The sequence below is a fragment of the Dama dama genome, chromosome 31, assembly GCF_033118175.1.
Source record: "Dama dama isolate Ldn47 chromosome 31, ASM3311817v1, whole genome shotgun sequence".
NCBI classification, from domain to species: domain Eukaryota; kingdom Metazoa; phylum Chordata; class Mammalia; order Artiodactyla; family Cervidae; genus Dama; species Dama dama.
This window is the reverse complement of record NC_083711.1, coordinates 8736404-8880283: the sequence shown is the minus strand read 5'-3', so window position 1 is coordinate 8880283 and position 143880 is coordinate 8736404. Positions and strand designations below refer to the sequence as shown.

The window sequence follows — 143880 nt, the reverse complement described above, 5'->3', positions numbered from 1 at the left end:
GGAGATCTAATGCACAGTATGATGATTATAGATAACAATGTTAATTGTTCAGTCATGTCTGACAACAAATATTTTATTAGAAACATCAAATTTGCTCAGAGACTATATCTTAAATATTCTCACCACAAAAAAAGAGATAACTATGTGATGCTACAGAGGTGTCAACATATTGCAGTCAAACTACAGTGGCAATCATATTGAAATATATAAATGCATTAAATCAGCCTGTTACACAACTGAAACTTACACAGTGTCACATGTCAAATATGTTTCAATTAAGAAAGAAAAAAATCGCAAAGTAATTTTTTTTTTAAAAATCACTGAGACAGACGCCGTGTGAAAAAGAGAGCTCAACTCCAAAGACTGGACCTAAAATTACAATTTGTCTTCAGTCACCACCATATTAAATGTATCCATATGCACACTTTCCAAATAAACAGTCAAACAGACTATGACGGAGCACCCTGGACCAACCGAACATCAGTCTCATCAAAAGCAGTTGATTTGTCTGTAGAGTTCAAGCCGGAGCTCTCCGTGGAAAGTTCCACCAAAAGCTGGAACAAACCGGGCCATTTTGGTAAAAATCGTTGCTATTCAGTCGCTCAGTCATGTCCCTCTCCTTGCGACCCCACAGACTGCAGCACGCCAGGCCTCCCTGTCCTTCACCATCTCCCAGAGTTTGCTCACACTCACATCCATTGAGTCAGTGATGCCATCCAACCATCTCGTCCTCCGTCGTCCCCTTCTCCTCCTGCCTTCAATCTGGTAAAAAATAAAACGTGATGAGCCCGCCTGGGAGCGGTCAGATGGGCTGCGCTTTGCAGGACTGGCAGATGGTCCCCAAAGGTCACCATAACCTTTCCCAGCCCAGTGAGTGGCAGCGGTGACTTAGGCCAAAACCTGGGAGGCATCTTCCTCTCTCTCTCTAACCCTGCATCCAATCTGTCGGCAAATCCTAAACTTGAAAGCATCTCTCTCTCCTTTGGCACCAGACCGCCTACATCATGGGTTGCGTGCATGCTCCCCGGAAAGGCCTGTCCCAGTTGGCCCTGTCCCACCACCACAACGTCTCTACCTGGCTGAAGCTGACATCTGAGGACACGAAGGAGCAGACCTACAAACTGGTTGAGAAGAGCCTGACTCCCTCACGAATGGGGGTGGTCCTCAGAGACTCACATGCTGTTACACAGTACATTCTGTGACAGGCAGTAAAATCTTGAGAATTCTTAAGTCCAAAGGACTTGCTCCTGATTTTCCTGAGGATCTCTACCATTTAATTAAGAAAGCCGTTGCTGTTTCAAAAGCATCTTGAGAGGAAAAGAAAGGATAAAGATGCTCAATTGCGTCTGATTCTGACTGAGAGCCGTATTCACTGGTGGGCTTGATATTACAAGACCAAACAAGTCTTTCCCCTCAACTGGAAATACGAGTCATCTGCAGCCTTTGGCTTGATTGCATAAATTTGTCTGTTGTATTCAAGCAATAAAACTAGAAAGAAAGGAGCTTCCCAGGTGGCTCAGTGGTAAAGAATTTGCCTGCCAAGGCAGGAGACACAGATTCGATCCCTGGGCCAGGAAGATGCCTCAGAGCTACTAAGCCCAAGCCCTACAAATACTGAGCCCACCTGCCACAAGCCTGCACACCCTGGAGTGTGTGCTTCACAACAAAAGAAGCTCCCACAGTGAGGAGCCTCCACACAACTAGACTGTAACCTCCCCTAGCAGCACCTGGAGAAAAGTCTGCACAGCAACAAAGCCCCAGCACAGCCATAAATAAAAGTATTTTTTAAAGGACTAGAAAAAAAAAGAAAGAAAGACAGTACACCCAGAATATGACCACTTCTTACACCTCCATCCGAACCACCACTGTGTGGTGTCTGGATTATTCCCGTAGCCTCACCCTGGTCTCCCGGCCCTTCTTACCTATGATATCAGGGATTATTTGTGAAAAAAAAATTAATAAGTGAACATGAAAGCAAAACAAGAACTGAAGAGGAATCTGCCAAGAATCTTTCCAGTTCCCCTCCCCACCTCCTCTCACCGTGGGGGAAAAAAAAAATAGTTGATATAGGAGAAGAAGGAATCCTAATCTACCTGGGGAAAGAGTGGACTTTTCCCAAAAAATTAGATTAGCAGTAAACGATAAATGTAGACAGTGACTGAGATCTTCTATGTCCCAGGCACCATGAGAATAGGTTTCCCTGACTCTGCTTGCTTCTTGAAACCCAACCCTAGGAGGTACTCACATCTCCTTTTGTGAGTGTGCAACTTTAGTTTCTGGTAACTCTTCTGACACCAACTGCAATACAGTTCCGGCACAACTAGCTAGTTACCTCCCCACTCCCACCCCCACACCCCAAGTTAAAGTCTGGGTCCTCCACCGGACGGCCCTTCCCTCACACTGTGGCCACATTCCTGGGGTGTCCCAGGCCATCCACACTTCTGATGACTGGCTACAAATTCAGAGCTTCCCACAACCCCTCAGGTTTAGTAATTCCCCAGGAGGACTCACAGGACCCAATAAGGTACTCTACTTACAGCCACTGTTTTATTATAAAAGAGCCAGGCCAGGCCCAGCCAAGTGAATGGTCACATAGGCAAAGAAGCCTATGTGACTTCTTTGTCACAAAAGTCTATGTCACAGAAGTCTATGTGACTTCACAAAGAGGTCACATAGTCTGAGAAGTCCAAATGCAGAGCTTCTGTGGTCCTCCCTGTGGACTCAGGCATGTCATCCTCCTGGAACATCAATGAGATGGCCAGCCGCCAAGCTCCATCTGGCCTCAAAGTCCAGAGTTTTTCACTGGAATCTCACTACGTCAGCCTGATCAACTGACTCATTGTCCATGTGGTTGAAATCAATCTCCCACCTCCCTCCCTCCCTCCCTCCCTTCCCACCCCCTCCACCGCCGAGGTCAGACCAGCCAGACCCCAACTCTCATCATGTGATTGGTCTTTCTTGTGTCCTATCCTTGGGTCATCATAACTCTTAGTATAAACTCAGGTGTGATCCAAGAGGCTCATGAGTAACAAAGACTCAAAGATTTAGAGGCTCCTTCTCACGAAGCAGAAATAAAAGCCAGCCAAACACTTTATTATACAACAGGGTTGTTGTTTAAGTCACTAAGTCGTGACCAACTCTTTGCCACACAATAGACTGTAGATCACCAGGCTCTTCTGTCCATGGGATTCTCCAGGCAAGAATACTGGAGTGGGTTGCCATTACCTTCTCCAAGGGATCGTCCTGACCCCCGTATCAAACCGGTATCTGCATTGGCAGGCGTATTCGTCACCTGAGCTACCAGGGAGGCCCCTTATCACCTGAGTTCTCTTTCAAGGCCCCATTCAGCTGGTGGAAAGCCACCTCAGTCCACTTCTTGGGTAAATTTCCTCCAGGAGTAATTCCTATCTGGGGAGGAGGAGGTTCCCAGGGCCCCCAGGTGACAGGGAAGGAGGGTGCACGCATCTGGGCTTTCGTCACTTCTGCTTCAGCTGCCAGATCATATAGCCCTTGGCCTTCCAGGGGACGCTGTGAGGCTTCTAAAGCAGGGACCACCTACACGCCTGCTGACACCCACAGTCTCATTTCTCTCTGGCACTTGCTGCCTCTGCTAGAATCTGGAGCATGAAACCAATCCCCTGTCCTCTTCTAGCCCATAGACCTTTCTCTTAATACCCATCTGGATTCAGCCAGTGGGGAAGAGGGGTAGAGGACCCCTTTTTCCTCAGGGACCACAAATATTCATGCACTCACTTCTCCAATTATCCTTTCCCTACAGCCACGAGCATCCTTTTCTAATTCAGAAGGAAGGGGCCTGGGTTCTTACATCATTATCCCTCTCCTAGATCTGACAACTACAGCTGCATCAGTTCCATTCCTCACCAAGGATTGGCTTCTGAAACCCAGAGGCCTGTTTTTAACCAGACATCACAGTAAGAAGTTCCTGAAAGCCTATTTGTACCATGCAATCTCCCCCGGAGGAGCAGAACCTGCTTCCGATGCAGAGAGAGACCTAGAGGATGAGAGCCATTTGAGGTGGTTCCACACTCTCCCCAGGCTTCCCTGGTGGCTCAGATGATACAGAACCTGCCTGCAATGCAGGAGGTCTGGGTTGGATCCCTGGGTCAGCAAGATCACCTGGAGAAGGGAATGGCTACCCATTCCCATTTTCTTGCCTGGAGAATTCCATGGACAGAGGAACATTGCAGGCTATAGAGTCGGACATGACTGAGTGACCAACACACACACACACACACACACACACACACACACACTCTTCCCGGGTCAGTGTGATCCACTCCAGTTTTCTTGTGAGCTTCTCTTTGCACTGACCTCTGCTAAAATGCACTTATTCCTCTTTTGTTGTTGTTGCTATCCAGCTGCTAAGTCCTTCCCGTCTCTTTGTGACCCCGTGAACTGCAGCGTGCCAGGCTCCCCTATGCTCCACTATCTCCCAGAGTTTGCTCAGATTCATGTCCACTGAGTCAGTGATGCTATCTAATCATCTCATCCTCTGTCACCACCTTCTCCTCTCCTTAAAGACTAATTTTTTTAAACTTTTCTATTTTGCTTTGGAGTATAGCCGATTAACAAACAATGTTGGATATTAACAGTTTCAGGGGAACAGTGAAGGGACTAAGCCGTATATATATATAGGTATCCATTCTCCCCAAACTCCTTTCCCATCCAGACTGTCACATAACATTGAGCAGAGTTCCCTGTGCTGCATAGCAGGTCCTCGTTGGTTATCCACTTTAAATATAGCAGTGTGTACATGTCCATCCCAAACTCCCTAACTACGCCTCCCCCCACTCCCCCAGGCTTCTCCTCTCCTGGCAACCATAAGGTGGTTCTTGAAAACTGTGAGTCTGTTCCTGTTTGTAGAGACTAATATTTTCATATATTTTCCATTTTCCAAAGTACTTTCTCCTATCTTGCCTTACCTTGTGAGGTAGCAACCAACTGGTCATCTCCAATGAGAAAATGTGCTCACGGTCTCAAGCGGCGTGTGGAAATAAGCTGAGTTGCAAAAAGCTGCCAGCCATGTCGTGCACCGGCTGAGTGATCAACTCAGTATCTTGCTGAATTGACAGATAATGTATGGAAGTCTTCATCTCCCTGTGGATTCACTAGAGTTCCATTCCAGTCTTTTCACTGCAGTTAATTTTCTCTAAATTTGTTGGCCCAGCACAGCTGTATGTTGGCCCTTCTGGTGCTTCGCGTTTCTGGGGTCAAGCACTTGCCCATCACGTTTTTACATATGAACGCATGAGTTCAGCCTGTGTATGAGTTTCACCGTCCTCTCTGTCTGCAGACGTACGTCCTGCCACTAGTCTGTCTCTGCCTTTGGTGGAGAAGCCAAAATCTGTTCAGACCCAGCCTGAGGAATCTATTTACCAGTTTTTGTAAAGGGTTTTTCTGTGAATTAACTTTCTGCCAACTCAACTGCAGCCCCAGCAACCAGCAGAACCAAGAGAACTTGAAGGCAAAGTGCCATGCTCTTTGTTGTGGAGGGTGGGGCATAAATTAGCAGTTTGGAATTAACATATACAGACTACTCTATATAAAATAATCAACAAGGACCTACTGTGTAGCCCAGGGAACTCTACTCAATACTCTGTAATGACCTATATGGAAAATGAACCTGAAAAAGAATGGATATATGTATATGCATAATTGAATCACTTTGCTATATACCTGAAATGAGCACGACGTTGTAAATCAACTATATTCCAAGATAAAATAAAAATTAAATTTCAGAAGTAGAAAAAAAAGTACTATGCTGTGGTCCTCTGACCCTATTGCCTCTGTTGAGCTTATATGATGTGAGCCCCTAGCCATTCATTGGGGCTTTTATTCATCCTTCATGCTCCAGCCTGTGTGGCCTCCAGGCGGTTCTGGAACCTCCGATTCAGTCTTGGGGCATCACCCCAGGCAGGCCTGCTCTGAGCCTTCCTGTGTTTGCTCTGCATCTCCCAGCACCATCAGACAAGCCATTGGGTGCCTAGTAAAGGCCCTGCCCTGATGATGAATAATGATGACAGGATGGCGATGATGGTGGTCACAGCTGGGAGCGAGTGAATGGAGTTATGCGGGATGTGTGAAGCTAGACAGCAAAACCTCCTGATGCTAAAATTCACACAGCTGCTGACTCCTCCCAAGGATGGGATGGAAAAGCTCCTCCCAGGAGACAGCCCATCTCTCTATGTCTGTAGCAGAGTATTTTGGAAAGAGTTTCCCAAAAGTGTGCTTCCAGACCCAGGGCACATGAAAGGGGTGGCTATATGCCCCCCTTTAAAAAAATCTGCTTCTAATAGCGATTCATCAGAAATCTATAGGAATGAGAGGGTTGTCACTATAGTGCATTTAAGATGGCCATCCTCTCTTCCTGCACCTCCATGGAGTGGTGGAATCTATTTCGGCCTCTCCCATTGACTCTGAGCTGGCCTTAAGAGTGGCATTTACCAATAACACGGGGGGGGAGCTAGCTACCTGGTACCCATTCCGGGTCCTGGGCTCTCGCTGCCCATCTGCTGTCTCATAAGACGGAGTCCCGCATGGTGAGGCCGTGCAGAGAGAGGACTGGGGGATGAGTGGGTACTTTGGACATTTCAGCCTCAACTGAATGTAGCCACATATATGATCCGATCTGATCGCCTGGAACAGAGCAGCCGGCTAAGTCCCGTCATGGAACCCTGAGAACTAGTACACTGTTTTTGTTTTAAGGCAGCCACTAAATTTTGGAGTGATGTGCTACACAGAAATATGTCACATGTTCTTGTTCTACTGGAGACAACAGGATGCTAAAAGAATCCATTGCAAACCCTGCAGAATCAGTGCCTCTAGAGGAACCCCACTAAAAAGCCTTTCCGGTCAGGCCTGGTCCATCTTAGGGACAGATGTGAACAACAGTGCAGTCAGAGGAACCTTGGTTCTGGTTGAACTAATGGCCCCTTGGACTCCTAGCCAGGCCCAAGCATTCCCCAGGCATGCACTCAAATATTTATGGCGACTGGCACATGATATGGATGAATGGAGTGGGTGGAGTGTTTGCAAATCAGTTACAGAGGAGTGAATATTCTTCACTTCCAAAAAGACCAATGTCTTCTCCCATTTTTCTTGAAAGAGACAGCCTTCCCTGGGTATTCTGTTGTCACTTCTGCTAGCCGCACACATGCTCAGTCACTGAGTTGTGTCCGACTCTTTGCAACCCCTTGGACTGCAACCTGCCAGGCTCCTCTGTCCATGGGGTTTCCCAGGCAAGAATACTGGAGTGCGTTGCTGTTTCCTCCTCCAGGGGATCTTCCTGACCCAAGGATCAAATCTGTGTCTCCTGCACTGCAAGCAGATTCTTTACTACTGAGTTCACCTGGGAAGCCCGAATTCTGCTAGAGTCATAGTAAAAGAGAAACAATTTGTCCCATCAGACAAACAACAGCCCAAGGGCAACTACAAACGACCAGTGACCCTGGCTTCAGGCTCAGGGAGGTAACGGGGTGGTAGTGTAGTGGACACTGTGGTATGCTGCCCAGACGCCCTGCAGGATGGACACCCTGATCAGACTGTGGACGCTGGTGGCGCTCTGCAAGGTCATTCTCTGGGAACTGTCCTCAGCTGAAAATAGCCATTTTGCCCAAGGTCACGCCCCTTCCTGGGGACAGCCCATGTCCGGGGATGGTCAAAGTGGGATATAAAGTGCTGGCTCCATTCCCTTGAGACAGGACAGCCCTGAAAGACCACCTTACCTCCTCCTCTGAGAACTTGGTTGTGACTGATTCACCTCACTGTTATTCAGGTTCTCCATCCAGTCCTTCCTCCTTCATGCCATTACCAGTAATGATCCCGAGTTATTGTTATTTAGTCAATAAGCCGTGTCTGACTGTTTGTGACCCTATGGACGGTAACCCTCCAGGTTCCTCTGTCTGTGGGATTTCCAGGCAAGAATACTGGAGGGTTGCCATTACCCTCTTCAGGGGATCTTCCTGAACCAGGGATCAAACTTGCATCTCCTGCATTGGCCTGGGGATTCTTTACCACTGCGCCACATGGGACACCCATGTTCCTGAGACCACCCTCCAAAATAATCCTGACTACAAATCCCCCTCCAAGTTGGTTACCTAGGGAGTCCCACTGAAGACAGGTGGGGACTAGAAAGACTAGAAGTGGGCAGCTTTCATCGACTTCAGCCATCAGTCCCTGTAAAAAGAGGTTCCAAATATATTTGAGAAACAAGCAGTTAGACAAGATTAAGCGAACACCTTTAAGTCTTCTCAGAGTCTTTCATATTAATATACTTTTAAAGTTTATAAGGGGATTTCCTGTCTCATGTTAAGCAAAATTAATTGATCAGTTCAGTTTAATTCATTCACTCAGTCATGTCCAACTTTTTGCAGCCACATGGACTGTAGCATGCCAGGCCTCCCTATCCATCACCAACTCCTGGAGCTTGTTAAAATTCATGTCCATTGAGTCTGTGTTGCCGTCCAACCACTTCATCCTCTGTCATCCGTTCTCCTCCTGCCTTCAATCTTTCCCAACATCAGGGTCTTTTCCAATGAGTCAGCTCTTTGCATCAGGTGGCAAAGTATTGCAGTTTCAGCTTCAACATCAGTCCTTCCAATGAATACTCAGAACTGATTCTTTTAGGATGGACTGGTTGGATCTCCTTGCAGCCCAGGGGACTCTCAAGAGTCTTCTCCAACACCATAGTTCAAAAGCATCAATTCTTTGGTTCTCAGTTTTCTTTATGGTCCACCTCTCACATCCATACATGACCACTGGAAAAACCGTAGCCTTGACTTTTGGACATTTGTTGGCAAAGTAATGTCTCTGCTTTTTAATATGCTATCTAGGTTGTTCATAACTTTCCTTCTAAGAAGCAAGCATCTTTTAATTTCATGGCTGCAGTAACCATCTGCACTGATTTTGGAGCCCAAGAAAATAAAGTCTGTCACTGTTTCCATTGTTTCCCCATCTATTTCCCATGAGGTGATGGGACCAGATGCCATGATCTTCATTTTTTTAATGTTGAGCTTTAAGCCAGCTTTTTCACTCTCCTCTTTCACTTTCATCAAGAGGCTGTTTAGTTCCTCTTCACTTTCTGCCATAAGGGTGGTATCATCGGCGTATCTGAGGTTACTGATATTTCTCCCAGCAATCTTGATTCCAGCTTGTGCTTCATCCAGCCTGGCATTCCACATGATGTACTCTGTATATAAGTTAAATAAGCAGGGTGACAATATACAGCCATGATGTACTCCTTTCCCAATTTGGAACCAGTCTGCTGTTCCATGTCCATTTCTAACGTTGCTTCTTGACCTGCATACACATTTCTCAGGAGGCAGGTAAAGTGGTCCGGTATTCCTATCTCTTTAAGAATTTTCCACAGTTTGTTGTGATGTACACAGTCAAAGGCTTTGGTGTACTCAATAAAGCAAAAGTAGATGTTTTTCTGGAAATTTCTTACTTTTTCGATGATCCAGAGGATGCTAGCAATTTGATCTCTGGTTCCTCTGCCTTTTCTAAACCCAGCTTGAACATCTGGAAGTTCATGGCTCATGTATTGTTGAAGCCTGGCTTGGAGAATCTTGAGCATTACTTTGCTAGCGTGTAAGATGAGCGCAATTGTGCAGTAGTTGAAGCATTCTTTGGCATTGCCTTTCTTTGGGATTGGAGTGAAAACTGACCTTTTCCAGTCCTGTGGCCACGGCTGAGTTTTCCAAATTTGCTGGCATATTGAGTGCAGCACTTTCATGGCATCATCTTTTAGGATTTGAAATAGCTCAACTGGAATGCCATCACCTCCACTAGCTTTGTTCATAGTGATGCTTCCTAAGGCCCACTTGACTTCACATTCCAGAATGTCTGGCTCTAGGTGAGTGATCACACCATCGTGATTATCTGGATCGTGAAGATCTTTTTTGTACAGTTCTTCTGTGTATTCTTGCCACTTCTTAGTATCTTCTGCTTCTGTTAGGTCCATACCATTTCTGTCCTTTATTGTGCCCATCTTTGCATGAAACATTCCCTTGATATCTCTAATTTTCTTGAAGAGATATCTAGTCTTTCCCATTCTATTGTTTTCCTCTATTTCTTTGCACTGATCACTGAGGAAGGCTTTCTTATCTGTCCTCGCTATTCTTTGGAACTCCACATTCAAATGGGTATATCTTTCCTTTTCTCCTTTGCTTTTCACTTCTCTTCTTTTCTCAGCTATTTGTAAGGCCTCCTCAGACAACCATCTTGCCTTTTTGCATTTCTTTTTCTTGGGGATGGTCTTGATCCCTGCCTCCTGTACAATGTCAAAAATCTCCATCCATAGTTCTTCAGGCACTCTATCAGGTCTAATCCCTTGAATCTATTTGTCACTTCCACTGTAAGGGATTTGATTTAGGTCATACCTGAATGGTCCAGTGGTTTTCCCTACTTTCTTCAATTTAAGTCTGAATTTGGCAATAAGAAATTCATGATCTGAGCCACAGTCAGCTCCCGGTCTTGTTTTTGCTGACTGTATAAAGCTTCTCCACCTTTGGCTGCAAAGAGTATAACCAATCTGATTTCAGTATTGACCATCTGGTGACATCCATGTGTAGAGTCTTCTCTTGTGTTGCTGGAATAGGGTGTTTGCTATGACTGGTGCATTCTCTTAGCAAAACTCTGTTAGTCTTTCCCTGCTTCATTTTGTACTCTAAGGCCAAAAATGCCTACTATTCCAGGTATCTCTTGACTTCCTACTTTTGCATTCTAGTCTCCTATGATGAAAAGGACATCTTTTTTGGGTGTTCTAGGTCTTGCAGGTCTTCATAGAACCATTCAATTTCATCTTCTTCAGCTTTACTGGTTGAGGCATAGACTTAGATTACCGTGATATTGAACGGTTTGCCTTGGAAATGAACAGAGATCATTCTGTCGTTTTTGAGATTGCAACCAAGTACTGCATTTTGGACTCTTTTGTTGACTATGATGGCTACTCCATTTCTTCTAAGCGATTCTTGCCCACAGTAGTAGATATAATGGTCATCTGAATTAAATTTGCCCATTCCAGTCCATTTTAGTTCACTGATTCCTAAAATGTTGACGTTCACTCTTGCCATCTCCTGCTTGGTCACTTCTAACTTACCTTGATTCATGGACCTAACATTCCAGATTCCTATGCAATATTGCTCTTTACAGCATCAGATTTTACTTCTATCACCAGTCACATCCCCAGCTGGGGGTTGTTTTTGCTTTGGCTCTGTATCTTCATGCTTTATTTCTCCACTTTTCTCCAGGAGCATATTGGGAACCTACCAACCTGAGATCATCTTTCAGTGTCATATCTTTTTGCCTTTTCATACTGTTCTTGGGGTTCTCAAGGCAAGAATGATGAAGTGGTTTGACATTCCCTTCTCCAGTGGACCATATTTTGTCAGACCTCTCCACCGTGACCCGTCTCTCTCAGGTGGCCCTACGCAGCATGGCTCATAATTTCATTGAGTTAGACAAGGCTGTGGTCCATGTGATCAGTTTGATTAGTTTTCTGTGACTGTGGTTTTCATTCTCTCTGCCTTCTGAAAGGATAAGGTTTATGGAAGCTTCCTGATGGGAGAGACTGACTGTGGGGGAAACTGGGTCTTGTTCTGATGGGCGGGGCCATGCTCAGTGAGTGTTTAATCCAATTTTTTGTTGATGGTCAGGGCTGTGTCCCCTCCCTGTTGTTTGAGCAACAACAATTGATTAATTAATTGATCTGCTCAATTATTTGATGAGAGAGCCTCTTTTTCAAGCATGTCATCACTGAACCAGGTCTTGCAAGGTTTCAAGAGAAGTAATAAATCTACAAGTTTATGTGAAATCTTGTGATATTTAAATGCCAACTTGTTTTTTCGTTATCTCATTTGCAATCTCTGAATTCAACTCTCTACACCAAAGACCGTAAGACGTAATTATGAAATATAGCCAACGCCTTGAACTCAGTAAGCAAAATCTAGAATCTGCCTGCAATGCAGGAGACCAGGATTCAATCCCTGGGTTGGGAAGATCCCCTGGAGAAAGGAAAGGCTACCCACTCTAGTATTCTGGCCTGGAGAATTCCATGAACTGCATAGTCCACAGGGTCACAAAGAGTTGGACATGTCTGAGCGACTTTCACATCACTTCACTTCCCATCCAACCTCTCGAACTCAGTAAGCAAAATCTACATACTCCTACATTTCACTTTATCTCCTCGAATTCTCAGATGATTGATCAGATGTGAAAAGGGATAGTAACAGGGCTGATCTTTAGGTAGGTTAGCGACTTCATTGTGCATCCACTGCTACTGCGGACCAGTGTTTGTGTCCCTGCTGCCCCTGCAGAATTTGTAAGTTGTTGCCCTAAACCCTGATGTGATGGTATTTGGAGGTGGGACCTTTGGAAGGTAACTGAGGTTAAATAGGTCATGAGGGTGAGGCCCTCATGATGGAATTAGTGCCCTTTTAAGAAAAGGAAGAGACACCAGAGAGCTTGTTCTCTCTCCCCACTTGGACTCACACACAAAGAAGCGGGTCATGAGAGCACGGAACAAGATGGTAGTCCCTATAAGTCAAGGAAAGAGAGCCTAGAGTGAAACCCATCTTGCCAGCACCTTGGTCTTGGACTCCCCGGTTTCTAGAATAATGACAAATACATTTATATTGTTTAAACTACTCAGCCTTTGATGTTTTGTTATAGAAACCCAAGCTGACCAAGAATTGCCTGTCATTATTCTTCATAAGGATGAGGTGGTTAGATATTAAGTAACATCACCAACTCAATGGACATGGATCTGAGCAAACTTGGGGAGATAGTGGAGGACAGAGGAGCCTGGCGTGCTGCAGTCCATGTGGTCACGAAAAGTCATACATGACTTAATGACTAAACGACCAAAAAGCAGTTCTGCATCATCACACTGTACCGCTTACATCCTGGGTCATTTACCCACTTTGCACACACTGGGAATTCCTACACCAGCATCTCAGGTGTGTCACCAGGCGCAGCTCCTACCTACATGGTGAAGACGCTCCCGCTGCTCAGCCTCACCATCCGGCCCGCTTGCCTTGTCCTGGTTATTTGAATAGAAAGTCATGCCTTCAAGTCACTCAAACCAATACTGAGTGGAACAGAAATGATTGTCCCTGTGAGCCTTGCCCAAATTGCAGATTGACAAGTAAAATAAATATTGCCATTGTTTTCAGCCTCTAGGTTCTGGAGTGGTAGCTTACACAGGAGCAGACGCCCAGAACAACAACTCCACAGACAAGAACATAGCACACGGGACGTTGCAGGGGTGCTGCAGTGAAGGCCTGTGCCACTCCTGCTGGGCAGAGACCCCCAAGTTCATATCACGGACACTGGACACTGCATTCAGTGCTGGAAATTCTGCCAGGGCTGCCCGCAAGGGCAGGATGTCTCTGCCACCAGCTGACTGAAGGGTCCATGCAGATCCCACTTCTTGGTGTTGACCGGTTCTGAACCAAACTTCAAATTGGGACGTTTGACTGGTGGGGCCAGGTCTCAGGTGGCACTGAGAGGCTGGGGAAGCAAATGTCTGGGTGCTTCCTGGATGAGGAGCAGACTCGGGATGGAGACATCTCTAAACAAGGAAAGGATGCTCAAAGGAGCCAAGGGCCAGAGTGCTCCTGTGGACACCTCACCCGGAGGCCAGGGCCAGGGACTTAATCTGCCTGTGATCCAACACTGTCGAACCAGAGGACCACCACCTCACAGGACTCTCACTCAGGGTGCAAAACACTTGTGAGAGTCTGAGCACGAGCCTGGCACAAAGTCAGTGTGCTACGGGTGATGCTCTTAGAGAACTGGTGTTATTAGCAGACCCAGGAGACCATAGCTGATAGACCTCTGTGATTCTCACACCCCCTGTATCGGAACATCTGAGGGCTTGTAGCTAAGCAGATTCTCAGACTCTCCCTGGGACTGACTAAATCATCATGAGGCTGGAGAACCAGCATTTTAACCCTTTCTCTAGATGATTACCTGATGTACTTAGGCCTTCTCTCCCCAACATTCTGTCATCCACACATCCATTTATTCAACCACCGACTCCCAACTGTAAGCTCTAGGCTGTGCAAATAGGACTAGATGGGTTTCCAGGGAGTGGGGGTTCTGACGTGCAAGGTGGATGGTAAGAGTGGTTGGTGGAGAGAACAGGTGCTGTGGGAGGAGATGGGGGGTGGGCGTGTCTCCCGCCCTGGGGCTGCTTCAGACGCTTCCTCTGCAGGAAATGACCACCTCTGGCAGCCATGTCCAGGTTCAGATCCAGCCACCCCAAAGGCCTGCCTCAGCCCCGCACCACATTCTCAGGACAGGCATCTGCTGGGCTCAGCTGGCTGAGGCGTCCTCCCGGGGCTGCAGGAAGTCTGCCCCTGACCCAGCACCCCGTCACGTAGGAAGAAACCCGCAGATGCACGGCCCACGTAGGTCATCCAGGCCTTCACTCCAAGGTCTGCTCCAGGCACTGCTGCGGCCGGACAAGGAAGAAGGGAGGGTGAGCAGGCGGCTGCTGACCAGCTGTGTGACCTCAGCCAAGTTTCCTAACCACTCTGGTCTCAGTGTCTCTTCTCTAGAGTGGGATTACTAGTGAGAAATGAGAGTTGGTCAGTCGTGTCTGACTCTTTGCGACCCCATGGACTTTATAGTCCATGGAGTTCTCCAGGCCAGAATACTGGAGTGGGTTGCCTTTCCCTTCTCCAGGGATCTTACCAACCCAGGGGTCGAACCCAGGTCTGATACCCAGTTTGTAGTGGTGTTGTGAGGATTAGACCGACCAATGGATACAAACTGACAGCCACACTTGCTCACTGAGGGTCATCATTTTGTAAACTGTCTCCTCCATCGCTCTGTTTAGTGACATGCTTTCCTTCGTGGCTGTTATCACTGTGTGACCTTGTGATATACTTTCATGCCTTTGCGTGTTTGCTCTCTGCCCTCCTTGGACTGTACAGTCAACGCAGGCGGGAAGTTTATTCCGTCCTCACTGAATCCTCAGCACCCAGCACATGTCAAGCACTTGGTAAACGTTTGTGGAGCAAATTAATCACGAAGCTGACAATATCATAGTTAAAATAGCCTCAAATAGCACTAAGACAAAGCAGAATACAAACAGACTAGTGGAGTCAGGGCGGGGCCAGGAAGGTGGGGTGGACGGGGAGAGTAGCGTGGAGACATAGCCATGACCTTATGTGAGAGAGACAGCCAGTGGGAATTTGCTGAATGACTCGGGGAGCTCAAACTGGTGCTCCGTGACCACCCAGAGGGGTGGGATGGCGAGGGAGATGGGAGGGAGGCTCAGGAGGGAGGGGATGTGAATATGTACGGTTGATTCCTGTTGATGTATGGCAGAAACCAACCAATATTGTAAAACAATTATCCTTCAATTAAAAAATAAATAATAACCGAGAATGTAGGGAGGCTCTTAGGAGAGATACATAAGCTACAGGGTTTCCAGGGCAAGAGAAATAAATCACATTGACTGAGCATTCTAGGAAAGGCTTTGGAGAAAGGGCATCTTCAGGAGGCGGGTCCCAAAGGGGAAAGAGGGTCCCAGGAGATGAAGATGTGATAGGAGGTCTGACTGGAAGGGGAATTAGTAACAGCCGAAATCAAGGGAAGGAAGGCCAGAGAAGGCTTAGGAAATGGCCAGGGGTGTCCTCGGGCTGGTCCTCAGGGACTGGATGGGGCTGAGGTCACAGAGGCCAGTTGCCACAGTGGGTGGAGATTTGACACAAGCGCCCAGTGCGTGTGCACCAAAGTGTAGAAATGTCCTCTGGGTCCCAGCACAGGCTCCGTCTGGACCTGACCATTCCTGTGTGCACGTGAGAGTTGGGAATAGCGATCCATGGCACCACGCCCACAGCTGGAAAGATCCCAGTAGCTTTTAGTCTTTTCCACTTTTAAGAATGTAAACAGAGCAGAAGTTGGGTTTTCAGTTCTGAATTCTAAACCACAGAATACATCCCACCTTTAGAGCAATGAAAGTGTGAGTCGCTCAGTCATGTTAGACTCTTTGTGACTCCATAGACTGTAGCCTGTCAGGCTCCTCTGTCCATGGGCTTCTCCAGGCCAGAATGCTGGAGTAGGTTGCCATTTCTTTTTCCAGGGGATCTTCTTAACCCGGGGCTCGAACCCAGGTCTCCCACATTGCAGGCAGATTCTATACCGCCTGAGCCACCGAACCTGCCTTTAGAGCGAAGAGGCTCCCCTCAAATTACTCAGCACTGGGGCTGAAAACACACTTTCCAAAATGCCCAGTATGGTTGTGCACCCACAGAGAGAGTTCACGTTCTACTTGACCCATCGGAGGAAATTGCCTCCTCAAAGGAACTCGTGAGGGACAGGGTGGGAACCACTCACGTATGTGTTTTCTCCTGCGTCTGGGAAAGAAAAACTCAAATCTGTCACTTCTGAGCATATTCACCCAAAAGGGACTCCGCATCGTCTATTTAGAAGGCAACACCAGTACCAGCTTCCTTGCCAACGAACTGATATTCTGAGGAGTAGGGTACAAAGTATGCCCTTTCCATCAGTGAGTTTAATACCACAGAAGCAGTGAAAGTTAAAATAATTACCTACGAACGACTGTGTATGTTTCTATCGTCTAATTAGGTAATCTGCCCAGGTGTTTAGCACCGAGGCCTCTATGCTTTAATTGGAAAAAGTCAAGGACAGAAACTAATTAGCAGCATTAAACCAAACCAGAAGTCTAATTACATTAACCACAAATCACCATTGCAATTGGGAGTCTTTATTCTAAAACATTTTCAAAGTGGGGGAAGAGGGAAAGAAAACAATGTTATTTTTGAACTTTAGAATATTGACTTCTAACCACCAATTCCTGTTGACTTTGATCCACTCACTCAAAGAAACTGAAAGAATCGTGATTACAGAAAAGGCAGTATGGAATAAGTGAATGAGTACCCCTTCCATACTTTTTTTCTTTGGCAAGAAAAAATTAAATACTATTTTAAACTCAATAACACCAGTTCTGTTTGTTTATTCATCCTTACCTTCTTCCTGGAGTTCCCTGCACCTGGAACTTTCAAAAGGCACAAAGAATTTTATGACCTTAAAACTCCTCTAAAATTTCCCCTTCATTCTAGTTTTCTATTTCAAATCAAGAGAGGAAAATAACTAAATTCCATCAGAAGAATCGCTAATTTCAAAGCGGCTAATGGATTACTGAGTTTGTAGAAAGAACCACCAGGTTGTTATTATTATGGCCTTTTCCTGTTCATATCTTTGGCTCTTTTCCAGAATGTTCATTTCTTGTAATGTTTTTTAAGGGAACTGGCAGTTTGAAAACACAGGTAGGGTCAGAGTCCAGTTTTGTTTGGGGTTTTGTTTGTTTTATCAGCTAACATAAAATGACAGTAGTACTCTGATATCTTAAGTGATTAACTAGATAAAAAGCAAAATGAAAAGGCCCAATTTGAGACGAGGCTGAAGACAAATGAAGCCCCGCTCCAGGGATGAGGAAATTCGAACACGACCCTGCTGTGTTGTAAGGGGTGCGTTTTCCCGTTGCTCCTCTGCCCCACTGTGACCTGGGTTTTGTAACTCTTGCCAGCCAAATCCCTCCCAGTGAGAGCTGACTCAAACTTGGGCCCCACCAGGAAAAGGAACTTGGACCGTCATTCTGAGACCCACTTCTCCTCTGATTCTCTATTCCCCATTCCCCACCATCTCTACCCCTACTCCCCCAAACTCCTCCCTAAACTCCCCCTAAATAGACCAAAAGATAAAGAAGAAAAAATAAAAACTAACTTTTCAATGAGTAAAATCTAGGGATGTACATAATTCAGTATCGGCCTTTTGGAAGAAAAACAAAAAAATTTTTAAGGTTTTCAACTGCTTTCTTTCTAGAATGAAAATTGACTCTGCGTGGTGAAAACATCCCTGTGTCCCAAGCACTGGCCCTCTGGAGGCTGCGGCTTAGAAACCAGGGCATAAATAAAAGCTGCATGTAAGGTAGTGCTGCGTGCAAGCAGTTGCCTTGGGAGGTGCTGCTGCTTTGGTTTGGGGTTTTGTTGTTGTTGTTGTTGTTGTTTTGTTTTGTTTTCATTCTCTCTTTGTTTTACACATGCCAGGTTTTTCCAAGCTGGCTATCAAACACAGCTCACGCTGAAGGGTTAAAATAATGGGGTCATTATTGGACTATTCCCGAGAAACGGCCGAAAGAGACCCACAGCCGACTTGCTGCAGCTGTTAGGCGGCCCAATTGCCATCCACAAGGGGATTGGCTTATTTCTATATCACCATCTCCCACCTTGACAAAAAAGGAAAAAAAAAAAAAAAAAAACACACCCATTTCATTTGGACTGTGTACTAAGAATAATTGCCACCAATATTGATTGGCCCTCGGGGACCCGGCTGAATTTAAAAATTGCAGACTGTGAAATCCCAGCTGATATAGCCTCGCGGAGCTTGCTGCTTATTTGTGACATGTTCCTATGTTTAAACTTACCCACAAAAACTGTGAAATTAATATCCTCACGTTGAGTACAATATGGTGATACACCCAGCTGACACGAGCAGCTATTTTTGTTCTGATTGTTTTCCTGTCGGCTTCTGTCTGTGTAAACACAGCAGATCTTTCTGATGATGAAGCCTAAGTCCATTTGTTTCCCAGAGTCTCCTTTCCCGACTGTTTTCAGGGGTTGGGCAAATGCATGAAGTTTTCCAATTTCTTTGGCTGCGCGTTTCGCAGTAACGAGTCTTTAACGCAGCAGGGTCTCCCGGTGGCCTCTGGCCTGGGGGTGAACTGACTGCGCTGGCCCCTCTCAGCTTCTCCCTGTCCATGCCTGCGTCTAGCACAGGCAGCCTGAAGCTAGACATTCTTGCTAAAAGCAGGGTGGAAGATGTGCTAGTCTTGCCTAAATCCACGTAATTAAGATGACGTGGATTTGCACATACATGGATTGCAAGCTTTAAATATGTCAAGGATGGAGATTTCAAATGTTTCTGAAATGAGTCGCAACTAAAATGAAAAGTTAATCCTATGTATCCTTCATTCTTGGGTTGTGAAGGTGTACACTTTCAATCCAAGAAGCAAAACATATAAATGACTCTGATGATGAAATTTTCAGAGTGCCATGGATTGTTACTTCGACATAAATAAAAGCAACAGAGAACTCCAGCACTCTGCTTTTCTCTGCCTAGAAGCCCTTTGTGTTGCGTGTTATTATCAGAGTCACTGCAAAATTTCATTTATCTTCCTCGCCATTCCAGTCTCCTTCCTTCCTCATGTAATATATGAATTAAATAAGAATTTTTAAAGAATGTGGGCAATACCATTTTAAAAAAAATACATGTAGATAAAAGAACTGGAAAGAGGTACACTAAAGTTCACAGAGTTCCTCTCTGTCTGGTATGATTATTATTGTCTTCTTTTTACTTATCTCTATGTCCTCAATTCCCCACAATATACATGCATCGATATTATACTAAGCAAAGAATTATATTTTAAGATATATAACTGCTACAAGTAGCATGACTTCTACAGTTCCTGTGCAAAGTATATAAAATTTCTCTCCTAAGCTACTTAATGTGAAAACTATATTCATCAACCAAAAAAAAACCCAATACTGCTATCAAACTTCCTGCTTAAATATTATGTTTAAAAAATTCACCTGCAAGTTAAATTTTTTTCAAGTTCATGCTGATATAACCTGAGTTATAAAAATTAAAATGTGAGTAATTAAAATGTAAGTGTTCTTTCTTCTTCTTGTTTACTTATTGGTTGGCTGGTTAATTGCTTTTGTTTGATCTTTGGTGGTAGTTTTCCTGTTTTCCATTTTTATAGAGTGTTCTACTTTCATCCTGAAGTTTCTATCAAAGAGTATCAGTTTCACAAATTTAAGTCCATAACTAATGAGTAGAAAAGCCTGTAGAATGTGAAAAATACAAATGCAACACATACGCTAATCTAATTCACAATCCCAAATTTTGAAACTAGTTTTTAGAATTGCAAATCAGCTGACCCAACAGAAATACTCTGGCACAACAAACAAGAGCAAACAGTGTCTACATCTGCTTGCACCTCCAATAAAGCCACAAATTAATGTAAACAGCAAATTAATTTCTTTTCAGATAGGCCTTCTCATGTTCACTGAAAACTGAGCACAAGAAACAAAGACAAGGTATATTCCTAATTACATGGGAAAAACTGTCACCTCCAGGGGTACTTTAGAATCGATGTCTTTGCGACTATTTTCAAGCTGAGTTCACAGTGCTGGTGTTACTTGTACAAAACACTTCAATCAAAGTTATCCCGTTGTCTGGCTCAGTCCAGGCCTACCCCAGGACCTGTGACACATACAGAGAAGGATCTAGAAATTCATTACAACAGGCCACCGAGTCCCTGCTGCCAGCCACTGTCCCGAGTCAGGAGAAAGAGAGGCAGTTCTATTTCTAACACCAGCTGTGACCTCTCTTAAGCAGCCCTTGTTATTGTACGAGCTTGTGGTTGTGGCGAGCCGGGGAGGATAGTGGGAGGATGGAGGGAAGGGATAGCTGGGGAGTTTGGGTGGGCGTGTGCACACTGCTGTATTTAAACATGAATAACCAACAAGGACCTACCTGATAGCACAGGGAACTCTGCTCATGTTCCGTGGCAGCCTGAATTGGAGGGGAGTTTGGGAGAAAATGGATACATGTGTATGTGTGGCTGAGTCCCTCAGCTGTTCACCTGCAACTATGACATCATGGTTTGTTAATTGGCTATGCCCTGATACAAAATAGTTTAAAATAAAAAACAACTCTTGTTATTACAAAATGCAACTGAAATTTGTTTCGTTGGGTGTTATGAATGGTTGCAACTTGCGACGGCAAGTGATCAGAAACAGAAGGGAAGACACCAAAGTGGCCCCTCAGATTATCCTGGCTAAACCAGGTAGGCTGTTTAGTCTTCCTTCCCCTCGTGAGAAAGCACAGAAGCTTCTAGTTCTAGAACCGTCTTTCCTCAAACTCGGGCTCTGTAAGAGCTACTTACTGAAAAGTGACATAGCTCCGGGAGCTGGTGATGGACAGGGAGGCCTGGCGTGCTGCAGCCCACGGGGTCGCAAAGAGTCAGACACGACTGGGTGGCTGAGCCGACTGACACAGCACTGCTGCGGCTGCCAGTTGGTTTGGTTTAAAATAGATCAATAAAGAACAAGAGGATGACTTCCCCTTATTTAAATGTGGAGGCAGGCAGGGTCCAAAGCAGCAGTCCCGTTTTTTTGGCACCAGGCTCTGGTTTTGTGGAGACAGTTTTCCTAAGACTAGGTCCAGGATGATTCAGGCACATTTAATTCACTGCGCACTTTATGTCTGTTGTTATTATTATTATCACATGTAATATTACATTATTACATGTATTATGATGATGATGACATTATTATTATTATTACCGTTCCACCTCACATCATCAGCCTTAGATGCTGCAGGGGGGGGAAAGTGAAAGTGTTAGTCGCTCAGTCGCGTCCAACTCTGTGTGACCCCATGGACTGTAGCCCGCCAGGCTCCTCTATCCATGGGATTCTCCAGGCAAGAGTATTGGCGTGGCTTGCCATTTCCTTCTCCAAAGGATCTTCCCAACCCGGGGAGTGAACCCGGGTCTCCTGGATTGCAGGCAGATTCTTTGCCATCTGAGCCACCGGGGGCTACCGGAGGTTGGGGACCCCTGGCCTCAATGATCCTTAGGGTAAGAGAGCATCACTTTATCCTTTTGACCATGGACGCAGTAGATATTCAAAGGTTAGATAAGCAGTTGATTAAACAAATGACTTTAATTTTGATTTTTAAAATGTGGAAGGGGTTTCCCTGGAGGCTCAGTGGTAAGGAATCTGCCTGCCAATGCAGGAGATGAGGGTTCAATCCCTGGTCTGGGAAGATCTCAAATGCTGCGGAGCAACCAAGCCCGAGTGTTGCAACTGCTGAAGCCCACACAGCAACAGAGACCTAGCACAATAAAAGTTAAATAAATAAATATCTTTAAAAATGTGGAAGGGTTATGGCTTGACTCTGAGCACAGGGAGAGGGATGTTATGCCCTACATTCTTCTGGGAAGCAGTGGGATGGGCCACTGGCCCACTCGCCCCCTTGAAAACAGCACTTGGAAAACTGCAAATGACACATTGTATAGAGGTTGCCTGCAAATAAATCAAGAGATTCTCCCATAGATACTAGATGGACAAAGGAACGAAGAGCAGTTTTTTCCAGTAGGTGATGACTGATACAGTCACAAAGCTATGTGTAGCTAGAGGGATTGTAAGGTGTGGGTGTTTTGTTTCGCTTTTCTTTTTTTACTAGGAAAGACTTTTTAGGAGCATTTAGCTCAGAAAATTCTTTTCTGCCTGCAGAAGACCGGTTCAGGAGAGCCCTGTCCAGGCGTCACCTGCGGGGGTAACACAATAAGGTTGTGAACAGCCACTGCGCTGGGTGCCTCTGGCCAAGGCCTGGGAAGCAAGCTGTGGGTTGATGGAGAAAGGAAATAGTGATTCTGCAGGGAAAGCCACCTCCTCCAGCCATGGCCTGTTCTGGGCCCACTGGTCACAGATAAAATACAGGATACCCAGTCCAATTTGATGGGTATATGCTACATTTCAAATAAATATGTATTATTTATTATGCATATTATATATACTATTTCAGATAAATGGCAAAATATTTTTAGTATGAATATTTCCCAAATATGGCATGGGACATACTTAAATATATACACACTGTAATTTAGGACAAAGATGTACTAACACAGGTACTAAATTATATATACATATATTATAAAAAGTTGGTATATTATACCAAAAAGTTGTTATAGATCTGAAATTCAACCTCAAATTCAAATTCAGAAACGCAGGGCATCTTGTCTTTTTATTTGCTAAATCTGGCAACCCTCCCACCCAGTGACCCACGAAGTGACTTTAGAGGAGGGCCACAGAGGGTTTTCCCAGCCCCTCCCCAACACATTCCTGCCTTCACCTCCCTCCGCTCTCTGCTCAGAGGCCCTGCTCACGGGAGAGTCCTTCCCTGATCATCCCATATGCCATTGGACCCTTCATTCCCACACTCCCACCCTCTTTCCCTGCCTTTTTGTCTTCCATAGCTTATCATTCTATGACACGAATGTGAAAGTCGCTCAGTCGTGTCCAACTCTTTGCGACCCCATGGACTGCAGCACGCCAGGCTTCCCTGTCCATCACCAACTCCCAGAGTCCACCCAAACTCTTGCCCATTGAGTCAGTGATGCCATCCAACCATCTCATCCACTGTTATCCCCTTCTCCTCCCCCTTTTAGTCAACCCCAGCATCAGGGTCTTTTCCAGTGAGTCAACTCTTCGCATGAGGAGGCCAAAGTATTGGAGTTTCAGCTTCAGCATCAGTCCTTCCAATGAACACCCAGGACTGATCTCCTTTAGGATGGACTGGTTGGATCTCGTTGCAGTCCAAGGGACTCTCAAGAGTCTTCTCCAACACCACAGTTCAAAAGCATCAATTCTTCTGTGCTCAGCTTTCTTTATAGTCCAAGTCTCACATCCATACATGACCACTGGAAAAACCATAACCTTGACTAGATGGACCTTTGTTGGCAAAGTTTATTAGATTACCTTATTTCTGAAGGAAAAAACAAATACAGAACTAGTAAACACCATCTCTCCAAGGTGAATGGGGGAAAAGATGCCACTCTCACTGGAAGGCTGTCTTTTCTTCAATTTATTTTTTTATTAATTTTTATTGGAGTTTAGTTGCTTTATAACATTGCCTTAATTTTTACTGTATGGAAAAGTGAATCAGCTATACACTTGCACATATCCCCTCCTTTTGGGGGGACTTCCTTTCTGTTTAGTCCCCCACAGAGCACTGAGTAGAGCTCTCTGAGCTGCAAAGCAGGCTCTCATCAGTCGTCTATTTTACACATTGCATCAATAGTGTGTGTATGTGAATCCCAGCGTCCCAGATCATCCCACGCCCACGCTGGGATAATGTCTCCTATTCGTTCAGGATCTCAAGAGACGTTTTAACTGGTGCCAAGAGCAGGGGCATAGGCCCTGCCTTGAATTCTGTGAGACGGGCTCCTAACACCTGAAGGACCACATTGGTCGCACGTAACAAGGCCCATCATGAGGTTGGAGGACTCGGCTCTCTCACTTCCATCAGTTCTCAGTCTCCCTGGAAAGTAAGCAAGAGCTTACTTAAAAAGAAAAAAAAAAAAGTGATTTCCACAGTGGAAACCTTTTAAAAGATTGGATTTTGATTCTGTGCGTGCCTGTGGGGATGTTCCTACTATATCCACTCCCTGATGCGCTTCACTTTCCATGAATTAGGAAAGGGGCTAAAAATAGCTACCTGGGAAGTATTTTCATTATCAGCCTTCTGTTCATGAACACCTTTTAGAAACCCACATGTCAGAAATCATGTTTACGTTTCCCAAACAAGTCAGTATAGAATACAATTCACCCATACCAATCATTTTCCTTCTTTCATTTGTGTGGAAGAGAAAAATAAATCATCCATTGAAACACAGATACATACAAATACCTTGTATAATAAAAAACCAAAATAGATCCAACCTGGCCTGTGATTAGAAATAACAGACATTTGAAATTCAATGACATTATAACTCTTTGGAAACATCACCAGTTTAGGTATCAGTGATTCATTCTGTTTTGTTGTAAGCACTATTAATTGCTTAATATCATTCGGACCAGGAAACCCTTAGTGAAAATTACAAAAGTGTATCACCTGGGAGACCTGTATCCAGCCTTGCTTCTGTGGTTTGGCTTCAGGCAAGAGTTGTCTATCTCTGGATCTCAATTTCCTTGCTTGGAAAAATGAGAGAATTGAACCGAATTACGTTAGCAGTAACTCTGAGAGTCTGTCATTTCATACTGGCCTGGAAAATAAGGTGCAGGCAGCCCATGCCGTCCTTCCTTGAGAAACAGCGCCACCTCCCCGTCACAATCGCCGTAGCAGAGAGCTGCTGGGGGTTGCTCCTCCCGCAGGCAAGAGTTGTTCACCAGATCCTCAGAAACCCACCCCACTGTGTCCTTGGGGACATGGTCACACGTTTGCGAGTCTGCCAGCTGGGTTAAGATCAATGTGTGTGGACATGGAGCCTAGCTGAGCTAACTGGCCCACAGGGGACAGACGCATGACCTTGGTCTAATTATCACAGCCCCCAGCTCACAAAGTTCACCCACCGAACAATTCCTGGAAAAGAATGCAAACAAGGAACACAAGGAATTAACTAAAGCCTGTAAAACAATGATAATGGACACATCTTTTCTAAACACAATTCCACTTTAGACAGTCTCCACCTGCTCTTATTTTAGCAAGATGTCACTGGGAGACAGCACTTGTGCACTTTTATCAAGAAACATTGTGTGGTGGACTCCTAAGCAAACACCATCTTTTCCCCACTCAGCAGAATATTTATCAAGCCACCACTTAATGCCAGCCCAGTGCTAAGGGCTCTCATAGAATTATTTTTATTGAATTTCTACCACAGCCCTTGTGCGGTGGGAATTAAGATCCCCGTGTCTCAGCCCAAGGAAATGGAACTCAGAGAGTCAGAGAAATGACAGTTCCAACCTTCGAGCTTGAAGGAGCAAACATTCATGTTCACACAGTCCTCCTGAGTAAGGAGGGACCACAATCGACCACGAACACAACGGCAAACGCCCCTTTTCAAGGCTTATCTGTCAGCGCAGCGTCATCCTGCTAAGTGTAGTCAGCTTTTGGAAGCAAAAGCAGTTCAAGAACTCAATTTATTTCTCTAAAGTGTGATCTGCACTCAGAAAACAGCCCTATCTTGGCCAGTCATACTCAGTCACAGCTCCCTAAGCTGCAGGAATGAAGCTCAGTGTAAGGTGTGATATGGTGATTTGTTACCATCACCATTTCAAAACGATGACTCCTCTGAGAAATGGAGGACAGAATATTTACAGCGGTCCCTTTGAACATTCCGACACTGTTGATGGGAATGTAAATTGGTGCAGCCACTATGGAGGATGGAGTGGAAGCACCTTAAAACACTAAAAGTAGAACTACCATATAATCCAGCAACCCCACTCCTGGGCATACATCCAGCAAAAAACATGGTTTGAAAGGATACATCCACTCCCCCAATGTTCATAGCAGTACTGTTCACAATAGCCAAAACGTGGACGTGATTCAAATGTCCATCGACAGATGAACGAATAAAGAAGATGCTACATATATACACAAAGGAATATTACTCACCATTAAAAAGAATGAAATGCTGCCATTCGCAGCAACATGCATGGACCTGGAATTATCACACGAAGTGACATAAGCCAGACAGAGAAAGACTAATATATGATATTGCTCATATGAGAATCTTAAAAAGCAAATAATACAAAGGAACTTGTATACAAAACAGAAACAGTCTCACAGACCTAGAAAAGGAACTTATGGTTAACTTGTGGGCAAGGGTAGTTGGAAGGATAGATTGCGAGTTTGGGATAGACATGGACACACTGCTATATTTGAAATAAATAACCAACAGGGACCTAGTGGACAGCACAGGGAAGTCTGCTCAGTACTCTGTAATAACCTAAATGGGAAAAGAATTTTTAAAAGAATGGGTATGTGTATGTGTAGAACTGAATCACTTTTCTGCACTTGTATACCTGAAACGAACACAACATTGTTAATCAACTATACTCCAATATAAAATCAAGATTTTTTTTAATGATTGCCCCTTTGATATTATCCCATCATTCCCTAAATATTTTTGATGGGGAAAGGGGCAGAGCACCCCCAAGGCTGTGGAAAAGCATCATAGCTAGAAATACCATGTTCCCCTGCATCCCTGAGGAGAGAGGTACAGCGCCCTGACCCAGGGCCAGGTGCTCCAGGCTGCATATCTCAAGCTTTCCTGTATTCACACCCGCTGAGATGACTCTAGTTGGCAAGACTGGGTTTTCCAGTCTATCTCTCTGACTACGCTTTGCAGAATACGGGGCACATAAATACAAAGTAACTAAATATTTTCTGATGTATTAGTAAAAATGTGAATTTTTACTAATATTAGCAAAGTATTTTTTTTCAAACTCTGATGTTGCAGAAGATTCTTGAGAGTCCCTTGGACTCCAAGGAGATCAAACCGGTCAATCCTAAAGGAAATTAAACTTGAATGTTCACTGGAAGGGTTGAGGCTGAAGCTGCAATACTTTGGCCACCAGATGCAAAGAGTTGACTCATTAGAAAAGATGCTGATTCTGGGAAAGATAAAAGGCAGGAGGAGAAGAGGACAACAGAGGATGAGATGGTTGGATGGCATCATCGACTCAATGGACGTGAGCTTCAGCAAGTTCCAGGAGATGGTGAAGGCCAGAGAAGACTAGCATGCTGCAGTCCATGGGATGGCAAAGAGTTGGACTCAACTGAGCAACTGAACAACAACAACAAATATTATTTAAAAAAGAAAAGTATGATCTATGTGCAGAAAATGGAAATTATACAAGTTGGGGTGATTTGGCATCTTTGAAACAGCAATGAAGTTACTTTAGGACAGAGCCCAAGGAAGGAGCCCGGCTGAGAGGGGGATAAGAGAAGTACCGGTGAACTTTGGATTGTGGGTAGAAGTGGGAACACATTTAGAAGGAACAAGGCAGCAGCGTTGAGTTGACCCTTTGAGAAAGGAGAAGTTAAAATATGGCAGCTGAACCACAGGCAGATGCCAGAAAAAGAAAAATGGCATAAGCAAAAAATTTCTCAGTTTTAAGCATCTCTTCTTATAGTCAGAGGAAATTGTGTTGTTCAAGGTTGTGTAATCACCAAGTTACAGCTAATTAGAAATTGAGAACCAGATGCTTGATGGTTGTTGCTGTTGTTGTTCGGTCGTTCAGCTGTGTCCAACTCTTTGCAGCCCCGTGGACTGCAGCATGCCAGGCTTCCTTGTCCTTCACCATCTCCTGGGGTTTGTTCAAACTCATGTCTACTGAGTCGATGATGCCATCCAACCATCTCATTGTCTGTCACCCCCTTTTCCTCCTGCCCTCAATCTTTTCCAGCATCAGGGTCTTTCCCAGTGAGTGGGCTCTTCACATCAGGTAGCTTAATGGTTGGTATACAGGGGTTTTTTTTGCATACAATCAGAATGTGTTGGTTCCATGGTGTCTCGGAGGCAAGGGCTGAGGAGGAGGAAACAGAAGGAAGCCAGGGTGGCTGGCAGCTAATGGTCAAGCCAAAGGGGCAACCACCGAGGATGGACCAGGACAGAAAAGCAGAACTGTGTACAAGACATGTATCTCTGAAAGAGTGTTGTGCTGAGGTCCCCAACAGCAGCAGCTGTGTCTGAGCTAACCCTGCTTTGAGCCAGGTAAGATCTTTCTCAAGCCCCAATTGACGATGATGGTAGATTAGCAATTCTTTGTCAATGTCATCCAAGAGTCTATCCCTGCTAGCTTCCTCTTTTCCTTCTTTCTGCTCTTCGGCCCATGACCCAGGCTATCCTTTTACAGTTTCTATTCTTCAGGAGCCTAGGACAAGAGAGAGTGAATATCCGTTATCACTGTTTGTAAAATAAGGGTTAATAAGCTAGGACAGAGAATACTGACGGTTGTTTCTGCAGCATTCAGAGCATGGTCGTCAGGGCATTGTTTTCTGAGACGGCTTTATTTTGCTCTTGGTGGCATCTGGATGGCTGATGTAAGTCCCAGAGAGGTGGAATGTTAGAAATTAAGAGCATGTATCCCCTTTGATGGCTGTGAATAGTGTGCACGGAAGTCAGTACTAAGTGCGTGTTATAATGAAGTCTGCATTCAGGCACAGCTGTTCCCGTAGAGAGGTCCCCGTGTGTTTGGAAACAGATCCATTCATTCAGCTACACATTTAGCTGAACACCTTCTATGTGCTTTGTGCTGGGCATAGGGTGGTGACAGCAACGAACCCAGGTCTCAGGTGATTCTAATGGGATGTAAGCAGATAAGGCATTTGGTTGTATCCAGAGGAGATGAGAGCTTATGCAGGGGAATAAGCGATAACCTCCCTAAGGGGCAAGATCAGTGGTTGGAGAGGGGCTTTACCTGAGCAGAGAGTCCAGGAAAGCTGAGGACCATCATCTATGAGGAGCAGCTGGTAACTGACCAAGAGGTTTTAGCTCTTCATGATCCATCATATTTTCAGTTCCCTGAATGAGCCAGGCTTCAGGTCCCGCCAGCCCAAATGTCCCCTTGTACCAGTTTGGTAAAGACATCTTCCTCTGGACTAGGACAACCAAAGAATGGGCATCTTCTCGGGGACTGAGCAAACCCACGTCCCCACACGTGGACTCGAGCCCCGCGTGCCGCCCCCAAGTCTGCTGTGAGGGTGCTGCTGCTTTAGACACTTACCCAAGGAGAAAGGCTTCCCCACCCACACCCCCTCCGCCTCCCCCACCAAGCCTCGCCTTAGAGATGACTGGCCCTGGTAAACCCTCCCAGCCCCTCACAGCTGGAAGTTGCTCCCATTTTTCCAGGCTCATGTCACCCTGTATTTCTCCCTAATTCACCTCATCACGATTACAGCACGTGTGTGTGTGATTGTCCTCCGCATGAGCATGTAAGCTCGCAGAAAGAAGGATGTGTGTCCGTCATGCTCACTGCGGTAACTCCTGCACATGGCCTGCACTCAGTAACACTTCCTGAATCCGTGGGTGGTGGAGCGGATGGGAGGCTCAAGTCAGGACTCATTAGAAGCTTCCTTATCCTTCTAAGGAGAACAGCTTGACCACACTCCTCACTCCAAGCAGACTGGACACGCCAGGAAGTTCCTATTTGAAATGCTGAGTCTACGTATCTGACAGGGTCATGGAGGCTGAGCCTGGACAGGTTCTGGGCTTTCAACCTCTATTTCTCATCTGCTCTCTGGACAACAGAAGACAACTTTCACTTTGCAGAAATAATCTGCAACAGCCAAGTGATCATCCACATTTGGAACACAGGCTGCCAAGTGTTTCCATTTCATGGTGTCTGGTCACTATTTGCTTATTTTAAAATGATTAATTGGACACTTACCGTGTGCTACCAATCTAGGGGCTGATCTTTCCATTCTCTTGGTAGCTTTGGGGAACACAATTTGCTTGGGTTGCCCTCTGTTTTGTAGCGATGGAAGGGATGGAGAGTTTCACCCTCTAACTGTGATGCATCTGACCTGGTCTCCAGACTTGCTGGATCATTCATAGAACTTGTCCACGAGAAGGAGGGTGAGGTCAGTAGCATGAATCTGACTTACAAGAAACGTGTGTTGAACAACCACAAACCATAGCTAGACAGTGATTTCCTGCATAGCAAAGAGTACTTGCTTGAGGGCTATTTCTAGGAGCACTAACTAGGTTAAAGATTTGCAGTTACATAAAGGAAGCACTAGAAAAAGATTTCATGTGATTACAAACTGATCTGCAACGGGATACCCCGAACGGCCACATCTTCCATAAGGGGTTGGTGCGTAGTCTTTCTCTCCAACTCCGTCCTCCCGAGCCTGCCCAGGCCACCCAGCCCCTCTCCCAGGGCCTCCCCACCCCTTCCTCCACACCTGGCACAATAGAAGAAACCCCACCCCCAGTTGCTGAATATTTTTAATAGCACCCCTACTTATTTGGGGGGCTCCAAAATCACTGCAGGTGGTGATTGCAGGCACAAAATTAAAAGATGCTTGCTCCTTAGAAGGAAAGTTATGGCCAACCTAGATAGCATATTAAAAAGCAGAGACATTACTTTGTCAAAAAAGGTCCATCTAGTCAAGGCTCTGATTTTTCCAATGGTCATGTATGGATGTGAGAGTTGGACGGTGAATAAAGCTGAGCACAGAAGAATTGATACTTTTGAACTGTGGTGTTGGAGAAGACTCCTGAGAGTCCCTTGGACTGCAAGGAGATCCAACCAGTCCATCCTAAAGGAGATCAGTCCTGGGTGTTCATTGGAAGGACTGATGTTGAAGCTGAAACTCCAATATTTTGGCCACCTGATGCGAAGACCTGACTCATTGGAAAAGACCATGATGCTGGAGGGGTTGGAGAAGGGGACGACAGAGGATGAGATGGCTGGATGGCATCATCGACTCGATGGACATGAGTTTGGGTAAACTCCGGGAGTTGGTGATGGACGGGGAGGCCTGGCGTGCTGCAGTCCATGTGGTCACAAAGAGTTGGACATGACTGAGCGACTGAATTGAGCTGAACTGAACTTACAGGTGAAGGAATCTGTATAGAATTTGATGAGGATTCTGTATTCTTGATTCTATAAAGGATTCTGTAAAGAAGCATCTAAGTACTTGGTTCTTAATTCTGTGGTGTCCAAGCACGAAATGCATTGTGTTCAGGGCATTTGGTGTTTAACATAAAGACACAGCAGAGGGAGCCCTTCCCTAGCTTAAAGGATGCTACAGACACGAACAAGATGGCTACCTAGCCGGCCAGACTGCCCGAACGGCGTACCAGACTGGGGTCTAAACAACAGACATCTACTTGTTCCGTTCCGAAGGCCAGCAGTCTGAATTGAAGGTGTTGGCAGGGTTGATCTCTCCTTGGCTTATAGATGACTGTCTACTGCCTGTGTCCTCACAGGAGCTCCCCTGTGCAAGTCCTGATTTCCTCCCATCAGGGCGCCAGTCGTGTTGGATTAGGGCCCAGTCTACTGACTTCATTTTATCTTAATTGCCTTTTCAGAGGCCCTATTTCCAAATACAGTCACATTCTGACGTCCTGGGGGTTAGGACTTGGATGTATGAATTTGTAGCAGGGTGGAGGGGGTGGGGAAGGGATACAATTCAGCCCATAATAGCTAGCAGCCCTGCTTTCAGTTTGTTTAACCCTGAAAACACTTTTATGATTCTAATACATTATAAACTATATCTCTTTATACATTACATATGTATTACATATGGATGCATGCTAAGTCACTTCTGTGCGACTCCATGGACTGTAGCCCACCAGGCTCCTCTGTCCATGAGATTCTCCAGACAAGAATACTGGAGTGGGTTACCATGCCCTCCTCCGGAGGATCTTCCCCATCCAGAGATCAAACCTGCATCTCCTGCAGCTCCTGCATTACAGGCAGATTCTTCACTGCTGAGCCACCAGGGAAGACCACATGTTATATATATTACATATTATATATTCATTCTGTGTATATTACATATGCATGCGTGCATGCTAAGTCGCTTCAGTCGACTCTGTGCGACTCTTATCAACCGTAGCCCACCAGGCTCCTCTGTCCATGGGATTCTCAAGCCAAGAATACTGGAGTGGGTTGCCGTGCCCTCCTCTAGGGGATTTTCCCGACCCAGGGATCAAACCTGCGTCTCTTAAGTCTACTTCATTTGCAGGTGGGTTTTTTACCATTAAGGCCACCTGGGAAGCCCACATAATATATATTAAAAATAAATATGTACATTAAACATTTTCATAGCTTTCTAAAAATTAAATCACCTATGGTGTTTTTACTCCCATAACGATGGACCGGTGGTTCAAAGGTCTTCACCTCACCACCATATTGGCAAGCATCAATGGTATGCTCAAATTAATAGAAAGCCCAGACCCAGTCACTCTTAGGAAAACCACGCAAGTTCCTGCATCTAGACGTACGGAAGAAAGTTAGTGAGTTCAGGACACCAGCAGGGCAGCTGGCAGTCATCTGCAGAGGCCCAGTCGGGTTCCTGACTCACCAAATGGGGAGTGGCAGATGGTAAGGCCAGGATGGTAAGCGCCACTCTGAACATCCTCAAGCCCAGTCTCAGGGACTCTGTCCTCCCTCCTGATTCCCCCTTCCCCACCCCTGCTCGTAGCCCCAAGGCTGGAACAGTTCTGCTGCTTGGCTAGCCTGGGGTGACATAAGAAACTTCACTGAGCCTGGGGTGGCCTCATTAACCATGCAGTTAGACAAGAGCAACCTGCCTACTGTGGAGTACCTTCGCTCCCCAGGCAAATGGAGTCCTGTCCAGTAATACACCCTTAATTTAGAGCTTCTGCAAAGGAACAAAGGCAGGGACAGGTGTCCTGAGTGGTCAGGCTAACTGCTTCCTAGACCCACCTTGGGTCCCACCCTGCCATCTTAAACTGTGGTCTACCCAGTCTAAAGAGTTATCTTAGGGATGACAAATGCCTCCAAAGTCATGTTACTAAGCAATCAGTTCATTGCAAACAAACATCATTAGAAAGATTTTGTATATACAGGTTTATGCCTCCATGTATCAGAGACTTTATGCAAAATACACCATTACTAGGGGCTTCCCTGGTGGCTCAGATGGTAAAGTGTCTGTCTGCAATGCAGGAGACCCGGGTTCAATCCCTAGGTTGAGAAGATCCCCTGGAGAAGGAAATGGCAACCCACTCCAGTATGCTTGCCTGGAAAATCCCATGGATGGAGGAACCTGGTAAGCTAACAGTCCATGGGGTCGCAAAGAGTCTGACAGGACTGAGCGACTTCACTTTCACTACTAATACCCCAAATATGACCAGAAAAGGGCAATCCTCTGCTAAAAGTAGGTGTGGTGCTCAATTTTGCTCTTTGTGACCCCACGGACTGTACCCCAGCAGGTTCTTCTGCCCAAGCAATTTTTCAGACAAGAATACTAGAGTGGGTTGCCATCTCCTTCCGCAGGGGATCTTAGGGTTCTTTGCTAAAAGTGCAGTTGCTTTACCATAAGGTTATTTGTCCCTGCTGGGCATGTCAGGACATTGGAGGTAGAGCTTAATTTTTATAAAAGATGAAAAGCTAGGGAACTTCCCTGGTGGTTCAGTGGTTAAGAATCCACCTTCCAAGGCAGGGGACAAGGGTTCCATTCCTGGTCAGTGAACTGGATCCCACAGGGCAGCTAAGCGCGCCGGCCACAACAAAGATCCCGTGTGCTGCAACTAAGACCCAACGTAGCCCAAAATATAAATAACTTAATTAATAAAAAAGATGAAAAACTAGAGTCTGGGTCCAGAGGCAGGGCAGTCTTTCCAAACCCTCAGGGCTCTGGGATGAGGGGCAGTCCCAGTGAAATGAGAGGGGAGCACTGAATCAAGGCTGATTCCCTCAGCCATTCATTCTAGACCCCAGAAGTCAGCTAGGACCCTGTGCCTTTGCAGGTCCACATGTGATGGGCTCAGGCCCGTCACTGTCATGACTCATGAGGTCAGCCCACTGGGCCTGCATCCTTAGGCTTCTCTGAGCTCTGTCAGGGCAATCTGCTCACACAAAAAAAGCCCTGTGAGCATTTCAGAAAGAATGATGGCAGAAGATGAAGAGCTCAATGGTTCCATCACAAAATCCATAGCAAAGAGCCTCATAGCATGTGCTTTCAGATATTGATTCTCCAGTGACGGGCCGGGGGGTGGTTCCTCTCTGATGTCTGAGTGCGCCCTTTTTCCCCACTTGTCACGTACTGTTCACACCCCACTGGAGCCCCATCTTCCATCCTGGAGCTCCCCCACCTCCAGGCCACCTCGAAGCCCACCCAGCTCCACAGTGACACTTGCAGAGAAAGCCAGATCTCCCCGGCCCCCAGGCCACCTCCCATTCCCCACCCCATCTGGGGGCTCACCCAAGTGAAGTTAAGTGAAAGTCACTCAGTCGTGTCCAACTCTGCGACCCCATGGACTATAGAGCCTATAGAATTCTCCAGACCAGAATGCTGGAGTGGGTAAGCCGTTCCCTTCTCCAGGGGATCTTCCCAACTCAGGGATCGAACCCAGGTCTCCCACATTGCAGGTGGACTCTTTCCAAGCTGAGCCACCAAGGAAGCCCCCAGGGGGCTCATTCAAACCTTCTCTTTAAAGATCAGCTTAGGTTACATATGGCTTTTACATGTTCTGTTCTCTTAACAACCCATTTAACCATCAAATGTCTTCTACACTGTGGTCACAAAGGGGACTCTGGAACCAAACCCTAAAGTTACAATCCTGGCTTGACTACTTACTGTGTGATTTTGAGCCAGTTACTTAACCTCTCTGGGCCTTTGGTTTCTCATCTATAAAATGAGGAGGGTGATAACAGCATCTGACTCTTCTTTTAAATTACATTTTTTATTTAAATTTTTAAACATTTTAGACCATTGTCTAAGATTACTCTCCATTTACAGTTATTACACAGTATATTTCCTGTGTTGTATAAAACATAACACATCTTTGACCCTATCTTACACCCCCTCCCCAGCAGTTCCTGACTCTTTGGCTTGACGTGAGGAGAGGACTTAGCACATGAGAGGCTTGTGCAGCAAGGCCCACATGGAGTAAGGGTGTCTGGAGACCACTATGTGGCAGACACACAGCATAGGGACAAGTCAATACTCAATGTGGTGTTAGCATGCTATGTTCCTGGAAGTGCATTCCCTGGGCTTTACAACTGAAAACAAATGCACAACCTAAAAATTGAGAATTATGTTTCATTTGGGATTCCCCAGTGACTCAGCAGTAAAGAATCTGCCTGCAAAGCAGGAGACGCTGGTTCCATCCCTGGGTCAGGAAGGTCCCCTGGAGGAGGGCATGGCAACCCACTCTAGCATTCTTGCCTGGAGAATTCCATGGACAGAGGAGCCTAGTGGGCTACAGTCTGAGGGCTCACAAAGAGTCAGAGATGACTGAAGCAACTTAGCATGCACACCTAGGAAGTAAAGCTTGCTACTGCACAACTGGAAATAGGCCCAGGGTTTGAGGAAAATAAAGCTTTCCCCTCTTTAAAAAATAATGGGGCATTCTAAACACAAGTGGCTAGGGCCCTGGAAATTCAAGCTCATTTGCCTTATTGGTGCAAATAATCAATAATCAATCTCTAATAAGGAACGGAAGAAAGTTTTATTTGAGCCAAACTGAGGGTGGTAGCCCTGGAGGCAGCCTCTTGGTAGCTCTGAGAAATTGATGCATAGAATCATGGTCATCAGCAAATTCATGCCTTATCAGAACAAAGAACATACATCCAATGTGACAAGGAACATTCCTTTGCAGTTTCAAAAGAGACAACTTTTTACTGAATTGTGTAAATCTGGACAGATGTTTCGTTTCTGCAACTAATTGGTGAACTAGAATGAATGTTAAATTTTTCACATCAGAAACTCAAGTCTGCTTTGGACCCATAAACACTCATTGCCAGTATAACTTTAGTTCAACAAAAGGACTGCACTGTCTGAAGAGCTGATGGAAAAAATCCCCCATAACATTTTTTAAAGATTATCCTTATTTGCATAAAGAAAAAGTCTTGTGTAAACTATAAATTTTTTATTTTTTATTTTTTTAAAAAAAGAGACTGCTTACTACATAGACAGTGAGCTGGCTGGGCCCTAGCATCTGGGAAGGGAATCTTATCTTCAAGGGAGTGTTAACATGGACACATAGGAAAGGAGTCATTTATCTTCTCACCAAACTGGATATTCTTGACCTTAACGGTTAGAGATGTGCTGTGTATGTTTGACAGGCCTTGAGTCAGGCTGTTCTAGTTCATACAAAGTTCAGGCCAAACCACATATTAGTATAAGACAGAATGACTTCCCATAATCCAATACTTGAACATTTTCCCCATCAGCCTTGAGGTAAAGTCACTTCTGATTACATCCTAATACATCCCTATCACATACACTGTGCACACACACACACACACACACATACACACACACACCCCACACCACTTACCACACATACATACACACATAAAATACACATACCACATACACCATTCACCCCATATACATGTACACACATACTCCCACACACCATATACCACACACACTCACACCATTCACCCCACATACATACACACATAAAATACACATACCACATACACCACTCACCACATATACATACACACATACTGCCACACACCATATACCACACACACTCACACACACACCATTCACCCCATATACATGTACACACATACTCCCACACACCATATACCACACACACTCACACCATTCACCCCACATACATACACACATAAAATACACATACCACATACACCATTCACCACATATACATGTACACACATACTCCCACACACCATATACCACACACATTCACACCATTCACCCCACATACATACACACATATACTCCCACACACCGTATACCACACACACACCACACCACACATAAAATACACCACACACACCATTCACCACATATACATAGCCACATATTTCCACATGCCATTTACGCACACACACACCATTCACCACACATACATACACACACATACTCCCACACACCATTTACCACATACACCACAAATACTCACATACCACACACCATTCACCACATATACACACACCATACCACACATAAAATACACACACCACACACAACATTCACCACATACACATACACACATATTCCCACATGCCATATACCACACACACACACACACACACACACACCATTCACTACATGTACGCATACACTGCACACTTCAAACAGGTCAATACTTATCCTTACTATATACAATGTACTCTGATGTTTTCCACTCCATTTCTTTTTTTTTTTTCTGATGTTATCTGAGACTCACTAAATTGATTTCACAACCCACGAATAGGTCCTGAACCTGACTTTAGAAAAACAAACTTGGAAGGAAGCAGAGGAAACCCACAGGTTGCTGTGAGGTGAACGTCGATCTGCTGGCTGGCTGGGCTCCCAGCGCAGCCTGGGACACGGCTGTGGCACAGGGGTACCCCCATTCCCATCGTGGCTGCCCCCGCCGAGAACGGGCAGGGGCAGAGCCTCCCAGCTGAGGACAGCTGGTGGGGGGGTCATTCATCATGTTCACCAGCTAATTTTAACCTAAGCTGTAAACTCCCCTATTTTTTTTCCTATTTTTGTTTTTAATCACCCCCTCACATGAAGCGGCCTGCGGGTTTCCTTTGGGGGTTCCCCTATGGCTCAGCAATTAAAGAATCTGCCTGCAGTGTGGGCGACATAAGAGACATGGGTTCAATCCCTGGGTGGGAAGATCCCCTGGAGGAGGAAAATGGCAACCCACTCCAGTATTCCTGCCTGGAGAATCCCATGGACAGAGGAGCCTGGCGGGCTACAGTCCATGGGGTCGCAAGGGTCGGACACGACTGAGGGACTTAGCACACACGCCTGTGGGTTTCCTTTGCCTTCCTCCAAATCAATGTTTTACACATTACAGCCTGGAGTCAATTAGTGGATCATGAAATCACTTTAGTGAGTCTCAGGCGGTAAGAAAGAAGAAACAGAATAGCACATTTGCCACATAGTAAGGATAAGTTCTGACTGGTTTGAGGTGTTTCTACTATTAATATAACTTTTCTTCAAGCCAGCTATTAAATAAGTGAAGCTATAAATGCAAGACAGACAGATTCATTCACATCCAGTGATTCAGACATAGAAACATGGAGTGGAGCAACTCTGGAAACTACGGCCTGAAAAGTAAAGGGAATATCCAACAGCCACAGCTGGAACTAAATCTGCCAGATGATGACTCAGTGAGACCACAGTAGTCTGGTCTTGGGATGATTTTTTTTTCCCTAGAAAATATTCAGTCCAACAGATGATTCTGAAACAGGAGGGAACCGGGCAAGGCACAACCTTTGAAAGAGCGACACAGCCTTAGGACTTAACATAAACCAATTAGAACCAAATGGGTCCAAGACGGCCGATGAGTCAACTTCCACTAGACCGTGAGCCTCAGTATATGCTCCCTGTAACACATCAGCAAGCTGGATGACAGACCCACAGGCACCGCGACAGTTCCAAGGTCAGCCATCAAAGACCAAAAAATGGGCAGTGACCCAATTCCTGGAAATCCCCACTGCTTCCCCAAAAGAGCTGGAATAATCCTCCCACTCATTAGCCTATGAAGTTGCAAGTAGTGCAAGTCGCTCAGAAGTGTTTGACCTTTTGCGACCCCATGGAGGCCAGGCTCCTCTGTCCATGGATTCCCCAGGCAAGAATACTGGAGTGGGTTGCCATTCCCTTCTTCAGGGGATCCTTCCGACCCAGGGGTCAAAAGCAGGTCTCCTGCATTGCAGGTAAATTCTTTCCCACTGAGCCACCAGCGAAGCCCTGAGGGGGAAGCACTGAGCCTCTGAGGTTACCCAGCCTGTAAACGGCTAACCACACCATATTTCAAGGCCGCTCTTGCCTTCTGAGATGTCCCCCACCCCGTCTGCGGGGTGTGCATCTCTCTAAACAAATCCACTTCTTGCCTATCTCTTTGTCTCTCACTGGATTCTTTCTGTAGTAAGACATCAAGCACCTGAGCTTCATTAAGCCCTGAAACCTGGTGTGTGATCTCAGTTGGAAGACTGTGGGTTTTGGCTGATTTCAGGTCCTCACCATGTGGGTTTGAGTCCTAAACTGAGTTCTGGCTGGGTTTGAGTCCCCGCACATGAGTTGAAGTCCCAATCTGAGGTAAACGGTTTCAATTCCTCTTGTTTCCAACCGACCTAAGTAGAACTGGGCTCACAGCAATGGGATGATTCATGCTTCACAGAGCCACTTCAAAAGCCCACAGGCCAAGGTCATTCTTTGCTCCTCTTTGATGCCTGTGCGGGCAGCCAGCCACTGCTCAAAACACGTAGGAATTCCACCTCTGGAATTTCCCTCAATGCTTAGAGAACTCCTGATACTCTGACTGGGTTGACATGGTTTCTGGGACTGATGTGTTTCTACCTATCGCCCTGGGGCAAGTGGACTAGAGTCCAGCTTTCTTCTGTAGATGATGCCTAACAAAAATTGTCAAGCCCTCTCCCCCTGACCTCCACTCTCACGATGGAAAAATGAGCTCACAGGTCAAAATAGCAAAAGACATCTGATAAGCATAACAATTTCCAAAACAAACACTGGATTACAGATTCCATCAGAAACAAAGATGTTGTTAAAATCCAAGAAGTTAGGTTTGGAAGGCATCACTGACTCAAATGGACATCAGTTTGAGCAAACACAGGGAGATAGTGAAGGACAAGAAGGAGCCTGGCGTGCCGCTGTCCATGGGGTCACAAAGAGCTGGACATGACTGAACAACTGAACAAGAACAAATAAATTATCAAGAAATAAGGGATGAGGAGAAGTTAAAGATGGAGGTGTAAGAAAATACTAAACTTCCCACATTCCACAGACACAAGAAATTTACAGATGAAGATGAATCAATTCCCTTTGGAGAAAATCTGAAAACTGGCTGAACAACTCCTCCACAACAAAGGGTAAACCAGGCACATCAAGAAGCTGGGAGAGGCAAGGATATGGTCTCACCAAAGTCCCCACCCTGGGTGAGGAGACCCACATCAGGATGGCATCTCACAAATAACAGAGCTTCTCCCTGGGGAGGGAAGTGTCCCTACCCACATCAGGCACCCTGACCTCTGGGACTGATCTCCAGTTGCCTCGGTCCAAAATAGCTTGCAGCAGGCTTGGGTTCCCAGCCAGAGACTGAAGCCTAGTCTTGGTGGTTAGAGCCCCGAAACCTGTGGTCAATGACAAGGGCCTTTGCCCCTCAGTTCTGCAGGAGAAAAAGTCTACAATGACAGAAAGTAGGGAAGCAAGTAAATATTAGCAGGAAAAAGACTACAGTATGTGTGGATAGACACACAGGCAGACTCGAAGAGAGAGTCACTGAATTGTACCCTCATGGCCGTTTGAACTATTTTATGGGGCATTTCGTCCAGATTTCCTTTGGCAAATCATTTTTTATTTGCCCTGTTCACAGTCCATATTTGGGCTATCTCAAGATGATCGATGTGTGCAGTCCTCTCTTAGCCAAAGTGGATACTACTGCAAAAGCCTGTGGATAGCTTAGCATCACTTTACATCCCTTCCTTTTTGACCTCCAAGGAGCCCTTCTGTGCATGTGTGGTCAGAGAGGTCTTCTGCTTCAAGAATGAGAAATATGTGGTCTGGGCAGGGCCCAGCCTCCTCTCTCAATTGTCCTGCTATCCTCATTTTACCTTTTCATACTGTTCATGGGGTTCTCAAAGTAAGAATACTGGAATGGTCGACCATTCCCTTCTCCAGTGGACCATGTTTTGTCAGGGAAAACCACTAGATCTTCAGGTATGACCTAAAGCAAATCCCTTCTGATTATCCAGTGGAAGTGACAAATAGATTCAAGGGATTAGATCTGATAGACACAGTGCCTACAGAACTATGGACAGAGGTTCATAACATTGTACAGGAGACTGTGACCAAAACCATCCCAAAGAAAAAGAAAAGCAAGATGGCAAAGTGGTTGTCTGAGGAGGCTTTACAAATAACTGAGAAAACAAGAGAAGTGAAAGGCAAGGGAGAAAGGGAAATATACACACCCATCTGAATGCAGAGTTCCAGAGAATATCAAGGAGAGATAAGAAAGCCTGCTCAAGTGAACAATGCAAAGAAATAGAAGAAAACAATAGAAAGACAAGGGATCGCTTCAAGAAATTTGGAGAGACCATGGGAACATTTCATGCAAGGATGGGCACAGTAAAGGTCAGAAACAGTAAGGACCTAACAGGAACAGAAGAGATTAAGACGAGGTGGCAAGAATACACAGAAGAACTGTACAAAAAAGGTCTTAATGACCTGAACAACCACAATGGTGTTATCACTTACCTAGAGCCAGACATCCTGGAACTTGAAATCAAGGGGGCCTTAGGAAGCATTACAACTAACAAAGCTAGTGGAAGTGATGGAATTCCAGCTGAGCTGTTTCAAATCCTAAAATATGAACCTGTTAAACTGCTACAATATGTACAAATGCTACAATTTGCTGCAATATGTCAGCAAATTTGGAAAACTCAGCAGTGGCCACAGGACTGGAAAAGGTCAGTTTTCATTCCAATCCCAAAGAAAGACAATGCCAAAGAATGTTCAAACTACCACACAATTGCGCTCATTTCACATGTTAGCAAGGTATTGCTCAAAATCCTTCAAGCTAGGCTTCAACAGTATGTGAACCAAGAATTTCCAGGTGTACAACTTGAATTTAGAAGAGACAGAGGAACCAGAGATCAAATTGCCAACATTCATTTGATCATAGAGAAAGCAAAGAAATTCCTGGAAAACATCTTCCTCTGCTTCATTGACTACACCAAAGCCTTTGATTGTGTGGATCACAACAAACTGTGGAAAATTCTTAAAGAGATGTGAGTATCAGACCACTTTACCTGCCTCCTGAGAAACCTGTATGTCGATCAAAAAGCCACAGTTAGAATCGTACATAGAACAACTGATTGATTCTAAAATGGGAAAGGAGTAAATCAAGACTGAATGTTGTTACCCTGCTTATTTAACTTATATGCAAGAGTACATTATGCCAAATGCTGGGCTGGATGATTCACCAGCTGTAATCAAGATTGATGGGAGAAATATCAATAATCTCAGATATGCAGATGATACCACCCTTATGGCAGAAAGCAAAAGAAACTAAACAGCCCCTTGATGAAGGTGAAAGAAGAGAGTGAAAAAGCTGGCTTAAAACTCAACATTCAAAAAATTAAGATCATGGCATTTGATCTCATCACTTCTTGGCAAATAGACGGGGGTAAAGTGAAAACAGTGGCAGATTTTGTTTTCTTGGACTCTAAAATCGCTGTGGATTGTGACTGCAGTCATGAAATTAAAAGATGCTTACTCCTTGGAAGATAAGCTATGACAAACCTAGACAGTGTGTTAAAAAGCAGTGACATCACCTTGCTCACAAAGGTCCATCTAGTCAAAGCTATGCTTTTTCCAGTAGTCATATATGGATATCAGAGTTGTATCATAAAGAAGATTAAGCACCAAAGAATTGATGCTTTTGAATTATGGTGCTGGAGAAGACTCTCAGGAGTCCCTTCGACTGCAAAGAAATCAAGCCAGTCAATCCTAAAGGAGATCAACCCTGAATATTCATTAGAAGGACTGGACTGATACTGAAGCTGAAGCTCCAATATTTTGGCCACCTAATGCGAGGAGCCAACTCACTGGAAAATGCCCTGATGCTGGGAATGATTGAAGGCAGGAGGAGAAGGCAGATTGAATCCACCTACAATGCAGGAGACCCCGGTTTGATTCCTGGGTTGGGAAGATCTGCTGGAGAAGGGAAAAAGCTACCCACTTCAGTATTTTGGCCTGGAGAACTAATCCATGTGATCTCAAAGAGTCAGACAGGACTGAGCGACTTTCACTTTCACTTTGGGACTTCCCAGGTGGTGCTGGTGGTAAAAAAAATCTGTCTGCCAATGCAGGAGACTTGGGTTCAATCCCTGGGTCAGGAAGATCCCCTGGAGAAAGAAATGGCAACCAGTCCAGTATTCTTGCCTGGAGAATCCCACGGACAGAGGAGCCTGGCGGCCTATATTCCATAGGGTCGCAAAGAGTCGGACACGACTGAGCGACTGAATTGAACTGAAGGATTACGATTATTTATTCCCATTCAATGTGCCTGGGATCTAATAAAAAATGAAGCAGAAAAGAAAGAAAGAAAACTTTTTAAATGAAAGAACATGCAGAATCAAAAAGCAGGGCAGGGGAAGCCCTTGGTTTCCAGATAACACCAAAGAGGCAGTGACTGATTTCTTCAGGACAAACTCATCACCCTGGAAAACTTCCAAAATGTAAGAGGAAATTAGCATTGGTTCTTAGAAAAGCTGCTCTGTCCATGGCATTCTCCAGGCTAAGAATACTGGAGTGGGTTGCCATGCTCTCCTCCAAGGGATCTTCCCGACCCAATGATTGAACCTGAGTCTCTTGAGTCTACAGCATTGGCAGGCGGGCTCTTTACCACCAGCATAGGAACCCCTAGTCTGAACATGTCTGGGGAGATTGGCTGTCACTTCCACGCACTCAGACCTCAGGCTCCCTGGTTTTGTATTGCCTCCACCTCTCCATTGCCTCTGGGTCCTTTCCATCAACCTTCAAATACACTTATGGCTCTCCCATCTGGTGGACAGAAAGGCTAAGAGTGAAGCCGGACCTCTCTCCTCCCTACACCCAACATGTGCAGCGCTAGCACCATCCCACGCCTTCCCAGCAAAACTTCTCGCAAACCAGTCCCCTCCATTCTCGGTCTCGGTTCTCAGCCCACACTCTCACCCTCCGCTGGGCAACACGTGTGCTTCCAGCAGGTCACAGACGACTGCTCAGCGCCTGACTCTCCTGACACTTCGGTGCCCTTTAACTCTGGATCCTGTTCCCCCGGTAGCTGGGACAGCACCCTACTTTTTTTCTTTTTTTGTCATCTCCCTGACTCTCCTCTCCTGTCTCATCCACAGGCTCAACTTTCTCCGCTGTCCCCTACATGTTAAATGTTGCTTGTGGCTCTGTCTTCATGTCCCCGGGTCCTCCTCCCTCACCTCTCTGGAGTAGCTCATTTGCTCTCAGAGCATCAGTTGCCTTTTGCACACCATTGCTGTTGCTATTGTTCAGTCAATAAGTCGTGTTTGACTCTTTAAGACTCCATGGACTATAGCACACCAGGCTCCTCTGTCCTCCACTATCTCCCAGAGTTTGCTCAATCTCCTGTCTGTTGACTTAATGATGCCATGCAACCATCTCATCCTCTGTCGTCCCCTTCTCCTCCTGCCCTCAATCTTTCCCAGCATCAGGGTCTCTTCCAACGAGTCAGCTCTTCGCATCAGGTGGCCCAAGTATTGGAGCTTCAACTTCAGCATCAGTCCTTCCAATCAATATTCAGGATTGGTTTCCTTTTGTATGGACTGGTTTGATTTAGTTCTAGCAATGGTGGAGGCTGGTGTCCTGGACATCTAGGGAAGAGATGATGCTGCCACTTGAGTCTGAAAGCATTCTGAAAGCAGAGTCCCTTCTTCCCCCAAAGGACTTTTAGTCTTTTCTCTTAAGGCTTTCAAATGACTGGATTGGACCATCCTCGTGCTGGAGGGTGACTGCTTTTCTCAAAGTCTATTGATTTAAATATTAATCACATCTCAAAAAATACCCTCACACTATATCTAGACTGAGATTTAATGAAAAGCTAGGTACCATGGCCTATATGAACAATCAAAAAACAATCTACAATAAGAATAGAAAAGAGTTTTCTGAGTCAAACCAAAGACTAGCCCAGAAGCCATCTTCCCAGATTAATCTGAGAAGCTGCTCCAGAGAAGCCTGGTTTTTCAGCACAGTTTTATATCTTGTCTGAGCAAAGGAGATTAAACAAATTAGGGATATATTTATTGAAGGTAAACACACACACACACACACACACACACACACACACACACACACACACACAGATCAGCACACACATGGCAAGTCAGCCTGGCCTCGGCACCTGGGAAGGGAATCTTAGCGTCAAAGGAGCATCAGCACTGGCATCCCAGGATGAGATGCACTTCATCTTTATTCTTAACATCGATTTTTTTTTTTTTTAACTTCTGATGGCCTTTTCTCTAATAATTAAAGTATATGTACAATGTATGTTTGATAGGCCACAAACACATTGTTTAGGTCAGCATAAAATTCAAGTTAACTCATTAATAAGCCAGAATGACCTCCCTATATCTCAATACATGAACATTTATTTATCACCTACCATAGCCTGGGTACCTTAACCATCACACATACCATCTTAGAAAATGTTACCACCGAATGTAAATTGGTACAGTGGCTATGGAGAAGAGTATTGGAAGTTCCTTACAAAACTAAGAATAGAGTTATCATATGATGCTGCAATCCCACTCCTGGGCACATATCCAGGGAGAACCATAATTTGAAAAAATATACCCACTCCAATATCCACTGAAGCACTAATGACAGTAGCCAGAACATGGAAGCAATCTAAATGTCCACTGACAGAGGGACAGATAAAGAAGATGTGGTCCATACATACAATGGAATACTACTCAACCATAAAAAAGAACAAAATAATAATGTCATTTGCACCAACATGGATGGATCTAGTCTAGAGATTGTCACACCGAGTGAAGTAAGTCAGAGAAAGATGAATGCCATGTGATACTGCATATAAGTAGAATCTAAAAAATGGCACAAATGAATGAACCTACAAAACAGAAACAACATCACAGATGCAGAAAACAAACCTATGGTTCCCAAGGGTGGCACGTGAGGGGAAGGATGGACTGGAAGTTGGAGACCGACATATACTCACTACTCCATACAGAATAGGTAGCTAATAAGAATGTGCTGTAGAGCCCAAGGGCTTCCCTAGGGCTCAGACGGTAAAGAATCTGCCTACAAAGTGGGAGACCTGGGTTCAACCCCTCAGGTTGGGAAGACTGGAGGATGGCATTTTAACCCACTCCACTATTCTTGCCTGGAGAATCCCATGGACAGAGGAGCCTAGCCAGCTATAGTCCATGGGGTCACAAAAAGTCAGACACGACTTAACATAGGGAATTCTGCTCAATATTCCATAATGACCTATATGGGAAAATATGTAAATAAGAGGGAATATGTGTATATGTTTAACTGATTCACTTTACTATATACCTGAAACTAATACAACACTGTAAATAAACTATACTCCAATATAAATTTTTAAAAAGGAAAAGAAAATGGTACCACCATCCAAGAGATGTCTAACCCAGGATGCTGGAGGTTTGCCTTGACTTCTAATGTAACCCTCACTCCACACAGCACCTAGTTCTATTTATTCTTCTTCCTGAATATTTCTAATCCATCCCTACTGCCAAAATCCTGGTCCAGCAAGAACCTCTGCACTGCACTCTGCATCCAGCCTCTCCTTCTTCAGATCTGTCGTAGACACAGCAAGGAGAGAACTTGTTAGTCTGGAAACTGGATTGTGCTAATTTCCTGCTCTGGACTCACCACGAAGGCCACGGCTGTCACACAAGTTGAAACAGGTGTGATCTCTCACTGACTCAGACATCACAGGTGGTGTTATTGGTGTGTGAGTTTGCAGAGTGGAGAAGAACTCATGGTAAAGTTCTGAACAAAACAAAGCCCAAGCTTCTCTCAATTTACACAGCAGTTACATTTCTGGGAAATTCAATTATATTAAAACCATACATCTAAGTCTGCTCAGGCTGGTATAACAATATGCCATAGATCGAATGGTTTAAACAACATGTATTTATTTCTCATGGCTCTGGAAGCTGGCAGCCTAAGATCGAGGTTCTGATCAGTACAGTTGCTGGGGAAAGTCTTTTCCTCTTCTTGTTGTTGTTTAGTCTCTAAGTCAGGCCCAGTTCTTTTGCAACCCCATGTCTGCCCCTCTGTCCATGGGATTCCGCAGGCAAGAATACTGGAGTGGGATGCCATTTCCTTCTCCAGGGGATCTTCCCAACCCAGGGATCAAACCCACGTCTCCTGCTTTGACAGGCGAATTCTTTACCACTGAGTCACCAGGGAAGACCCTCCCTCTTCCCAAGAAGATACTAAGCCCATCAAGAGGGCTCATAGCATTTGTCTTGGAGTTTCTTTCTCTTTTTTTCTTTTTTACTATTTACTTATTTATTTATTTAGCTGTGCCGGGTCTTAGTTGTGGTACTTGGGATCTTTCATCTTTGTTGCAGCATGGAAACTCTTAGTTGCAGCACATGGGATCTAGCTTGTTGATCAGGGATCAATCCTGGGCCCCCTACTTTGGGAGCAGAGTCTTAGCCCCTGGACTACCAGGGAAGAGGTCCCTATCTTGGAGTTTCTTATAGCTTCCCTCTGCAAACACTGATGGAATTCTCCCCAGAGTCGTTGCTTCCCAATGACCCACCAAGACCTAGGATTGAGTCCAGGCACCTTGACCTGCCAGCCTCATATGAACACCCTGACTTCCTGGGCTTCTCCCCTGGAAAGGCAGGGTCTCCTGGATATCCATCAGCTTCCTGTGCAAAGTTCTCCCAACACATGGTCAGGAGCCACTGGGAGAGTTAGGGTATATGAGAAAACAATGAGGTTTAGGCTCTTAAAAAAAATCAATCTGCATTTCATTTATGTAGTAGTTCACTAAATGATACATTTAGTAACGCATATGCAAAATTAATTCATTGCCACAATACAAAGTCTCAGGAGACTTTAGGAATCACGTGGTCTATCAGCATGTTCTAGATGAGCATGTTGTCTCAAATTCCCAGCTTTCTTTTTTTCTTTCCTTTCCAGTCTTGGTGGCTCCCATTTCCCAAGCAAGCCTGGGGGACGATCTCGACCCCACTCAACTGCAGTGGCCACAGGGCCCTGGTATACTACCACACGCAGGTGTGTAAGGGCGTGCGTGGGAGGAGAGCCAAGCCCTAGAGGGTCATGCTGGCTTAAGAAGAGGGTGAAGGAGGAAGGAAATGACTCATTCTGAGAATCAGACATGGGGAAAGAGGGTCACGTGCTTATGGTCTAGTCCCCTAGCTGAGGTTGGGTGACGGAGGCCACCCACTCTGCATGGGTCACACAGGGCCCCGAGGTGTCAAGGCTGCAGTGCTCTGAACGATTAGCAGAGGCAACTTGCAGCTGAGTTGAAAGAAGTAAGCCCCTCGCTACCCCACTTCCCCCACCTGCCTGGGCAAAGTGGGCAGCTGCACACAGAGGCTAAATGTGGTCAAACTACCCAGGCTTGGGGTTTCTGGGTCAGAGACCCAGGGGAGGAACTGACCCCCGACGCCTTCACACGTGCAACTTTGAGGGAGTACTTGAAGCGCGCTGTGGGCACAGCATCTAGACTCACAGTCCGGAGTCACCAAGCAGAAGCTAGAACTCAGCATTGACCTCACAAGTCAACTTGACCGAGGTTGAAACCAGAATCCCATTCTCTGACGCCCTGATTTGCCATTCTCTCCACTGAACTCCTCCCCACACCGAGGAGAGCAGAGAGGTGTAGGGCTGAGGGGTTTTATGAAGGGAAGGATCAAACCCACATCAGTATTCTTTTCAGTCCAGAGGAATTTCTTCACAGATCCCCTCCCATCCGGAAGCCTTTGATACATTGTGAGTATTTCATGTTTAGAAATTCTCTCTCTACAAACTACCTTCATGACCCTGTTCACACATCTTGTTTTCAGCAGATGACTTTGCTGCATAAACTTCCTGTAAAAAGCAGAAGTTGTCAGACTCTCTGTCACCTTTGCCACCAAGTCTACCCACTCTGCCTTCCTTTCTCCTGTTACAAAAGACAGAAAGTCCCTTCTACCTAAGATAGGCGTCTCCCACCTCCAGTGTTCCTCCTATCTCAACAATTTCACTCTTTATCTCTTTCCCACGATCGATTTACCACTCTCTATGGGACCATTTTCAATAGACTGGAAGACTGTTTGGTAGTTTCTTACAAAACTAAACATAACTCTTAAAATATGATCCAGCAATTGCAATCTTTGACATTTATCCATGAGTTAGAAATCTTCATACCAAAACCTACACATGGATGTTAATAGCAGCTGTATTCATAGCTGCCAAAATCTGGAAGCAATCAATATGTCTTTGAATAGGTGAATGGATAAACAAATTGTGGTACAAACTGTGGAATATTACTCAGCTCTAAAAAAAGGTACTATCAAGTCACAAAAAGATATGGAGAAACCTTACATGGATATTGCTAAGTGAAAGAAGCCAGTTGGAAAATGCTATGAACTATGTGATCCCAATTCTGTCATACTAGAAAAAGCAAAACTATGGAGACAGTAAAAAGATCAGCAGTTGCCAGGGACTAAGGAGGAAAAAATGATGAACAGATAGATGGAACACAGGGCACTTTTAGAAACCACTCTGTGTGATACTGTAATGGTGAATACATATCATACCTTTGTTACAACTCTACAGAACTGCAGCAGGGAAAAAATGTACAGTGTGAACAGTGAGTCCTAATGTAAACCAGGGACTTTAGTTGATAACAATGTATCAACCAATGTATGATAGGCTCACCAGTTATAACACATGTACCACATTGTTACAAGGTGTTACCAGAGGAAACTGGAGGGAGGGGAAATAAGAGGCTCCATTCTGCAGAGTGTGTTCCTAAGTCCAATTCGTTCAGAAGTCAACTAACACCATTGGCTCTAAGGTACTGTACTATAAGAGGTTTGTGATGCTTTTCACATAAATAATACATAAAAAACAAACACAAAAAATAAAGAAAAAATTTTAATCTTACAGTATGGTACCCTGAAAAGTACAGTAGTGCCCGATATATCACCATGGCTTCTACACTTGCTTCTGGACATCCTGGGCTGGAAATAAAGACTCTGCATATAGTCGCTGCTGTTGTTCAGTTGTCAGTCGGATCTGACTCTGCAAGGCCATGCACCACCGCCCGCCAGGCTCCTCTGTCCGTGGGGTTTTCCCAGCAAGAATAATGAGGTGGGTTGCCATTACCTTCTCCAGGGGATCTTCCCAGACCAGGGATGCAAACCGTGTCTCCTGCATGGGCAGGATTCTTTACCACTGGTCCACCAGGGAAGCCCGCTCTCCACAATACTGTGCAGGAAAGTACACAAAAGCACAATCATTGTAGGAGGTGCACACGTGTGAGGATGCACACCAGAAACGTGAACAAACATGTGATCGGAGGTGGCGACGCACATTCACATCTTCGAAAGCTTGCAGCTTGAAGGAGACTTATTGTAAGTCTAGAACTGCAGTTATTTTCTTTGTTCACAGTTTGTACCACCAACTTCCCCACCCACTGGAACATAAGCCCAGAGGACAGCAGGAACTTGGCCCGTGTCATATACAGTAAGTCCCCTACATAGGGATGACTCCTGTTCTGAGAGTACATACGTAAGTCAGCTTGCTTGGGTAAGTCCAGCAAAGTTAGCCTAGGTACATAAAAACAAAAAATACACACACAGAAAAACAAAGAAAACGTTTGTAATCTCACAGTACATTACTTTGCCAACACAGGTCAGTCTAGTCAAGGCTATGGTTTTTCCAGTGGCCATGGATGGACGTGAGACTTGGACTAAAGAAAGCTGAGCACAGAAGAATTGGTGCTTTTGAACTGTGGTGTTAGAGAAGATTCTTGAGAGTCCCTTGGACTGCAAGGAGATCCCACCAGTCCATCCTAAAGGAAATCAGTCCTGAATATTCATTGGAAGGACTGATGCTGAAGCCAAAGCTCAAATCCTTTGGCCACCTGATGTAAAAAGCTGACTCATTTGAAAAGACCATGATGCTGGGAAAGATTGAAGGCGGGAAGAGAAGGGGATGACAGAGGATGAGATGGTTGGATGGCATCACTGACTCGATGGACATGAGTTTGAGTAAGCTCCGGGAGTTGGCGAACAGGGAGGCCTGGCGTGCTGCAGTCCATGGGGTCGCAGCAACTCCAAAGAGTTGGACATGACTGAGTGACTGAACTGAACTGACAGTACCTTGAAAACTACAGAAGTACTGGCTATATCCCCACTACTTTCACTATTGCTTCCAGACATCCTGGGCTTGACATAAACATAGTGTATTACTATAGTCTATGCAGTACTGTATAGTGAAGCACACAAAAGAACAGTCATGCAGCAACATATACCAGACACGTGACTGGACATGTGAACACACGTTTGAGTCTTTGAAAGTTCACAGCTTGAAGGTTTGTATGTAGGGGACTGACTGTTCTGTGCTGTCTCGGAAACCTACAACAGTGCTTGGCATCAATGAATATTCCTGAATAAATGAACAAATGTGTATTTTTAAACATATAGTAGACTTTATGGGAATATAGAGCATATAGTTGGAATTCCCAGGTATCTCAGAGGTAAAGAATCTGCCTGCCAGTGCAGGAGACACAGGAGACTCGGGTTCAATCCCTGGGTTAGGAAGATCCCCTGGAGGAAGAAATGGCAACCTACTCCAGCATGCTTGCCTGGAGAATCCCAGGGACAGAGGAGCCAGGCTCCATGGGGTCACAAAGAGTCAGACATGACTGAGCAATTGAGCACAGACGTGTTAGCAGAAATAACGAACAAAATACCCAGGGAAGGCTGTCTCTTTAAAGAAAAATGGGAGAAAACGTTGGTCCGCAGATCATATAGGACAGAGATGTCCCACAGTCCCCTTTCCCACCACACAGTTTCCCCATCTTTAATGTCCTGCACCAGTGTGGTACATGATGGGGGAGGGTGGTGGAAGGCGTGGTCTTAGTAAAGTGTGCCTGAATGCTAAGTTGCCTCATTCATGTCGGACACTTTGCGACCTTCTGGATGATAGCCTGACAGGCTCTTCTGTCCATTGGATTCTCCAGGTGAGAATACTGGAGTCAGTTGCCATTTCCTCCTCCAAGGGATCTTTCAGATGAAGGGATTGAAAGTCTCCTGTGGCTCCTGCATTTCAGGCAGATTCTTTATGGCTAAGCCATCCCAGAGTGTTCAGTTCAGTTCAGGAAGTTCACGTACTGTTGAAGCCTGGCTTGGAGAATTTTGAGCATTACTTTGCTAGCGTGTGAGATGAGTGCAATTGTACGGTAGTTTGAGCATTCTTTGGCATTGCCTTTCTTTGGGATTAGAGTGAAAACTGACCTTTTCCAGTCCTGTGGCCACTGCTGACTTTTCCAAATTTGCTGGCATATTGAATGCGGCACTTTCACAGCATCGTCTTTCAGGATTTGAAATAGCTCAACTGGAATTCCATCACACCTCCACTAGCTTTGTCCAGAGTGATGCTTCCTAAGGCCCACTTGACTTCACATTCCAGGATGTCTGGCTCTAGGTGAGTGATCACACCATTGTGGTTATCTGGGTCATAAAGATATTTTTTGTAGAGTTCTTCTATGTATTTTTGCCACCTCTCCTTAATATCTTCTGCTTCTGTTAGGTCCATACCATTTCTGTCCTTTATTGTGCCCATCTTTGCATGAAATAGTCCCTTGGTATCTCTAATTTTCTTGAAGAGATCGCTAGTCTTTCCCATTCTATTGTTTTCCTCTATTTCTTTGCATTGATCACTGAGGAAGGCTTTCTTCTCTCTCCTTTGGAACTCTGCACTCAAATTTCTCCTTTGCCTTTAGTTACTCTTCTTTTCTCAGCTATTTGTAAGGCCTCTTCAGACAGTCATTTTGCTTTTTTGCATATCTTTTTCTTGGGGATGGTCTTGATCCCTGCCTCCTGTACAATGTCATGAACCTCCATCCATAGTTCTTCAGGCACTCTATCAGATCTAATCCCTTGAATCTATTTGTCACTTCCACTGTATAATCATAAGGGATTTGATTTAGGTCATACCTGAATGGTCCAGTGGTTTTCCCTACTTTCTTCAATGTAAGTCTGAATTTGGCAATAAAGAGTTCATGATCTGAGCCAACCTCAGCTCCTGGTCTTGTTTTTGCTGACTGTATAGAGCTTCTCCATCTTTGGTTACAAAGAATCTAATCAATCTGATTTTGGTATTAACCATCGGTGATGTCCGTGTGTAGAGTCTTCTCTTGTGTTGGTGGAAGAGGGTGTTTGCTATGACCAGTGCATTCTCTTGGGAAAACTCTGTTAGCCTTTGCCCTGCTTCATTTTGTACTGCAAGGCCAAAAATGCCTGTCACTCCAGGTATCTCTTGACTTCCTACTTTACATTCTAGTCCCCTATGATGAAAAGGACATCTTTTGGGGGTGTTAGTTCTAGAAGGTCTAGTAGGTCTTCATAGGACCGTTCAACTTCAGCTTCTTTAGCATTACTGGTCGGGGCATAGACTTGGGTTACTGTGATGTTGAACGGTTTTCCTTGGAAACGAACAGAGATCATTCTGTCCCCAGGGTGTACCCGTGGGTAAATTGGTGGCCCCGCCCGCGCGCTATCCGAAAGCAGCCGTGGGTAAATTGGTGGCCCCGCCCGCGCGCTATCCGAAAGCAGCCGGGCGCGCGCACCAGCGGAGACTTGCTCCACCTCTCTGGGCGGAGACCCCGAGATTCATCCGGGGCGCCCCGGGAGCGAAGGCTGCGGGCCACCACCACTCCCCCTCTGCTCGCCTTTGCCCGGCGCTGGCGGTCCCTGCCGAAGGGACCAACAGCAGCCGGCATCCAGGTCGCGAGCGCCGAGCCGGGGTGCGGAGGGGCGGCGGCGGAGTCGGGCTAGAGCGGGTGGGCCCGAGGCTGGCACCCCGAGGGCAGCGGCGAGGCCACACTGCCAAGGTAACGCGGGCCGGGGGGGCGGCGGGGATCGCGGCGCGGGGGAGGGTGGGGAGGGCACCGGGCGACGCCGCCTCTGCGCCGCCGTTTCCCGGAATCCCTCTCCAGGAGCCTGTCTCTGCCTGGAACTCCTCCTCCCGCCTACTCCCGGGATCGCAGGGTTTTGCCGCGCGCGCCGCCGCACCCTTGCCCGGGGGCACCCCCTCTCCAAGCTCCCCGCGGCCCTGGAGGGTCCTTGGGGGGCATCCACTGACTGTCCCCTGCGGCCGCGCTGCCCTCGGCCCTGTCCAGGCGTCCTCCGTTCATCGCCCCCCACGCACACCCCCGGGGACCCCTTGTTTATACATTCAGCCCTGCAGCTGACCCCCCAAGGGCCCTGGCCGCTTCGAGGTGAGAGTCAAATTCCTTAGGGTCCACAGCGCCCTGCAAAACTGGGTTACCGGCTCGGGTCTCCGGCTCGGGTCTTCCGTCCGCCCTCCCGCAGAACACAAGGTTAGGCATGGTTTGTCCCCATGCCGGAGAGGGGTACGAAGGGGCCATCGGAGCTGGTTGGTCCTACGTCCTTACAGACCCATCGCTTGGGAGCTGGAGTGGGGACAGGGCGATGGGACAGCGTGGCGGAGACAGGAGTGGACCCGCTTCCGGGGCCTGGAGGGAGCGAGGAACCGGGTGCCCGTCGACGCTTCACGTTCGACTCTGACCGATGGAGCCAGTTAAACCCAGTTACGAGTTGGATCCATCAACCCACTTAACCTAGCGAAGGGTAGCTTTGAGGAACTCTAGCTATCCCGTCTCTCTTTGTGTCTTTCTCTTTTAATATTTGTTTGATCTCCTTGCTTTTGTTTGGCAAAAAGTCTTAGAAACTGAGTGGAAGGAGGTAGCAGTTGGGGAGGCAGGTGCCGCAAGAGTCGCGGGTCACAGCCCCACCACCCGATCCTGGCCTCGAGCAAACTGACCCCGAGACCAACTGGGCTGCCACCTGCCGGGCATCTCGGCCAGGTTTCAAAGTACCCGCCTCCTGCTGTCCTGACTTGGAGAGGACAGGGGTGAAAGCAAGACTGTAGTAAAATTTGCTCTAAAGAAAACATCTATCAGTGTGCCCTTAGTTGATAAGATTTGACCACTTTGTGGCAGAAAGTGAACTTCTGAGTTCTCTAGTTCATGAGTTGCTTTTCAACCTTGGATCATCAAAAATCTGTGTGACTCTTTTATCCTTACCTGTGTTTCTTCTAATGTTTCTCATGTATTTATTTCAAACTTAAAGACAATCTGCCTGAGATTTGGTTCCTGAAATTTGACACTGGTAATTTATCTTAAAAAAAAAAATAGACGAAGAATCATTGCCTGGAGGTACTGTCTTGAAAGTGAAACTTTTATTAAAATGTATTTTCCATCCTCCTCCACTTGCATACACAGAGCATGTTGGACTTCCTGTGACATTTACAAATCTTCAAATTATTGTAGTCTGAAGCATATATATTCTTTGATGGTCAATCATATTTTACCAAAAGTAAGACACAATGATGGATATAAGGTGTACTTTAAAAACTTTTATGTCGCTGGGTAGGAAAAACCACTGTCAATTATGGTATGTCATGCCACCAGACAGAGCACCCTGATTTCACAGATGTTCAGTTGTCAGAAGGAAGTGTATGTTTTATAATTTGTGAGATAGAATCTCTTGGCAGAGCTTGATGATACTTTTCCCTGAGGACTTCTCATTGCTTCAAAGAATGAAACTGGTGGTGTGCAGTTCAGGAAGAATAAATGAAAACAGGTTGCTGGGAGAGCAGTTGGCCGACGTAAGGGTAGTGGAGTAAGGAGAATACGAAAAAGGGAAAGAGAGAGGGAGAGACAGACATGGATGGATGTTGGGTAGGGAGTAGTTCAGAACCATTGAGAATCTTTTCAAGAACCAGCAAGAAAATGAATTCATTCGGTATCCCCACGAGCCAGGGTTTAACAAACTGGTACATGGGAGAGTTATTCTTAAACCCTGTTTTTCTGAAACACTGTTGTTTTAATTCTGAGGTTTTTAAAAAAATATATTTAAAATTTGAGTGTATCCGACCACCAGAAAAAAATGGTAGGGATCCACAAAAATCCTAAAAGTGCTTCCTAATAAATAAGAAAGAATGAAAAGATGAGTTTTAGCATGACTTAGCTGTTTCCTTTTCAGACAAAGGAGCAGCTGGCGCTTCCTGCTCTGGGTGGGAGGGAAATATACTGGGCGGGGGAGGGGGGGTGCAGGACTGGAGAAGCCAGCACCAGAGTCAGGGGACCCCACAAAAGTCCCACGGTTGACCCACCCCTCCTTGACCCTGCCTGCAGGACACTTACCGGGTGTTCCAGGAAGAAGCAGAGCCCAGATAGGCTCTTCCTTGATAGGCGCGCCCACATCCCAGCACCAATGCTTTGGGCTAGAGAAACTGCCCAGTCTTCACAGAACAAACTGGAATCAGGCACAGTTTTTAAAAGGAGGTCAGGATTTCACTTCACTTTATCACAATTGCAGGAGACAAAGGAATCAAAGTATGAACGAGGTAAGCAGAAATGGTGCGGAAAAAAAAGAAAGAACATGATGGCTTGCAGGATTAGTCACTCAGTTGTGTCCGACTCTTTGTGACCCCATGCGACTCTAGCCCACTAGGCTCCTCTGTCCATGGAATTTTCCAGGCAAGAATACTGAAGTGGGTAGCCATTCTCTTCTCCGGGCGATCTTCCTGACCCAGGGATTGAACCCCGGTCTCATGCACTGCAGGCAGATTCTTTACCACCTGAGCCACCAGTGATAGCTTGCAGGAATCTTACTAAAAAGAAAACATTACTCTTGGGACAGAAGGCCATTCTTTACAAACAACAACAACAAGCCATGCTTTTTGTTGTTGTTGTTGTTTAGTTGCTTAGATGTGCCTGACTCTTCTGCGACCCCACGGACTAAAGCCCGCCAGGCTCCTCTGTCCATGGGATTCTCCAGGAAAGAATACTGGAGTGGGTTGCCATGTCCTACTCCAGGGGAATCTTCCCAACACAGGGATCAAACCCAGGTCTCCTGCTTTGCAGACAAATTCTTTACCATCTGAACGACCACAATAGCTTTAGATCCTTCAAAAATTGACTTAAAAATATGAATTAACAAATTGTTATTATCAATAACTGTTTATTGTCAATAAAACAAACTCAAAGGTAAGAAAAAAATTTAATTGGGATGAAAAGGAAAATTGCAGACTTACAGGAATACACTGAAGATCATTGAAACATAATTACAGAAGAAACAAGAGGAAAGACTAGAACAGATCCTGCTGAAAGTAAAAATATTTTAACAGAGGAAAGACTCTTAAGCCCCAAAAATTCAGAGACAAAGATGAAGTCATTTATTAAGAATTAGATGTGGGAGACAGATAAAGCACAGTCAGGCATTAGGATACTTGAATTTCCTGAAGTGAAGCCAACAAATGGGACAGAAAATGCAAATAAAAATAAGATAAATTTTATTGAAATGAAGAAAAATGGTCTGTAGGCCAAGAGCTTGACATTTTCCAGGAAATTTTCATATAGGAATGCTTAGTACCACGATATCTTCAGTAGTTTAAATTCAAAGGAAAAGAATTCTCATTATTTAGGAATTGAAAAAAGAGTAAATAAAGGAGAGGAAAATCACATCAAGTTGCTCTCAGACGTCTCCAGGGCTGTGCTAGATGCCAGAGGACAATGGTTCCAAGGGAAAAGTTTTAGGGAAAGAAACTTTTTCCCAAGAGGATATGTCATCCAGCTAGAAGATGTCATTCAGGTTGAAAGTCAACAGAAAGGGGCTTCTTCAAATACGAAAGAACAAAGGAAATGCAGCACCCATGAGCCCTTATGGGAAAAAAAAAAAAAACTGTTGGAGAATAAAATTCAGCACATAGTAAATAAAGAGAGAAGTCAAAGTAAAGAACTCAAGCATCAAGAACTCATGATATAAAGGACTGTTGGCCACAATAGAGAGTCCAAGTGCCATAATGAAGACCCAGCATAGCCAAAAAAAAAAGAAAAAGAAAAGAAAAGGAAAGGACTGCTGGTGATTATTTATTTAAATGTGGAATTAATATAAAACATCTTTGGAAATTATGCAATAAAATGTGATTATTATATAACTCTGGGCACACACAGAAAAAGAAAAAGTAATCAGGTAGGGGCGGAAGAGGAAGATGGAAGGAAATATGAGAGTAGGCCGTATAGTTCTCACCTTTGAAGGCGTGGATCAGTGAACAGAGATGAACAGTTAGTGCTGTGACTATCGTATTCCAACTTCCAATGTCTTTGTAATTTTTTTAACTTTGGAGGGATATTTTAGGGAGTTATTCTTTCTTATGGAAATAATTGAAATGTCAACAATTTTTCTGCCTTTGCTTCAGTTTTTTTCCAAGTAAAATTAAATTTAGACAAAAATACCCTGTGTGTGTGTGTGTGTGTGTGTGTGTGTGTGTGTGTGCTGTCTGTGTGCATAGGAAGATCTCTGGGATTATGTTGTTCATTAATGTTAATGATGGAACTATCTGGATACTGAGATTTTACTTTTATGCCTTGTTTTTAAATTTTTTTTAATGAATGAGTTGAACTATTCTTACCAAAGCAAGAAATAAACCAGAAACAAATATGCCAAGACATTAACAATGCTTGATGCCCGGTAGTAAAAATAAAGATACTTATTACTTTCTTCTTTGTGCTTTTCTGTATTTTTTAAAATTTCCCGGGGGGGAAATATATGTCATCTTATTTGTAGAGTTTTTCTGAATCCATTCATTCACTGATGAGCAAAGATATGCCAGGTGTCAGGCTGTACCGGATAGAAGAAACGACACAGTTTTGCTCTCTCCCAGGAGAACAGGGGGCAGCGAGTTCTGTGAGGGTTGTCTGTCTGTCTTTGTTAGGAGGAGTTGAAACTCAGAGAAGAGTCACTTTGCCACAGTAGCATCTGTTTGAGCCGGGCCTTGAAAATGTGTAGTGTTTGTCTGGGTATCAGTGACAAGGATTGTTGGGGGAGGGAGGAAGGGAGAGGGGATGGTGGTGATAGGAGATTCAGAGCAGGTGTGATTTGTGGCTCAGAGTTCAGAGCGAGACACTTGTGTGGGCCACTTGAACTGTGGTGTTGGAGAAGACTCTTGAGAGTCCCTTGGACTGCAAGGAGATCCAACCAGTCCATCCTAAAGGAGATCAGTCCTGGGTGTTCATTGGAAGGACTTGATGTTGAAGCTGAAACTCCAATACTTTGGCCACCTGATGCGAAGAGCTGACTCATTGGAAAAGACCCTGATGCTGGGAAAGATTGAAGGAGGGAGGAGAAGGGGATGACAGAGGATGAGATGCTTGAATGGCATCACTGACTCAATGCACATGAGTTTGAGTAAACTCCAGGAGTTGGTGATGGACAGGGAGGCCTGGCTTGCTGCAGTCCATGGGGTCGCAAAGAGTCGGACACGACTGAGTGACTGAACTGAAACCAGATCTAAATGCAAATATAAGAGCATTTAAGCCCGATGGTGAATCACCAAATTATAATACAGAGTTGGCATTTCCTAGCACCCCACTCCAGTACTCTTGCCTGGAAAATCCCACGGACGGAGGAGCCTGGTAGGTTGCAGTCCATGGGGTCACGAAGAGTCGGACACGACTGAGCAACTTCACTTTCACTTTTCACTTTCATGCACTGGAGAAGGAAATGGCAGCCCACTCCAGTATTCTTGCCTGGAGAATCCCAGGGACGGGAGCCCAGTGGGCTGCCGTCTATGGGGTCACACAGATTGAACATGACTGACGTGACTTAGCAGCAGCAGCAGCACATCTTGGGAGAATTCCTGGAAGTAGGTAAAGCAGTAAACTCAAGCCCAGACTCAGGAGGGGAGCAAAGAGGAAGAGAGGATTCCCACAGGCCTACAGCCAGGGCCACTGCCACTGCCCACAGGCGCCGGGGGCTCTTCTGCCCTGGCAACCCTGGGCATACATGCACTTGAACCCTCAACTGCTAGCCACCAGCCTGAGATGGACTCTGGAAAAGGCAAACCCTGAGTCTCCCTTCTCCAAGGATCTGCCATCCTAACCCACAGCATGCTGGCAGACAGTGAAGAGTCCTTAAACCTCTGCTCCTGGCCCTGCTGTATACCCCGACCCAGACTGACCTTGACATTTAACTCCCGCCAGACCAGGTAGCCACCAGTGGGTGGCAAGGTGGGCCAGGGATAGCTTCCAGCCTCCCTGCACACACGCCAGGAGGGCATCAATGCACCATGATCGCTCTCCCACCCTGTGACCCAGCTGTTGCCCCCACGAAAAGAACATCAAGCAGTCATGGGGCATAGAGAGAGGGGCCAGGTCAGGCCCCCATCCTGCAGGGGTTGGAGGAGCAAGACCCAAGTGCGAATTGATCTCCTATTTTGTCCCATCAGACTTCACTAACAAAACACAAGTTCAAAGATAAAACAATTAAGAATTTCAAGATGGCCACAGGAGAGCAATAAACCAAGAGTGGGCCCCTGCTGGTGTTCAGGGCTCCTGGGGTGACTGAAGCCAGCCCCAGCTGCAGAGAGAAGAGTGACCAGAGGGAGGTTACCAGAGGAGTAACCTTTAGGGAGGCTGAGCTGCTTGGAGTCAGGGAGAGTTTTAAAGAGCTTCATGAACAGTTCCAGGCGGGATGCCAAGATGGTAAATTAGATTTTCCAAGCAAGCAAGAATCTGCTATCAGAAATCTAATTGGAAGTGGAGTATGACTCACCAGGAACAAAGAAAGGGAGGCCACATCCTGTGGCCCGGAGCAGGAGAGAGGGGCTCTAGTTGTGTAGCTGGGTGTGTGTACCTTCAACCGCGGAGGAGAGGGAAGGTTCTGCGCAGGCTGTCATCAGAGCACAACAGAGAGACCAGAGGCCACAGGACAAGTGGTCAGGTAGGAGGGAGTCACCCCCAAGGTGGCATTCCACAGTCTTGGTGCTCCCAGCATCTAGAGAACGTCCACGACCAGGCAAGCCCTCTGCTGAGCAGTGATGATGGCAGATAACATCGCATGTCATAAAGACACCTCTGTGGATGTGCTAATGATGGTACACTTCCCAGGTGGCCCAGTGGTAAAGAATCTGCCCACCAATGCAGGAGATGCAGGGGTCGTGGGTTCCATCCCTGGGTGCGGATGATTCCCCAGAGGAGGAAATGGCAACCCACCCCAGTATCATGCCTAGAAAATCCCATGGACCCAGGAGCCTGGTGGGCTACAGTCCAGGAGGTTGTGAAGTGTCAGACACGACTGAGCATGCACTTGTTATGGGAAAAGTTGAGGTGCCCAGATAGCTCATGGGTGGTAGGTGGCAATTTTGACTTGGAATCTTTTGGCTTGATAGCATGATAGTCGAGGGGGCTTGAATTCATGTCTGCCACGTGGTGGTCATTTTTCACTTTGACTTGGGGCTTGGGGCTACCCCAGTGTTTGCGGGGACAGGAGAACACCCAGTAGTTTGGATGGAAACAGAGATCTGGGGGAGCGAAGGAATGAGACTGACTGGGGGCTCCATAAAATGTTTCAAGACTTCCTTTCTCACCTTGGAATGAAGAAGACTTTCTAACTAACTCAAAATGCAGATGCTAAGAAAGAAAATACCTTTAAGTCTAAAAGCTCAGAAATTTTCGTTAAAAAAGAAAAAAAGCCGCACAGGCAAATCAAAGGACAAGTGACAACGGCAGAGGAAAATAAAAAAGATGTGACTCATATCACAAAGGGCCAGTTTGCCTCACACTTAAAAAGCTCCTTCTAACCGATGTGAAGAATGAAATCTTAAAAAGAGGGGATATATACGTATAACTGAGTCACTTTACTGTACAACAGAAACTAACATAGCATTGTAAAGCAACTATATTCCAAAAAAAAAAAAAATTTTAAGAACCAATATTAAAAAAAAAAAAAAAAGCAATGACTCAAAGATAGACAGTTAATTCGAAAGGGAACACCTCTGCCATATATGCTCGGTCTTACTTAGAATAAGAGAAGTACAGAATTACTATAAATCTGAAGACAACTTTGCATTTATGAATTTGATTTTCAGAAATCCAAGAGCTTGATGGTTATCATTATCATAATCATTAGTTATCATTGTCATTCCCTACAAGCTCTTCCTTTGTGGGGAAGCAGAAATTCTCATACACTGTAACGGGTTGTGTAAACCACTACAGCCACAAGGGCGAGAGTGTGGCTGTCTCTATCAAAACTGCAAATGCAAGGATGTCCCTGGTGGTCCAGTGGTTAAGACTCCGTGATTTCATTGCAGAGAGGCTTTCATTGCAGAGGGCCAGGGTTCTATCCCTGGTCGGGGAACTAAGGTCTCACAAGCCTCACATTTAGTGAAGCCAAAAAAAAAAAAAAAAACACATGCATGGTCACTTTGGGCCTGGTCTCTTCTGTCTGCCCCTGCAAACAAGCCTCCACCTTCCCCATCTTTTACTGTGCCCTGGGGTCCTGTCTTGCATGGGTACAGCCATCAGCTGCCTTGTCCTGTGGCTTCGATTGGAATCAGCCAATGGGGAGCCCCAGGAGAGGAGAAGGAAGACAGTGAGGAATATCTGTGCTCCTCTCTCCCTTCTAATTCTGGGCTTGGGACGTTCCCTCTGTACCTCAAGCCCACAATGATAACAGCCCTCGCTGCTGTTATTCTGAGATGCTACCCTCGTCCTTATGGTTGGCCTGGAGCCAGCTCACACATTTGTATTAAATAGTCCCTTGATGAAAATCTTCTTCAAGTTAGCCAGAGTTGAATGTGCTCTTACCTGCTGGGACCCTGACTGAACCCCACTTTGGCCTAGCAGTCCTATTTCTGGGAAGCTTTCTCACACTTAGACTTGACATGCTCAGAATGAGGCATTTCAAGAAAATCCATTGCAGAAACAGTTGGAAGTCACTCAAATGTTCTTTGTGGCGACTGGTCATATAAATCATGGTATGTCCACAGAGTAGACTGTATGTAACTATTTAAAAAAAAAAGAAATTCTCTTTGGTGTTGATATAGAGAGAGCTCCCAAATTTATTTTTAAGTGGAAAAAAGCAGGAGTTAAACAGGGAATGTATATGCCATGTGTGTACTAAGTTGTTTCAGTTGTGTCCAACTCTGACCCCATGGACAGTAGCCCACCAGGCTCCTCTATCCCTGGGGTTTTCCAGGCAAGAATACTGGAGTGGGTTTCCATGTCCTCCTCTACCCTTGGGTCGAGAAGATCTCTCTTGTGTCTCCTACACTGGCAAGCAGGTTCTCTACCACTAGCGTCACCCGCTATCTCTGTGTTTGGAAAAATAGGGGTGGGGAGAATAAGAATACACTTTTGTATTTGCTTATGCATGAAGGTGAACATGAACTTGGGCAAACTCCGGGAGACAGCGAGGGGCAGGGAGGCCTGACGTGCTGCCGTCCACAGGGTCTCAAAGAGTTGGACATGACCAGGCGACTGAACAACAACATGTATGAAGATATTCTGAAGGACTAACCCAAAAAATAAAAATAGTTTTCCAAAGGGAGCAAGACACTTCACAATTTGATTTTTCGTATATTTAAATTTTTGGAACCAAATGACTATGGGTCCCACAAGCTGAGATAAAGCTCCTTGTGTAAATGGGGTGAATGATCCAGCTCCCAGAAGGGCAGAGAGGAAACCTGGAATCAGGAATTTCCTGCTGGGGACTTCCCTGGTGGCTCAGTGGTTAAGAATCCACCTTGCAATTCAGGGGACACAGTTTCAATCCCTGGTCAGGGAACTAAGATCCCACATGGCACAGGGCAACTAAGCCACACACGTCAATTACTGAACCCAACGGACACAAAGAGAGAGTCTCTGCTGCAACAAAGTAGATGCCACAGCTAAGACCCAGTTCAGTTCAGTCACTCATATGTGTTCTTCGCATGAGGTGGCCAAAGCATTGGAGTTTCAGCTTCAGCATCAGTCCTTCCAATGAATATTCAGGACTGGTTTCCTTTAGGATGGACTGGTTGGATCTCCTTGCAGTCCAAGGGACTCTCAAGAGTCTTCAACACGACAGTTCAAAAGCATCAATTCTTTGGTGCTCAGCTTTCTTCATGGTCCAGCTCTTACATCCATACACGACTAATGGGAAAACCAAAGCTTTGACCAGACAGAACTTTGTTAGCAAAGTAATATCTCTGCTTTTTAATATGCTGCCTAGGTTGGTCATAGCTTTTCTTCCAAGAAGCAAGAGTCTTTTAATTTCATGGCTGCAGTCACCATCTGCAGTGATTTTGGAGCCAAAAAAAAATAAAGTCTGTCACTGTTTCCATTGTTTCCCCATCTATTTGCCATGAAGTGATGGGACCAGATGCCATGATCTTAGTTTTCTGAATGTTGAGTTTTAAGCCAACTTTTCCCCTCTCCTCTTTAGTTCTTCGCTTTCTGCCATAAAGGTGGTGTCATCTGCATATCTGAGGTTATTGATATTTCTCCCGGCAATCTTCATTCCAGCTTGTGCTTCCTCCAGCCCAGTGTTTCTCACGATGTACTCTGCATATAAGTTAAATAAGCAGGGTGACAATATAGAGCCTTGACGTACTCCTTTCCCAATTTGGAACCAGTCTGTTGTTCCATGTCCAGTTCTGACTCTTGCTTCCTGACCTGCATACAGATTGTCTTTGTCTGTTGTCTTTGCAGTTTAATTAGATACTTCACAATTCTGATCCCTAATGTTGATTTCTTTTCAGATGTGAAAGTAACGAAAGGACACATAAAATAATAAAAATGCTCTTGAGCCAGAATGTGTCGGTGACTGGACCACTGAATTTGTATCCCGTGGGTGAGTGTTACTTTTTCTCACAGCTCCATGTACAGGGACCCTGTTAGGAAGTAGCCAATTGATTTCCCAGTCCTGAGGACACAGTATGAGCTGCCCAATGTCGAGAGCCGAGTGGAACGTAGATAGGAATTCTGTGTTGATGGTTTCATTTACAATGGGTTTCTGTTCTGCTGGTATTTTAGGAAAACAACCAAACAATCATAGATGTGAGGCTCAATAATGAAGGGAGCTAGCTTCATTGTGATATGAAGAGGAATTTCCCTTAATACTTTCATTCTAATCCAGGGTAGAGTTTATCACTCCATTCCTACATTTGGAAAGAGGCCAGACCCCTGGGACTTCCCTGGCAGCTCAGTGGTTAAGAATCTGCCTGCAAATGCAGGAGAGCTGGTTCGATCCCTGGGTCGGGCAAACTGTAGGAGAGTATCTATGTATCCTAAGTGTAAAGAAAGGTTTCTTAAAGCTTACAAAGCACACATCAAAACCAAAAAAAGTCTTCTATGAAAATTAAATGTTTTTCTATTCAACAAAGGGTAATAATGAGATAACAGATCAGGAGAATATATTTCAGTTCAGTTCAATCAGTTCAGTCACTCAGTCGTATCCGACTCTTTGTGACCCCATGAACCGCAGCACACCAGGCCTCCCTGTCCATCACCAGCTCACGGAGTTTACTCAAACTCATTTCCATTGAGTCGGTGATGCCATCCAACCATCTCATCCTCTGTCATCCCCTTCTCCTCCTGCCCTCAATCTTTCCCAGCATCAGGGTCTTTTCAAATGAGTCAGCTGTTCGCATCAGGTGGCCAAAGTATTGGAGTTTCAGCTTCAACATCAGTCCTTCCAATGAACACCCAGGACTGATCTCCTTTAAGATGGACTGGTTGGATCTCCTTGCAGTCCAAGGGACTCTCAGGAGTCTTCTCCAACACCATATTTCAAAAGCATCAATTCTTTGGCGCTCAGCTTTCTTTATAGTCCAACTCTCACATCCATACATGACTACTGGAAAAACCATAACCTTGGCTAGACAGACCTTTGTTGACAAAGTAATGTCTCTGCTTTTTAATATGCTGTCTAGGTTGGTCATAACTTTCCTTCCAAGGAGTAAGTGTCTTTTAATTTCATGGCTGCAATCACCATCTGCAGTGATTTTAGAGCCCAGAAAAATAAAGTCAGCCACTGTTTCCACTGTTTCCCCAACTATTTGCCATGAAGTGATGGGACCAAATGCCATGATCTTAGTTTTCTGAATGTTGAGCTTTAAGCCAACTTTTTCACTCACCTCTTTCACCTTCATCAAGAGGCTCTTTAGTTCTTCACTTTCTGCCATAAGGGTATGTCATCTGCATATCTGAGGTTATTGATATTTCTCCCGCCAATCTTGATTCCAGCCTGTGCTGAATGGGAAAGACTAGAGATCTCTTCAGGAAAATTAGAGATACCAAGGGAACATTTCATGCAAAGATGGGCTCAATAAAGGACAGAAATGGTATGGAGCTAACAGAAGCAGAAGATATTAAGAGGTGGCAAGAATACGCAGAAGAACTGTACAAAAAAGATCTTCACGACCCAGATAATCACGATGGTGTGATCACTCACCTAGAGCCAGACATCCTGGAATGTGAAGTCAAATGGGCATTAGGAAGCATCACTACGAACAAAGCTAGTGGAGGTGATGGAATTCCAGTTGAGCTATTTCAAATCCTGAAAGACAATGCCGTGAAAGTGCTGCACTCAATATGCCAGCAAATTTGGAAAAGTCAGCAGTGGCCACAGGACTGGAAAAGATCAGTTTTCATTTCAATCCCAAAGAAAGGCAGTGCCAAAGAATGCTCAAACTACCACACAATTGCACTCATCTCACACACTAGTAAAGTAATGCTCAAAATTCTCCAAGCCAGGCTTCAGCAATACATGAACTGTGAACTTCCAGATGTTCAAGCTGGTTTTAGAAAAGGCAGAGGAACCAGAGATCAAATTGCCAACATCCACTGGATCATCAAAAAAGCAAGAGAGTTCCAGAAAAACATCTACTTCTGCTTTATTGCCTGTGCCAAAGCCTTTGACTGTGTGGATCACAACAAACTGTGGAAAATTCTGAAAGAAATGGGAATACCAGACCACCTGAGCTGCCTCTCGAGAAACCTGTATGCAAGTCAGAAAGCAACAGTTAGAACTGGACATGGAACAACAGACTGGTTCCAAATTGGGAAAGGAGTACATCAAGGCTGTATATTGTCACCCTGCTTATTTAACTTATATGCAGAGTACATCATGAGAAACCCTGGGCTGGAGGAAGCACAGGCTGGAATGAAGATTGCCGGGAGAAATATCAATAACCTCAGATATCTCAAACCCTACAAAAAATTGCACCTAGAATAGATCCCCTGGAGAAGGATATAGCAACCCACTCCAGTATTGTTGCCTGGAAGATCCCATCAACAGAGGAGCCTGGCAGGCTACTGTCCATGGGGTCACAAAAAGTCGGACATGACTTAATGACTAAATAATAAAAAACTCCTGTCTCCCTCCTCATCACAAAACCAAAATGTCACCCCTAAACTTTGGTTTCCACATTTCATTTATCATTTTTTTTCCATTGTCCTATTCATTTGTGCCTTCTCTTTACCTTTCTTTTGGTTCTGTTTCAGTATCACTGTGTCATCTGTTCTATAGTTTATCAGTAAGGGATCCATGGTTGGGACACTTCTCCCCCAAGAAGTGTCAAGCACTGGGAAGTATGTGAGGACAATAGGGCCTCACCTACTGAAAAATGCCAACCCTGCCCTCACACTCAGAAAACAAATGAGAATCCCCACTTCCCATCACCAAGACCTTTCTCCCTCCACCGACTTCAGTAAATATCTTTGCCTTGGAAGTTTTAAATTAGCAACATGCTTATTCACATTCTGAGAATTGTTCCAGATGGATGACTGCTTCTCAGGATGGTTCCCCAACCAGCCAGCCAATCCTCTTTACTAGTATCAGTTCCCGAACAGCTTGTTTTGGATCCACTCAGGACAAAACATCCTCAGAAGATGCACTGTTGATACCATCAACTCTTTAAGATCATTTTACGTGCTCAGTCATTCAGTTGTATCCAACTCTGTGACCCCCACAGACTGTAACCCTCCAGGCTCCTCTGTCCATGGAATTTTTTAGGCAAGAATACTGGTGTGGGGTGCCATTTCCTACTCCAGGGGGTCTTCTCAACCCAGCGATCAAACCCATGTCTCCTATGCCTCTTGCATTGGCAGGCAGATTCTTTACCACCTGGGAAGCCCAGAACCACTTACTTGACCCTTTTTCTTTAGCACAAGAAAGTCTTGGTCCAATAGTAATACACATAGTGGAAGAATGCCAGACTCAGAGCGGCGATCATAAACTGAGCCTGGAGAAAGTGTTGTTTGCTTTTCTAACATGTGTTTCTTCTTCCCAGTGCACATCAGCCTCGTGTTTGGCATTTCGTATGTTGTGTCTGGTAAGAGATTTTCTTGACTTAACAAAACTTTGTGTAAGGCTGAGAGTGGGGGAGCAACCATTTAGAAGTCAAAAAATGTGGGAAGTTGGATTTCTGACTCCAGATCTGTTGCCATTTTGTTTGAGCCTTTTTCCTCAAATACTTTCTCTGTAGAAGGAGAATTTAGCCAATTCTGATTTTCACATTTGTCTCATAAAACTATTATAAGAAATTAACACTAGAGTTAATTTTTAAACCCCTTAAAGGAATTGCTGTTGTGGTTGTTATTGTTTAGTCACTCAGCCATTCGACTCTTTTGTGACCCACGGACTGTAGCCCACCAAACTCCTCTGTCTATGGGATTCTCCAGGCAAGAATACTGGAGTGGGTTGCCACTTCCTCCTCTAGGGGATCTTCCCAACCCAGGGATTGAACCAGGGCCTCCTACATTGGCAGGTGGGTTCTTTCTCATTGAGCCACCAGGGAAGCCCCTTAAAAAAATATCCAGCTCTTAATATTCTCACTAATAGAAGAATGAGGAGACTGTGCCAAACAAGAAAAATCTTCCAGAAATCATTTCTCTTTAATTTATATTTTCCCACCTGTTATCTGGTACCTGGTACCAGATAAGAGAAAATACATTTTTTTTAAACTAAATTTCTTGTCTACACATAAATCTTCCCACAAAACTTCACTGTGGGTTAAATATGTATCCAGCCTTGTGATGAGCACTGGGGGATGAAGCCTTGGCCACCAGGAAGCAAAGGTCCTAACCACAGGAAACTAAAATGCTCTGAAATGTTAACCATACAAGGCAGAGTCTGACAAGTATAACTGTAAGGTCTCCTTTGCCACTGCCACATCCCAGCTGAGTTGCATAACTCAACTTCTCAGTTTCACAGTCTGTAAAATGGGTCTGTGAATCAAATCTACTCCAGCATAGGCATGGGGATGAAATGCCTGGAAAGATCCAATCTGGGCACACATTCTCCATCTCCCCTCTGTGATGGAGAACAAGCGCAGTGGGAAATTCAGAGGAAGGAAAGCTTTCCATGGGCTGAACTACATTGGGGGGACCAGAGGAGGGGTTGAGGATTGACTTGAGAGCATAAGGTGGCCCAGGATAACATGGATCATTTTGATCCAAATTGCTGCTGCGAGCCTGTGATAACTGGGTGAGCCCAAATTCTGGTTTCCCTTGTAGCTCAGTCAGTAAAGAATCTGCCTGCAATGCAGAAGTCCCAGGTTCGATCCCTGGATTGGGAAGATCCCCTGGAGATGGCAACCCACTCCAGTATTCTTGTCTGGAAAATCCCATGGACAGAGGAGCCTGGTGGACTACAGTCCATGGGGTTGCAAGAGTTGGACGTGACTTAACCACTTAAACCACTACCACCAAATTCTGTTTATACCGTGCTGAGTTCCTGTATATTACTTGTATTAGCTCATTTCTAGTGTTCAACAAAACCATTTCCTTTGGGTTTCCAAGATCCTAGTGGGGGCTTCTCTGCTAGAAGTGTGGAAGTTCAGATCCCAAGGGACAGTATGAACTGTGGCCAAGATAACAACACTGGGTTCCAGATTTCAATCTTTTTTTTTTTTTTAACTTCTGTTTCCTTTAGATTTTTCAGATGAACCTTGCACTTTAAAGATGAGATTCCGAAATTTGCAGTCAATCTTATCATGGGAATTAAAAAACCATTCAGTTGTACCAACTCACTATACATTATGGTACACAATCATGAGGTGGGTTTGACATTCTGTTTTTCTCTTGCTAATTATATCATGTTTCTATTATGTGGGAAGTGGGGAAGAGGTGACCTTACTTGTGATAGAGCTTTTCCTTCTCTCTCTCCCTCACTCAGCCCCTCTCAATTTCAGTGTTTTATTCAGAGCTTTAAAAGTCCAAGACAAAAGACTCCTCCATTTTTAATTACACTGAATTCTTGAACACCACAAAGTTATTTTTGACACACTTGTACTTATAACCAAAGCCATTTTCTACAGGTCAACGTCTCAGAAGGAAAGTAATTATCACCATTATTCATAATCACTTCCCTAGTTCAGTAAGCCTGGGCATCAAAAGTGCTGCATCGTCCTGAGGACCGAAGTCCAGAGACCTGGTGACCGTATTGATGGGTTATGTTTACTTTTCTCTACTCAGGGAGGCACACGGGGCATCAGAAATCCACCTGGTCCCGACGAGGCCAGCCCAGGTCCAAAGTCTGGCCTGGTCACTACCCAGCAGTGGCCCCGGGACACAGAGCTCAGTTCTCTATGCTGAGCCTCCCGCTCGGGGTGGCTGCAGGCAGTCACGGCCTAACGGACAGTGTCCTCCTCGGCTCTCTTTTCCCACATCCAACAATCGCCCTCCTAAGCCTCACTCTGATCCAGTTACCCCTCGGAGGGTCCTCTGGTTGGCTGTCCGCTTCACTGCTCTTACTGCTGCTGTCTGACCTGCTGAAGGTCCTCTGATGGGTGTCTCTTTGTTGTTGTTCCATCGCTAGGTCATGTCCGACTCTGCCACCCCATGGATTGCAACATGCCACGCTTTCCTGTCCCTCACTATCTTCCGGAGCTTGCTCAATCCTTTGAGTCCGGGATGCTATCTAACCAGCTCATCCTCTGCCGCCCTCTTCTCCTTTAGCCCTCACTCTTTGCCAGCATCAGGGTCTATCCCAACGAGTTGGCTCCTCACATCAGGTGACCAAAGTACTAGAGTTTAGGCCTTAGTCCTTCCAATGAATATTCAGGGTTGATTTCCTTTAGGATAGGGTTTCTCTTTGTTACCTACTAACATAAGTTTCTCCCTGCCTTAGGCAGTCACGTGTATCATCCACCTGCCTCTCTGAAGCTCAAGAGAGCAGATGTCTGTGTTGGTCCCATACAGGCTGACTTAGGACCAGACCACGCGATCCTCAGCCTGAGAAAGGGGTCTCAGGGAGAGGCAGTCATGATTGTCCTGTAGAATTAGAGAGATCTGGGGCCTCTGCCATGAACACCCAACATTTGCTTATTCATTCACCCAGCAAGTATTTACTGAGCACCTACCATGTGCCAGGCGTGCGACTCGGAACCCAGACCCCTGTTTTCTTGGGGCAGACATTCCAAAAGTAAGCAGAGGTCTCAGTCAGCAAAGATATAACAAGCCAGGTTGGGGCAAATGGTATGAAGAAGAATAAAGACAGGAAATTGGGATCAAGGTGCTCCACTTGAAATAAGGGGGTGAGAGCCAGTGACAACATGGAGCCGTTGCCCTTTGCTTTCCACGTGAAACTGTCACAGCATTGTCAATCAGCTGTGCTCCTATACAAAATAAAATGTTTAAAAAGAAATTTCAAAATCAAAAGAAAGAAAACCCACAAGGGACCTTTGAGCAGAGCCATACAGGAATATGCAAGCAGGGCTTCAGGTTAGGGGACCCTCGTCACACACAGGCTGACGTTTTCTTTGACCGTCTCTTTGCCTTTCAAAGTAAACCAGAAGACATGAAGGTCGTCAAGGACTGCATAAACATCACAAGATCGTTCTGTGACCTGACACGCGTGTGGGTAAACACGACGGACATGTACATCTCCCGAGTGGTTGGATTCAGAGAGAAGGCAGAGCTGGTCAGTTGCATGGGCTCCTTCTTCCTGGAGTCAGACAGTGAGTTCGTCTCGTTTATTATCTTCATCATCACCGCTCAGTTCATCGTTACTTGCTTTGCCAGAAAGCAGGAAGTTCTGTAAAGGTGTTTTAAATGCAGGGCTGGGTTCGCCTCTTGGCCCTGCTACCTCCTATCTCCATCACCCTGGAGTGGTTACTTGGCTTCTCTGAGCCTCCGTTTTCTTCTCCAAAAAAGTGGGATGATAACCTGCTCTTTGAAGATAAGGGCTCTGTGCGTGTATAAGGCAGTCACTCAGGCAGTAGCAGCTGCTGCTTTTTTTTGAAGCTATTTTTCATTAAAGTATAGTTGATTTACAAGGCTGTGTTCACTTGATATATAGTAGCTGCTACTTTTGGCTTTGTTTCACAGCGTGACAGGAAGTGGGGAACGGGGTGCAGAAAGGCCTGTGTCTGAGCTGTCATAACTTTGGGGGGGGGTCTGTGTGTTCCTTAACACTGCGGCCCCTCTCCAGATCAGATCCCCGTAGCTCTGGCCTGTGTGAACGCCCAGGTGTGTGTGCACGCGGGGCCCAGACAGAGAAGCCTGGATCCCAGGAGGGGTGTGCCCGCTCTGCCCTTCCCTACCACGGGAGGCGGCTCCTTCTGGCGCTTGTGTTAACAGCTCCGGAGCAGCTGGCAGGGGCTCTCTGCCAGACGCCATCACATCTCTGGTATCCTGATCTTGCAAAGGGCTCTGCAGGCAGCTCGGTGGTAAAGCATCTGCCTGCCAAGAAGGAGACATGGGTTTGATCCCTGGGTCAGGAAGATCCCCTGGGGAAGGAAATGGCAGCCCACTCCCGTATTCTTGCCTGGAGAATCCCATGGGCAGAGGGCCCTGGTGGGCTACAGTCCATGGGGTTCCAAAGAGTCAGACGTGCCTGAGTGACTCAGCAGCACGAGGTGCTGTGTTAAAGGCTTCGCGGGTATGCACGCACGCACACCCGTGCTTAGCAAAGTGAGGATGGCTGAATCCCATGGAGCAGACTTGGATACTTAGAGACCCTCAGAATTACGGAATTGCGTGTTTGGGTCTGTGTCCTCGTAGAAAAGAAAGAAAAGCCCAACTTATAGAACATGGTACTTGGACCACTCAGACCATTAAAGAATGTATATTAACATAGTTATGAGATATCATTTTTCAAGACTCAAATGGTAAATATAAAAAGTAGGTAAATACCCGACTTAGAAGAAATGCAGGGAATATAGCTTGACACAGTCTTTCCGAAGGTATTTGTCAGTATGTGTTGAAAACCTGAACCTGGGCCTGCTTTAATCCAGAATTCCTCTAAGAATTTGTCCTAAAGAAATGATTACAGCAGCCAAATGCAAAGACTGAGCTCTGCTAATACTCACTGATATGCAGATTCCATTCAGAAAAATTAGAGCCAATCTAACTGTTTAAAAGAGTGAATCAATCTTTTGAAGACTGAGAAAAAAACTTTGCCCTTTTCGGGCCTTATATGGTCTCTGTCACATAGCCTTAATTTGTTCACAACCCTTTCAAAAATAAACACCATTCTCAACTTTCAGGCTGTGCAAAATCCAACCCACAGGCCCTAGTTTGCCAGCTCATAGGTAAACATGCATTTAATATGCTTATGAAATAAGTGAAGACATACACTGTGTAAAACAGTATAAGAATGATTTAATTTTAGTTTAGGTGTGTGTGTGTACACTAGTTCAGTTTTTATACGTGTATATGTATTTATCCACACACTGCATACACAAAAGAGGATTAACCACATTCAAACACAATTGCCTGTCTGTATTTTCTGATATTTCTGCAGTGGTTATGTATTATTATTACTATATTATTACATGAGAAGTCATTTTCACTCTTATGCTTCAAATACAACCTGAAAATTGTGAAATACTGACTTTCACCCCAAAATCTGTCCTCCATTTCTTGTGGTAATAGTAAACAAATCACTTCACTTTTATTGTTCTCAATTTTTCACCAATAAAAAAAAAAAATATATATATATATATATATATAAAACCCATGCCTCGAGGGCCACAGGTAATCAGAAAGAGAGCTGTAAAGAGGTATGGTTGTATCAGGACAGTGGTTATCATTACGATTATGCTATTTATTGATTAACCTTAGGGTTTATTTCATTTTCTAAACAGGGCCTTTGGACCCACCAGAGTTTGAGATTGTTAGTTTTACAAACCACATCAGTGTGAATGTGAAATTTCAATCCGTCGATCCCAGGATACTAAGTGAAGAAGAATTACAGTTTTACTTAGCATTTATCGAAGAGCATGCAGGGAACAGTGTTAAGAGGGTAAGTGGTCAAAACAGTTCTGACTTGGCAATGAATACATTGCTAAAAGACACCTGTAATGATTTGGACAATTAAAACCCAAGGGTCTGGGCTTCATTGCTGTTTGATTTCAGGAAAGACGTCTCCAGGGTTTTCTATAAAGGGGAGTACAGAGATGCTGTGATAGCTGGAAGGGGAAGTGGGGTCTATGGAGGGACTTTTTAGATGGAAGAAATGACAGCAGATTTCTATGCAGAGGGAATGTTCCAGGGTGGGATGGGGGGAGTGGAGGAGGGGAGTGATGTTCTGGAGGAGATGAGAGTGGAAAGACTTTCATGAGCATGGGAAGGGGTTGACCTTGGCTCTGAGCAGGAACTATCCATCTGAGTCATCGTGGGGGAGGCGCAGTCCATGGCCACCAAGGGGGAAGGAGCTTCCAGTGAAACAGGAAGCAAGTATTGCAGACTGCAGATCACATGATGACCACAATGATCATGCCAGGTGTGGAACCCAGAGCTATGCTTTTGCGGTTTCCCTTCAAGGCCAGAGCACTCCCACCAGGGCACTTCTGTTCCTTCCCTTTTCCTCCTCATTGTTTATTTGCCATGCATGACCTTTTAGTTTATTGTGGGGTGGGCGTGAGGAAAAAAAAAATTCCTTTTCCTTCCCAATTGAAACTTGCAGAAAAATATTATAGAAGGCTGTACTTGAGCTGGTGGAAAGCTTCATTTATCAAACCATTGGTAAGAATGTACTTTGAAAACTATAAAACATTCTGCAAAAGTTATTTTTCATGAAAGAACCTCTTCAGATCATCTCTTTAAATCTAAAATGGAACAGAAGTAGCCAGGGAAGAAGAGGAAGGCTGTTTTTAGGGAAAAGACAGGGAAATTAGACCTCAGCCTCAGTTTTGCCACAGATAAGCTGCGTGGCCTTGAGGAGGTTACTAAACCACTCTGAGCTACAGTTTCCTCATCTGGAGAATGGGAATAATGCCTACTTTGCAGACTCTTTTGATAATCAGATGAATTAATATGTATGAAAGCAGTTTTTGAAGTGTAGATACATATCATTAATGAAGTAGGATAATCTTATTTTCTTATTTTTGCAAGGTGATCTTGAGTAACATCACCTTACAAAAATGACATCCTGGAGACCTTTGTTCCTCACTGGGTCTTTTTCTCCTCATTTGTAAAAGGAAGCTGCTAGACTAGATTTCATGGTTTAAAGACATGTGTGTTTATACATGTGCATGTAATTTTGAATAAATCATTTGCCTGAGTAACTTATAAATAACATTTTCTTGCCAAGCCTATGATATTTCTATCATATCATGTTTTTAAGATTTGAAGACAAATTCTCAAAGACTCTCTTAGGGCTTGCCTCTAAACGAAATTCTCACTTAATGTCTTACTGACTTTTTTTCTTTTTTGCACATTTTTACAGTATCAACCCCAAATAACTGGAAACATCACTGAAAATTTCAATTATATCATCGACAAGTTAATTCCAAACACAAACTACTGTGTATCTGTTTATTTTGAGCCTAAAGATCCAAGAAAAATTAACAGATCTCCCTTAAAATGTACTCTCTTTCAACCCAGACGAGAATCAGGTATGACAGTTTTTGAAAATTCATGGTTTGCTTTTCCTCTGAGGGAAACCCTAGTTAAGGAAAAGAACCTGAAAATCCTGAAGCACTAAAGATATTTATTCCAACAAGGCACATCACAGAGGTGTCTTCTGTTGGTCAGTCTCTACCACGTGGTAGAGGTGCTTTTATGCTGCCATCCCCTGGGGACAGTCAGGTAACTTCCGCTGCAGGAGGCTGAAGGGGAAATGATTTACTTCCGGGGCAGGATCAGGTTCAGTTCCGTGTGGCCTTGGTTTGGCTGTTATTCAAGTCAAGTGTTGGAGGAGATTGATTCCTGAAGCAACTGCATGCAGAGGTGCCAAAGGGTAGGACGACAGTCGCAGTGAGGTCCATAGACATGGCCTGGCTCTCCTAACTCACGGATGACAAGGAAACTTGCCCGTGTGGATGAGCTGGTCACGGATGAAGGCTGAAAGCCCTTCTGTGGTCAAGGCATCAAAACAGTATACAGCCTCCTCCCCAAACCTTCCTTGGAATGGAGGAATTTGCAGGGAGAACAGTCAGCCTTAGGAACATCCACTGCTCGTTATTTTCTCAGGAAGCCAACTGTTTTGCCCAGAGTGAAAATCTCCCCCAAAGAAGCCTTTCTGAATTTCCCAACTCCAGAGTTTCTTTAGTGCTCTGATTAACCAGAGTCAGAATAAGATGAGATTTAGAAGGCAGTGACTACAAGTGTGATGGCTTCTTTGCAGATGAAGTGAGCTCCACTAATGAGCAGCTGACACGTCAAGGTACCTGGTGTTTGCTATAACTCCAGGAAATGTGAGTTTATTTACAAATGTTACTCAGAATCAAATCATACACAAATCAATGTTAAAGGAAAAACTATTTCACAGCTTTAACTTAAATCATGTTTGTAATGTCAGTTACATATGGGCAAAACTTTGCCCATATTTAACTCAATATTCAAAAAACTAAGATTGTGGCATTCAGTCCCATCACTCCATGGTAAATTGATGGGGAAACAGTGGAAACAGTGACAGACTTTATTTTCTTGGGCTCCAAAATCACTTTGGATGGTGACTGCAGCCATGAAATTAAAAGATGCTTGCTCCTTGAAAGAAAAGCTATGATCAACCTAGCAGCTGACAGAGGTCCATTAGTCAAAGCTGTGGTTTCTCCAGTAGTCATGTATGGATATGACAGTTGGACCATTAAGAAGATTGTGTGCTGAAGAATCGATGCTTTCGAATTATGGTGCTGGAGAAGACTCTTGAGAGTCCCTTGGACAGCAAGGGGATCAAACCAGTCAATCCTAAAGGAAATCAACCCTGAATATTCATTGGAAGGACTGATGCTGAAACAGAAGTTCCAATCCTTTGGCCACCTGACTTGAAGAGCCAACTCATTGGAAAAGACCTTGATGCTGGAAAAGATTGAGGGAAAGAGAAGGGGACAATAGAGGATGAGATAGTTGGATGGCATCACCAACTCAATGGACATGAGTTTGAGCAGACTGTGGGAGACAGTGAAGGACAGGGAAGCCTGGCGCACCATAGTTCATGAGGTCGCAAAGAGTTGGACACGACTTAGCAACTGAACAAACCTAAAACTGCATATAGTCTCTTCGTGCCTGTGGCACTTATAAAAATGTAAACCCAAAATGAATGAACATAATTTGTGTCCTAATACCAATTCCTGGTATTCTATAAAAGATTATAACTCCGGAACAGGCAGAAGGAAGAGATACACAGGACAAAACAGTTGGCTTCCTGAGAAAATAGTGAACAGTGGATGTTCATATCTGTTGACATTTGGAAAGTTCCCCTGGCAATCAACCCTGTGAGGTGGAGGGTTGGAACTATCAGCCCCACCCCTTGACTTCTGTGGAGGGGAGAAGGGCTGGAGGTTGAAGTGACCACCAATGGCCAAGAATTTAATTGGTCATGTCTATATAACGAGTCCTCCTTAAAAACTGTAAATGATGGAGTTTAGAGAACTTCCAAGTTGGTGAACATACTGAGATGCTGGGAGGATGGCGTGCCCAGAGACGGCACAGAAGTCCAAGCTCCATCCCCCATACCTGGCCCTGTGTATCTCTTCCTTCTGCCTGTTCCTGAGTTATAATCTTTTATAATATGCCAGGAATCTAGGGAGCAAACTGTTTTCATGAGTTCTGTGAGCCATTCTAGCAAATTATCAAAGCTGACAGATAGACCTGTGGGTTCTGACTAACTCCTGGTACTATCAGAAACAAGTCAGATCTCTGGACACCTGGTGGATGTTGAGAATTGGTGTCAGGACACAAATTATGTTCATTCATTCTGGGTTTCACATAAGCCAAGTGAGGTTCAGAGGGGCTTGTCTGAATAACAAAAAAAGCTCCTTTCACTTTCTTTGCTCTTATTATTTAGGAATTTCTAAGGGTTTCAGAATTGAGGACAAAGACCAAATAGGTACTTCTTATTATAAATCAGAATATCACAGCAATAAAAACTCAGACTAGTAATAGGACATGATGGACGGTGGTTGGCTGAAACTCAGGCTGCCCTCAGGTGAACCTAAGCCTGACCGAAGGCACTGGAAGGTGATGTCCTTGCCCTGTGATGACTCAGTGCCTCCCCGACTCTTCTCTGTCTCACCTGCTAAGAGTGGTCATACAGCCACACGCTGGCCCATCACTTCATGTTTCCTTGGTGCGAACACATCACTTGGTCTATTTCAGCCTCTGTTCTTTTATCATACATGAGACAGTTAAGGTACAGGTATGCCTCGCTATCCAAATATTTCATGTCACAATTCTTGTCTGAAACTTCAGGAACCAAGTAGGTTCAGGTCATGTGACCCCACTCACTGTGTAAGCTGGCCATGTGAGCCACCCTCAACTAGCTAAACTCAGGGACCAGGCAGGTTTGGATGGTGGGGGATTCTTGAAGGATGACCTGGAACCAGAGTTAAGTTACTGGGATATCAGTGGTGAAACACTGATATCTTAAAGCAGTGTTGATAAAGGGGGATTTATTCCAGAGAAATGGAGAAATGCTTTCCTTTTTGTCAAACCTTAAACTAATCGGCTGACTTTTTTTCAGTAAGTTCCCCAGGGGACAGTGTCCTCATCCATTTGACAAATGTTTATTGGGGCCCACTATGGGCCAGATTCTCTTAGAAGAGAATACTGGGGATACAGCAGTGAACAAAAGAAATAAAAATTCCTTAGTTTATAGAGCTTACATTGGGAGACAAAAGAACAAGATTCAAAAAAGTAAAATATGTATTGTGTTAAGGGATGGTTAAGTATAATACTATAATACTCTGGAGAAAAATTAAGCAGAAAGGGCAGGGGAAGGGTAATGTCTGGTAAAGGATGGTAGGTCTCTTTAATTTAAATATATATGTATAAAGTGTGACCGTATCGAGTCTTAGTTGCAGTGCCTGGTTGCCCCATGGCATGTGGAATCTTCCCAGACCAGGGACTGAATCTACATCCCCTGCATGGCAAGGCAGATTCTTTACCACTGGACCACCAGGGAAGTCCCAGGTCTCTTTTAAATAGGGTGGTGTCATGTTTACATTCTCTGGAAGCAGAGCCAAAATCAGAATTCTAGTTCAAGTGACTCAGAGGGGTGGGACACATGGGTCAAGATCCCATGACATCATATTGCTCCTCCAAAGAAATCACGTAGGTTCACAGAATCCTCTTCAGGAATGTAAGCTCTATACATGTAAGGATTTTGCATTATAAAAGTGTGCCTTTATGACTAGATCTGATTAGAGAACTGCCACTGATACAACACATCTTCATTCATTCTTTTTTTTTTTAATTTTTATTGGAATATGTGAAGTCACTCAGTCGTGTCCGACTCTTTGCAACCCCATGGACTGTAGCCTACCAGGTTCCTCCGTCCATGGGATTTTCCAGGCAAGAATACTGGAGTAGGTTGCCATTTCCTTCTCCTTATTGGAATATAGTTGATTTATCATATTACGTTAGTTTCAGGTGTAGAGCAAAGTGAATCAATTGTGCATATGTATATACACTCTTTTTCAGATTCCTTCCCCGTATTGGTCACTACCGCGTGCTGAAAAGAGTTCCCCGTGCGTGACAGCAGGTCCTTATTAGCCATCTGCTTTATACATAGCAGTGTGTACACGTCAGTCCCAGTTCACCCCTCGCCCGCTTCCCCCTTGGCAACCATAAGTTTGGTTTTTTCATCTGTGAATCTATTCTGTTCTGTGAATAAGTTTTATTTGTACTATTTTTTTAGATTCCTCATATAAGCGATATCATATATTTGTCTTTTTCTATATTGCTTACTTCACTCAGTATGACAATCTCTAGATCCATCTGTGTTGCTACAAATGACATTATTTCATTCTTTTTTATGGCTGGGTAATATTCCATTGTATATATGTACCACAGTCTTCTTTATCCATTCCCTGGTGGATGAACATTTAGGTTGCCACCATGTCCCGGCGATTGTAAATAGTGCTGCAGTGAACATTGGTGCATGTATCTCTGTATACATGCCCAGGAGTGGGATTGTTGGATCATATAGTAGCTCTATTTTTAGTTTTGTAAGGAACCGCCATACTGTTCTCCATAAGTTTGTACCAGTCTGCATTCTCACTGACAGTGTAGGAAGGTTCCCTTCTCTCCACACCCTCTGCAGCATTTATTATTTGTAAATTTTCTTGATGATGGTCCATTCATTCTTAATGGGAATGAAAGGGATTCATGAGTCTTCTGCCGTCTAAGGGCTCAGATCTTCACCAAGTTTCTTTCTGTCCATTCTTTAACCTTTTAAAAGACATTAGAAAGATATGAGCCATCGTTAGTTTTTTTTCTCCTGTATTGTTTTGCTTGAGGCTATGGTTATAGGATTAATATTAATAAAAGCTTTTCTGGATATTAAAGACAACCTTAATTCTATAAGTATTGATTTCTTCTCAGCCTAGTTGGACTTATAGGAAAAAGCTGTTTACATTCAGAAAATTGAAATTTTCCAAAAGTCATTTTGACAGGAAGCTAAAGGAAAACTCATAACTGGGCAAAACAAGATCTACCACACCCCAGTTCTGGGTTCTGGCATGGCCAAAGTCCAGCTTCCAAGTAACCTAATGGTCATCTTTAGACAAACTCCTTTTTTCAACTCCTTCTGGAGACCTGGCTAGTGTGACTCAGAAACAGTTTGTTTTTTTTTTTTAATTTTGATAATTTACATTTAAATGGTCACATGTGGCTGACGGCCACATTACTGGACAATGCAGTCATAAAGCATAATTATCAACTGGAAGAAATTTTACTTTTAGAAACTGAATTTTAACATTTTTTTAAATGTATACTTGGATTACTTTCCATTCTTTGATATTTAACAGTAGTTTTTCCAACTTTTGCCCCCATAATAAACCCTTTCACCACCAGGTTAATATACATTTGTTCCCAACTGTGACTGTTCACTGGATTTTACTTTGAAATAAAGTCATTTAATTTTTCATCAACAGAGTCATCAGAATCTGCTACAATAGGAGGAATAATTATTCTGTTTTTAATAACTGCTATCTTCATAAGCACTGTAATGATACTGAAACGGATTGGTTATATATGCTTAAGAAATGATTTCCCCAAAGTTTTGGTATGTATTTTCTTTTCATTTCTACCTTTATTTTTCATTTTGACTTAAGAATTTTTATTATACACTTAAATATCTTCATAGAAGAAACCCCATTTTCTCAAAACATCAAGGTGTTTTATCACTCTGGGTTCTTTACCATTCCTATAAACCTATATATTGCATTTTCTGCTTTCTTTTCATACTTTGTCCACATATGATTTTCCATCGTCACAGTGTTCCCTTGTTATTAATGTCTCCTTTTTCCTTAATCATTTCTTAGCTGTCTGACATTTGGATTGATTTCCTTTTCATTATTTCTTTTCCTTTCATTTCTTTGGCCATTAGGAGTAACACAATGAACATTTTAATACAGGTTGTCTTTTTAGTTTGGATTACTTACGTGGAATATATACACAAAGTGAATATATCTTATATGAAAATATAAAGAACTAATTCATAATGCTAGTGTCAACATCATAGTGTACACCTTTCTCCAAAGCTTTGCCAACATTGATTAATCTTTTTTTTCTACTTGTATTCATTTATCATAGTATAACGGTCCCCCAGAGGTCTCTTACTTGTGTTAATTGTAAGTGGAACCAGCCACTGTCTTCGTGTTTTCTCTGTGTTTCATAAGGCATATTCTTCCTGCTCAGAATCTTTGGCACTCAACCAAGTCTAGGTATTGATCTTACATATTTCTAAAGCCTCCTCACATGTTTTGATTCAACCACTTTGTCCATCATTTTTCGTTTTCCTTATCCTGTCACTTTCCTTCTACATTAGAAGATATTCAGATATTTCCTTCTACATTAGAAGATATTCTATGTTTGAACTCATTCATCTTCTAATTTTTTAAATAGCCACAAATAGATATTCTTCTACAGGTGGTAAAGGTATAGTCTCTTTTTTTTATTCTTTTGTTTCTTTAAATGTTTTTAATTGAAGTATAGTTTATTTGCAATGTTGTGTTCAAGTGTTCAGAAACTGATTCAGTTTAAAAATATATATACAAAAAAATTTGAAAAAGAATATGTATAATTTCTGTTTCAGATTCTTTTCCATTATAACTTATTACAAGATACTGAATATAGTTCCCTGTGCTCTACAATAGGCCCTTATTGTTTTCCTACTTTTATATAGTAATGAAAAAGTAAAGTGAAAGTGTTAGTCCCTCAGTCATGTCTGACTCCTTGCAACCCCATGAACTGTAAGTTCATTTGTATCATTTTTTTGTCAGATTCCACAAATAAGTGATAGTGTATGATATCTGCCTTTCTCTCTGACTTAACATGTCTTTCTCCACTTAATATGATAATCTCTAGGTCCATCCAGTCTTTGCAAATGGCATTCTTTCATTCTCTGTTATGACAGCTATTCTCTTCTTTTTCTTGTTCTTGTTTGTTTAGGTTGAGTTGGGGGTGGACTATTTGGGAGGAGGGGTGCTTGTGGAGTTTTTAATTACAATTAGTATTGGAACCCAGGTGGCATTTGGCTGTGGCTTATGAGAAGTAATTGGCTCTGTGTTGGATTTTATCCATACTGTGATCCCTGTCGTGGTTTTTATCTATCAGTATAACTTAATCTTTTGTAGCTTTAACAGTATATCTTTTTGAGTTTTTTATGTTAGTGTTCAGTTGCAGGCTTACTCTCAGCCTCCACTCCAACTCTTCCATTGGCCATGTATAGCTTTGGCTTTGAGCTCTTAGGTAAATCCCACTCCAACTGATGTTTCTCATGTAGCCTTGAGATATAAAACCCCCTAGCACCACACCCATCACTTCCTGGATAATTTTCTGCCTGAATTACCTAAACTTATTACTAACCCTTATCCCAGGTCTCCCTGGGTTTTTCCTGTCCTTAAAATGAACCCAAAATTATATGCCAATTATATTTATACCAGTTATTATGTTATCTCCAAGTAATGACAGCAAGTATTGTTATCTTGTGTCTGTCCGCTATTTCTCCAGGAAAAATTGTTGCTCTTTGTTTAAGTACAAACTCTAGGAATAGTAAAACAGAACACCCTAGGTCTAGTATGTTTATATATGTATGTCTAATCAAGAACAGAAGTTAAAAATTTTAAACTGTCTTTTCTTTTCTCCTCCTCTCCCCCCACCACTTTCCCCTTTCTCTTCTTTTCCTCCTCCTACACCTCCTCTTTTGCATTTAACAAATATGTGTTGTGTATTTACTGTATATCCACATGAGCTGGGTGCTGGGGATCTAGATGTGAATAAAACAAACAAAAAAGATGCCCTTGTGGAGGTTAAAGTTTGAAAAATGGGGGGTAGAGACAATGATCATTAATAGATGATATGACTGGCTAAGTAAGAAATTCAGAATCTAGAGATGAAATATTAGGACTAATAAGTTTAGCCACATTAGCCACTTATTTCGGAGACAGCAATGGCAAGCCACTCCAGTACTCTTGCCTGGAAAATCCCATGGAAGGAGGAACCTGGTAGGCTGCAGTCCATGGGGTCGTGAAGAGTCGGACACGACTGAGCAACTTCACTGTCCCTTTTCACTTTCATGCACTGGAGAAAGAAATGGCGACCCACTCTAGTTAGTATTCTTGCCTGGAGAATCCCAGGGACGGAGGAGCCTGGTGGGCTGCCGTCTATGGGGTTGCACAGAGTCAGACATGACTGACGTGACTTAGCAGCAGTAGTAGCCACTTATTTAGACTAATAAATTTGTTACACACAAAGTAATCAATATGAAAATGCTGCTTTTTTATACCCTAGCAATAGTCACTTAAAAAAAATATGTTTTTCTATAAGTTGCTTTTCAACATCCTAGAAATTGAGTGCACAAGTCATAGCAAAAAACTGAATTTTCACAAACTCAACATACCCACATAAGTCACATCCAGATCAAGAAAGAAAACATGACCAACCCACACTAGAAGTCTCTCTTCCACCTTTCAGTCACTGCCCATGCCCAGGATAACCACTCTCTACACTCTAACAGCATAGATTAGTTTTACCTGGTTTTGAACTTAGAATCATACAGTTCAATGGAATCATGCAATTTAAGTGAAATCATAAAGTTTTTAAAACATCATTACAATAGTAATAAAAATATTTTTTAAAGTATTTAAGGAAGAAATCTAACAGAAGATGTCACAAGCCCATTATGGGGAAAATTATCAAACCTTGTTGAAAGGCATTAACAAAGATCTAGTCAAATGGGGAACCCAGAGACAGACCTACATATGTGGAAACAAGGTTAGGCTTAGGGTTTTGTAGGAATTGCTGTGGGGAAAGGATTGAGGTCAATCAATGCTACCTATGTGGGGAAAAATGAAATCACCATACACAAACATCAATTTCAGGCATATTAAAGACTGTCATATGAGCAGCAAAACTATTGAAAGTTTTAGAAGGCCATATAGGAGTCACACTTAAAGGTAAGGAAGATTCAGCAGAAACCATGGAGAAAGAAAATTGATACACCTTCTTAAATTAAGATGGAAATTTTCTTTCCATTAAATGTCATCACAACAAGAGTAAAATGTTAAACCACAGACTAGGGGAAAATACATGCAGCATAAACAATCAACAAATAATGAGCATCTAGGTTATGTAAGTTCTCAGTCACTCAGTCATGTCCAGCTCTTTGTGGTCCCATGGACTATAGCCTGCCAGGCTCCTCTGTCCTTGGAATTTGTCCTGGAATCTGTCCTGGCAAGAATACTGGAGCAGGTTACCATTTCCTACTCCAGGGGATCTTCCCAACCCAGGGATCGAACCCGCATCTCTTCTGTCTCTTGCACTGGCAGGCGGGTCCTTTACTACTAGGGCCACCTGGGAAGCCCCAAAGTTATACAAACAGCCTCTATAAATAAATAAGAAAAATGATGAAACAACCCAATGGAACAATTCATCCTAAGGTTGCATCTGAATAGAGTCAGGGAAAAGTAGGCTTGTCACATTGCGCAGCCTAAGCAAGACAATGGCAAGGAGAAGGATGTCGATGACTATGCAAGGTCTGTGAAGGGAATCTCGTGACCACCCTCCTCACCGTGACCCCATTGTAGCCAGTCTCCTTAGCCCACCTCACCTGTTGTATCCTGGAGGTGCTGCATACAACCTCCAGTCTCCCTGCTTCTTCTCATCTCTGATGCTTTAGGGGTCACCTGCGTCTCTAAGGTCCTCCAGTCCAGGGAGCTCTGACCCCAGTGGAATCAGCTCCCTAGAATCTCTCCTTACTCACAGTTCCCTGACACCCATAAGAATGTCAGCAATCCGGAGGTGAAATCTATCCAGTTGAAATCTATCCATCTATCAAATCTATCAATGGATAGATTCCCCTGACAAGCAAGAAGCAGCAAGGGGACAGCAGTGAGAAGGAGTGGACCAGTTTCTACTGCAGGCAGCCTCCTAGTTTGAAAGCCAGCCTCCACCACTGAGTATTCCATGAAACTTGGGCAAGTTTCTTAACCTCTCTGCATTGTAAAGTGGGAGCAAGACTAGTAAGCCTACTTCATAGAGAAGTCGTGAGGATGCAATGGACTCTAATGGGTAGCTTACTAAAAGCAGTACCCCGCAATCAGTAAACCCTGTGTAGCTGTCCGCTATGGTCGTAGCTGCTGTCATCCTCTTCATGACCACCTTTTCCATCTCTGTGCAGTTAGTTAAGGCCATTAAGTTTTATGATGTCAAAAAGATGTCAAAAACAGTAAGGACTGATCATTCTCTCCCTCTCTTTTTTTTCTTTAAAGAATTTTCGTAAACTGTCAGTCTGGGTGTTTCCCGAGCTGCCTTCGTTGGAAAAAGTGGCTACCGTGGAGGTCATTCACATCAACAGAAAAAAGAAAGTGTGGAATTATAATTATGACGATGAAAGTGATGTTGAAAATGAGGCAGCTCCCTGCGTAAATTCAGGCGGTTACACCAAGCATGGACTAACGGGCAGGTTGTGTCCAGCTTCCACCACTTCTGCCAGCTTGGAGGACTGCAGTGACCCCAGCGCCGAGGAGCCGTACCTGCCTGAGCCCAAGGGGAACGCTGAGACCCCCATGGCACCAGGGCCCGGCCCCTGGCAGTCGGAAGGCACAAGTGGGGGCTACCAGACGAGAGGGACTCTGCAGCAGGACCCCACTTCCGAGGAGGACAGTGACTCCACGGAGAGATCTGAGGGCAGAATTGTCTTCAACGTGAATCTGAACTCTGTGTGTGTGAGAGCCCTCGAGGACGACAAGGACTCAGAAGTCACTCTAATGTCCCCGTCTCGTCCAGAAGAGACAGTCATGCTGGAGGACCTCAACGAGACAGAATCTAGCCTTTTGGTGGCCAGTGAAGATAGGACACAGCCGCCCTTCACCAACCCCTCTATGGAGTACCTGAGGCCCCAAGATGCTCCTTCTGATCAAAGTGACACTTCCGAGTCAGATGTTGACATGGGGGATGGATATATAGTAAGACAAGTGAATCTAAAAAAATTTAATTACCTTGGACACACGCTGCCTCCAGGCCTCACCCCCCACCCCCAGGCACCTGCACTTGCTCCTTTGGGGTCTCCAAGTGTTCTCCCTGGGGAGGAGTAGGAGACTGGTGACATCATCTATGCAGTGTCTCACTCTGGGGGAAGGGGAGGTGGGAAGCAGAGTATTCTGATATTATTCAGTGCGTTGTTTACCTGTTCAAGGCAATTTGCCTTGATGGGAAAAATGCCCTGCCCGTTCCCTTTCCTCTCATGGATGTCTAATGTTTCTGCATCGTGCTTCCCAGAGTAAAGAACAAGGCTCCCTGTGGTTTCCAGGGGATGTTCCAGGGCCCTATAAGATTTCTGGGGAATTATTAAATCGGGTCAGTGTGGAGCAGGGAGAGAAAAGGAAGACATTCAGCAGAGTTCATAGCAGGGGCAGTCAGCAGTGGTTTTTTTTCCCCCCACAGGCTTGAGGAAATACCAGAAAAGACACAGAAAAAGAGGAGGGAGGGCGGGCAGTTACAAAGCAAGGACATGCACGAGGCAAGCACATGCTCTGGGTTGGGACTGGAAGAAAGGAAGACCCAGCCAAGTCTGGGGCACCCCCGGACAGTATTGTGTCGCCTACACCCTTGAGAGTTCAACTCTCAGCCCCTGGTCCAGCCCTCCTCAATCTAGTGAGGAAGACAGACACACATGTAATGACTCTGGTGCCAGACGGGTGACTAACAGAGAAACATTTGCATGAGGGAGAGGGTCTGTGTCATGTTTTAAGGTGTAATTTTGTACAGTGGTTGGTAAAAAATAAAGTTTATACTTTTTAATATAAACGTGGAAATGTCTCCACATTTGTTTCTTATTAGACAGGAGATATATGCGGCAGATGTGTAGTTCTGCTGGCCTCTCTGGGTGACACAAAACTCCCTCTAACTACTTTGTGGCCTTTGGGAGCCAAAGGGACCTTCTGCCTCCCTGAGCAGTGTTCATGTGGAATGTTCTAGCAACAGAAGTCAGCCAGCATCTTACATCACCTAGTACTTACCCTGCCCTGGGTTTTCCAACCTCACCACTGCTATTAAATAACACATTGAAAAAGAGGAAATTAAGCCTTTGTCAGCAGTCTTGTGAGAGAAGTGATCCCGGTCACATAAATGACTTGGTTCTCTGTTGCTGCTTATCCCTGTGGGGAGAGGGGAGTTACGATAAAGAAGATCCTCTCAAGCTAGATTTGCTAATGGAGTGCTTTAAAAAAATCAGCTTATTTGCGGGGGAGAGGAGATCATAGAGACCGCACCTGTTCACTGGAGAAAATTTGGGGATTCCAGATGTTCAAGCTGCTTTTAGAAAAGGCAGAGGAACCAGAAATCAAATTGCCAACATCCGCTGGATCACTGAAAAAGCAAGAGAGTTCCAGAAAAACATCTATTTCTGCTTTATCGACTATGCCAAAGCCTTTGACTATGTGGATCACAATAAACTGTGGAAAATTCTGAAAGAGATGGGAATACCAGACCACCTGACCTGCCTCTTGAGAAACCTATATGCAGGTCAGGAAGCAACAGTTAGAACTGGACATGAACCAACAGACTGGTTCCAAATAGGAAAAGGAGTACGTCAAGGCTGTCTATTGTCACCCTGCTTATTTAACTTCTATGCAGAGTACATCATGAGAAACGCTGGGCTGGAAGAAGCACAAGCTGGAATCAAGACTGCCAGGAGAAATATCAATAACCTCAGATATGCAGATGACACCACCCTTCTGGCAGAAAGTGAAGAAGAACTAAAGAGCCTCTTTATGAAAGTAAAAGAGGAGTGCTCACTTTGGCAGCACATATACTAAAACTGGAACGATACAGAGAAGATTAGCATGGCCCCTGCGCAAGGATGACACGCAAATTCGTGAAGTGTTCCATATTTTTAAGTTCTGGTTGCTGGATTTGGTCGCAAAGGTCATGCTGTTGGTGACATTCCTGGAGTCCGCTTTAAGGTTGTCAAAGTAGCCAATGTCTCTCTTTTGGCTTTATACAAAGGCAAGAAGGAAAGACCAAGATCATAAATTTTGATGATGAAAGCACGATAGTAATAAATTTTCATATACCAAAAAAAAAAAAAAAAGAAAGAAAGTAAAAGAGGAGAGTGAAAAAGTTTGCTTAAAGCTCAACATTCAGAAAACTAAGATCATGGCATCTGGTCCCATCACTTCATGGCAAATAGATGGGGAAACAGTGGAAATAGTGGCTGACTTTATTTTTCTGGGCTCCAAAATCACTGCAAATGGTGACTGAAGCCATGAAATTAAAAGACGCTTACTCCTTGGAAAGAAAGTTATGACCAACCTAGACAGCATATTAAAAAGCAGAGACATTACTTTGCCAACATAGGTCCGTCTAGTCAAGGCTATGGTTTTTCCAGTAGTCATGTATGGATGTGAGAGTTGAACTATAAAGAAAGCTGAGCCCTGAAGAATTGATGCTTTTCAACTGTGGTATTGGAGAACACTCTTGAGAGTCCCTTGGACTGCAAGGAGATCCAACCAGTCCATCCTAAAGGAGATCAGTCCTGGGTGTTCACTGGAAGGACTGATGTTGAAGCTAAAGCTCCAATACTTTGGCCACCTGATGCGAACAGCTGACTCATTTGAAAAGACCCTGATGCTGGGGAAGATTGAGGGCAGGAGGAGAAGGGGATGACAGAGGATGAGATGGTTGGATGGCATCACCGACTTGATGGACATGGGTTTGGGTGGACTCGGGGTGTTGATGATGGACAGGGAGGCCTGGCGTGCTGCGGTCCATGGGGTCGCAAGGAGTCGGACATGACTGAGCAACTGAACTGAACTGAGCTGAATAGTGTTAAGAAAAACCATCACCACCCTTAATCCCACCATCAAGATATCAACTCTGGGTGGTTCTGTGTTAGTCTGTCAGCCGTCTCCGACTTTTTTGAGACCCTGCGGACTGCAGCCCCCTAGGCTCCTCTGGCCATGGAATTCTCCAGGCAAGAATACTGGAGTGGGTGGAAGGCCATGCCCTTCTCCAAGGGGATCTTCCTGACCCAGGAAGCAAACCCGGGTCTCCTGCGTTGCAGGCAGATTCTTTACTATCTGGAGTGCTTTCATTTAACTTGAGGGCTCCTTCCAAAGCACGCGTTTACTGTATTCGGGGCCACTGCATGTACAGTTTCGTACCCTGTTTTACTAACGGTGTTTTCCGCTCACCCGCAGGCGGAAAGTCCCCTTTCACCTCTGTTTCTGCCACAGTCAAGCGGGTGACTGCGGCCTCTGGAGCCGGGCGCGCGGGGGCGGGGCCCAGGAGGGGCGGGGCCGGGGCGGGGCCGGGGCGGGGCGCGGCCCAGGCGGGGCGAGGCCTCTATCGCCCCGCCCCTCCGGTTCCCGGAAGCAGCCTCGGAGCCGGCAGGCTGGCGCTCGTACGTGGGACCCCGGCGTAGGGGGTGGGGGGTGTGCCCCGGTGCCCGGCGGCTGTCCGCGGGGCTCCCCCCCGAGCGCCCTCCTGGGCTCCCGGCGCGACCATGGCGCGCAGCCTCCGGAGCTGGCTGGGCGGCTGCCTCCTGATATCAGGTGAGGGGTCTGCGGGGAGGGGACCCCGGGTAGTCTCCGGGGCGTCGGCTCGACCGCCGGGGCTGCCCGCGCGGGAACCCCGACTTGCCTGTGGCGCTGCGTCCCGACTGGAGGAAGTGCGCTCGGGACGCGGGAGGCGTGGCTACGACCCCAGGCAGCTTTGACCCCCAAAGACGAACCCCCTCCCCCGCGAGGGGGCCCCCAGAGGCTCACTCAAAGTGTCTAAAGTTTCTGGGCGGGCCGTCAGGCCCAGCACCCCAAAATCTGAATTCTGCCCCTCAACCCCTACAGCTCTAGGGCTTCTGAGCTCTAAATCCAGTGAAACCTTGCCTGTCCTACTCCAAATTGCCTGTGTGTGTGTATGTGTGTGTGTGTTAGTCACTGAGTCGTGTCCGACTCTTTGCCACCCCATGAACTGGGGCGCGTCAGGCTTCTCTAGAGGTCCATGGGATTCTCCAGGCATGAATACTGGAGTGGGTGGCCATTCCCTTCTCCAGGGGATCTTCCCGACCCAGGGATTGAACCCTGGTCTCCTGCATCCTAGGCAGATTCTTTACCACTTGAGCTATAGGGAAGTCGTCTAAACTGCCTGCCCAGGTTCAAATAACACTATGGATCCCTCCTTCCTTTCTGATGAATTCATCCTGAGTCTATCAGGATCCCTCATTCTCCGGTTTCCCTCCCACCTATATCAGGCTGTTTCTCCCTGGGATTCTCCACCTCTGTCAGACCTCCATAGAGCCAAGTTCATACCCAGCCCTCTTCTCTCCTTCTCCTGCACTACTCCTCTGGGGGCTACCAGCAGAACTTTGGCATTAAATACCAGCTCTGGGCTTCCCTGGTGGCCCAGGCAGTATAGAATCTGTAGATTCTGTATAGTACATAGAATCTGCCTGCAATGCAGGAGATCCAGGTTCGATCCCTGGGTGGGGAAGATCCCCTGGAGAAGGAAATCGCAACCCACTCCAGTATTCTTACCTGGAGAATTCCACGGACAAAGGAGACTGCCTTCTGCAGTCCATAGGATCCCAAGGAGTCTAACACTGTGGAGGGACTAACACTAACATTGGACTTCCCTGTTGGCTCAATGGTAAAGAATCTATCTGCCAGTGCAGGATATGTAGGTTCAATCCCTGGTCAGGGAAGATCCCCTGGCGTAGTAAATGGCAACCCATTCCAGTAATCTTGCCTGGGAAATCCCGTGGTTAGAAGGAGCCTGGTGGGCTACAGTCCATGGGCTTGCAGAAGAGTCGGACACTACTTAACGACTGAACGACGACAACACGGGCTTGTGACTTTCAAATTTCTGTCTGTTGGCGCTAGTTGGGTGATGGTCTGGTGGCCGTTATTATACTCTTCTCTGTACTTCTGTGTATGTTTGGCATTTTCTGTTAAAAAGTTTAACAACTATTTCTATCTCTAGCTCAAATCTACCCTTTGTGCCCCAGGCTTATTCATCCAGCTGTCTCTGACATTCCTACTTATGTATCCTTCAGTATCTCAAACCTAATGCAAATCCTAAAATTGTTGTTTTTATTCAGTTGTTCAGTCATGTCTGACTCTTTTCGACTCCTGGACTGCAGCACGCCAAGCTTCCCTGTCCTTTGCTATCTCCTGGAGTTTGCTCAAACTCATGTCCATTGAGTCAGTGATGCCATCCAACCATCTCATCCTCTGTCGTCCCCTTCTTCTCCTGTTTTCAATCTTTCCCAGCATCCGGGTCTTTTCCAATGAGTCAGTTCTTCGAATCAGATGGCCAAAGTATTGGAGCTTCAGCTTCAGCAACAATCCTGCCAATGAATATTTAGTGTTGTTTGATTTCCATCCCCAGCCCCAGTCAGAGCACTAGGTGCTTAAGCAGGGAGTGGATATTAATACCTACTTCTTCACACCGAATGTATCAGGAAGTCTCAAGTTTATACCTCTGGAAATAGATTTAAAATCTACCCTCTCACACCATTCTGTTGTTGTTTAGTGACTAAGTCATGTCCTATTCTTTTATGACCCCATGGACTGTAACCCACCAGACTCCTTCTGTCCATGGGATCTCCCAGGCAAGAATACTGGAGTGGATTACCATTTCTCCAGGGGATCTTCTCAATCCAGGGATCAAACCCACATTTCCTGCATTGGCAGGCGGGTTCCTTACCACTGAGCCATTTGGGAAGCCCTCACACCTTTCTACCACCACCCAAATTCCAGGTCACCCTCCTCCATCCCTGCTTCTCTATTGCTTTCCTTCTCCCCTTAGCAATTTCTTCTCTTCAAATAGAGTCCAGACTCCTCAGCACCACTAAAGTATGTCTCCCTCTCCCACAGGCCCATGTGAAGACGTTGAGCCATAGAGTACATGACCTGGGTATTGGACATGGTTATTTTCTTGGACAACCGTTTTGAGAAAGAGAGTTGCCAACTTTTTTCCCTTTATGTTTACAGCATTAGGAATGGTGCCACCTCCTGAAAATGTCAGAATGAATTCAGTTAATTTCAAAAATATTCTACTGTGGGAGTCACCTGCTTTTCCCAAGGGGAATCTGACGTTCACAGCTCAGTACCAAAGGTAAGTGTGGGGCACTCTTGGCAGGAAGGCACCAGAGGATGGTGGCCTTGGCAGGGCTGGTCACTGGGCTGGACCGAGGAGAGAGCCTGACTGCTGTCACCCAAGTCACCGTAACAGCCCAGGGACAGCATTTCCCCTGGCCTTTTTCATTCTGTCCCAGAATTCTTGTGAAAGCTCTGTTCCCTGAAAACAGACAGTAAAATCCTTTCTCCTGTTTCTTGTGATGGTTCATGGTGTGACAGACATTTTAGCCTATAGATCGTGACTATCATCAGCCACCATGGCAGCTTGCTGCAATGTGAACTTATCAGGCTGGTCACTGTTGATGTTTTTTAAGAGAAAAATGCCAGTGATGAGACCATCTTCTAGTTATTAGAGTAATATTGCTGAAAGTGAGAGTGTTAGTTGCTCAGTCGTGAACAACTCTATGCCACTCCATGGACTGTAGCCCACCAGGCTCCTCTGTCCATGGAATTCTCCAGGCAAGAATACTGGAGTGAGTAGCCATTCCCTTCTTCAGTGGATCTTCCTGACCCAGGGATCAAACCCAGGTCGCCTACATTGCAGGCAGATTCTTTAGCTCTGAGCCACCAAGGAGGCCCAGAGTAGTATTGCCCGAAGTCAACAGTTTGTAAGTGGGAGCTATCCAAGAAAACCGAGGTATGCACAGCATGCAGGAAGCCCCTTGCTGGCTTACCACCCACCCGCCTAGGTTGTAAACTGCATACCTCAGTGCTGGGGGCTACAGATCATGTGCATGGTGGGTGCTCAGCTACTCTGAGGTTGTGTCCCGAAACTGAATTGTAAGAGAGCTGCTGGCTGTTGAAAGCCGTCTCCTCTGCAGCCAGCAGAGGCTTAAGAAGGAAGGGTGAGTGTCACCCCCGCTGTTACCTCAGTGATGCCCCGAGCTCCCAGGGTTGCCCTCCCTGTCAGTTTCTCGCTGTGTCGGGCCTGCTGCCGCATGTCACAGGCTGGGCTGCAGGTGACGCGTCTTTGTGTGGGGCGCAGAGCAGCAACAGGAGGCCAGGGGCAGAGAGCTGCACGCCTGCTCCCCGAGCGACTCAGAAACGGCCAGAGGCAGGTACGCTCCCTCAGTGAGCCGGGAGGAGATGCGAGATGCAGGCGCTTTGGTCCTGCACACCTCGCTTTCCCAACATGTCCAGAGCTTGCTGAGTCAGAGGAGGAGGAAGATAAATAAGATCACCTTTGTTTACTTGCTTTTTCAACTTTTTAGTTCAAAATAATTCCCAAGTAGCAAACCATTTCAAAATATCAAGTGTAATGCAGAAAACTTCCAAATAGCCTTTATCCACATTCACCAGTTTTTAAGGTCTGCCCCAGTGTGTCTGTCCTACATAATGCTTTCTGCCCCTTGATATTTCATTGTGTGTTTCATAAGAGCAAGGATAACCTTTTACATCACTGCAGCAGCAGCATCTAAGATTTGTCAGTTTAACCAGTGATACAGTCCTGCTGTCTCAGTCCATGTTCCAGTTTTGTCAGTTTCCCCGAGGACTTAAGAAGGGTCAGCCAGAGACTTGATTTTTTTCTCCTGCCATGTATTTTCTAGCCTTGATTGGTTAATTTCATCTCTGTGTTTTCTCCATTCTGTCTTGATAGCTCTGGGGATTTCGTTGTGGAAAATTAACTTCCCTCTCTGTCTCTCTGTCTCCCTGTAGTGTATTTCTTATTGTTCTGTTTTTTGTTTCTTTGCCATTGGAGTAGAAGTGTTTGGTTTTAGATGTTTGTCTTTTAGATGAGAGCTGCCAATAACCAAGAGTGGATACCTGGATTCCAATCTCCTGAACAAGGATGTGCAGGCCTCTGCTGGGGAAAACAAAACATACGCTGGGTGTGGAGGAAACTTGACCCTGAAAAATGTGTTTACCCTTCTATGGCTCTAGAAAACATTTGATTAGAATTCAGCCTGAGTGGTCACACAGCACAGACTCATTGTCTGTGTGCGTTGGATAGGGGTGGCCAAGGGTGGGGCTTCAAAGAATGTACTGGTGATTTTAATATGGAACCATCTAAAACAACTAGGTGTAAATACAGGGAACAAACCATGTTAACTACTTAATGGAAATAAAAATATGTGTAGATGCTATTAAAAAATGACCTAATGAAAGGGAAGTCACTGCAAAATAACTGTTGAAATACTCTGTGTTCCGGTCAGTTGATGCATTAGTTTAAATGCATGGAAGAAATGGCCACATGTGGGAAGACCCCCTTCAAGGGAATGACCCCTGGATTTTCCCAATGATGGGATGTTAAGCAGCCAGGAAAAGTTGATTGATTGAGAAAGTGTTTGTGGCCTATTAAGTGAAAAAAGCAGACATTAAAAAAGCATAAGCCCACTTATGTCTGCCTCCTAAGAGTGGGGTGGAGTGTGAGGGTGGCGCTCTGAAGTCAAGCAGACCTGAGTTCTGTGAGCGAGTTTCTAGACTTTCCACCCCTGTGCCTTGTCTGTCGAATAAGGGTGATGTCATTTCTGCCCTCCTGCAGTTGTGAAAATTCGGTGAGGTAATACTGTTGAAATAGCACACTGCTGGACACCTGCATACTTGACAAACGTTGGTTGTTATTATTTTTATCACCTTCATTGTCACCTCTGAGGGCAGCCAGATTGTTTTTGGCACCAAAGCAGAAAGGTGCCAATCAGACAAAATTCTTACTTTTTGCAAGACAAGATCCTGGATCAGGATCTTCCTTACATCAGGTGGCGCTGATTATAGTTCCTGAGGCTATTGTGAGGTTAAGTTACATCCCTTTCCTTCCACGCCATGTTTCTGCCACCCTCCCTCTGGGTGTTGGCCTGGAGATCTGAGGCCAATGAGTTTTTTTTTATAATTTTTCTAGCATGATTGAGCCATAGTCGCATATAGGACATTATTTGAAGTCATTGTGATGTACCTATTTTGGCTAATGTATGTATATTGACATTTCACAGACTATGCCCCACGACTTTCAGAGATACATAAGCAAAAAGGGAAGCTTTCTCGGTCAAATATGTTGAATAGTCAACCCCTTTTTGGAAAGACATGTGCTCTGAGAAGTTCTGTTGAGAAGAGACATCTATTCATGTTTCACCTCGTTTTTGCCCCAGGTTGTTTGACCATGGGATGGATTGTTTTTGAAATGTCTTAATGATACATCAAGGATCATTAAGGTCCCATGGAGCACAGTTTAGAAAATGCACATATGCAATGACAACCTCAGAGAGACAGAGGTTCGACCTTGTTTTGCTGAAAGTTTTACTTTCATTTCAGGTTCAAAGGATTTGTTAACAAAAGAAACCACTCATTACATACAATTAAACAATTTCAATCCTTAATAGAGGATTATTTAACCTAATTTCAGTACACAGTCATTAAAGGAAGAGAAATAGAAACAGTAGGAAAGAGTAACAGCACATGCATCACCAAATTGGGCCAACCGACATCCCAATTAAACAGAGCCGGGAAGTCCCTGGTTAATAGTAATCTGGAGTCCCAATTGGGAAACGGTCCTGGGTAGTGTGTTCACTCCATGGATTAGACTTCAAATTGCAGTTTCGGAGGCTCCTGCCTATAATCCCAGGCCAAAAACTGATGTCATCAGTTTGCACCCCAAAATGCAGCTCTCATTTTACTTTAATATTTTTATGGTGCTGTTTGTTTTATCTTGTGAATCATAGGATTTTGTTAAACCCCAGGAGTGGTTGGCCAGACCTCCAGGAGCTCCCTGGTGGCCCAGCTGGTAAAAAATCCGCCTGCCATGCAGGAGACCTGGGTTCGATCCCTGGGTTGGGAAGATCCCCTGGAGAAAGGAACAGCTACCCACTCCAGTATTCTGGCCTGGAGAATTCCATGGACTGTATAGTCCATGGGATCGCAAAGAGTCAGACACAGTTGAGTGACTTTCACTTTCACCAGAAGCTCAAGAATTCCAAGATCCAGTCCCTTTCTTATCTAAAGTGCTGCCTGACTAGCTGTGCTTATGGGCAGGCCTGGAATCTAGGCAGTGTCCAAGCAGGTCAGAAGCAAGGTCAAGGGCCTGCTTTCCTGCTTCTGAAGCCTGAACAAGACTTCCTCCATTTTAATTTCCCAAATAGAATTCTCATGATTTTTTTTTTTTTTTCTGATTTTGTAGTTACAGGAAATTCCAAGATACATGCACGAGTATTTTGTTGACGGAATGCGATTTCTCAAGTCTTTCCAAGTATGGTGACCACACCTTGAGAGTCAGGGCTGAATTTGCTGATGAGAGTTCAGACTGGATAAACATCACCTTCTGTCCTGTGGATGACAGTAAGCCACCTTAGTTTTCATCTCATTGTAATGTCATCACCCTGCCTTGATTATTTCCCCCGTGGTTGGCCCATGGGCAAAAATTCTTTTGAGTGCCCACCAAGTGGATGGCCTTGGATAAGGAGCAAAGGGGTTGTAATAAAGAGAGCTATAACCTTAAGGAAGTTTGTGGGAGAGACAGAACAGGATCAGCATAAGGCAATAAACATAGTACAGGTTTATTATTTATTATTATCTGTACAGCTCCTTAACTGAACAGATTTACCAGTTCCTGACTGGTTCCAAATCCTATCTCAGGGCCCATTTATGGAAGTTCTCTTTAGAAACTGATGCCAAATATCAATAGATATGCAGTTTGCCCCAAGGTCACAGGGGTGGTGAGCAGGCAGCACAGGAGCTCACCCGGGCCTCCTCTGTGCCAGGGCTCTCAGCAGTGACCACCCCACATCCGTCTGTGCCAGGGCTCTCAGCAGTGACCACCCCACATCCGCTATTTGCCTCTTGAAGTTTATGTGATGGGAGAGTGCTTCAGAATGTCATATGGACCTATTTATACTTGCTTCGGAAAACACATGATGAATGTGCTTATCTGGTCTTCAGCTTCTAGCAGGGTAGAAACAGGGTAGAATGCTAACCCAGGCCTATCTGCAGCCCCCCAGATGTAACCGTCAGCAGACAAGAATACCGGGTATAACTCAAACAGCATGCTTGCCCAGGGCCATTCATGATTCATTCCACAGTTATTATTGAGCACCTACTGTGTGCTGAAGCTACAGCAGTGAACAAGACAAAAACCCCTGCCCTGGTGAAGTGTACATTCTGATCGGAAGACAGGCGATAAATAAACAGATACATATTTTATGACAGATAGTGACCGGGGCTCTAAAGAAAATAAAGTAAGGTGCCAGGACAGGGAGTGGTGGGAGCTGCTCTTTACATAGCATGGTGAGACAGTTCTCTCTGAGCTGGCGGCAGTTGGCCAGAGACCCACCCAAATGAGTTGAAGGAACCCATCACGTGAATGTCTAGTAAAAGAGCTTTGGGGAGGGGGGAGTGGTTTCAGACTTTGTTGCAAAATGTATTTGTTGGAAAGTGGTTTAAATATATAGGGTATATAGGTTAAACACTAAAAATAGAAATACCATCTCTTGCTTCCAACCCAGCAATGGAAATAAAGAAAACTCAACCCAACCAAAAAAAAATAAAAATAAAAGGGAGGGGGGTGGAGAGGAATAAGCCATTAAAAACAAAAAAAGCAGTCTTTACAGAAAACACAAAGTAATGTAGTTGGAGTAATTGCAAATATATCAGAAATCACAATAAATATAAAAGGACCAAACCTGATTAATAAGGCAAAGGTAAAAAGATTTTTTTTTTTTTTTTGAGAAACAAAATCTAACTGTCCTTAGCCACATCAGTCAACATCACCACAGTGGTGTATCAAAGGGCAGAGTACTTCAGTAGCCCAGTTGGTCTGCCCAGTTACAAAAAGTAAATGTTGATGTTTCTAACATGTGAATCTTGGTTGTCATTTTGCTTTGTTCTCGTCCTCAGCCATTATCGGACCTCCCAGAATGCAAGTAGAAGCACTTGCTAATTCTTTACATATGCGTTTCTTTGCCCCAAGAATAGAGAATGAACCTGAACCATGGACCATGAGGAACATTTATAACTCATGGACTTATCATGTGCGGTATTGGAAAAATGGCTCTGATGAAAAGGTAAGTGCAGTGAATCACGTGCGTTGCCGATGTCAGCTCCCTGTCCTCTGCGCAGTGCTGGCTGGAGGCCACGATGATGAAGAAAAGCTTTGACAGGTGGCAGTACTTTATGGTCCAGAGGATCTCAGGCCTGGTCCTCTGAGCTCCAGAAGGTACCCGTTCTGGGGCTGGCTGGTGTGTCTGGTCGCACTTCCCAGGCTTCAAGGGCAGACTTCCTGGGTGCTGGTGCAGGAGAACAAGCCTTTCTCTCCCCAGAGGGAGATTGCTGGAGAAGGCCAAGCTGACTCAGCCACTGGCTGGGGGAGGGTGGGGTCACTGGACTCCGGTGCATGAGGCCCCACGTACTCCACAGGATAGTCAAGCCCGTGGTCAGGGCAGCCCCAGCCCTGGATGCATGTTGGGTGTCATGTTCTATAGGACTGACCCCGCCTCTCCCCATTGCTTTCTTCCTCTTTCAGGAGGAATGCCTTTCAAAACATGAGCTGGGAGCGGGAAGGCCCTGCTGGCATGTTGCCTCTGCCCCTGTGTGACTCTGGTCACAGTCTTGACCTCAGCTTCTCAGGTCTGCAAAATGGGCATGTAACCCAGTTCATTAATAAAGTGGAGAGAATAACCTACTTTGGGGCTTCCCTGGTGGCCCAGCAGTGCAGAATCTGCCTGCAGTGCAGGAGACCCGGGTTCGATCCCTGGGTCAGAAGCTCCACTGGAGGAGGCCACGGCAACCCGTTCTTAGTACCCTTGCCTGGAGAATCCCATTGACAGAAGGGCCTTGCAGGCTGCAGTCCATAGGGTCGCACAGAGTCGGACACAACTGACACATCTAAGCAGCAGAAATAACTTACTTCACAGAATTGTTGAGGAATTTAATGACATAGTGAAAAAAGTAAAAAGAAAGGTAAACTTGTCCCATCGCCTGAACAATGTGTATGGGTCAATATGTGAGAGTCCCTTCCCCTTGTGTAGACAGGTTAAAATACTATTTTCATTCATCTTTGGTCACCTTTAATTCTTTTAGTGCTTCTTAGTCGAATGTCATTTCTGGTCCTAAACTGACTTACATATATGTTATGTAAGTTATGTTACATATATGTTATCTCCTCTACATTAAATCACTACTACTCATGCATTTGGCAAGAACAGGTCACCCGTTTGTATTGTCTGAAGTGAAGTGAAGTGAAGTGAAAGTCGCTCAGTCGGGTCTGACACTTTGCAACCCCATGACTATACAGTCCATGGAATTCTCCAGGCCAGAATACTGGAGTGGGTAGCCTTTCCCTTCTCCAGGGGATCTTCCCTACCCAGGGATCAAACCCAGGTCTCAGGCCTTACAGGAGGATTCTTTACCAGCTGAGCCACAGGGAAGCCCAAGAATACTAGTGTGGGCAGCCTATTCTTTATCCAGCGGATCTTCCTGACCCAGGAATCAAACCGGGGTCTCCTGCAGTGCAGGCAGATTCTTTACCAGCTCAGCTACCAGTGAATCCTGTATTACCTGAGGAATGATGTAATTAAATTTATATCTACATACTGTGTAGAGTCCCAAAATCTCAAGTTAATTTCCCCCCAAAAATGCTCCATTGTGATCAATTCATAATGTATACAAATATCAGATCACACTGTTGTACACCTGAAACTACTAAGATATTGTGTATCAACTACACTTCAGTTTTTTTAAATATTTCATTAAATGATGTAGGATATCTGCCTTCTTCACAGGAAAGATGATTTTTGCTTATAATCAAGACCCGAGATTACGTGTGTCTAGGAAGCAGTACAGAGCAATAAGTTTTATGATTACTTGTCGAATGCAGGGGTCCCTGCTAAACTCTGAGATGCAAAGATAACTCCTGGAGCAAGCAGGAGATTAAGGATCTGATTAAGAATCAGATTCCACAGTTACCCAGGGCCTGAGTGCCTCATGCCCCAGGCATGAAATGCATAATTCAGTCTATCTTTAGCTTCTTATCTAGAATATGCCCTCAGGCCTGGCATCTGGTCGCACATTTGCCCTTCCTTCCGCCTGTGGTGGGAAGACTTTGGTGTGAACACGCGGAGTGTGGGAAAGGCTGCGTGCTCCCCAGCGTGTGCCTCACTGGTGCCCGCGGGGCCGCCTCCGCCAGTTTATCATGCTAGCAGTTCAGTGATTGTGCCTCTTTACCCCTGCCCAGCCCTCACCCTTCTGCAAATCCAGTCCCCAGTGTGACAGTATTAGGAGGTAGATCATAAAGGTGGAGCCCTTGTGAATGGTCTTAGCGCCCTTTTAGAGGAGGCCCCAGAGAGCTTCCTCACCCCTTCCACCCCGTGGGGAGGACTCAGCAGGAAAACCCAGTTATGAACCAGGAAGCAGGCCGTCCTGAGAGGCCAGATCTGCGGGTGCTTTCGTCTTGGACTTCCCAGTATCCAGAGCTGTGGGAAAGAAATATGTGTCAATAAGCCACCCAGTCTTTGACGTTCTGTGTACAGCAGCCTGAAAGAAATAAGATTAAATGGTTCTCTTTTAGAATGCAGGTGTCTCTGAGAGAGTGCCACCAGTTCAAGTCCCTGACCTAAAAATATTAAAAGCTTCTAGAAATTCTTTCTTCCTGGAAGGAGAAAGTGAGGAGATAAAACCAGAAGTTGGGGCTTCCCTGGTGGTCCAGTGGTGAAGAATTGGCCTTGCAATGCAAGGGACTATACTTGTCATGTTTCACTTGGTACAATCCAGTTCTTGCCTTCAGGGAGCTCAGCTTCTCATACAATAAAAGAATAGAGACAAGCTGTCGGCAAGCCCAGCACCCAAAGAAAAGTGACCAATTACTAAAGTGAAAACACTCTGTGCTCAGTTTCTATTGAAACTCCTATTCACATGGCAAATTTTTCATAAGGCCCTGTTATAAGGAGTTTGTAACCATGCTGGAAATACAGGCCATGTGTACTCTTTTAGTTCCCTTTATTTTGCTGGAAACTATTGTTACCAAATCCAGGCTCACTCTGCTCACCACACAATAAGCCAATAAATCAGAGAGGAGGTATTGAGCCAAGGAACAATGACTTTATTTGAAAAAACAGAAAACTGAGAAGATGGCAGACTAATGTCTCAAAATAACCTTCTTTTCGGGCTCTGGGTGCCAGATTCTTTTATAGAATAGAGAGGGGGAGGAAGTGAGGAAGTAAAAAGGCCATTAATCTTGCAAGTATCTCCTGGAATGGCCAACCTCAGGGGTGGTGGGTGGGGGGTGCTGCGGCTGTGTTCCTTTCTTCCTTCCTGTAGCCATTCACAGGTGGACAGGATCCTGAACAATGGCACTTTGGTCTAATAGTAAAGGAGAGGGGCAGGGTACCCCCAGGCAGGCCATTACATATAAATAGTATCCTCGTAGTGAACAACAAAATAGTATCCTCGTAGGAAGCAAAGGTTAAAGTAAAGGAAACAGATCCAATATGGAGTCAGATTTTGTTCTTTCCTGCAACACTATTTTGGTTTCTCAAATTCAGAAACATACCATCAATTACGATATCTTATGTTCAAATTAAACTAAGATAAGTCTGGGATGGCCCCACCAGAGGCAGGCTATGGTGTATATCCTTGAGGTGAGATGAGCCGCTCGGGGAGGGCAGCCCAGGTGGATGAACGGAGAAGTGATTCAGAGGAGAACCCCAGGCAGCTAGGGCCAGAAATAACATTGGGTCTTACTGTAGATGACTGGTGTGTTCATTTGCCAGGGCTGCAGTAACAAAGTACCATAAACTGGACAGATGAAACAACAGAAATGTATCGTCTCAAGGTTCTAAAGGCTGGAAGTCCAAGATCAAGGTGTCAGCAGGATTGGTTCCTTCTAAGGACCAAGAGGAAGGATCTGTTCCAGGCCTCCCACCCAGCTTCTGGTGGGAGCTGGCCAATTTTGAATCCTTTAGTATATAGAGGCATCACCCCAATCTCCGCCTTCATCTTTAAGTGGCATTCTGTGTACCCATCTGTGTCTAAATGTCCTCTTCTTTTAAGGACACCAGTCATACTGGACTGGGGCCCACACTAATAACCTCGTTTATGTTGATTACATCTAAAAAAAACCTGTCCAACCAGTCACTTTTGAAAGTACTAGGGTTAGCATTTTGATGTAAGAATTTGGGAGGACAAAATTCAACCCATACAACTGGTTTATCTTTAAAAAAAGAAAAAAAAAGAAAGTGGGATGGTTTGCATATCATTTAGACTAGGGAATTCAGGGAATAAGGCAGTTTGCCAGGACCATGGTCAATCCTTGCCCTTCCCTCTCCTTCCCACTTAGAATGATCTCAGGGTCACCTGAGATGACCTGGGAGGAGCATCTGCTTCCTTTATCCTCCTATTTTGAGCCTGAAGTAAAGATTATAACCAGTAAGTGGCAGGTGGCGGGGTGGGTGGGGTGATGGGAAGTGATGTCCCTTCACTGCTGAGGCATGTTCTGATTTTTTTCTCTGTTACTAGTTTTCAATTTCTGGTCAGTATGACTTCGAGTTCCTCCGAAATCTTGAGTCACAGACAACTTACTGTGTTCAAGTTCGAGGGTTTCTTCCTGATCGGAACAAAGCTGGAGAATGGAGTGAGCCTGTCTGTGAGCAAACAACCATTGACGGTGAGTCTTGAGATGCACCGTCTGCAGTTCTGTGTCCTCTGAGCACCCTCTTTTTTTTTTTTTGGATGTGGGTGGTGGTGGTGGTGGGGGCCATGCTGCAAGGCTTGTGAGATCTGTGTTCCCCAAACAGGGACTGAACCCGTGTCTCTTGCAGTGGAAGCACAGAGTCCTAACCCCTGGACCTCCAGGGAATTCCCTCCTCTGAGCATCTTAAGTGGCTTTAGAGACTCCCAGCGAGTGTGCCGGCTGAAAGGCTCCTTAGAGATCATCACCCAGCTCAAGCTCCAGTTCATCCCTGACTGACTGAGCCTCTTGCTGGGAAGGAGACCACCACCTTCTGAGGCAGCTTGTTCACTCCTAGACCCAAGGGATTGATGGACAGTCCTTCCGTCCAGGGAACTAAGGTCTCCCCCCACACACCCACCTCCAGCATGCTTGTTCTCTCCTCTTGGGCTCCCTGAGGAAGTCTCAGTCCTCCCAAGACCACCCAGCAACGGTCGAGCCCAGATGCCCTCTACTAGATGCCTTTCCTTCCCAGGCTGTACACCTCCAGTTCCTTCCCACATCGTAGGAAGAGTTTGGAAACCCCACCACTGTCCTCAGCAAGATAGTCTTAGGGTTCCTCATGAATTATAGCACCAGAACCTCAACACAGTCCCCCACATATGAGGTATATGTACCCCAGTGTCTAGCATAGTGCCTCCACACTTGATGTTTCTTAAAACACAGGGAGGGAGGAAGGGAAGGAGGAAAAGAGGGGAGAGGAGGGTACCAGTTGGCCTAGACACTGAGTAATTATGTAGAGATGTAGAGATGTATTATCATTCGAGATGATAAAATCTTGTAGTCTGCACACACATGAGGGGCCTTTTGTTATTTAAAGACATTGTCCAGAGGATCCACCAGCTCAGATGCACACAAGCAGGTCTGATCCTGGCTCTTTTCATTTATGGAGTGCCTTTGGAAAGCAAAGCCATGATCTGGGGATTACAGAAATACAAAGGAGAGCAATTGTAAGAAAAGAATTACCCCTAGAGTTTGAGGGAGACTGGAAGCATGTATTTGTACACCTGAAACTGTCACAACATTGTTACTTGGCTATACTCCAATATAAAATAAAAGGTCTAAAAACAAAAAGCAACAAGAATGATGCCAAGCAACTGTGTATCCATATGAAAAAAAAAAAAATTTCCTCCAGATAGAGGGGAAAACTTTCCATCTTCTGTGTCACTGCAGTCCTGAGGCCGCTGTTGCTGCCATCATGGTGCATCGTCATTTCAGCTTATCAAGTTCTTCCTGAATGTTGGTTTTTGTCATTGGATGTATTTCTCACCCAATTTTGTGTTGCCTTATCAAAGAAAAACTGATTTGCTAGAAAGAGCTTCAGGATCTTTAACAGTTTGTTGTTTAAACCGTTGGTGTGTCCAGGATACGCCTTTCTCTAGACCGCTTAACTACCTAATGGTCACCAATCCATATGAACACAGTGGACTATTTTGTAAGCTATTGTGTTTGACTGTCCGCAAAGTCACCGTGAAAGACTTTGGCAAATATCAGCTGAAATCAACACCCAGTGCCAAGTGCATTATTGTCCCAACTTTGTTGGGACCCAACACAGTTGGGTGTCCCAACTGTGTTCCCCAAACAGGGGACACACAGTTGTGTTGTCCCAGTGAGTGTTTATGGGATATTTCTCAAAACAAGAACCCTGTAGTCAGATGTGCCTGGAAATGAAGGTTCACCGCTTCTCTCTCTCAGAAAAAAACACCCTATATATGAGCATTTTTAGCATATTTGATCTTTCAACACCTTTTTTGAGAAGGAACATTTCCAAGAACACAGCTTGAAAAAAACAGCCCACAATAGAATGGGAAAGACTAGATATATATTTAAGAAAATTGGAGATATCAAGGGACTATTTCATGCAAGGATGGGCACAGTAAAGGACAGAAGCAGCAAGGACCGCACAGAAGCAGAAGAGATGAAGAAGAGGTGGCAAGAATACACAGAAGAACTATACAAAAAAGATGTTCATAACTGGGATAACCACGATGGTATGATCGCTCACTTAGAGCCAGACATCCTGGAATGTGAAGTCAAGTGGGCCTTAGGAAGCATCACTATGAACAAAGCTAGTGGAGGTGATGGAATTCCAGCTCAGCTGTTTCAAATCCTAAAAGATGATGCTGTGAAAGTACTGCACTCAATATGCCAGCAAATTTGGAAAAGTCAGCAGTGGCTGCAGGATTGGAAAAGGTGAGTTTTCATTCCAATCCCAAAGAAAGACAGTGCCAAAGAATGCTCCAGCTACTGTGCAGTTGTGTTCATTTCACACCCCAGTAAGGTTATGCTCAAAATCCTTCAAGCTAGACTTCAGCAGTATGTGAACCAAGAATTTCCAGATGTACAAGCTGGGTTTAGATAAAGCAGAGGAACCAGAGATCAAATTGTCAGCATACACTGGATCATAGAGAAAGCAAGGGAATTTCAGAAAAACGTCTCCTTTTGCTTCATTGACTATGCAAAGCCTTTGACTGTATGGATCACAACAAACTGTGGAAAATTCTTCAAGAGATGGGAATACCAGACCACCTTACCTGTCTCCTGAGAAACGTGTATGCTGATCAAGAAGCACCAGTTTGAACCAGATATGGAACAACTAACTGGTTCAAAATTGGGAAAGAAGTATGTCAAGGCTATATATTGTCACCCTGCTTCTTTAATTTATATGCAGAGTATATCATATGAAATGCTGGGCTGGATGAATCACAAGCAGGAATCAAGATTTCTGGGAGAAATATCAACAACCTCAGATATGCAGATGATATCACTGTAATAGCAGAAAGTGAAGAGAAACTACAGAGTCTCTTGCTGAGGGTGAAAGAGGAAAATGGAAAAAGCTGGCTTGAAACTCAACCTTCAAAAAACTAAGATCATGGCATCCAGTCCCATCACTTCATGGCAAATGGATGGGGAAAAAGTGGAAACTGTGACAGATTTTATTTTCTTGGGCTCCAAAATCACTGGATGGTGACTGCAGCCATGAAATTAAAAGACATCTCCCTGGTGGCTTAGATGGTAAAGAATCCGCCTGCAATGCAAGAGACCTGGGTTGAAAAGATCCCCTGGAGGAGGGCAAGGCAACCCACTGCAGTATTTTCGCCTGGAGAATCCCTGTGGACAGAGGAGCCTATCCAGCCACAGTCCATGGGGTCGCAAAGAGCCAGACACGACCGAGCATCTAAGCACAACGCAGCACAGCTCCTCGGAAGAAAAGCTGTGACCAACCTAGACAACACATTAAAAAGCAGGAAGATCAGCTTGCCGACAAAGGTCTGGATAGTCAAAGCTGTGGTTTTTCCATTGGTCATGTATGGATGTGAGAGTTGGACCATGAAGAAAGCTGAGCGCCGAAGAATTGATGCTTCTGAACTGTGGTGTTGGAGAAGACTCTTGAGAGTCTCTTGGACTGCAAGGAGATCCAACCAGTCCATCCTAAAGGAAATTAACCCTGAATGAATATTGGAAGGACTGATGCTGGAGCCAAAACTCCAATGCTTTGGCCACCTGATGCCAAGAGCTGACTCACTGGAAAAGACCCTGATGGTGGGAAGGATTAAGGGCAGGAGGAAAAGGGGCTGCAGAGGATGAGATGGTGAGATAACATCCCCAAGTCAGTGAACGTGAACTTGAGCACATTCTGGGAGACGGTGAAGGACAGGGAAACCTAGCATGCTGCAGTCCATAGAGTCTCAGAGCTGCTGAGAAAAACACGCAGCTTTGCCGTATTTCAGCCTTCCCTAGTGACTCAGTGGCAAAGAATCAGCCTGCCAGTGCAAGAGACACACGTTTGACCCCTGGGCTGGGAAGATCCTGGGAGAGGGAAATGGCAATCTGGTCCGGTTACTCTTGCCTGGGACATCCCATGAACAGAGGAGTCTGGTGGGCCACAGTCCAGAGGGTCACAAAAGAGTCGGACACAACTTAGTAACTGAACAACAAGTAGCCATTTAACGATCCATTTTAGAATTTTTGTATTGTTTTCTGGACATGGAATCAGGCTTACCAGCCTGGAGTTTCCTGAATCTTGTTGAGGTTTCTTTTGCTTTTTGTTATTGCACAAGTTACTTGCCCAAATCCAAGAATCTCTCATCTCACCCAGTCACGTGATCTTTCCAGTGTCATCCAAAAGTATTCTGCAATAACATTAAGCACGGTTTCTCAGGAATGCAGAGCCACGTGGAAGATGGAGTCTTGCTGTCTCTCTGGAGGGAATTCTCTGCCTCTCTCTCTTTTCTGTAGCCCCCGGCTAGCGCCGAGCCATGGCTGTCCAAGGCTCAGTCTGCCTGCCTCTATTCCACCTTCTGGCTGAGCCTCCCAACAAGGGCCTCTAAATAACAAAAGCCTGCCTTAATAAAAAACCAAAAAACCTTTTCTTTTTTTGGCTGCCCAGCAAGGCTTATGGGATCTTCGTTCCCCAAGGGATTGAACCCAGGCCCTTGGCAGTGACAGCGCAGAGTCCTGCCCACTGGACCGCCAGGGAACTTCCAAAAGCCTGCCTTTTTATTCTGTTTGTGAATCATCTGTAGTTGAATGAGAATTCTGTGCCCTGCGAGCACCCATCCTGTTTAAATCACTAGAATCCTGACTTTGGGGTCTTCGCTCTTTCCTCTGAACACCTGCCGACTGCTTTCTCCAGGCCTGAGTATGCCTGGTTGTCCCGTGTCCCATCCTTCCCTGCTGTGAGTCCAGCACAATGAGTGATGTGGGGCAGGTCCTGGACGCCCAGTGCCTCGGTCACCTCACCTACAAGAGAGTAATCAAAGGTGTCACCCAGCACAGTGCCAGGCACGGGGTCAGCCTGCAATATGAGTTAGGTGTCATTACTGTTATTATTCAAATCATACTTTTAGGGACTTCCCTGATGCTCCAGTGGTTAAAAATCCACCTTCCATTTCAGGCAATGCAGGTTTGATCCCTGGTCGGGGAACTAGGATCCCACGTGCTATAGGGCAGCTTAGCCCTTCAACTACTGAGCCCATGTGCTCTAGAGCCCTGCAGCTAAGACCTGACAGCCAAATAAATACATATTTTTAAAAAAATAAAATCACGCCTTTAAATATGACTTAGAGCTTATGTCACGAGACATGGCATGAGGCACACACTTGGACTAAAAAGAAAAGTATTTTGAGTATCCTGTGACTCTAAATGATCACTCGTTAACTAACAAAATCCAGACATTTCATAAAAGAAGAGAACAGCCCACTGAAAACCTGCTTTTGTCAAATAACATTTTAGAGTTTGTTTGTTTGTTTGTTTAAATGTAGTTCTCCTGTTTAAACCTCACAAGTTTTCAGTGAAAGTGTGGAAAGGTTCTTCTCCCCTTTCCCAGAAGGGAGGTGAAGGTTCAGAGAGATGAAGTAATTCGCCTGAAGTCAGCTCAACCGGTAAATAACAGGAAGTAACGTCTCCGCCCATACCTACAGACTGATCCCATATATAAGCAAAGGCATGACTTGCCAACAGGAAAAGGGAGTTGACCTGACGGCATGGTCAGATGGACTGAAGCAAGTTAGGGAGCTTTACACAGAGAGTGTTGATTACTAGTTCAGTTCAATTCAGTTGATTACTAGGTTCTCCCACAATTCACAGCCTATGTAAAGCAGTATCCCCTCTCCTTCCCTATTTCCCCTTCTTGGTAGGTCACAAAAGCATCTTTTGAATTTTGTCACCATGAACCAGGTGTGCCTGTGGGATAATCCCTTGTGTAAGACGCTGACACGTCTGGGTTGGAGGCCCAGAAGCTGCCCCGGGGGGGTCATCACAGTGCCACCAACTGCAGGCTCGGGCCCAGCAGTCAACGTTTAATGAATATTTAATGAGTGATTCCGATGCCTGGCACATTAGAGAGCTACAGAAATACTAAGTGGAAAGATAGGGAGATGAGTAGATGGGTCCTGGAACTTCCTCCAGAGCTGGGACGTCAGATCCCAAGTTGACCTACCATCATCAGCTCTCGTGAAGCCTGGGGGCCACCCCCACCAGTTCCCTTGCCCCACGACCCTGTATCCACCCAGAAGACCCATCTGAGTTGAACCTGCTAAAGGCACCACCACTCGATCCTAGTAACTGAAACGATAATTCATGGGGCACAGGGGTAAGGAGTGAGTTCCCTGAACTCGGCCAGGGCACGAGCTGGACAGGCTGCAAGGTCACTGCCAGTGTTAATCACAGTGCAAGAGGGGGCAGCAGGCCCGTCCAGCCTCTCCCCCCTGCTGGGTGCCCTCACTGGTCACTGGATGTTTAAGGAGTGTCTATGGCCACACACTGTGCCAAGTGCTGGGAGAGGCCAGCCGGGGGTGGCCGTCCAGGTGGCTCCAGGACTCTGTGCTGATCAGAGCTCTTTGATCTGCCCTGGGGAAGTAAGAGTTGACACTGCCGCAATCGCCATGGAGGGACCTGCTCTTCCAGGGCAAGGTTCGTTCTCCTGGCCTCTCCCAGCACCAGAGGCTTTCAGTTTGCGTCAGGAGGGTGGTGCTGCTGACAGGGCTGGCCACAGGGAGGCCAGGCGGGCAGCTGGCAGAGGGGCCTGGTGCTAGATGAGGGGAGCCCGGCCACTAAGGGTGACCCCCTGGAGACGGTCCAAGATAAAGCTGGGCATCAGTTAAGGTGGTAACAACAGATTTGATTCATTCATGACTGGAGAAGAGGAAAGAGCTGATGGGGCATTTTAAAGACAGAATTGGGAATTGGGACAAAAAGAGATCGGGGTCACGGAAGTGACAAATGACCAAAACTGGGTGGGCACATGGGGTGATGTTAATGCACTTAGGCCGTTTTCTGCGTCTGCTGCTAACTGGATTTTATCACCTGCGATATTCATCCCACTGGGACTCTGAGACAGAGACTCTTCCTCTGTCGTGATGCTCCATCCTGATGATGACATGTCAAAGGATTGGCTTCCAGATCCTTGGGAAAGACACTCCTGGATTGTAGGAGTTAATTTAGGTCTCATAGGGAGAGAGGAAGGATTTACAGTCCTGAGCTGTTTAGGAAAGGAGCGTCAAGAGTTGGTAGAACAGAGGTGAATTCTTTTGGTAGCCTCGGGTTTTTCCAGACAGGAGCTCACAGAGGTGCTGGGGAAGGGAGGGGGCACCCAGAGATCAGCTTTAGGCTGCTGGGCACTAGCATTTGGGGAGGTCTCTGCACGCAGGGGGTCAGGTGGGGTCCCCTGTGCAGTTCTCAGGACAAAACGCTGTAGCATGTCTGTGTCACTGCGGCTCTGGGGCCCGGGGAGCCCCGCTATCTGCTGATGGAACAGCAGAACAGGGAGCTGATGGCTCCCCCGTGGGTAGATAACAGGGATCAGAGTTCATGCAGCTGCTGCTTTTTGGGGCGTATCAGCAATCATGCCCCAGAAACCCAACTTGGAAGATGGTAGGAAAGGGTGAGACTTGAAAACCTCCAGATCCTTGAATAGCTGCTGCTGTGTTTCCTTCTGAGACACACCTGTGCCCCCTCCTCCACCCCAGTGGTAAGGGGTCACCATTAGATCATGGTGGTGAGTTAAGGTCGCCATCCCCCAAGCCGGGCATGACGCGAATATGACCCAGCCCCTCACCCCTGCAGAAACCACCCCATCCTGGATCGTGGCCAGTGGCGTCCTGGTGGCCTCTGTGTGCGCCGCTGTCCTGCTGCTGCTCGGCTGCTTCTTCCTGCTGCGGTGCAGTTACAGGAAGGCCAGGCACGCCTTCCCCCCGAGGAATTCTCTTCCGCAGCACCTGAAAGAGGTAGGTAGTGGCACGGAGCCAGATGTGGGTAAGAAGACGCTGATCTTCGGAGTCAGAGCCACCTGAGTCAGCCCGGCATGGTTTCTCGGAGGACGACACACACCTTGCGTGCAGGTCCCGTTCCTGGTGCCCTTTCGGAGAAGTCTGAGCTCGGGGAACAGCCCTGTGGGAAGGGGGCAGAGGTTTTGTTCCTAAAAGCCCCCCTCCAGCCTGGATGTTTGTTCCTTCTCTGACCTTCCCTGCCCGGAGGCCCAAGTCGTCAGAGAGCCAAGCTGATGGTCCCGGAGCAGGAAGGGACCAAGCCGAGCTCAGAGCAGAAAAGACAGGAAAGAGAGCACTCTGGGCTGAGTGCCGCGAACAGCCAGGGACAGAGGAGGGGCAGGAGCGGTGTCAGAGCGGGGAACATCTGAGAGCGACTGAAATTACAGGACGTGTGTCCCAGGCTTTAGGAAAGCAGTTCTTTTTTTTTTCCTCCAGAAAATTAAAAAAAACCTGAAAGTCACTCAGTCGTGTCCAACTCTTTGTGACCCCATGGACTATACGGTCCGTGGAATTCTCCAGGCCAGAATACTGGAGTGGGTGGCCTTTCCCTTCTCCAAGGGATCTTCCCAACCCAGGGATAGAACCCAGGTCTTCCACATTGCAGGCGGATTCTTTACCAGCTGAAGCACCAGGGAAGCCCAAGAATACTGGAGTGGGTAACCTTATCCCCTCTCCAGAGGATCTTCCTGACCCAGGAATGGAACCGGGGTCTCCTGCATTGCAGGCGGATTCTTTACTAACTGGGTTACAGAAAAGCTACTTTCAGAAAGTTTGGGTGGAAGAAAGAATGTACCTGGATAGAGCTTGTAGGACAGAAGCGGCTTTAAGAAATGAAATCTTGGTTATATTCTCACTTTCGTTTCAGTTAGAAATGAAGTGAAAGGAAATGTGAAGTGAAGCCCGCATCTCCCCTGGGCTGGGTGTGGGCTCCCCCGGGAAGGAGGCGCAGTTGGGATGGAGAAGTTCCTTCAGCTCAGGGAACCTCCCGTGGTGGGGTTGGGGGAGCCCCACTCCCAGCAGCCGAGGGAGCAGGCCCCTGCTTCCTAAAGAAGACTGGGGTGAGGGTGGCGCATCACAGCATCCACTCCAGCCTACGCGTAAACCGCTAGGACCCAGGGGTGCAGCTTCTCTGAAGAGCCGAGTCGAGCTGCTCCCCCAGGGAAGGTTACAAGAGAAAGGTTAAGGGAACAAGGGCCAGCCCCGCCCCTGCAGCCGGTCTAAGGGCACAAGTGACGCCCCTGACCTCACTGCTCTGCTGTCTCCTCCCCGGACCAGCCGCTGCTGACGTGGTGGGAGCGACTCAGACCTTCCGCTCTGCGAGGCCTGAGCTGGTCACAGGACACCAGAGACCCCGGCTCTTGTGCTTCTCCATGTGCCATCAGAATTGGGCAGGAGTCCCCCCTCCCCCGGGCCCCATCATGTAGCAGCAGCCTCTTCTCCCCATGATGATCCAGGTAGTGACTCCTGACTCCTTTCCTGGCCGGCTAGTTTTTTGGCACAAGGATCCGGACATGAAAAGGTGGCAGCTATAACTTATAGTTTGATGGAATCCCTCCCTCGTCCCCTCATGGAAACATCCCCCTCTGGGATAATACCTGATTTAGGCTTTGTAACAAAGATTGAGATAGTATGCGGTTGTTGGTCTTTAGTCACTAAGTCGTGTCCAACTCTTTTGCAACCCCATGGACTGTAGCCTGCCAGGCGCCTCTGTCCATGGGATTTTCTAGGCAAGAATACTGGAGGAGGTTGCTATTTCCTTCTCCAGGGGATCTTCCCAACCCAGGTATCAAACCTGTGTCTCCTATATTGGCAGGCAGATTCTTTACCCCTGAGCCACCAGGGAAGCTGCGAGATATTATATAGATACTTATATAACGTTTGCCTTTAGCTACTCTTCTTTTCTCAGCTATTTGTAAGGCCTCCTCAGACAGCCATTTTGCCTTTTCGCATTTCTTTTTCTTGGGGATGGTCTTGATCACTGCTTCCTGTACAATGTCATGAACCTCCGTCCACAGTTCTTCAGACACTCTATCAGATCTAATCCCTTGAATCTATTTGTCACTTCCACTGTATAATCGTTAAGGGGTTTGATTTAGGTTATATCTGATGGTCTAGTGGTTTTCCCTACTTTCTTCAATTTAAGTCTGAATTTGGCAATAAGGAGAAAAGAAGAGAAGCTAAAGGCAAAGGTGTAAAGGAAAGATATACCCATTTGAATGCAGAGTTCCAAAGAATAGCAAGGAGAGAGAAGAAAGCCTTCCTCAGCGATCAATGCAAAGAAATAGGGGAAAACAATAAATGGGAAAGACTAGAGATCTCTTCAAGAAAATTAGAGATACCAAGGGAACATTTCATGCAAAGATGGGCACAATAAAGGACAGAAATGGTATGGAGCTAACAGAAGCAGAAGATATTAAGAACAAGTGACAAGAATACACAGAAGAACTATACAAAAAAGATCTTCATGACTCAGATAACCACAATGGTGTAATCACTCACCTAGAGCCAGACATGCTGGAATGCGAAGTCAAGTGGGCCTTAAGAAGCATCACTATGAACAAAGCTAGTGGAGATGATGGAATTCCAGCTGAGTTGTTTCAAATCCTAAAAGGTGATGCTGTGAAAGTGCTGCATTCAATATGCCAGCAAATTTGGAAAAGTCAACAGTGGCCACAGGACTGGAAAAGGTCAGTTTTCATTCCAATCCCAAAGAAAGGCAATGCTGAAGAATGCTCGAACTACTGCACAATTGCACTCATCTCACACACTAGCAAAGTAATGCTCAAAATTCTCCAAGCCAGGCTTCAACAGTACGTGAACCGTGAACTTCCAGATGTTCAAGCTGGATTTAGAAAAGGAGAGGAGCCAGAGACCAAATTGCCAACATCCATTGTATCATCGAAAAAGCAAGAGTTCCAGAAAAACATCTGCTTTATTGACTATGCCAAAGCCTTTGACTGTGGATCACAACAAACTGTGGAAAATTCTTCAAGAGATGGGAATACCAGACCACCTGACCTGCCTCTTGAGAAATCTGTACGCGGGTCAGGAAGCAACAGTTAGAACTGGACATGGAACAACAGACTGGTTCCAAATTGGGAAAGGAGTACATCAAGGCTGTTTATTGTCACCCTGCTTATTTAACTTATATGCAGAGTACATCATGAGAAACACTGGGCTGGCTGAAGCACAGGCTGGAATCAAGATTGCTGGGAGAAATATCAATAACCTCAGATATGCAGATGATACCACCCTCATGGCAGAAAGTGAAGAATGAAAGAGCCTCTTGATGAAAGTGAAAGAGAAGAGTGGAAAAAGTAAAACTCAACATTCAGAAAACAAAGATCATGGCATCTGGTCCCATCACTTCATGGCAAATAGATGGGGAAACAGTGGAAACAGTGACAGACTTTATTTTGGGGGACTCCAAAATCACTGCAGATGGTTACTGCAGCCAAAAAATTAAAAGACACTTGCTCCTTGGAAGACAAGTTTTGACCAACCTAGACAGCATATTAAAAAGCAGAGACATTACTTTGCTGACAAAGGTTCATGTAATCAAAGCTATGGTTTTTCCAGTAGTTATGTATGGGTGTGAGAGTTGGACTATAAAGAAAGCTGAGCACCAAAGAATTGATGCTTTTGAACTGTGGTGTTGGAGAAGGCTCTTGAGAGGCCCTTGGACTGCAAGGAGATCCAACCAGTCCATCCTAAAGGAAATCAGTCCTGAATATTCATTGGAATGACTGATGCTGAAGCTGAAAGCCCAATACTTTGGCCACCTGATTTGAAGAACTGACTCATTGGAAAAGACCCTGATGCTGGGAAAGATTGAAGGTGGGAGGAGAAGGGGATGACAGAGGATGAGATGCTTGGATGGCCTCACTGACTCAATGGACATGAGTTTGAGTAAACTCCAGAGGTTGGTGATGGCCAGGAAGGCCATGCTGCAGTCCATGGGTTCGAAAAGAGTCGCAAAGAGTCGCAAAGACACGACTGAGCGACTGAGCTGAACTGAGCGACTAAGATGCATGCACAGTTTTTTCAAAAGTGAAAAGGAACAGGGCACTTCCTTGATAGTCCAGTGATTAGGACTCTATACTTCTCCTGCAGGGGGCACAGATTCCATCCTTGGTCGGGGAACTGAGACCCTGCGTGCCATGAAGCAAGGCCAAGAAAAACAAAACAAAGCACAGAGCAACAACAGATAGCTTGTAGGAACCAGCCATGCAGCGCAGGGAGCGCAACTCAGGCTCTGCGATGACGTTGGTGGGGACGGTGGGGAGGGGAGGGAGGCCCAAGAGGGAGCATAGGTATATGCATATATGTGTACGCATATGTATGCCTGTGTACGCATATGTATGTATGTGTACTTGTATGTATGAATGTGTACGTGTGTGTATGAATATGTACGTGTATGTGTGCATGTGTGTACATGTGTACACGTGTGTGTGCGTGTGCACACGTATGTGTGAATGTGCACGTGTGTGAACGCATATGTGTGAATGTGCACACGTGTGTGTGCGTGCATGTGTGCGTGTATGTATGCATGTGTGCGTGTATGTGTACACATATGTATGCATATAGCTGACTTGCTTCACGGTACAGCAGAAACTAACAGCACATTGTAAAGCAATTAGACTCCAATTAGTAAATAACAAGCGAAATTAATATTAGTAATACATTTTATGCAACCCAGTATATCCAAAATATCATTTCGACATGGAATTTTTTTCATTTGTCAAAACATTTATATTCTTTTTTTCATACAAAGTCTTCAAAATCTGGTGTGTGTTTTACCTCTCAACACATGTAGAGTCAGACGGGCCACATTCCACGTGGCTGGTGGCTGCCATACAGGATGGCATAGGGCTGAAGGCTGGACAAAGGGACACTGGGGGTGCTGGGGAGCACCCGAGAGGGCCTCCAACTCAGCCTGAGGATGCACATGAGAGGGACTTATTCCAAGACACTTGTATCCCATGCCAACTTCTTCGAGGTAAGGATGCCCCAGGTGGCATTGGGACCGTCCCTGAGTCTCCCTCCAGGTTTACAAGAGGAACTGTCAGAGGAGGACCTGTGATCGCTAAGCAAAGGAGGTGCAGATTTATTGTTGAATTTTTTAAATTGTGGTAAAACACGCATAATGTAAAATTTGCCACCATATCCAGTTTTCAGCATACAGTTCAGTGGTATTGAGTACATGGACATTGTTGTGCAATCCTCCTCACCTTCCATCCTCAGAACCTCTTTCATCTCGCAAAACAAACCAGATCCATTAAATAAATTAATAGATCCATTAAATAGAACTCCCCACCTCCCTTCTCCCCCAGCCACTGGCCACCACCGTTACTTTCTGTCTGTGAATTTGCCTAGTCTAAGTACCTCATGTAAGTGGAATCGTGCCCAATTTGTCCTCTTGTGTCTGGCATAGTTCACCTAGCATAAGGTTCCTCAACATTGTGGTATGTATCAGAACATCATTACATTTTGAGATTGAAAAAAAAATTGAATTATATGGATAGACCACATTCTATTGGGTTGGCCAAAAGGTTTGTTTGGATTTTTCTGAACGCTATAACAAAAACCCAAACAAATGTTTGGCCAACACAGTATCTGTCCAGTCATGCGTAAACGGGGTTTCCCAAGTGGCGCTAGTGGTAAAGAATCTGCCTGCCAATGCGGGAGACCCAGGAGACAGGAGTGTGATCCCTGGGAAGAATCTGACCCATGCGAAGCTCCCCTGGAGGGCAGACATCCCCTCCAGTGTTCCTGCCTGGAGAACCCCAGGGACAGAGGAGGCTGGCGGGCCACAGTCCATGGGGTCACACAGAGCCGGGCACGGCCGGAGCGACCGAGCACACACGCACGCATGTGTGGATGGGCACGCGGTCTGCTCCCACCTTTGGCTGTCAGGAATTATGACGCTCTGAAGACCGGGGTACGTATTAATGTATGTCTCTGAGACACCGCTTTCAGTTCTTTTCAGGTGTATAACCAGAAGTGGACTTAATGGCCCATACGGTAATTCTATTTTTAATTTTGTGAGGAACTGTCACACTCTTGTTGTTACATTTTTTTTTAAACAGCATTTTTCAGCCACGAGTTCTCTAGAAAATTGTGAGCCCAGAAAAAGAAATGGGAAAATTTGTTAATTAACTTTTTTTTTTCCTCCCTGCAGTTTATGAGCCACCCTCATCACAGCACTCTTCTCTTATTCTCCTTCCCACCGTCTGATGAGAGTGAAGTCTTTGACAAGCTGAGCGCCATCACGGAAGTGTCTGAAAGCTGCAGGCCGAACCCTGGGGCCGGCTGCGGTCTCGGGACCTGACGTGGGCAGGGGTCCTTCCAGTGGTGTCCGAGGAGGGAGCACACTCAGCCGGGCGCAGTGACCCCCTTCTTGTCCTGGCTGCCCCCGAGGGCAGTCAGAGCAGCCAGCCAGCGCGGGCCGAGACCACCTGAGTAAACCCAGATGGAGAAACACAGACGCCGGGACAGCGTCCACACCACCAAGGAGCTGGACTCTACATGCTCATGTGGCAAAAGCTTGGGAACGTGCCACTTTTTAAAGGCCTTAATGATTAAACAAAAAAAGCTGGCCACTGTGATTTCCCTGATAGCCCGTCCCAGTGGTTAAAAGACCTCACTTTCAATGCAGGGGGCACAGGTTCCATCCTCAGCTGAAGAACTAAGATCCCACATATCACATGATGTGGCCAGAAAAAAAAAGTTGAGGTTGGCCACTGGAGGTATGATTCTCAGTCTTGTGTATTCACTAATATAAAAAGGTTTTAGGGAATTCCCCAGCAGGTCCAGTGGTTAGGACTCCACACTTTCACAGCCGAGGGCCGAGGTTCAGTCCCTGGTCAGGGAACTCAGGCCTCACAAGCCATGTGGCCAAAAAACAAAACCACCAAAAAAAAAAGTTTTGAATGGTTAGAAACAAAAATGTATAAAATGAGGAAGAAAGACCAAGACACTGTGGAATCTGACGGGAGAAATGGTGTCGACTCGGAAGTCGGTGCCACCAAGCTCTGTACAGAGTACAGACTCTGGATTCTCAGGGACACCTGGACCGGGTTTATTCTTCTATGCGGACACGTTTCGTATAACGCTGGTGCTCAGTTAAAGCGTCACTCTCTGTTTGGTCCATGCGCGTTAATGACACTCCCGTCCGTGTGACTGTTGGAGTGAGCCAGTTCTCATGTGCTGTCTTTGCTGTTCACTCAGTCAGTGGCTATTCCTCAGTCCCTGCTTGGCGGTCAGCCAGGGACTGTGCCAGGCCCAGGGGCCAAACAGCAACTGGGAAGCTTCAGAAAAGAGAAGACCCTCAAGCTTTGAATTCCAGGCTTCCCAGGTGGCTCAGTGGTAAAGAACCCGCCCGCCAATGCCAGAGACACAGGTTCGATCCCTGGGTCAGGAAGATGCCTTGGAGGAGAAAATGGCAACCCACTCCAGTATTCTTGCCTGGAGAATCCCATGGAGAGGGGAGCCTGGCAGGCTATAGTCCATGGGATCACAAAGAGTCAGACAGAATTGAGCAGCTGAGCACGCACGCATGGGCTTTGAATTCCACCTCGGACGCTTAACAGGTCATCTGTACATGAGGATGAGAAAACCTAAGGGTTAGTGACCCTCGGTGAAAAATGCCCACCCCGGTGCCAGCACATAGCAGTCACTCAATAAATGGCGGCTCATCTTAGCAACTGCATCATCTCATGGGTGTGACAGACTTCACAAACCTAGGTCAGCAACAAATATCCCTTCCTCTGGGCCAGGTTGCTCAATAAAGTAGATTCATCGAAGTTCCCCAAAATAGAAAAATTTTTTTTAAAAACCCACTTTTTAAAATAATTTGACACTGTTTTTAATGGAAACAACATGGGGGGACAAGATCAAAAGTTTGTTGACCTGTTCGGTATTTTTAAATTACGTTCAGTGACGTTCTGAGGGAGAGGTCACCACGTCCTGGGTTCTCAGCCCCTGATTCTGGCTTGGAGGTAGTCTGACAACAGGGGAGAAGTCAGTTCCCTTCCCCAGTTCAGCTTGTCATCGCCGAAGGAGGCATGACAGGAATGCGTGTACATGAATGCGTCTGACTTGGGAGAGAAGGAAAGGAATATTACTTTATTGCCCATTATTCATCCAATCCTTGCCTAAAGCCCTTCACGTGTCTGAAGAGTCTCCATCTTGGAAAGTGTGAACCCTTCTCCCTTTTTAGGGGCTCAAAATGCCACCTGCTCCTTTGCAGCCCCCTTGCTGCCGGGCTTTGAGTTGGGGGACAGGGAGGGGCGTGCAGGGCAGCAGTAGAGGCCAGGGTTCCAGTAGAAGCATCCAGTTGCCTGGGAGACTCGGCACCAGCAGTGAGTGTGAGAGGGTTAGTCGATCAGTCGTGTCCAACTCTGTGTGACCCTATGGACTGTGTAGGCCACCAGGCTCCTCTGTCCATGGAATTCTCCAGGCAAGAACACTAGAGCAGGTTGCCATTCCCTTTCCCAGGGGATCTTCCTGACCCAGGGATTGAACCCAGGTCTCTGACACTACAGGCAGATTCTCTTCTAGGTTTGGTTTGGACATTGTTCCTGTCTTCACCTCCCAAGGCTGTTCCTCCAATCCTTCCTGAGATTCTGTGAGCTCCCCCAAATCAGGCTGAGACACTCGTTTTAGCTGGTCGGTTTCTAATGGTTGCAGCTCAAACCCTGAGCAGGCTTCCCAAAGCAAAACAGAGTGGATATGGATTCTCCAGTCCTAGAAGCCCACCCAGGTGGGCTTAGGGGTACAACAGGAGTGAGCCATCTCTGTGTGGTTTCCCAGCAGAGGGCCTGACAGCGGCACTCATCCTTTAGGGCTGGGAGGTCCTGAGGGGCTTCAAGGGGACCAGCTGAAGCCTGAGACTGACTAGCTGCAGACTGCAAGGGTAACAGCCTCCTACCAAGAATGGGGGAATTCAAAGCCCGTGCGTGCGTGCTCAGCTGCTCAGTTCTGTCGACTCTTTGTGACCCCATGGACTATAGCCTGCCAGGCTCCCCTTTCCATGGGATTCTCCAGGCAAGAACACTGGAGTGGGTTGCCGTTTCCTCCTCCAAGGGATCTTCCTGACCCAGGAATCAAACCTGCGTCTCCCGCGTCTCCTCCTACCACAGTGCACTAAGATGAGGGCAGAGAAGGGCACAGGCCCTCCCGGGCCAGGAGCTGACCCCTGAGCTACTGTCTGCCCTGCCCCAGTACAGTGTTGTGGGGGTGGAATCAGAGACATCTCAGGGACCAGGGTCTCTAGCCACACTGGGGGATGCACTGTTTGCACACCTCCCCCTACACACACCCCTGTCTCCCACCACTGATGATGGATGTTTGCCCAAGTCACCCCCGGATTCACCACCCTCCTTATGACTCCGGGTGGCTCTCGGCCGCCGCTTTCATGAGAAAATACTGCTCGTGTCTCTGCACGATGAATAGGAGGGGGACACGTTTGTCATTTGGCCCCCAAGATGTCAGCAATCTTAGGGAACCTCATCTAGGCTTCCCTGTCCCATAGTATGACAACATCCCTGACCCTCAGACAAAGTCAAGTAAAATGCTGGATGTTACGTTTAAAAAACAAAATTTCAAATGATCCCTAGTGAGGAAGGAAAGAATATGCCACCTTTCACCCTGGAGGGCATTTGACAAACCTTGTAGGATTTCAGCCCCTTGCAAGGACTCAGGGAACGGAAGACAAGACTCGGGGCTCATCCAAGGTGGCGTGGAAAGGACACCTACCCTTAAGTCTGAAATCCCAAAGAGCGTCGCCTCCCCTGTGTAAGGGTGAACTAGGAATAAATGAATCCCACCCCACCCCCGTATCAGTGTCCTGCCATAAGAAAGTGTCACAAGTTTGTGACTTAAAGCCACAGAAACTTACTCTCTCACAGCTCTTGACTTCAGAAGTTCAAAATCAGTTATCACTAGGCTGAATTCAAGGTGCCAGAAAAGTCTTCAGAGGTTCTAGGGGACAGTCTGCTCCTGCCTTTTCCAAATGCCAGCAGTCTTTGGCTTGCATCAGCATCACTCCTATCTCTGCCTGCATTCAGATCACTTTCTCTTCCTCTGTTTGGTTGTCTCCCTCTGCCTGTCTCTTTTTTATAGAGACACCTGTGGTTGCATTTTAAGGCCCACCCAGGCATCACCAACTCGATGGACATGAGTTTGGGTAAACTCCAGGAGTTGGTGATGGACAGGGAGGCCTGGCGTGCTGCAGTCCATGGGTTCGCAGAGAGTCGGACACGACTGAGTGACTGAACTAAACTGAAAAGGTAATAATCCAGATAACTTACCCAGCTCAAGATCCTTAATTTAATCAAATCTGCAAAGACTCTTTTTCCAAATAGGTCCCATTCACAGATGCCAGAGACTAGGACTTTTGAGTGTCATTATTCAGCCTACTACACTCCCGCCCCAGGGACTGCAAGTGAACCTTTTTGGTTTCAGTTTTGTTTCTGATTGGAGAGGCAAAGCAGTATCTTTCCTGAGAAGTTATAATCTCAAAACTAGATTTGCAGCCCCCGATCCCTCTTCCTGGGTGGTCAAAATAAAACTTGAGGTTAACTGTTAGAAATCACAAAACCCCAAAGGAAAACGTCGCAAGGAAAAGCCAGCAGAAACAGCAGGCAGCTGGGCCTGACCCACCAAGACCTCAGATGGACATAAACAGTCCAAGGAAACAGAGCACGCAGAGTGCAGTCAAGTAAATCTAAGAAACCGTTGATGGCATCAGGATGGCACAAGAGGCTGAGTGAGTCACAGGAACCCAAATCTCAGTGGCTTGGAGAACAAAGACTTCTTTTTTGCTCATTTTGTATGTGGCTGGCAATCAACCGAGGGTCTGTTCTTTTCTCAGTGATGTCTTTATTCTAGAATCTAGGCTGAAGGACCTGCCAAATGGGGAGAGAACTACCAGACCACAATTGTCCTCAGAGCTTCTGCTGAACATGGAGCATGTCACTGCTCTCCACTTCCTATGGCCAAAAGCTTGGCCAAGTCCAGTGTTAGTAGAATGGGCACATGTGCTCCTTCCCTGGGAAGAGCTGCAAGTCAGGTAGGAACAGTCGGGACTGTGTGATTCCCTCACAAGGAAGAGATAGAATAATTGGAAGCAATAAGTGAAATCTGCTGTAGACTAAGATTCAAATGGATTTGGTGCCGGGGTGGGGACATGGTAGAAGAGGTGCTAAATAGACCTCTGAAAATGAAAACTATGATACAGCTGCTTGAGCAAGGCAGATTTGAGTTGTGCAGTTCCACTTATACACAGATTTTTTTTTCATTAAATACATACCATAATGTTATATAATTAGTGGTTGTGGAACCACAGCTTTGAGAGCAAACTGTAAAGTTATATGTGAATTTTTGACAGTGCAGGAGGTCAGTGCCCCTAATTGCCACATTGTTCAAGGGTCAACAGTAACTGACATTTAAAAGTCAGAGAATGGGCTTAACAGCAAATTAGGAAAACTGAAATGAAGGAAGTAAATTGGGCAGAAAGGGGAGCATGTGAGTCAGGATTCAGACAGAGCCAATGAGAAGCGAGATATTTCTGTTAGGGAATTGACTCATGGAATTGTGGAGGCTGGCAAGTCTAAAATATGTCGAGCAGACTGACAGCCAGAGACCCAGGGAAGGGTTGATATTTCAGTTGGGTCCAAAGGCAATATGAAGGCATAATTATTCCTTCCTCTGGGAACCTCAGCCTTTTTTTTCTCTCAAGGCCTTCAAGTGATTGGAAGAGATCCACTCACATGATAAAGGGGTAACCCGCTTTACTCAAAGCCTTCTAACTTAAATGCCAATCTCATGTTAAAAATAACATCTTCACAGCAACATTCAGACTGGTATTTGATCAGATATTTGAGTACTATGGTCTTGTCAAGTTGACAAATAAAATTAACCACCACCAGGAGCGTAGATCTGAAGTGATTATCAAGAATGTATTAACATAAGGATGAGAAATATGAGAAGGACTTCCTAGGTGGTGCTAGTGGTAAAGAACCTGCCTGCCAATGCAGGAGACATAGGAGACACAGGTTCAATCCCTGAGTGGGAAGATACCCTAGAGAAGGGCATGGCAACCCACCCCAGTATTCTTGCCTGGAGAATCCCATGGACAGAGGAGCCTGATAGGCTACCGTCCATAAGGTTGCAAAGAGTCGGACACAGCTGAAACAACTTAGCACGCATGCACAGAATAGAATGAGATGATCTATTACATGTCTAATCACAGTCTCTTTATTTTTTTGGACTCCAAAATCACTGCAGATGGTGACTGGAGCCATGAAATAAAAAGACACTCCTTGGAAGAAAAGTTATGACCAACCTAGACGGCATATTAAAAAACAGAGACATTACTTTCCAACAAAGGTCCGTCTAGTCAAGGCTACGGTTTTTCCAGTAGTCATGGATGGATGTGAGAGTTGGATTATAAAGAAAGCTGAGCGCCGAAGAATTGATGCTTTTGAACTGTGGTGTTGGAGAAGACTCTTGAGAGTCCCTTGGACTGCAACGAGATCCAACCGGTCCATCCTAAAGGAAATCAGTCCTGAATATTCATTGGAAGGACTGATGTTGAAGCTGAAACTCCAACACTTTGGCCACCTGATATGAAGAGCTGACTCATTTGAAAAGACCCTGATGCTGGGAAAGATTGAAAGTGGGAGGAGAAGGGGACCTCAGAGGATGAGATGGTTGGATGGCATCACTGACTCAAAGGACATGAGTTTGGGTGGACTCCAGGAGTTGGTGATGGACGGGGAAGCCTGGCATGCTGCAGTCCATGGTCACAAAGAGTCGGACATGACTGAGTGACTGAACTGACTGAACTGAATCACAGTCTCAGGCGGAGAGGTGAGAAAGGATGAGGGAAAAGCAGTATTTGAATATATGAAAAGATAATGACTGATGAAAGACACCAGTCTACAAGCTCAGGACAACAAATCCCTAGCTGGACAAAGAAGAAATCACATCAGGACAAATCTTGCTGTTGTTCAGTTACTAAGTCATGTCTGACTCTTTGCAACCCAGGGACTGCAGCATGCCAGGCTCCTCTGTCCTCTACTATCTCCCAGAGTTTGTTCAAATTCATGTTCATTGAGTTGTTAATGCTATCTAACCATCTCATCCTCTGCCGCCTTCTTCTCCTTTTGCCGTCAGTCTTTCCCTGCATCAAGGTCTTTTCCAACGATTGACTCTTTGCATCACATGATCAAAGTATTGGAGCTTCACCTTCAATATCATTCCTTCCAATAAATATTCAGGATTGATTTTCTTGAGGATTGACTGGCTTGATCTCCTTGCAGCCCAAGGAACTCTCAAAAATCTTCTCCAGTACTACAATTCAAAAGCATCAGTTCTTTAGCACTCAGCTTTCTTTATGGTCCAACTCTCATATCCGAACATGACTACTGGAAAAACCATAGCTTTCACTATCCGGACCTTTGTCAGCAAAGTGATGCTTTTTAATATGCTGCCTCGGTGGCTCAGATGGTAAAGAATCTGCCTGCAATGCTGAAGACCCAGGTTAGATCCCTGGGTCAGGAAGATCCCCTGGAGAAGGGAACAGCAACCCACTCCAGTATTCTTGCCTGGAGAATCCCATGGATAGAGGAACCTGGTGGGCTACAGTCCATAGGGTCCCAAAGAGTCAGATACAACTGAGTGACTAACACACACGCTTTGGCTTCCCTGGTGGCTCAGCTGGTAAAGAATCCACCTGCAATGCAGGAGACTGGGTTCGATCCCTGGGTTGGGAAGATCCCCTGAAGAAAGGAACAGCTACCCATTCCATTATTCTGGCCTGGAGGATTCCATGGACTATATAGTCCATGGAGTCGCAAAGAGTCAGACATGACTGAGAGACTTTCACAGACTTGTCATGGCTTTCCTTCCGAGGAGCAAGTGTCTCTTAATTTCATGGCTGCAGTCATCATCTTGTCGTGGCAAAGGGGCTTGCATAACTCAATGAGGCTATGAGCTACGCAGTGCAGGCCCACTGAAGATGGGTGGGTCCCAGTGAAGAGTTCTGACAAAACGTGGTCCACTGGAGGAGGAAATGGCAGCCCACTCCAGTATTCCTCCCACAAGAACACCGTGAACAGTATGAAAAGGTAAAAAGATATGACACCGGAAGATAAGTCCCTTCTGTTGGAAGGTTTCCAACATGATCCTAGGGAAGAGCAAAGGGCAATTACTAATAGTTCCAGAAAGAATGAAGCAACTGGGCCAAAACAGAAGTGAAATCCACTCAGTCACGGATGTGTTTGGTGGTGAAAGTAAAGTCCGATGCTATGAAGAACAATATGGCATAGGAACCTGGAATGTTAGGTCCATGAATCAAAGTAAATTGGAGACTGTCAAGCAGGAGATGGCAAGATTGAGCATCGACATCTTAGGAATCAGTGAACTAAAATGAATGAGAATGGGCAAATTTAATTCAAGGTGAAACTGCAGGGCCTCAAAAACAGAGACAGTATATTATCTTCAAAGAAAAGATAGTTAAATTATGGATGATGATCTCAGCAGTAAAGAAGCCAAAAAGTGATAGTATACCTTTCAAGTGCACTAACATTTTTGTCAACTTTTAATTATAAGACTGCAAAAATATCTTTCAGGAAAAGGGATAAAATAAAGACTCAGACAAACAAAAGTCAATGATATTTGACATTAAAAGATCAAATAAAGATCCAAGGGATATATTTCAGACAGAAGGAAACCATTCCCAGATGGAAATTATGATACATAAGAAGAAATACAGGAAAGAAACTGGTAAATACATGAGCAAATCTAAACAACTGTTTTCTGTATAAAACAATAGCAATATATCCTGGGTTTAAAATAAAATACAGGGAGGAAAACAGCTGAAGATGAAATGTTTTAAGATCCTGTTTTTTTTTCAGAGGAGAATAAGATGAATCTGAGATATGGGTAAGTTAACTATCATAAAATTTCTAGAGTCACCTCAATTCTAGAGAAGTGGTTCTTAATTGGGGAGGTGTTTTACCAAAAGGTTTACTTTTGTTTTATGTTCAAAGAATTTGTTAACAAAAGAAACCACTTGTAACACACAAACAATTTCAATTTTCTATAGAAGATTATTTGACTTAACTTCAACATACAGTCATTAAAAGAAGAGAAATGGAAGCAATAGGAGAGAGTCATAGCATACACATCACCAAATTGGGCTGACCTACATCCAGACTTGCCCACTCCAGTGTTCTTGCCTGGAGAATCCCAGGGACAGGGGAGCCTGGTGGGTTGCCGTCTTTGGGATCACATGGAGTCGGACACGAATTAAGTGACTTAGCAGCAGCAGCAGCACATCCAGACTTAAAAACAGTACTGGGAAGTCCCTGGTCAACAGCAATCTAGAATCCCAACCAGGAAAAGGTCCCAGCAGTGCATCCACTCTGTGGATGAGACAGCAAATTGCAGTTTCAGGGGTTCCCACTCATAATCCCAGGTCACAAACTGATATCGACTTCAATCTTTCAGTAAAAGAGATAGAATCAGACAAACAAAAACATTTGACATCAAAAGACCTTTTTAGAGAAAGATCTCTGGGATATATTTTAGGCAGAAAGAAACCATTCCCAGATGGAAGTTATGATATGTAAGAAGAAATATAGGAAAGGAAAAAAAGAAAGAAAGAAATACAGGAAAGAAACTGCTAGATATATGAGTAAATTTAAACAACTATTTTCCATATAATTTATCTTGGGTTTAAACTAAAACACAGGGAGGAGAACAACTGAAGATGAAACATTTCAAGGTTCAATTAATATTGACTTTAACATTTTTACAATGCTGTTTGTTTTATCTTGTGAGTCACAGGATTTCTTTAAACCCCAGGCATGACTGGCCAAACCTCCATGGGTTCAAGAATTCCAAGTCCTACTTCCTTTCTTATCTAAAGTGCTGCCTGACTAGCTGTGCTTGCGGGCAGGCATGGAATCCGGACAGTGTCCAGGAAGGTCAGAAGCAAGGTCAGAGGCCTGCTCTCCTGTTTCTGCTTCTCACTGCACTTCCTTACAGGCACTCCCAGCCCCACCTTGCAAGACTTCCTCTATTTTAATTTCCCTCATAGGAGGGCACAGATTTGTCTCCCACAGGACATTTGACAATGTCTGGGAACACTTCTGGTTGTCTCTACTGACATCAAGCGAGTAGCAGCCAGGCTTTGTGATAAATATTTACATTGATTATCTTACTTATTCTTTGAGACTGAACCCTCCACAGGACCCTCTGAAGGAAAGCCCGAGGCAGGCTGCGGGGGCTGCACTGAGAGTTCAATCCACACGTGTAGTGAGGGCTGTGGCCCAGGCCCTGCCAGGGCTGAAGGTGGTTTCTGTGGCCTTGCCAAGTGTCTGGAGCCCAGTTCTCTTGAGAAGGATGTGGGCAATCTAACTGCTGAGGCTGCAAGCTTTGCAGCTAGGAAGTGAAGAAGGAGGGGAGAACCTCACAAGAATTCTGAGATCAGAAAGGGATTCATCAGGTCATCTTGTGGGCCCCCATGAAGACACCATAGCAGAAATATATGTCAGGTTTGTTTGAAAGACCCCCTGAGGGAAGCCAGCTTGAGCCAACTTCCCATCACCCCTGACCTCAGGCTTCCCCTTGCCAGCTTCTTCTGGAAGAAGAGAAGAGTTCACTGTGCTTCCTTACAGGCACTTCCAATCCTGCTCTCCAAGACCAGATCAGCCTCTTGTTCACCCTGTTCCTCCTCACCATTGTGGTTCTCAGCCATGGCTGCCATAGCAGTCATGTGGCAAGCTTTAGAAGTGCCAACGCCAGGCCTTGCTCTGACCACTAAATTAGAACACTCTAGGGTGGGATTCAGGTGTCCTGGGTTTTAAAGCTTTCCCAGGTTTTTTCCAGGGAGTGTGCAACCAAGGTGCAGATCGCTGCTCTACCAGAGAAGGTGCGAGAGCTGGTAAGTAAATGTTACCCTGCACTCCTGTCTGTTTTCCTGTTCTCTCGGCTTTAATACCCAGCTAAAGGGTCCCAGGTGGCTCAGCAGTAAAAATTCTACCTACCAGTGCAGGAGATGCAGGTTAGATCCTTGGATCAGAAAGATCCCCTGGAGAAGGAAACAGCAACCCACTCTGGTATTCTTGCCCCGAAAATCCCATGGACAGAGGAGCTTGGCAAGCTACAGTTCATGGGGTCACTAAAAAGTCAGACACAACTTAGTGACTAGACAACAACAAAAGGTCCACTCATTACCTTCTGCTTTTACAAGAAGATCAGAAGTTATTTGGAGTTATGAACATCTTGGGGAAATATGTTCATGGCCAAAAATTTTTCCTCCCGGCACTGATCAGGTTTCTGAGCTTCTCACCACTGGTCATCTGGGAAGTAATTTCCCTGCTGCTACCCCTTTCTCTTTGCTGGCGCCTGACACAGACCTAGTACCAAGAAGTGTCTGTTGAAATAATAGATAATAAAAATGTAAACTGAAGCCTTCTGGAGCACCTGGCAACTACACTGCAGACCAAATAGAAACTCATTAGCACATGCAGATTAAATAGAGCGAATTCTGTTTAAGTAAGTTAACAAAACACCAAAACATAGGCAAGAGAAAAATAAAATCAGTGAAAATCTCCCAGGTAAAGAAAAAGGTTATATTCTCTTCTGTCTACTTTTAAATTGAGTTGAAGTTATTTTTCACCTTCAACTGCACATCAGAAGTCACAATTTTACAGTATCTCAGTTCTATTCCCCATTTTTAATATTTTTACTTCTTGTTGCCAAATCTTCTTGTCAATTTTTGCTTCTTATGCCAAAATAAGATTAGCCCTTATTTTAGTTAGCAGCAGAAGAGTGGGTTAGAAATCAAACCCTTAGTGGCAAGCTTTGTTTTAATGTCAAAAGCCATCTTTGAAGCACAAGGACAAATAATGGAATGTTTTCACCAAGTGAGCTTTTAAAATTTAACTCTTTAGAAGAAAGAAATGGAAAAATGTAATAAGGATGGACCAAGTACCGTGGAAGAAACTTAAGGATTTAAAAAAAAAAAAACAAGTTTTTTTTAAGTTCTGTTTCAAAGGAGAGAGAAGATAGTAAAGTAAGAAGACCCTGAGCTCACCTCCTCCCATGGACACACCCAAATTACAACTATTTACAGAGCAACTATCAATGACAACAACCTATGACCCAGAAATCCCACCACTGGGCGTATACCCTGAGAAAACCATAATTCAAACACACACACACACCTCAATGTTCATTGCAGCATTATTTACAATAGCCAGGACACAGAAGTAACCTAAGTGTCCATCAACAGATGAATGGGTAAAGAAGATGCAGTACATACATAGAATGGAAAAAGGAAAGCTATCAGGTCATTTGTAGAGACATGGATGGATCTAGGGCCTGTCATACAGAGTGAAGTATATCAGAAAGAGAATAACAAATTTGTGTATTAACATATATATGTAGAATCTAGAAAAATGGTATAGATGAACCTATTTGCAGGGCAGGAATAGAGACGCGGACGTAGAGAATGGATGGGTGGACACGGGCTGGGAGTTGATGAATTGGGAGATTAGGATTGATGTATGTACACTGCCCTGTGCAAGACAGATAGTGGCCACCTGCTGTGTAGCTCAGGGAACACAGCTCAGCGCTCTGTGACGACCTAGACGGGTGGGATGGCAGGGAGGTGGGCGGAAGGTCCAAGAGGGAGGGGGTATATATATGCATATAGCTGGTCCATTTCACTGTCCAGCAGAAACTAACACAATATTGTAAAGCAACTATATCCCAATTTTTAAAAAAGGTACTTGGAGACAAAGGAAAAGGGAGACCCAGTGACCAAAAATCTGTGGGACCCTACAAAAGCCATTCTAAGAGGGAAGTTTACAGCACTAAATCCTACCTCAAGAAACAAGAAAAATCTCAAATAAACAGCTTAAAGTTATACTTAAGGGAACTAGAAAAAGAACAAAGAAACCTTAGTAGGAGGAAAGAAATAAAAAAGATCCTAGCAGATACATTTTAAAAGTTTTTCTTTAAGATAAAATTGATCAACTTTTAGGCAGACTCATCAAGAAAAATAGGGCAAAAATCAGTAAACCCAGGCATGAAAGAAGAGAAGTTACGACCAACACCACAGAAATACAAGGCATCCTAAGAGATTGCTACAGACAATTTTATGCCAGTAAAATGGACAACCTAGAAGGAATACATAAATTCCTATAAATGTACCATGTCCCAAGACTGAATCAGTAAGAAATGGAAAATATGAGCCAACTGATTACAGTAATGAAACTGAGTCACTAATCAATAAACTTCCAACAAACAAAAGTCCAGGACCAGGTGGCTTCACAGGTAAATTCTATCAAACATTTAAAGAAGTTGTTAATGCCTAGCCTTCTCAAAATAGTCCATAAAATTGAAGAGGAAGGAACACTTCCAAACTCATTCTCCGAGGCCAGCATCATATAGATACCAAAACCAGACAAAGACACTACACACACAAAAATTACAGGTCAATGTCCATGATGAACATAAATGCAAAAATCCTCAACAAAATATTAGCAAGCTGAATTCAGCAACATATTAAAAGGATTCTACACCAAGACCAAGTGGGGTTTATGCCAGGGATGGAGAGATGGTTCAATATCTGCAAATCAATCAATATGATACACTACATTAGCAAATTGAAGAATAATAATCATATCATTTCAATAGATGCAGAAAAAGCTTTTCACAAAATTCAACATCCACTCATGATAAAAAATTGTCAACAGAGTGAGTATAGAAAGAATACTGTTGTTGTGTAGCCACTAAGTTGCATCTGACTCTTTTGCGAACCTATGAAATATAGCCCGCCAGGCTCTTCTGTCCATGGGAATTCCCGGGCAAGAATACTGGAGTGGGTTGCCGTTTCCTTCTCCAGGGGATCTTCCTGACCCAGGGATCGAACCTGCATCTCCTGCATTGGCAGGCGGATTCTTACTGCTGAGCCACCAGGGTGGCTATAGAGGGAATATGCTTCAATGTTATAAAGGTCATACATGGTAAACCCATAGCTACTTCATATTTAATGGTGAAAAGCTAAAATCATTTCCTCTATGATCAGGAACAAGAAAAGTATGCTGACTCTCACCACTTTCATTCAACATGAAATTCCTAGCCTCAGCAATCAGATAAGGGAAAAAAATAGAAGGAATCCAGTTGGAGAGGAAGGAGTAAAACTGTGGCTGTTTGCAGACAACATGATATCATACAAAGAAAATCCTCAGGCCGGCACCAAAAAAACTATTAGACTTCATCAGTGAATTCAGTAAAATGATGCAAAATCAATACACAGAAATCTATTGTATTTCTATACACTAACAACAAACTATCAGAAAGAGAAATTCAGAAAACAAACCCAACATTGTAACAAATTCAATAAAGATTTTACAAATGGTCCACATCAAAAAATAAAAGTCTTTAAAAAGAGAGAAATATTTCTCTGTAAAGGTCTTTAGTGGACTGATGGGCCCTGAAGATTAGAGGACTTTAAATCAGCAGAAATCTCAGCAAGTGTCTAGTAGCCCCTTTGTCATCCTAAGTGCTAGGGAAGACAAGGATCTGGTCCCACCACTCTGATAACGAACACTGTGAAAAACCAATGCTGTGAAAAGTCAGGCAGTTCATCAAATACACATATGACCTAACAATTCCAGTCCTGGTTATACTACCAAGGGAACTGAAACTACAGATCTACACAAAAACCTGCTCTCCACAAATATGCATAGCAGTATTATTCATACTAGTCAAAAAGTGGAAACAGCCCACTTGTCCTTGAGATGATGACTGGACACACGGTGTGGTAAAGCCACACGGTGGAACAGCATGCAGCAACGAAATGAAGCATCCCTACATGCCGCTTGACCTACATGCCACATAAACCTTGAAAACATGCTAAGTGAAAGAAGCCAGTCATAAAGGGTCACAAAGATTTTATATCTTTCCACTTCCATGAATTGTCCAGAATAGGCAAATCCATTGACACAGAAAGTGGAAGTTACCTAAAGTGCTGGGGTTGCGGGGTGGGGGGAAGAGGAGAAGAATGGGGAGTGGCTACTCAAGGATAGGGGACCTCTTTTGGGGTGATAAAAATGTCCTGCAATAGGATAGTGATGATGGCCATCATATATTTGTGAATATACAAAAACTTTTGAATCCTACATTTTAGATGGGTGAATTGTATGGTATCTGAATTATATCTCGGTAAAGCTGTTACTTATTTGTTGTTAAGTGCTGAATTTGTAGTACACACAGGATGCCAGGGCAGTGCCGAGGAGGGCCACTTACATGACTTAAAGGTTGCCTGAGAGTTTCCTGTGTTCTTTGTACCGATACCACTAGCATCACTTCTTTGTACAGCTTCCTGGAGCCGCCTGGCATTGTGATCAGCCACAAAAGCTTCCACTGGTTACAGAAAATAGAAACCATCTGTGTGTCGCCCACTTGTTTTGTTTGGCAAATGCAGTCTGTTGTCGTTCCTTAAGGTCGTATTTCTTAGCCAGGAGTTCTACATAGTATTTCTAGAAGGCTAGAACAAGAAGGGGAAAATATTAATTTAAAAAACTGAAGTATGACCTGCCATGCTATGTTAGTTCCAGGTGTACAAAATAGTGATTCAATACTTTGATACATTGCAAAGTGATCACCATGATAGATCTAGTTACCACGACCATGCAAAGTTATTACAATATTATTGACTGTATTTCCCATGCTGTGCATTTCATCCCCAAGACTCATTTATTTTGTAACTGGAAATTTTATCTCTCAATTACTCCTATGTATTTTATTCATCCCCACAGCCCCTCCCTTCTGCAAACCATCTCTTTGTTCTCTGCATCTGTGAGCGTGTTCCTCTTCCTGTCTTTATTATGTTTGTTCTTTTGTTAAGTTTTTTAGATTCTACGTCGTACAATATTTGTCTATCTTTGTCTAACTCATTTCACTTAGCCTTCAGTTCACTTCAGTCACTCAGTCATGTCCAACTCTGTGACCCCATGAATCGCAGCACACCAGGCCTCCCTGTCCATCACCAACTCCCGGAGTTTACCCAAACTCATGTCCATCGAGTGAGTGATGCCATCCAACCATCTCATCCTCTGTCATCCCCTTCTCCTCCTGCCCCCAATCCCTTCCAGCATCAGGGTCTTCTCCAATGAGTCAACTCTTTGCATGAGGTGGCCAAAGTATTGAGGTTTCAGCTTCAGTATCAGTCCTTCCAATGAACATCCAGGACTGATATCCTTTAGGATGGACTGGTTGGATCTCCTTTCAGTCCAAGGACTCTCAAGAGTTTTCTCCAACACCACAGTTCAAAAGCAACAATTCTTCAGTGCTCAGCTTTCTTCACCATCCAACTCTCATATCCATATGTGACCACTGGAAAAACCATAATCTTGACTAGATGGACATTTGTTTGCAAAGTAATGTCTCTGTTTTTTTAACATGCTACTCAGGTTGGTCATAACTTTCCTTCCAAGGAGTAAGCGTCTTTTAATTTCATGACTGCAATCACCATCTGCAATGATTTTGGAGCCCAAAAAAATAAAGCCTGACACTGTTTCCACTGTCTCCCCATCTATTTCCCATGAAGTGATGGGACCAGATGCCATGATCTTAGTTTTCTGAATGTTGAGCTTTAAGCCAACTTTTTCACTCTCCTCTTTCACTTTCATCAAGGGGCTCTTTACTTCTTCTTCACTTTCTGCCAAAAGGGTGGTGTCATCTGCATATCTGAGGTTATTGATGTCTCTCCTGGCAATCTTGATTCCAGCTTGTGCTTCCTCCACCCAGCGTTTCTCATGATGTACTCTGCATATAAGTTAAATAAGCAGGGTGACAATATACAGCCTTTTCCTATATACTCCTTTTCCTATTTGGAACCAGTCTGTTGGCCCATGTCCCGTTCTAACTGTTGCTTCCTGACCTGCATATAGATTTCTCAAGAGGCAAGGCAGGTGGTCTGGTATTCCCATCTCTTGAAGAATTTTCCACAGTTTATTGTGATCCACACAGTCAAAGGCTTTGGCATAGGCAATAAAGCAGAAATAGATGTTTTTCTGGAACTCTTTTGCTTTTTCAATGATCCAGTGGATGTTGGCAATTTGATCTCTGGCTCCTCTGCCTTTTCTAAAACCAGCTTGAACATCTGGAAGTTCACAGTTCATGTATTGCTGAAGCCTGGCTTGGAGAATTTTGAGCATTACTTTACTAGTGTGTGAGATGAGTGCAATTGTGTGGTAGTTTGAGCATTCTTTGGCATTGCCTTTCTTTGGGATTGGAATGAAAACTGACCTTTTCCAGTCCTGTGGCCACTGCTGACTTTTCCAAATTTGCTGGTATATTGAGTGCAGCACTTTCATGCATCATCTTTCAGGATTTGAAATAGCTCAACTGGAATTCCATCACCTCCACTAGCTTTGTTCGTAATGATGCTTTCTAAGGCCCACTTGACTTCACATTCCAGGATATCTGGCTCTAGGTGAGTGATCACACCATCATGATTATCTGGGTCTTGAAGATCTTTTTTGTACAGTTCTTCTGTGTATTTTTGCCACCTCTTCTTCATATCTTCTGCTTCTGTTAGGTCCATACCATTTCTGTCCTTTATTGTGCCCATCTTTGCATGAAATGTTCCCTTGGTATCCCTGATTTTGTTGAAGAGATCTCTAGTCTTTTCCATTCTGTTGTTTTCCTCTATTTCTTTGCATTGATCACTGAGGAAGGCTTTCTTCTCTCTCCTTGCTATTCTTTGGAACTCTGCATTCAAATGAGAATATCTTTCCTTTTCTCCTTTGCTTTTTGCTTCTCTTTTCTTCACAGCTATTTGTAAGGTGTCCTCAGACAACCATTTTGCCTTTTTGCATTTCTTTTCTATGGGGATGGTCTTGATCCCTGTCTCCTGTACAATGTCGTGAACCTCTGTCCATAGTTCATCAGGCACTCTGTCTATCAGATCTAGTCCCTTAAAATGTATTGGAATGGGTGAATTTAACTCAGATGACCATTATATCTACTACTGTGGGCAGGAATCCCTCAGAAGAAATGGAGTAGCCATCGTGGTCAACAAAAGAGTCCGAAATGCAGTACTTGGATGCAATCTCAAAAACAAAGAATGATCTCTGTTCGTTTCCAAAGCAAATCATTCAATATCATGGTAATCCAAGCCTATACCCCAACCAGTAACGCTGAAGAAGCTGAAGTTGAATGGTGCTATGAAGACCTACAAGACCTTTTAGAACTAAAACCCAAAAAGATGTCCTTTTCGTTATAGGGGACTGGAATGCAAAAGTAGGAAGTCAAGAAACACCTGGCATAACAGGCAAATTTGGCCTTGGAGTATAGAATGAAGCAGGCAAAGGCTAATAGAGTTTTGCCAAGACAACACACTGGTCATAGCAAACACCCTCTTCCAACAATACAAGAGAAGACTCTACACGTGGACATCACCAGATGGTTAACACTGAATTCAGATTGATTATATTGTTTGTAGCCAAAGATGGAAAAGCTCTATACAGTCAGCAAAAAAAGACTGGAAGCAGACTGTGGCTCAGATCATGAATTCCTTATTGTCAAATTCAGACTCAAATTGAAGAAAGTAGGGAAAACCAGTAGACCATTCAGGTATGACCCTAATCAAATCCCTTAAATCACTTAGCCTAATAACCTCTAGTTCCATCCATGTTGTCAAAAACGGTAAGATTTCATTTTTTCATGGATAAGTGATATTCCATTGCATATTTACCACACCATCTTTATCCATTCATCTATTGATTGTTTCCATATCTTGACTACAAATAATGCTGTGGTGAACATAGAGGCCTGTATATCTTTTCAAATTAGCCTTTTTCTTTTCTTTGGAAATATATCCAGAAGTGAAATTCCTGTATTGTATGGTAGTTCTATTTGTAATTTTTTGAAAAAACTCCAGACTGTTTTCCATAGTGCCTATACCAACTTACATTCCCATCAACAGTACACAAGGGTTCCCTTTCCGCCACATCCTCATCAACAGTGTTTTTTTTTCTTGTCTTTTTGATAATGGTGTGTGACAGGTGTGAGGTAGTATCTTATTATGGGTTTGTTTTTTTTTAAACTATACTGGTCTTCATCACTCCATGGGCTTTTCTGTAGTTGTAGCAAGTGGGAGCTACTCTCTAGGTGCAATGCAAGGGATGTTCATTGCTGTGACACATTTTGATTTTTGGCCACAAGGCATGTGAGATCCTAGCTCTCTGACCAGCGATCAAACCCACACCCCATGCACTGAAAGGTGAAATCTTAATGCCTGGACCAGCAGGGGAGTCCCAAGAAATATTTCTTGGTAAAGCTTTACACGCTTTTACTCCCCTTCTCCCAGTTAACTTGGCCTTACCTCTTCTTTCAGTGGTCTCTGCCCATTTATAATTTCCGCTGCCAGCCTTTGGCGGGTCCAGAGCTGTCAGGATTTCCTTTCATGGGCTCCATGTCTTCATCTGCCTCATTCATATTCAAGTGGAAAAATGATGGGTTGGGGGGGGTCAGCAAGAGAATCCATGTCCAGACTGGTTTAGGGAATGGAGCAGGGGAAGGGAGGAGGGAACTCCCAGGAACTGAATCCAGTGGACTCAAGAGATGCACACTGTTGATTCTCCTTGAAAAAAGCAGAAGAATAAACATTCAGACAGAGGGGTGCCTGGTTAGCTGACTCTATGTATCAGAACTGGATAAATTGCATTATTGATTTTTCAACCAAATAGCTCCATCCCCAACAAGTCTCCCTAGACTCAAAATTACCCTTTGGGCCATGGTTAATGAACTCTCTACAATACGGGTCAGACTGGAGAATTTCATGATCTGAGGACCCCTATCTGCTCTTGGGTGCCTGGAGCCTCCTTCACCCTCACTCCACTGGCCCCTCTCCAGCACCCCCATCGTATTTCTCACCGGTCCATAGTCAAGTCTGCCAAGTCTTCTAGCCTCAGAAGCCAGAGTTCCTCCCAGTGGACCCCTTAACCACGCCTATCTCTGGCTCTGATTTGCCCAGCAGCATGTTGTCACCCCATCTGTCCTTTCCTGTCTGAGCTGCTTTGATGGTGAGGCCAGAAGCAAAAATAGCAAGTGAACAGTTGTTTCCTCTTGGTTCACTTACAAAACACCTTCTACCCAGGGGAGTGGGCCTGCCCTTCCTTGCTCTTCCTGCTGCAAATGTGGCTTCTCAGAAGTTCATCTCTAGAAGATTCTTGGCTCACTCTGGCGCTGCAGTCTCTCTGGCACTCTCGCTAAAAGGTTCTGGATGCTCTAAAACACTTGCCCAGAGCTGTATGCCTGCCTTCAATCTTTAGAATGGGTCCTCTAAGTCTGAGCTCGAAAAACATGAGTGAGTAAACATTTAATTACACTTCTATTCATCTTCTTGGGTTGCCTCCTCCCCTCCTGTGCTCTGGGGAGAGCCTTGATTTGCCCTAAAACATTTGGAAATGCCCTTCGTCCGGCCCATGATTTCAGCACGCCTCACTGTTACACAGCGGGGCCATCATCTCCACTTTGTCCACAGGGCCATCCTTCACTCATTCCATCATGAAAATTATTCAAGCAGTGGGATGGGAAGTCCTGAAAAATAATCCCCTAAAAAGATACCTAGGTCATAACTCCTGGACTCTGTGGATGTGACTCTATTTGGAAAAAAAGGATCTTTGCAGATGGGATTAAGTTCAAGGTCTTGACATACACATTGTCTTGGATTATCCAGGTGGGCCTTAAATGCCTGTATGAGTGTCCCTGTATGAGAGGTGGGGGGGGGGGGGGGGGGCACGGATTCTGTGGATAGGAAGGCAAGAGGCGATGTAACCACAGAGGCAGAGATTGGAGTGATGTGGCCACAAGTTGAGACATGTCCAGAACCATCTGAGGCGGAAGGAACTGGTTCTCTTTGAGAGTCTTTGGAGGAGTGCAGCCTTGACGACACCTGGATTTCAGGCTTCTGGTCTCCAGAACTGTGGGAGAATAATTTCTGTTCTTTTTAAACCAGTCAGTTTATGGTCATTTGTCAAGGCAGCCACAGGAAACCAGCAGAGTAGTGTTTGGAAACCGGCTCCATTGTTTTAACCTGCCCAGTTATAACCTCTTTTTAATGTTTAAAATGGGAAGGAGGGCGGGCGAGAGAGCAGCTGGAACACCATTCCACCCTCTTCTCAGCCAAGAGGAGTGACTACAAACTGTCTCCTACCCTGAAGCCTAGTTCAGACAGCGCTCAAGCCAATCTACCTCCTGGGGGGTAAAAAAACGGGTGAAAAAAACATAAAAGTCTGCCTCATGCAACAAAGACTCAATGTGATTTTCCTCCCTGAGTCCTGTTCACTTCCTGTCTCCTGGTCGCCTCACATCTGAGCCAAGTGAGTGAGTGAGTGAGTGAAGTCCTGTCTGACTCTTTGCGACCCCATAGACAGTGGCTACCAGGCTCCTCCATCCATGGGATTTTCCAGGCAAAAGTACCAGAGTGGATTGCCATTTCCTTCTCCAGGGGATATTCCCCATCCAGGGATCAAACCCAGGTCTCCCGCACTGCAGGCAGACGCTTTACCCTCTGCGCCACCAGGGAACACGACCTTAGTTTCCACGACCATCAGAGCTCTTCATTCAACAGCCTGGAACGTACAGGCTGGCACTCGATGAGCTAGATGATTGCCCCGGGTGTGTGACTAGAAATACACCCAGAAGGTTACAGCTACAAGAGTAAAGTCTCTGAGCAGGACAAATCAGGGCCAGGACAGGCTCTGGACTGCATTGAGCAATTCTACCAAAACAGGAAACCCAAGGCAGCCGAGACATCTTTCCCTCTGAGGACGGCACTGTGTACTCGTCCGGATGAAGCAGGAGTTAGCCAGTCTTGTGTGCAGCTATATAAACAAGCACTTCCGTATGTTAATTTCATTCTCACAACAGCCCTCTGAAGTGGATACTATTGTTTGCCTCATTTTTCAAAGGTTGAGACTCAAGCACAGTATGACTAAGTAACATCCATAAGATCACCTGGGAAAGAAGTGATACAGCAGGGAGGGGAAGCTGGGTGGTCTGGCTCCAGAGCCTGTGTTCTTACCCACCTGTGACAGGCAGACTCTGGCATGGCCACCGCTGATCCCCCACCTCCTGGTACTCACACCTCAGAGGAATCCCCGCCTTTGCGTAATCCACTCTTCTTGAGCATGCATGGCACCTGTGACTCGACAGAAGCTAACATAGGGATGTCGCTTCTGTATTTAAGTTACAGATGATGGTGGTTCCTGTCTTGCTGGCTGACTCTCTCGAGCGACTTCTCAGCTTGCACCCTTTTTAAAAAAATTTATTTCTGTGGCTTTCTCTAGTTGCAGCACAGGGGTGGAGTGGGGGATCTGCTGCTTGTTGAGGCGTGCAGGCTTCTCATTGCAGTGGCTTCCCTTGTTGTGGAGCACAGACTCTAAGTTGTGGAGCATGAGCTTAAGTATTGCAGCTCCCTGGCTCTTGAGCGCAGGCTCAGTACTTGTGGCACATGGAGTTAGTTGCCCCGCAGCATGTGGAATCTTCCCAGATGAGGGATCGAACCTGTGTCACCTGCTTTGGCAGGCGGGTTCTTATCCACTGAACCACCAGGGAAGCGCTCAGCTCGCCTCCTTTGGGGAAGGAAGCTGCCAGGGTGGAAGGGCCCATGCGGCGAGGACCTGAGGCCACCCCCACTCGCCAGTAAGGAATTGAGGTCCTCGGTTTAAGTGCGGTAGGAAGTAGATGGGCCCCGGGACTGGACAGCTGGTGTTGGTCAAACAGAGTAAAACTGGAGCTTTGTTCTCACCCAGACACTCCAAGGACAAGTTTACTGGCAAGAGCTGAGTTCTGCCAAAGCACAGAGATAAGATACCCATTTCTGAGGTCAAGGAGAACCTCCCCGTCTGCACACACACAGGAAGGCTCCTGGGGGATCCGAAAGGAGGGGATGCCATCCCATAATAGGTGACGTCAAGCCTCCCACAGGCCTCAGCACTGGAGTCCATCTTGGCAAAAAGATGCTTATGAAGATGGGGGAGGACCTTAGGACAAGTCAGATGTGGGGAAAGAAACAAGATGATTGGTCAAAGGTAAACGAAGACCTGGAAGCTCTGACCCTGTATGAACGGTGTAACCTCCTCTCTCCAGTGTTCTCCGTTCCAGACACCCACAGCCTTTCTCTCCGGGGGTGTAGTTCTGCCTTGTTTCTGACTTAAGTAAGGAAACGGTTTCTCTTTGTGCTCTCCCATATGTAGTGCTGTCTCTAAACTTTGTACCTGTTTTTACAGTCTTTGCCTCCTTGAAACATTCTTGCTTTCAAACAGGGGCAAGAGCTAGGGCCATTTTGCTTCTAGCCTCTAGTCCCTGGTGGTCTGGCAGCTAATATTCTTGGTTTTTTATCGAAGCCACCCAGGTTCAGCTCCTGGACAGCAAATAGAATCTCTCTTCAGGACCACTTACTGTGTCTCTCTGACATAATGAGAGTGAAAATATTACTTGCTCAGTCATGTCCGACTCTTTGAGACCACATGGACCGTAGCTCACCAGCCTCCTCTGTCCATGGAATTCTCCAGGCAAGAATACTGCAGTGGGCTGCCATGCCCTTCTCCAGGGGATCTTCCCAACCCAGGGATCAAACCCAGGTCTCCTGTATTTCAGGCAGGTTCTTTACCATCTGAGCCACCAGCGAAGCCCCTCTGAGGTAAAAATGGTCCTAAAGAAACTGCTTTGCTGGAGCAGCCGTGAAGAGATACCCCACGTCCAACGTAAGAGAAACCCAAGTAAGATGGTAGGTGTTCCGAGAGGGCATCAGAGGGCAGACACACTAAAACCATAATCACAGAAAACTAGCCAATCTGATCACAGGACCACAGCCTTGTCTAACTCAGTGAAACTAAGCCATGCCGTGTGGGGCCACCCAAGACGGACGGGTCATGGTGGAGAGGTCTGACAGAATGTGGTCCACTGGAGAAGGGAATGGCAAACCACTTCAGGATTCTTGCCTTGAGAACCCCATGAACAGTATGAAAAGGCAAAATGATAGGATACTGAAAGAGGAACTCCCCAGGTCGGTAGATGCCCAATATGCTACTGGAGATCAGAGGAGAAATAACTCCAGAAAGAATGAAGGGATGGAGCCAAAGCAAAAACAACACCCAGTTGTGGATGTGACTGGTGATAGGAGCAAGGTCCGATGCTGTAAAGAGCAATATTGCATAGGAACCTGGAATGTTAGGTCCATGAATCAAGGCAAATTGGAAGTGGTCAAACAGGAGATGGCAAGAGTGAATGTCGACATTCTAGGAATCAGCAAACTAAAATGGACTAGAAAAGGCGAATTTAACTCAGATGACCATTATATCTACTACTGTGGGCAGGAATCCCTCAGAAGAAATGGAGTAGCCATCGTGGTCAACAAAAGAGTCCGAAATGCAGTACTTGGATGCAATCTCAAAAACAAAGAATGATCTCTGTTCATTTCCAAGGCAAACCATTCAATATCACGGTAATCCAAGTGTACGCCCCAACCAGTAATGCTGAAGAAGCTGAAGTTGAACAGTTCTATGAAGACCCACAAGACCTTTTAGAACAAACACCCAAAAAAGCTGTCCTTTTTGTTATAGGGGACTGGAATGCAAAAGTAGGAAGTCAAGAAACACCTGGCATAACAGGCAAATTTGGCCTTGGAGTATAGAATGAAGCAGGGCAAAGGCTAATAGAGTTTTGCCAAGACAACACACTGGTCATAGCAAACACCCTCTTCCAACAACACAAGAGAAGATTCTACACATGGACATCACCAGATGGTCAATACCGAAATCAGATTGATTATATCCTTTGCAGTCAAAGATGGAGAAGCTCTATACAGTCAGCAAAAACAAGACTGGGAGCTGACTGTGGCTCAGATCATGAATTCCTTATTGCCAAATACAGACCTAAATTGAGGAAAGTAGGGAAAACCACTAGACCATTCAGGTATGACCTAAATCAAATCCCTTATGATTATACAGTGGAAGTGAGAAATAGATTTAATGGACTAGATCTGATAGACAGAGTGCATAATGAACTATGGACAGAGGTTCGTGACATTGTACAGGAGACAGGGATCAAGACCATCCCCATGGAAAAGAAATGCAAAAAGGCAAAATGGTTGTCTGAGGACACCTTACAAATAGCTGTGACGAGAAGAGAAGCAAAAAGCAAAGGATAAAAGGAAAGATATTCCCATTTGAATGCAGAGTTCCAAAGAATAGCAAGGAGAGAGAAGAAAGCCTTCCTCAAAGATCAATGCAAAGAAATAGAGGAAAACAACAGAATGGAAAAGACTAGAGATCTCTTCAATAAAATCAGGGATACCAAGGGAACATTTCATGCAAAGATGGGCACAATAAAGGACAGAAATGGTATGGACCTAACAGAAGCAGAAGATATGAAGAAGAGGTGGCAAGAATACACAGAAGAACTGTACAAAAAAGACCTTCACAACCCAGATAATCATGATGGTGTGATCACTCACCTAGAGCCAGACATCCTGGAATGTGAAGTCAAGTGGGCCTTAGAAAGCATCATTATGAACAAAGCTAGTGGAGGTGATGGAATTCCAGTCGAGCTATTTCAAATCCTGAAAGATGATGCATGAAAGTGCTGCACTCAATATGCCAGCAAATTTGGAAAAGTCAGCAGTGGCCACAGGACTGGAAAAGGTCAGTTTTCATTCCAATCCCAAAGAAAGGCAATGCCAAAGAATGCTTGAACTACAGCACAATTGCACTCATCTCACACGCTAGCAAAGTAATGCTCAAAATTCTCCAAGCCAGGCTTCAGCAATACGTGAACTGTGAACTTCCAGATGCTCAAGCTGGTTTTAGAAAAGGCAGAGGAGCCAGAGATCAAATTGCCAACATCCGCTGGATCATTGAAAAAGCAAAAGAGTTCCAGAAAAACATCTATTTCTGCTTTATTGCCTATGCCAAAGCCTTTGACTGTGTGGATCACAATAAACTGTGGAAAATTCTTCAAGAGGTGGGAATACCAGACCACCTGCCTTGCCTCTTGAGAAACCTATATGCAGGTCAGGAAGCAACAGTTAGAACGGGACATGGGCCAACAGACTGGTTCCAAAAGGAAAAGGAGTACGTCAAGGCTGTATATTGTCACCCTGCTTATTTAACTTATATGCAGAGTATATCATGAGAAACCCTGGGCTGGAAGAAGCACAAGCTGGAATCAAGATTGCCAGGAGAGACATCAATAACCTCAGATATGCAGATGACACCACCCTTCTGGCAGAAAGTGAAGAAGAAGTAAAGAGCCCCTTGATGAAAGTGAAAGAGGAGAGTGAAAAAGTTGGCTTAAAGCTCAACATTCAGAAAACTAAGATCATGGCATCTGGTCCCATCACTTCATGGGAAATAGATGGGGAGACAGTGGAAACAGTGTCAGGCTTTATTTTTGGGGGGCTCCAAAATCATTGCAGATGGTGACTGAAGCCATGAAATTAAAAGACACTTACTCCTTTGAAGGAAAGTT

At 45.2% G+C, this 143880-nt stretch overlaps 2 protein-coding genes, 2 long non-coding RNA genes, 1 other non-coding gene and 1 pseudogene across 9 annotated transcripts; 5 read left to right on the top strand and 1 right to left on the bottom strand.

Annotated features, from left to right (window-relative positions):
* The first annotated feature begins 1004 nt into the window (after positions 1-1004).
* On the top strand, positions 1005-1460 carry LOC133050070 (small ribosomal subunit protein uS15-like; annotated as a pseudogene).
* A 47008-nt stretch (positions 1461-48468) lies between these two features.
* Positions 48469-51442, top strand: LOC133050080 (uncharacterized). The gene is made up of 3 exons (XR_009691534.1): positions 48469-48798; positions 49960-50163; positions 50464-51442. It is a non-coding gene; the product is annotated as an uncharacterized LOC133050080 (long non-coding RNA).
* A 2236-nt stretch (positions 51443-53678) lies between these two features.
* IFNAR2 (interferon alpha and beta receptor subunit 2) lies at positions 53679-87568 on the top strand. 2 transcript variants are annotated; one of them, XM_061134093.1, is made up of 9 exons: positions 53680-53911; positions 64627-64718; positions 68161-68202; positions 69804-69927; positions 71657-71829; positions 73960-74117; positions 75543-75711; positions 81193-81323; positions 86032-87568. In XM_061134093.1, the coding sequence occupies exons 2-9, from the start codon at positions 64664-64666 to the stop codon at positions 86854-86856; spliced, it is 1677 nt and encodes a 558-aa protein (XP_060990076.1). In that variant the 5' UTR covers positions 53680-53911; positions 64627-64663; the 3' UTR covers positions 86857-87568. The 2 variants fall into 2 exon arrangements, with proteins under 2 accessions (XP_060990077.1, XP_060990076.1); XM_061134094.1 differs by lacking the exon at positions 81193-81323 and having other exon boundaries at positions 53679-53911; positions 86032-86176.
* A 982-nt stretch (positions 87569-88550) lies between these two features.
* LOC133050239 (U6 spliceosomal RNA) lies at positions 88551-88657 on the top strand. Its single transcript, XR_009691556.1, has one exon. It is a non-coding gene; the product is annotated as a U6 spliceosomal RNA (small nuclear RNA).
* Positions 88658-90133: 1476 nt separating this feature from the next.
* Positions 90134-119014, top strand: IL10RB (interleukin 10 receptor subunit beta). Of its 4 annotated transcripts, XM_061134097.1 has the most exons (7): positions 90140-90315; positions 92752-92875; positions 97007-97164; positions 98719-98885; positions 103333-103480; positions 111110-111270; positions 117494-119014. In XM_061134097.1, exons 1-7 carry the CDS (start codon positions 90267-90269, stop codon positions 117641-117643), a joined length of 957 nt encoding a protein of 318 aa, XP_060990080.1. In that variant the 5' UTR covers positions 90140-90266; the 3' UTR covers positions 117644-119014. The 4 variants fall into 4 exon arrangements, with proteins under 4 accessions (XP_060990081.1, XP_060990082.1, XP_060990083.1 ...); XM_061134098.1 differs by lacking the exons at positions 111110-111270; positions 117494-119014 and adding an exon at positions 103611-104827 and having other exon boundaries at positions 90134-90315; XM_061134099.1 differs by lacking the exons at positions 111110-111270; positions 117494-119014 and adding an exon at positions 103635-104827 and having other exon boundaries at positions 90135-90315.
* Positions 119015-131304: 12290 nt separating this feature from the next.
* On the bottom strand, positions 131305-137504 carry LOC133050009 (uncharacterized). Its single transcript, XR_009691512.1, has 3 exons — positions 137281-137504; positions 136730-136987; positions 131305-132886 (listed from the first exon to the last, which is right to left on the bottom strand). It is a non-coding gene; the product is annotated as an uncharacterized LOC133050009 (long non-coding RNA).
* Between the last annotated feature and the right edge of the window lie 6376 nt (positions 137505-143880).

What these genes read in the sequence shown, in the direction of transcription:
- IL10RB (XM_061134097.1), top strand. Translation starts at nt 90,267, where the DNA reads ATGGCGCGCAGCCTCCGGAGCTGGCTGGGCGGCTGCCTCCTGATATCA. An exon ending in TTCACAGCTCAGTACCAAAG is followed by an intron (nt 92,876 to 97,006) that starts GTAAGTGTGGGG and finishes CTGATTTTGTAG; the next exon opens with TTACAGGAAATTCCAAGATA. An exon ending in TTCCGCAGCACCTGAAAGAG is followed by an intron (nt 111,271 to 117,493) that starts GTAGGTAGTGGC and finishes TCCTCCCTGCAG; the next exon opens with TTTATGAGCCACCCTCATCA.
- IFNAR2 (XM_061134093.1), top strand. Translation starts at nt 64,664, where the DNA reads ATGCTCTTGAGCCAGAATGTGTCGGTGACTGGACCACTGAATTTGTAT. An exon ending in ACTGAATTTGTATCCCGTGG is followed by an intron (nt 64,719 to 68,160) that starts GTGAGTGTTACT and finishes TCTTCTTCCCAG; the next exon opens with TGCACATCAGCCTCGTGTTT. An exon ending in CAGGGAACAGTGTTAAGAGG is followed by an intron (nt 74,118 to 75,542) that starts GTAAGTGGTCAA and finishes ACATTTTTACAG; the next exon opens with TATCAACCCCAAATAACTGG.